Here is a 134,534-nt window from a genome sequence, read left to right as displayed (position 1 = left end):
ACGGAAGGGTTGGGGGTGGGGGGGGGGGGGTTACAAAGGATGGGCCGAGGTATTCAACTCTATGTGGACATGATAGCAGCAGGGGTGCTGTGGTCAATGCAACAGCATTCAGTATGTTTGGAAAAACATACTGAATGCGAGCCGCTCTTAGAAATAATGCTGATGGACAAAAATACAAAAAATAAGGCAAGCTGCTTATTCAACCCGGCCTCTGTTTGTGCCCATTGAAATCAGATGTAATCTCCTTGTGTTCTGAGCTGATGGCAGCGGTTGAAGGACGAGCCATTTGGAAAAGGGGAAGATCTTATAGCCGCACACATCTAGTGCCTTTCAATAGACGCTCAGAAGCGTAGCGCTCATTCACAGGGGGAAAATGCTTCCTCGAGTGGTGGTCTTTTTTCTTTCCAAACAGGACAATGGGATGGAAAAAAGTAAGTAAAAGCAGAAGATGGTGTAACGAAGAACTTTGTACAGTGAGTATCTGCCGCTCCATACAGAACGCAGAGGGGGGGAAGGCTCAGTCGCAGGAGCACTCGTCTTCGTCCAAGTGTAGTGCCGTGCGATTGTGCCACGGCCTTGGGCTCCCATTGGTGCAGTGCAGACGTCTGCACAATGGATCCCACTGAGGTTACAGTTGAAAGAAGTTTCATTGATACTAGATTGGTAATTATATGACAATGTGGAAAGAGCACAACCCCTGCAAATGGAAAGTTTTGATTATATACGGCTCCATAATATGGTGTCATTACTTTGAGGGGAACAATTTACAAAAACCTTATACGTACTTTATTAACTGTGGTTATGAAACCACTGCACTCACTGTGGTATTCACGGAGATTTAGATGCAAGGCAACGTCACCAAAGCAAACTCAAGTAGTCAGATGGTCTGAGATATTGTGAAAACAGCATGTTCTCAAAAACTTCAAAAACCTCGTCATCGTGGGAAAAGCACAAATGTTACTGACAGTGTTCACCGTGGTTCAGTTCAGTTCAAGTGGCCCGATACAACGTGACAGTGTGGCAGTGAACCAGCGCGAACAAAACCGGGGGCCTTGAAACTGAGGCAGTGAAATGGAACTCAGCCGCCGCTCAGTTTATTATTTACACCTGTAAAAGTTCTGCGATGTTTCAGAACTGCCGCTGTGAAATAGGCCTGTAGCGCTGAGTCGCTTCATATTCCACGGATGAGCAGAAGGAAAATCTGAGGCCCTGAGGTCTTGATACATGTGGATCGTTCTGTTTTAATGGTCTCACATAGTACATGCAAATCAAATTAAAATATTCCTAAGGTGCAGAACGATTCAGCCATGATTCAAACTGAAGGTGTGTGCAGCTTGTATGTTCTCCCCGAGTGTCTGTGGGTTTTCTGTACGACTTCATCCCACAGTCTCAAGACATGTAGATTGGAGTTCAGTTAATTGGAGACACTAAATTGACCCTGAATGAGAGAGCGAATGATGTGGACGATGGTAACCTGTCTCGTGGTTACCTGTCTTATTACTTTGTCTTTTTTCCTGTATCCCAGGTGATAATAAAGACAATTCCTCCATCCATCTATTTGAATGAAGAAATAATCATAAAGAATTCAGGATATTAAAATGCACTGGAAGTGCAGGTATATAAAAGTGTGCACTGGCATTTTAATGTGTGAGTGAACGACGAGGACCTGGATTTATTTCAGCTGTCAGTGTGTCTCGGTCTGTCAGAGGTTTAACTCCATAGGTTAAGTATTACAGAAGTGATGGATGACGGGTAAAACCGCTGCAGAGTGCTCGCTCTGAGGAACGGCCGTCGTGCGCACGAAGACAAGCTGAACAGGTCGAGGTCCGAAATCAACTCAGAGCTGAACTCAGAGAAATGAAGGTAGAGAAACAATTTACACTTTCAATTTAAAAGCATGTAATTAATATAAAGTCTTTGAAGTGTAGTTGAAGTTAGTCGACTGTGATTTATCTGCAGGGCCTTCATCTTACATTTTGCTTTCAAGCAAACTTTAATTTTTGTACTTTATTTTGCTTTGAACACATTTATCATGCTCATCAATATGTTGCTGGTACAAACTGAAAATGAAATGCAACTGAACTCGCTGAGTTTTTCAGTTTGCAAATGAGTTTTCTTCGTGTATTTGCATCGTCAGCAGCATAATAATTAAATATCCTTACAAAATATGAAGAGTAGACCGTACACTGTAAAACTAAAACATTAAATAGCTCTGTTTCCGATTATTCAAATAAAGTGAACAAAGACTAGTGAATGGCTTTGAAAACTTGTAAACTCAACTGATTTCATGAATTTTAACTGGTACATTTGTGCTTAAAAGTTCTTTTTCATTATGTCCCAGTGACCGACTGGTGCATGCTGGGAAATGCACCCCCGTCTGACACCACCCAGGTCGTTTCAGCACCATGGACAGATTCAGCAACTTTCTCATGGGCAGGGGTGGGATGTGTCAGCTGCATTTTTTCAAAGCGTCACATTCTCTTACTAGTTTTTCCAGGATTACCAACTCTAGCGTTAAGGGTCTTGGGGGAGGGGGGAATGTCGGCCAATCACATTCACGTCTCCACTCAACCTAACCTGCGTGTTATTGGACTGTGGGAGGAAACTGGAAAACCCACACAGGTACTTTAAGAACTCCAAACAGAAAGGCCCAGAACCTTGTTGCTGTGAGGCGACACTTCTAACCCAGCCGTAACACCACCATATTGAAACCTGTAGTCTGAGCAGAGGAGGCACAGGTATCAAATCAGCAGTAAAAAAAAAAGTACACCCACAACTACAAGAGCTCCATTATCATCGGGAAACCAAAGTAAAGCAATACCTCCTGGCCAGAGATGAAATAGTTGTTTTACATGTGACGCACACGGATACTCAGCCAGACAGGGTGGTGATGAAGCAGAGGCCCTCCTGGTTACACTACATCTCCTTAAAAACAAAACTCCCCCAGCGCGGCTCCAGCTCGGAGCTGATGTGCTATAGGGAGCCGAGGTCACCGGTTCATCCGTCAGAGAGGCTCCGCGCTGATGGATGGCACTCAGAGCAACGCGCGCCCAATCCACCGCAGCCCTAACCGCCGAGAAAGGGCCTTCGCAGGCAGAGAAATAAATAAATAAACAGCAACATCAAAGGGATGTTCAAAAGAAAAACAAAGCCTGCACACGTTCGTTTGCAAACACACACACAAGCACTCACTGGCTCGCTCTCGCTCACATCCAACGAGAGAGAGAGAGAGGGAGGTGGAGGGAAAAAATACAAAGGACTGAAAGCACACACATAGTTTACTCTCCAATGACACTCGGCTTGAAGAAAATCTAGACAAAACAAGGCAGAGTGGTGAAAATTGGAGCATTTGATGGTTCGATATTCACACTGAACAGGCTCCAAAACAAAAGATGGAGCTGAAACTGTTTTATATGAAATCTACAAACAATGATCTTTATCCTCAGGTGATGCTGTGACTCACCTTTACACATCAGACTCAGCTGGTTTTCATCAATGAAACACATCTGTGCAACGTCTTAAACGCTTCATGTAAAACGTCCTCTAAAGGATTATTTATATATCTAGTGATAACCGTCAACAAAATCCATGAAAACCAACAATGAATCGCTCTCAACAGGAACATTTATGCAGCCAAATATCCCATATTTTTATTTGGAAACGCACATTAGTGAGCCACAGCATTGCAAGAGCTGGCGTGTCTCTTTATTATAGCTGCTCTCAGACATTGAAACTTCAGACTTTCTTCTGAAATTACCCAGAGAGGCTGCATGTGAGAACAAAACTTTCCAAGTCAGTTGCTTTGGATATTTTCCAGATCTTCTCAAGCCAGATCGCCCATAAAATGTCCAGAGAATGTGAGCGAGTAGGTGTATTAACGACGTTTCTGAGGAAAGATGGATGTGAAAGTTAAAAAACAAGAATAATGATATTACATAGAACACAGCAAAGAAGATTTCAACTTGGAAAGACTACAAGATTAGAGAGCTTTTGGTGATAAGGGCCAACGCTGGTGTCAATAAAAACACGTTTCATCTGCAGCGGAATTTATAAGTCATGTCGCCACCCCTCACCTGGACGCTCCGGGGATTTTCCTGTTGACTAATACAGGAACTGTTGTTTATTTCGCTTAGTGAAGCCATTTGAGATCAAACTACAACTCAGACTCGCGCCATCACGTGTCCAGCAGCTCACCCCGAATCCAAAACATGCAAGAGCAGCATTGGTTTTAAACATGTTACAGAAATCATTGGTTGACATGTGACCAGTTAGAGGTTTTTCTTTCATATGTATCTGGACAGAAAGTTGTCAGCTGGGACTGTCAAGGAGAAGTAGCCGGGCAAAGCGGAGATGTTTAAAAAAAAAAAGAAAGTTGCATGAGGTAACTTCATGCAATCATCCAAAAATCCAAGTTTGAGGCTCAGGAGCTTTTTACCTCTCCCAGACCCACAGGACGATACCGAAGATGAGTGTATGTGTAATTATGTTTGGGTTCAGTGGTTCAAAATGAGAATCAGGACGAGGGTTGTTTGGCTTTTCTAAGTCCACCTCACGAAAGAGGTTTTCCTCGTGACGCCGGTTAACGCCTTGACCTTCGCGCCTGATTTTTGGAGCCACGCGCATCAGGAAAAAAACGTAATCATAATCTACATGTATTGAAGTCAATCTCAGATTCATCGTGTTTTTCTTTGTCTCATTTATCTGATTCCTGGGAACTGCAGCTAAATGTTTCCATGAGCGTGGATATTGGCAACCGGGATCCTCGGTAGACTGCGAGCGCTTTGGTCGGTAAGGGAGTCTTGCTTGCATGGCCTTGAGTTAGTCAGCACGGGCTCATCCCATGAAATATTGAGGAAGCTGGAAGGGCTGGGGCCTTGTGAAGGTGTGTGTGTGTATGTGTGTGTGTGTGTGTGTGTATGTGTGTGTTTGTGTGTGTGTGTGTGTGTGTTTGTGTGTGTGTGTGTGTGTGTGTGTTGGGGATTGCCTGACGGTGGAAGCGGTGGATGTTGTGTCAGCTCCCCCAAACCAAAACAAACTCCTCAGCCCCCCAGTGTACTCCTAAAGTGGATTGCAATATACCTTCCATTGAAAATATACCATTCTCTCTCTTGTTTTTCACAGCCTGTTCCACCCCTCCTTCCCTCCCTCCTCCCTGTCTAACACACACACACACACACACACACACACACACACACACACACACACACACACACACACACACACACACACACTCACACTCACACTCACACTCACACTCACACAGCAGTCGGGCTCTCTAGATTTAATCTCATCCTTATTCCTGTCCCCTTAATCTTTTCATTTCTTTACATCTCCATTTCCCCATGCAAATCAGCCCCTCTCATCTTTCTGTCTATTCTCTGTCACTTTCTGCTCTTTCTCTTTCCCTCTGTTTTCCAATCAACCCACAGACCTGCTGTGTGTGTGTGTGTGTGTGTGTGTGTGTGTGTGTGTGTGTGTCTGTGTGAGTGTGTCAGTGTCTGTGTGTGCTCGTCCAGTCAGCCAGCGAGCTGAGCTACAGTACAGACAGTTTAGTACAGTTGAAAGAGCACATCAGACTTCTGCCCTGCTCTCTCTGAGGGCTGATAATATGGGCCCCTCTCACCTGTTAGGAGCTAGTGAGCCGCTGCTCCTCCCTCTAAATGAACTTCAGAGGGGGAGTCAGATTGACAGGAACACAGAGCGGGCTGTGCCGTTTGACTGGCGGTCCTGTCAAGGTGAACCCAAGGTGCTCTCTCAGGCCCGCGCTGCTTTCCACAACGCTGCCCCTGCTGAGCTGATTGGCTCTTAATGGTACAGTAATGACCAAAACAAGTTCCCACACACACACAAATACACACACACACACACACACACACAGCCTCACTATTGTCTCAGCCAAGGGCACGTTATCTCAAAAGATTTTCAGAAACTTGAAGGTCCGAGCCGGCTAATTTAGCGAGTTAACATCAGTCGAGCCTCCTCCATTAATCTTTGTTTCAAAGTATGCGAGGGAAATATGAGGCCGCGTGTAGCCGCTGTTTGAGAAACCATTAAGAGTGCGTGGTCTCGTTTTCTTCCCCTGACAGATTCTGCATAGTAATAAAGGCGAGGGGAAGCCTCTCTTTAAGCCTCAGCACCTTAATAGCCTGTATGATGACACTTTATCTATAGTTTGTGCATATAATCACCAAACTAAAGACGGTGACCCCAGGGCGTGGGTTCACCCGCTGACATTTGACATCTTTATAATTAACTGGGAAGGTCTAATCTCTGCCTTCAAATGACGCGTGGCCACATTCCATTTAATATGCTTATAAGCACTATGTATTATTCAAATATGCAGATGAGGCTCGGTTAGAAAACAGACTTTTTGACACAGGTTTTTCTCCCCTGTCGTGGTGGGCTGTGGGGCCACTAATGGACCTGCAGGGATCGGAGAGCAACAGCCCCTTGTGAAATTTTCATTCCCCAAGAACGACAACAAACTTTTTCCGTCTGTGTCTTCGTCTTTGTTTCAATGCAGCTGTTTGAGTTGGAGCCACGCTGGGGAAGACGGCACTGAAAGACAGATTCTCCGGCGCGATGTTTTAAGAGCAAAGGCACAGAGAGGCTTATTAAAACCTAATTATTTCTGCTGTATAAGCCAGAGTGCACATCTATCAAGCCCTCATTACTCCGTATGAAACATTTTTTTAAGTCAGCGAGTGCTTGTGTGGGTTTTTCTGAGGAGTTTTAATAGTTTTGGTCGGAGATGTTTGGAAGGCCATCTTTAGATTGAGTGAGCCTGCGTATCTTTTTATGGATGCGGGCTCTAACAGGGCTGCAAGAAAGAGCCTCTTATGTTCACTTTTGGCTTGAGTTACTTTTGAGAGGCTGGTGGTCGTGGGGTCAGAGGCTTCACTGAGCCGGTAACCACTACACGAAGCCCTCAGTCCTCACCGGAGCCCCTCAGCAGCTGGAGCGGCAGCGCCTCGCCACATTCACAACCTCATGTCCTCTCATTTTAGGGAGAGGTAGAAGTCAGGCTGATGAGTAGAGTGAACTCTGTTCAAAATAATCCTTTTCTCCTTTTCTTTTCGGTCGATATTCATGAAGCACTTTTAAACCAGAAAATCAATTTCGCACAACAATTACACTATGGAGGGTTCATACACTGTTGTTATTTAGAAATTACACATGAACAAAACACATATGCACCAAAAATAAATCAATAAATCACAGTTGAATGTAAACTTCAATTCACTGTATCAATATGATTTTAAATTAATGTGTTTAATGTCTTTAAAGTATAACATGACGATAGAATTAGACAGTTAAAGTCAAAACCAACAATAATAACTTTTTCTTATTTATACTTAAAACACAGGCCTTGATTCCACGATGTTTTATTCACAGTTCAAACTTTCAATTTTATTTCGAAATGTCTACACTGCAAATATTTTTTATAAAGATATTTTCCCTGACATTTTCCAAATATCTCACATGATATACCACATGTCCCACGTTTTACAAAATATCTGCGTCCAGACGAGAACACAAACACGTCTTCAAATGGTCAAACCAGGCCAATAGGTGGCGACATCCACATGGACGATCCATCAAATACCACTGAAGAAAGATGGGGTCCAATTAACATCGGTGGGTGGGGCTATATTTAGTTACAAATGAATGAGACCAAACTTAGAGAAAAACCGGAATATAGCCGCCATTGTTGTTGTTTCTGGTGCAGAGTAAACTGTGACGTCATTGTTTCCCAAATCTGAATCGTGAAGATCTTGCACTTTGGAAGGCATTCGTAAAAATCTCCAATTAGTGACTTAAACCACTGTTTGCTTGTGAACATGAGGAAAAAGGTTTTTGCTGCAAAAGATGCACGAGTGGTTTTGAAAGCTGAACCAAGCCTTGTTACGTTATTTGTTCTCGGTCTCACTAGTTCGACAAAAGGTGGGAAAAAAACAGAAAGACAGAATATTAAAGACCAAAACGTCTGCTGTGTTTGCCCTCTGTTTCAGGTTTATCCCCAGTTGTTAAGGGGTTGATATTGAACGGCATCAAATCACCTTTTTTTGTTCCTTAAAGGTTGTAAACATTTGTAAATGAGTGCTTACATGTGTTGAAGGCATATTAGGTTTTCTCCCTGGTGTCTGTGGGGGTTTATCGAGTGTGCTGTTGTTGATCCTGGGCCGTGGATCCTTCCCTGCCCTCTCCTCTGCCTGGAGCCTGCCCTCAGTCACTCCACCACCTCCCACTGAGCTCCCTCTGTCTCTGGCTTCATCTGCAGCTCTATCCATCGCAGCTCCCGCCTCCTGTCTCATGTCCCTGTAAACTAAACTGTGTGATTTTTAGAAATATCAGTATTCTATTCAAGCTTCTCTCATTGCTCATTTTTATGAACATACAGTTAAAGCAGTTTCCATTGTGTCACTTTCAAGTGTTGACATCAAGAGCTCGTCCCTTCAAACCCCCAGGGATGTTTTTCACCTTCTGTCTTCCTGTGTCCACACTGTACCTGCCTCTCAATATAGAACAACCAATAAGATGCTGAAATCCTGGTTTTATTCTTCGTATACAAAACAGCTGTTGCATTAAATTGGAGACGTGCATCGCTGCAAATTAAAATCGTCGACATTCTGTTCTGTGGTGTCATATTTTGCATTAATTCAATTTTAAAAAAGAATAGTGGAATGAGATATGAATATAGTTATTTGTTTTTAATTATTTTAATGATCATTAATTTTATTTTTTAGTAAAATAAAGTTTAGAAGGAATCGTTTGTCATTGGGGGGAAAAATACACTTTTGCTTTCTTGCCAAGAAATTATTGATACCCCTCCCATGTGCATACAGTTTATAGACGGTCTATAAAGATGGACTAATGGATGAAATATCCCAGATTCAAACGCCTGCAGCCATCTTGCATATTTGGAACCTGCATGGTAGTAATCAGGAGATCAAGCCACCGGGATCGAGGTCCTGCCGATAGACACACTCGACCAATCACGAGTCAGCTGCCAATCGTGACGTTTCACCCTGGTTTTAAAGCATCGAATAACTAATTCAAACCAAACTTACTGAAAAATCTACATTCATGTGATGTGTACTTTAACTTGTAGGTTTGGTCCATGTCATATCCATTAACACGGAGGAGGTAGGATACTGCTGTCTATACTAATTAACACAGTATATTTTACTTGATAATTAACTCACATCTTACTTGATTACTTTACCTGCATGGCCAAACTTCAGAGAAAAACACATGAGATATAATTTGCTTTGGTGAAATAGATCCATGTTTACATTTATACCTTTTAGAATCCATCCACACAAACACATGTTGGTATCACATGACCACTCACAGAAACCAGGAAGCAGATTGTCCACTTCGCACTTGTTTGCTTGGTTACACAAACTACGAATGAGCATCTGTGGTGGAGAAGAAGAGAAGAAGAGCAGCCATTTTCTCTGCTGAGCAGACAACGTGGAACCTACACTGACAGTAAGCGTTAGCAGCACTTAGCCGTCACTGTCGCTAGTCGAGTCGTGACGGATAAAACCAAATCAGGAAGCAAGTGCGAGCGTAAAATGCTAAAACAGGGCTAGCAAACGTGAAACGCCGGAGTAGTGTGGACGCTGGGAATTAACACAGCAAAAGAAAGAACAAATATATTAGTGAGTTAGCTAGTTAGACAGTTTAGCTAGCTGTTTCCAGTCTCTATGCTAAACTAAGCTAAAACAGCTGCTAGCCTCAGCTACATGTTTAGCATACAGACTTGGGAATGATCCTCATCTTTGCAAGAATGCGAAGAAGAACATTTTGAAAATGTTCACCCTTTCTCTTAATTGAACCACGGTGAAGTTTATAAGAGCATATAAACAATTCCTCATCCTCTCAGCCTGTGAAATTTAAAGGCCGCGTGTTTCTTTCTCATCCGTGTTCATATATCCCATTGCACATCAGCAGAACACTGGTTTTCTCGTGCCAAAGGTCTGTGTACTTAGACATCGCCGAGAATTTGATTACAAAAATGTCAGACAGGAATGATGTGCTGCACAAACGTGCGTGGGATGCACACAACATCTTGTGCATCTGTTCAGAGAGCATGTCCGCCAACAATTCCTCTTCGCAGACGCATTAAGAGGGAGAGGAAAAAAAGGCGAGGGGAAGGGAAACGAGCCTGTTGGCAGCCATGTTGGCTGAATGATTTATCACTCTTCTCACATCCACCTGTTGTTTTTCATGGGGCCTAATTAGAGGCCTACTGTGTGTGTCATAATGTAACGCACACAAACACCAGGGCAGTCGTGTAAAAATTTGATTCTCCCAAAATAAACAAGGCGAGAAACGTTTCTGTTATCGTCCGTGTGACAGCACCAGGCGGCTTTAGCCATTTTGTCATCTTGAGACCGCACCACACAACCCTGTACCTCTGGTGCGTTTGGTTATCATCTCACTTTTCAACACCCTACATTTATCGAGTGAGATCTTTACCTCCTTTTACTCCTTTCTGCCACTGTCCTCCCCCATTCTCTCTATCGCCGTAACACATCTCTCGCCTCCCCTCCCTCCCTCCCTCCCTCCATCTCCCGGCCCTGCAGATTGTCACTGTTATTTACCAAATATAGTCTGACAAAGAAGAAGTGGGATTTTTTACTGATTGAAGATCAAAGTGGCAAAGTCTCCTCCTCAAAGCCCGCCCCTTCTATTAGCCGCCCTTAAGAACAGAGGAAAACATCAATTTCTCGCACATCAATGGCGGCTTCATAATCAATTGAAAAAGACACTTGTATGGGGATGCAAATCTTATCTTTGTCTTATTAGAGCTTTTAGAAGATGCATGTCGGGATTTAATGTTATGAAATAAAAGGGGGTCGCTTTTTTTAATCTAAAGATGCAGAGGCGTTAGTAATGGTCGAAATCAAAGCCCAGAGACTGTGGTAATTACTGGAGGAGTTTGCCTATCCTTATTAATATTGATCAAATATTACTGTGATCTGATCTCTGGGCTTATGATGAATTTGGAAGGTGGTTAACGAGCACAAAGAAGAACATGGCTCTCATTTTCCCCCTGTGCAACACAACCACGAGAAAATGTCCATTTTCTTCTTGTTGAGATTTTTGACCATTAAAGAGAGAGAGCGAGGGAAAAAGAAGCAGCTGTGTTTGAGGTGAAACTGTTTCAATAGTTAAAGATTTTTAGCATCACATCTTTCTCTTATGGCCATTTTTCTCCGTTTTGCTTTTTTGCCTTGAGTCGTAACAAGGTGATGCACATTCATGCTGTTTGAGTGCCGGGGAAAAAAAGAAACGTCAAAGGGAATTCAAGGTTGCTTTTTCATTGACCTGATGATGATGTGCACAGCTTTAAAATGGCCCTAAATAAGCTGATGTCCTCTAGGCAGGAGGGATACACACAAAAAACGGCAATTCATCCTCTAACAATGCCGCGGATGATCACAGAATGTTAAAAGATCCTCATTTTGAAGTGTAAATAAGGCAGGCTCAAAGTGTTGCCAGAAAGGGTCTACACTGTGTATCTCAATTCTTAGAAAGCTTTTTTTTGGCGTTAAGTGATACTTAAGTAGTGACCAAAGACATAATTTCATGCCCTGGAACATACATTATGCTTCATATGGGGGAAAATTCATTAGTGTTAATTTCATTGAAATTCATATATTGAAATCCTCCAGCTATGAACACATAAACAAAAGAGTGATGGGGCTTTGGAGTCACCCATGTGGAAAGCATTGATTGCTGCCTGCTTCAAGCCTTCAGGAGTCTATTGGACACAAAACTTGAGGCCAATTGATTTTTCTGCATTAATTTCTCAATTAGGATCCTGCAAAGAAGACCATGAGGGCTGCAGCCAAAAAACTTCAGTTGAGGCATGGACACGAAGCTTTGGGGCCTTGTTGCGGTGAGTGTGTGTGGGTGTGTGCTTCTCTGTGTGTGTGTGTGTGTGTGTCTACATTATGTATCCGTGTGGTATCTGATCTACCTAACGCAGAACCATCTGTATGATTACGAATGATTTTGGGATCAATTTTCAGGAAAAAGGAGTACCTGAGAGGTAATCAATATTTGAACCAACTGTGCCCTTAAACTTCGTACACTCTCATCCCTGCATCAGAGTGAACATTAAAACAAAAGGCCGACAGACCTTTAAGAGCAGGTGTGTGTGTGTGTGTGTGTGTGTGTGTGTGTGTGTGTGTGTGTGTGTGCATACAGTGTGTGTCATACTGACAACAAAGAGCATTTCAACAAAGAGAGGAATTACACCTCTAAATGTGCAGTTTGTATTTGGTTCTTCTCTGTTTTTCATCCTCTGCGTTTGTAACTGTTGAACTATCAAGTCTCATGCCTCCATCTACTTGACAATGGACTTTTGAAACATCAGCACAGTCATTGGTGGGTTCAGCCTTATTGACAAAAAGCAGTGATGGAGAATGTTTGTGTTGCTCTAAATCAATTTACGTTGTTCACAGTTTATTTTTATTTGAGATTCCACATAACATTTTTTGTGCATTTAAATCTACAGGTTTCTTACTTTGCCCTTGACAATTGGTGTTTTATCAGAATTGGGGTTTACACATACAAGCATAAGCATAAAGATAAACATATAGAAATAGGGAAGAGTATATAAGTATTATTAACATCCATCCATCCATAACATAACATATTTATATAACATCTTAGAAAATTTATTGTTTCCTTCTATGGATTTTGTATTTTACTTTTCTTCATAGACATAATTTCTAATGACAATCTTTAAAGCAGTTAATTTCAGCTCCATCTCCACCAGCTACAACTTTAATTTCTATTTGCATAATACATCAGTAATAATAATCCAGTGTAATAATAAATAATACAAAAATAAACCCAACCCAACACAGTGTAAGTTTGAGTCATACACAGTTGCACCTCAGTCTGTGCAAAAGCCTCCATAATATAAGTAGTGTGGGGTTTACTGAGGGATGAGGTGCAAACAGATGTGTAATGCATATATGCAGATGAATAAAGAAATTCTATAATAGAATATTGATATCTGAAATTAAGCTTATCCTACAGATGTCAAATACTACTGATATATACTGATGTTGAATAAATGCGTTTTCACCAGTGTTGACATTAGCTCAGTGTGAGTAGATACAGAGCAGATTAAAAAGAAAAGGTTTGGTACGTGCAGGTTGCTGATTAATGCTCCTTACCCTTTTACTTATTATCAAATATAAACTAGCTAATAAAGGTTTTCAGCTTTACACAGAGAAGATGAGGTAAAAAAAAAAAAAAGAGTTACATACATGTTGCTCTAATTCACTGGCACATGAATAGATATTAGTTTAGCTCTCCATGCTGTTTTCCTCTTGTCTTTGTCAGTATGTGACAGCGGAGATATGAGCCTCTCCATCAACTATAACCTGCTCACAGCTTAACCTTGGACGATGTTTAGCTTTCTTTTGACTCGCACTGTACAAAAGAGCGCGGACTGATGCCTCATTAATTGGTCTGCTCTTCAGTTCCGTTAATGAAAACTTGGCCAAATGAACACGACGTCGCTCTGATTTGTGAAGCCAGGCGACTCAAGGTCACGTTGCCATTGTGCCGCTCGTTAATAAGTGTGAGCGTTGAGCGTTAAAGATGAAATTGTTGTTCCAAGAATTTGAACGCGCTGAAAGAGAAACAGCTGCTATTTTATAACTCAGCACATGAGCAGTAATGTCAAGTTCAAATAGAAAAAAAAGTGGAGGTTACTTGTTTGCTGTAAATTCTTCTGTTTAGTTGTGATTTCAGTTTCTATAAAGATGATGAGACCAAAACCACACATCGCTAAACTAATTTGCCCTGAACGCTGCCAGTGTAAACTGGTACAGAGACTTCAGTGATCACATCTATGAATAAGACTCTCAATTGTTTGATTTAAATATCAACATGATTTAATTCATCGCATTAACTTGGAGAAATGGTAAAGAATAGGTAAAGATGGGAATGAATGAACGTGCCAATTTAGACACAAAATAGCCGAGACTTGCACAGAAACCTTCGCTCAAAAGTCACACACACGGTCTCACAAAGACAACCTGCCTCCATCGTGCACACAATGGCTCTTCATTCATGCCCCCCTGAAAAGTCAACATGTCCTTGCCGCAGTTTTAATTATGGCCCCCGTGATCTGCAGGAACACGAAGAAGACTCTGCTCCTTCCCTTTTCTTCTTCTCGCACAATGAGGCCTCCTGCTTCCTGTTTGAGGAACCACCTTCTATAAGATGCTCCCAGTCTCTTAACAAACAATCAGAGAAGGGTTTGCTCCCTATTAAAAGTCAAAAGACGTGGAGGGTCCTGCACACAAGACCACCGGAGAAAGGGAAGGTTCCAATGTGCTCCTCTGACACAAAAAGAAGCAGGGGTCAACAGGAAGCCCCTTTCTATTCCCTTTAGTGCATCAGCTTTTTAGCTTTTCCTTTAGTTCAGAGATTCAATTTGTTGTGCGACTTTTACTTTAATGCATCACCAGCTGACTTCACATGTCTCATACACTTTTGCAATCATAACTGAAACAAACACTGAGATAAGAGCTTATATTCATCTCTTTACATAGGACCATGCCCCTAAGAAGAACACCCGCGGGGCTTCCTTTTCCATCCATGATTCCTCCTCTGGTTTAATCACGCAGTCTGTCAGTGATACTCTGATAACATCTACTTTATGCTCAGTCATGTGGCCGTGTACAGGAAGGATAACTGCACTGACTGCAGCTGGACGAGAGAATAACACCCTATCTTCTCTCCCAATCAAGACATGAATCAGCGTATAAATATGTCCCTTGGCTACCTGATGCCTGATGCATACACTGTAAAGGCAGTGTGAAAATATGACTAAAACCACCAACCTGCTGGCATGTATACCATTGACCTTTAAGTAACATTTACCAGCCAGCGGCGGCTTGGCTCGCCTCTCCCTGCGAGATGCTGCCGTGACGGACAGGTGAACGGTGTGTGCAGACCTGCAGCAGCCGAGTACATAGGTTATCTTGTCTCTCAGGTGGATTTCATGTTTAGAGAGTTCAGGACCTGCCTCGGACCTTGATTAATGACTATCACGTCAGTTTCTGAAAAACGTTGGGCTGTTTGTTTTGGAGGCGACGGGAGACAGCACACGTAGCCGTCCTGGTACGGTTCCCACGATGCTGCGCCCGTGCTTGGGATGGGTTCTGGAGACACTCGGCTCCTGCTTGAGTCTAGTACCTACAGTGATATGAAAAGCAGTGGAGCTACATTTATCATGAGCGTCTGGGCTGTTCACAAGAAAACTCCTGATCCCACTCCTGGGATTTTTTTTCTGGAGGGAAAAAAATTGAGGCTCTGAAGAGGTTTGATGTAATCTGATGATTGATTCATAAACTTTTAACCTAATGAAATGCTTGTTGAGCTGTTTGTTATATTAGAGGAAACATCTCGGGGGGGTAATATTGATTCTAGATCAGTGAAGAGTCACACACACTCTTGATTTCACAATGATTCTCTTCCTCGGGTGTCTTCTTTGTGATTTGTGTTGTGGATTACAAAACATTTATGAAATACATCAATTTGAAAAATAGGTTTGCCATATTTTCCCTACACTCTTGCAAAACTAGCTGCTCAGATGTTGTTGACTCTCAGTGAGCAGATATTCTCTATGTTTGTCTATATGTGAACATACCTCACTGATAATAACTCCAGCAGTTTCTTTAGGTGAAAATATTTCACCCTCAACCCTTAAAGCTTTGCTCAACATAACACAATACACTTCTGCCTTTTACATTAATTTCTGAAGGACTTGTGAATGCAACTCCTGCATACAAAGCTTTTATTTTCCAGTGAATTGTCCCATTGTGTCAAATGATTAGAGCGCTGAGGGGCAAGGGAGCAGAGAAGATCCTTTTATACAAGTACAATAAAGAAAGGAAAGGAAAAATAAACATAAACACTCTCCTCTCTCTCTCTCTCTCTATATATATATACATATATATATATATATATATTGTACAGGGGTTTTAAGAGAGCGACTCCTTACTTCATTTCCCATGTTTTGATGTGACAAATCCAGACTGCAAAGATTTACTCTGAGTAATTAGAATAAAAAGTACATTCAGAAATTTCCATTGTTGAATTTAACAAGTACATTAAATACAGTAAGTAATAAGAAGAACACGATTCAAGAGTTAATTACTGAAACATACTTAAATGTAATATACAGCATGAAACAGTCTTTTCATAATCAGGTAATGGATTTCTCCATCCTGTCCATTCCAAAAAAACTAATATTATGAGGCTCATTAGCATACATGTAATTAAGGCAAACCACAGTATTATCATGGTGATAGAATTTTTATCAGTTACTGACAATAAATGCCAAAAAAATGCTTATCGACATCTCTCCCAACAATAGAGGAAAAACCAAAGTTAAATGTTCAGTCCCTCTTATTATCAAGTGAACAAACTTCATCGCCAGAATAAATCAACCCACAGGTACAATACCAAACAAGCTTATTTTTTGCGAGGAGAAAAGAGAAAATGTCCAGCGGTAATATGTTAATCAGCAATGAGGGACCTTTTAGCTGGAATGGCTGGCAACATGGATGCATGATGGGTAATTAACTGTGTGCAAACATAGAGGATGTGCACTGTGCGCTGCTGCTGCCTTCTCTGTGTAAGATGAAACAGGGAGGGTGTTCACAGAAAAGTAGGTGATTTCTCAAAGTAGTTTGGGGGGGTGTGTATGTGTGTATGTGAGTGTGAGGATTTTTTAAAATCAGTTTCTTTGAGTTGGTTGTGTAGACTTTATTTAAATAGGTGCTGTGCTTCTTTTTTCTGACTGGGAATAGTTGCAGACAAATCTGTCCACATGCTCTCAGTACAAAAATACTGTAAAATCTTAATTACCAACAATTCTGTGACAAAAACATAAATTCTATGAAAAGAACAAATGGTTCTAAAAGTATTGACCCTTATGATATTTTTTCTATGTTGCTGTGCAGATTATACATACGTTAATTTAACTTTGCAAACAACAGAGCATTTGTTCAGTTGGATTTGGAAGAGTTGTGAGATTATAAAACCTCTATTCACTCTCATTATTTCAAGGCTGTAGATCAACTCTTTAACTATCAACTTATGACCCTTTACATAAAAAAATATCAAAGCTACGATGTGTAAAAAGCTCCCTGGATACCAAAAAGAGAGCCATCTTAAATATGATATAAACCAACATCAATTGCTGTATATTTTAGTACGTAGTATATTGTATTTTATATATTTTTTATGTGTATTTTAACTAGAAAAATATGGTTTGGGGGTTTATTCATCATTAACATGATGTTTTGTTAATGCCACATATAGATGTGCCCTGAAAAAAGAAGCACAGCACAAAAGCCCTCATATCTATAGTATCCAGCTGTAAATGTGCTGAGCACTCACAATAATTTGTTTTCAAAGTTAGTGGGAGCCACAAAGAGCACAGGAATCACAGTAAAGCGATCAGCAAGGTGACACAACATCATGAAATATGACAGTATGACTCCTTGAATAATTCAGAGTATTTGTCTTTTTGCCTTTTTCTTCGCCTTGAACTGTATATGGAGACAGAATCTTGATTCAATCTGCTCCAGTGCGATTGTTGAAATGTGATGTAAGCAGCTCAGACATGCTGAGTCTAGTGTATGGATTTATCATCAAGGCTGATGATGACTGCACTGGAGAGCTGAAGTCTGGCGATCACAGACTGGTGATGCCTCGGCCTGCCTCCGTGCTCTGAGACATGGAAGTGCACATATGAGACAATCCCCGTGTTGCACCCGAACCACAACTGCACATGGAGCGGAGGTGAACATGCAAAACCCTACAACAAGATAAATATCACCAACAGAAGCCTGTGCGTGCTCCTGCTCCATCATTCAGAGCAGCGATGGCAGCGCAGCCTATCATCATTTTATTAAAGGGTCCTGTAGATTAGAATCACCGGGGCGGCATCAGAGGCAGGTGTCCCCGTGGCAGGCATGATAACACGCTGCCAGCCCCCAGTAAACTCTCAGGTACCTGCTGAGGCAATCCGGGGAGAGGCCGGCTTGGAGCTTCTCTGCTTTGGTCTGGTCTGTGTGGGCTCAGGTTTGGAGGGCCCCGAGCGGCGGGGCGTCTCTTCTTCCACTGACTGACTAAACACAGAGGGAACAAGAGGCGGCGAGCCCTTTCCCTTCCTCCCCGCTCCCTCACACTGCTGGCTGCAGCCCAGCCAGCTAACGCAAGCACAGCTTTTACCTCATCCAGATAAAGCACATCAGTGATCATTGAGCGGAATAGTCCGCTTTCATGGTGCTGCCTGGTCTAGGTGCGTCGGTAGGCAGATTCACAGCACATTTCCTCGTCACTGCTGTCTGACAACACTGCTGGGAGCAGATACAGAGGAATTAGTGTCATAATGTTTGTTTTCATGCGTCTAACAGCATGATGACATGAAACAATATTTTTTAATCAGCCATTCTGTGTCTCGTTTTGATCTTGCACTGATTTATTTTGCTTGAGAGGAGCCAACCATGTTGCAACAGAGTGTAAGTGTCACCTGGATGTGTGTGTGTGTGTGTGTGTGTGTGTGTGTGTGTGTGTGTGTCAGTTGTGTTTCTTGCAGTTACATCTGAAATTCATTGTTGATTTTTGTGATTGCTCCATCAAATATAATGGGAACTGCATTTCCCCCGAGCTGAGATAAGGTTACAGAATCCACCGGTGCTGAGCTCATCACCGACATGCACATGCACAAACGCACACATACAAACACATGCACGAACCCCTTGTTCAGCAGGGGTACAGCCCAAACCATAACCCCCCATTTATCGCTTCTATATACATTTCAGCTATAGACAATGTCAGGTTTTTTTCATATTATTCATCATCAGTTCATCCCTAAAATATTTTTTTATTCAGATGTCTTTATCAAATATTTAAATTTTATATTTGCCTTTGATATGTTTTTAAATAATTAATTGTTTTTTATATGGAACACACAATCCAATAGGTCCCATTGACTTAACATTGCTAAAAACAGCAAAATATGGTTTTGTTGACATATTATAATTTCATGTGGTTAAATTATCCTTTTTTTTTCTATTTGTTTGCAACAACAACACAGACCAAATTATCTCATTATGTCTTTTTGGAAAAGGTTGAATTTATATATTATAAAACGAGACAGAGAATTGGGGCGTCCAAATGTGCAGGAGTTATTTGTGTCCAGTGTTGCTGCTGAGGGAGAAGAGAAAAATGAAAACAGCCTTGTGTGTGTGTGAGTGTGTGAGTGGAATCCAGGTTCGTCCCAGAGGACAACACACCTGTCAAGAAAGCAGGATGCAATAACACACTCCATCCCAAAATAAAAAAAATAAAAAAATAAAACAGATCTGAGGAAACATTATCTAATAAAAAAAAAAAAAAGGGAGAAATAGATCCAAAAAAACCCAAAACAATGAATGTGATGAAAAAAAGGAAAAATAGGCCTCTGGTATTTAGTGAGAAGAAATAAAGTAGGTTATCGCAGACGTGTGAAATCAAATAAAAGTAAAATTTAAGATTTAACATGAAGTGAGTGTGTGTGTGTGCTGTGTGGAGCTGTGGAGTCAAACAGCCAGAGGAAGTACCCTCTTTTCCTCTCTTTCTTTTCCTCTCTCTCTCTCTCTCTCTGTCCCCCCCCCCCCCCTCAATACTAGGAGACCGCCCCTGTGTGCGTTTCATGCACATTTGCAAGCAACTCCTATCTTCCTCCTATTCCACCATCACTGTCCTGCTGCTAAAACACTGTCTTTTTCCTCCTCTTCTTCCTCCTCACGTTGCTTTTTCCACCGCAGTCGCCTTCCTCCAGCCTCTCTCTCTCTCTTTCCCTCCCTCCCTCCCTGCTCTCTCTCTCTCTCTCTCTCTCTCCCCTTCTTTTTTCCCTCCTAGTTATGAAAACGTCACTTCAAGTCCCTCCCTGTTTGAATCTCATTAGTTTCTTGTGTGTTTCTCCCTGTCAATAATCCTGAATCCAGACTCTCTCTATTTCCATCCCTCTCTATCTGTCAATCAGCGCCGCCTTTGAACTGAAAACCACTCCGACCAACTTCAACTCACTCAATCCGAGCGGCTCGCCTCCTTCTCCGGCTTCCTTTTCCTGCCAAGATCCCCCCTTTTTCTTTTTGAGTTTTTATACAGCAACAACCCCGCCAGAGCTTTTTTGGAAAACGCCAGTTGCAGACCCCCCTCTTTAAAAAAAGAAAGAGAAAAGAAAAACAACTTAAAACTCGGACTTTCTCGATCCACCAAGAGGGGGTTCTCTCTCCCTTCTTCTTCTTCTTTTTTTTTAAACTTTTTTGTCCTTTTTGCTGCTCGCTTTTTTAAAAAAAAGAAGGGGAAAAAAAAAAGAAAGGCAAGAGACACAAGACAAATCTTTCTGCTCGGGGAAAAATGCCGCAGCTGAACGGCGGTGGAGGGGACGATCTGGGCGCAAACGATGAAATGATCGCGTTCAAAGACGAAGGGGAGCAGGAGGAGAAGATTTCGGACAACTCGTCGGCAGAAAGGGATTTAGCAGATGTCAAATCGTCGCTGGTGAACGAGTCGGAGACGAACCAGAACAGCTCGTCGGACTCGGAGGTAAGTTCAGCGGAGAAACGCACGCTCCCCCGGAATCGAGCCCCCGGCGGGTTTGCGTAAAGTTAAAAGTTTCAGAGGCCTGCGTTATGTTACGTGGTGCACGCAAAGTTCTTGCACTTTTAATTGTTAACGCAATCCCTGTGTTTCATTGCATTTGAAGGCGGAAAGACGGCCTCCGCCTAGATCTGAAACTTTCAGAGACAAAACAAGAGAAAGTTTAGAGGAGGGTGAGTGTGTCCGTCTCTGTTTTCTGCACCGTGACATTTCTGTGAGTGTGACGGAGGGAATGTCCCCCCCCGCTGTATTCCTCACGTTTATTAAAAAAACTTTTTCTTCTTCTTCTTCCTCTTCACTCTCACTGCTACTCCCCCCCCCCGCCATGTTAGCTGCGAAAAGGCAAGATGGAGGGCTGTTCAAGAGCCCACCGTACCCGGGCTATCCGTTTATAATGATCCCCGATCTCACAAGCCCCTACCTCCCCAATGGATCACTTTCTCCAACAGCACGCACAGTAAGTTGCATTTATTTACAACTGTTATGTGCACACACACTCCCACACACACACACACACTCCCACACACACACATGAAGCACCCTGCCGTGTTGTCACCCTGAAGTGCAGGCGATTAGAAAAAATAATAATGCAGAGGCAAGTTTTGCAACTCCCCATGAAGTGTGTTACAGTACCACGACGTGCATGTCCAGCTTGTGTGTGTCTGTGTGTGTCTGTGTGAGTGTGTGTGAGTGTGTGTCATGTGCAGCAGCTAGCATGCTAACAGTGCTAGGAGTCAATGCAATGAAAAAGGACATAATGGTTTTATGGCAGGTCATGTGCACGTGACAATGTTTTCTCTACTGATGTGATGCATATGAATTTTAATTTTACGACTTTTAAATTAAATGCACATTCAAGTTATTATTATTATTATCAATATTGTTATTATTAAAATTATTAGTAGTAGTAGTTGCATTATTGTTGTGCAGACTCTGCTGGGTTCCAGCCTACAAGTGCATGTTTTTTAAGGCCCCCCCCCCCCCCTCCCTGAATAATGCAGCTGGCTGGTGTTTGCACAGCCTCATCAAAAATGCCCTTTTTTCTAACACAAACTGCACCCAGCACCCAGACCTTCACACCACCGGCTCCCTGACACGCGCGCTGTACAGCACTGTGAAGCAATGTAAATCCACACAAATGAAATCAATATGCAGATGTGCTTTTCAAAGTGATTTGCATGTGTCAAATCGTGTAAAGACATTAGGGGAAAAGTGGCGCATGCATTAAAATTTGACGGGTGTTCTTTTCACCCCCACCAAAAACATTAAATTATTATAAATATCAGATTTTTAAAAATTTGTGAATGTATTGAATTGAAACTCTGCATGTGCATCATTGCCTTTAAAAAAAAAATAATAAAGCATGCAACGCCATGCAAACCCATAGTTATAAATAAATTCATGTTATTTATTTAGACACAATCAGCCGTGCTATAATTATGCTCACTTAGTCATTTGCTCAGCACCTCACTGGTCCCACTGGGCAATTGCAATCCTTAAGCAGCATAATTTTTTTTTTTTCTCCAAACCATGGGTGTCTTTCTGCCCCCCTATTTTAAATGGTTGCAATTACAAGTCTGCGCTTTAGGACCTGTCATCTCATTTTACAAGGTTAAGGCAAAGACCAGGCATTAGGAAATATGACCCCCTCCACCACCACCACCACCACCACCTCAGCTCTGCTTAACGAAACTGATATTTGTTACCTCCATCTTTTTTTTTGGTGCGCTGTGCACACCTTGAAAAATAAATACACAACTGACACATAATGCCTTCTTTTGTGTTTGACACAATTTCTGCTTTTGAGTTCAACATGATCGCCCAGGGTTTCACTTGAAATAATTTTTGCTGCTTACACAATGTCCCTACGTGTGTGTGTGTGTGTGTGTTTTATAGTTTAAAAAAAGATTTTATTATCATTCCCGGCATATGCACACATGAGAACATTTTGCCATTCTTTCCTCCTTACTCAGCCAGCCTTGTTAACGCTGCTGGGGCTGGTATTGTGGAATTAGTCGCTCATCATCACTTGACACAAACACACACATGATTTGAAAATGAAGCAGTTCCTTGTGTCAGTGGCGGAGTTTTCTTTGTGACTGTCACAGCACTGTGTCCTGTACTCGTTTCATTGTGCTTATGCAGCAGTCAAAAAAAGCAGTAAATTGTGTAGTGTGGCTGGAGGATGCTGCGGCGAGACGGTGCTGACCTTTGCTCCCTTAATTCCACCCCTGAAATACTATTTCCAGACGAAATGGAAAGACCTTTGATTTTTTATTTTTTTTAAATGCATGTTCCCTGATTTTTTTTGATTATCTGTTTGGTTGCCTCTAAATGCCACTTTTCTTCTCATTAGAAATATCTAAAAGCCACTGGTGCCTTTCATTAGACAAGACTACAGCTTAATTTGCAGATGTACCTGCACAGCGACTGGAGATGAACATGGTTTTCAGTTTGCAGTGGTCGTCTTACTGTACAGCCTCGGCCCCCACTGTCTGCAGCGCCCTGTGTGTCCAGCCATTAGAGCTTTGAAGTCAGCGGTCGCTGTAATATAAATGTATTAGACTTAAAGCTGGCATAAATAATTCACCTGGACATTGATTAGCTGTCTTGCTCCCTAACATGTCATGAGAGGCACTGAATATGACTGCTAGTATTATTGGAATGAGACTTTCTCTGTCTTGTCATGAAAGGCTTTGATTCTCGCTGCTTTTCCCTTCATTTCTCTCCTCCTGCTTCTCTCGCTTTGAATGATGCTGTGATATTATTTCCAAGATCTGGATTTAGGCCTTTTTAAATCTGTATATTTTTCTATTTATTATTAATGATTTTCAAACTGAATTTATATTTTAATTTACAAGTGGCAAAATTATTAAGTATTTATCAGGCAAATTGTGATGGATTTTGATTTAATGTTAGTCATTTGGCACTGGTCCTGCTCTGTTTGCACATATTACCTTGTTTTTGTAATTTCTGTTTTTACATCACTTGAGGGGGGGAAAAAAATTCCAGCATGTGGCAGTTACTATAATTTGTTGAACCTTTGGGAGCAATAACCTGTAAGAATTTGTTTTTCCTACCACCTAAGTCCAAGGAGGCTCACAATTTAGTATCATTTAGCAATTTGACATGACGCTGTGCCCGGGCTTTAAAAGCCTTCTTGCCCCCGTCTCCTCTTCTCCTTCTCCCTGCCGTCTCCCTCCTCCTTAAACCCCACACACAAAGGCCTGCTGGATCACCGGGTGTAGGTTGAATTGGAGAAGTGGTCTGGCCAGTTCACCCCAGTTTTTCTGTCTCCTTTCACTTTTCCCCCTCTGTTCCCTTTGCTCTCTCTGCCTCCCTTCCTCTCTCTGTCTGCCTTTTGTTTCCTGCCGATGCTAACACGGGGCTTGTGAAAAAAGGCGATGGGTTAACTCCGGTGCTGTGGGCTAACATCACACCTCAACAGGTCTGGAGACGCGGAGGCTGAGGGAGGGAGGACGGGATCTGGGCGGCCAGCTCTCCTGCATCGGGGCTGTAGGGCCGTAAATCCACTGGCTTTATTTACTGCCTCTCGGACTTATGAATGTTAAGATATTTGACGCCACCCCTGGCCCCATAATTCTCCAGGCCTGGAGACTTTTGGCGGAGGTTTTGAGTTTCGACCTATAATTACGAGTAGTTTAAAAAAGAACAAGAAAAGTGTGTATGTGTGTGTGGTGGGGGTGGGTGAAAACACAACACCAAGCATCCACCGCTGTGTTTAGAGTGAAAAAAGATGCTCTCAGAACCTGTGGCGATTCTACTAAAAGAGGGTGGAAAGGCTTTGTGTAGTTGAAACAATAGCGTTTCTCCCCTTCTTCCTCTATTGTTCCAGTCATGTTGTCGTGCTCATGTTGCCGCAGATTCACCTTTTAAAAAAACATCCCCAAAATAAATCCACTTTCATTCAGACTCCTTCCTTTTTTATTTTAGGGAAGAAATAATGGGGGATTTTCTGGTCAGATTACTATAATGAACATGCAGAAATGAATGCAACACTAGCTCCTTTGTGCTCACGTGCACACACACACATTGCTGTGGCCTTATCTGTTGTATTTGACACAGACAGACAGTATCTTTCCTGAACGTGGCAGCAACATAAGCATAACAATGGTATATCATATGGATTATGTGTGTTCGGCTGCTGTAAATGGATTTTTGGCTGTGACAAGAGGAAAGATAGTTTAATACGGATTTATGGGATAGGGCCCACACCTTATCAAATTGGCTTTACATGTTAATGGGGCCTAATTGGTGTCCGCGGGGGGTTTTGTGGCACGACGCGGCTGCATTTTGTGCCTCCAGCCGCAAAATGGACTCTGAATTTAGTCGGAAGGTTGCGCTCCTTTTGTCTTGCAAATCACTTTTGTTTACAAAGTATGGCGGAAGCGGCTCTTGCGTTCTCTCTCTCTCTCCCTCCCTCCCACTACTCCTTTTTGTGCTCCCTCTCTCTCTGCTGTTTCTCTCATCCTATGCTAGGAGAAGGGAAAGAAAAGGTCCTTATTTTTTTTTTTCTTCGACTCAATAAACAGTCATAAAAAGTACAATCTGCTTTGGATTTGAGGAGTTAAGTTGGGGGTGGGGGGAGGTGGGGAGGGGGCTGGAAAGCAAAGTTTGGCACCATTAAACTAAAATTGAGGCCTGCTAGACATTAGCGGTGCGCAGCACATTCTCGGAGCTTAATTAGTACGAACTGTAATTGTTCATGGTCTGCCAATAGGAGTAATGCTCAGGAAAAGTGGAGTTGCACTAAATCGGCCCCGGGTTTTTAAAACAATAAATCACTTGCATATTTGTGCCGTGATTCAGATGGAGGCTCGACCTCTCCCATCTCGACATGTGGTAAATTGTAAAGTCAATGAATCGCAGATGTAGGGAGGGGGGTGTGTGTAGTGGAGGGGGACTGGGAAAGAGAAGGGAGCAGGAGTACAGTAAGGTTTTGTTAGTGCCTGGCGAATAAATGGAAAAGGTTTGTGCAGTAAATATTTACGAAGGAGATATATTTTTTCTCTCTCTTAGTTTGTGGTTCTTAATTGTCTAATGCTGATGATGTTGGCAGGCTGAGCCGTGCGAGAGCTTATACGCGCTCGTCGATCTGTCACTCAGCTTGAAACGCCACAGAGGGGAAAAGAAGAAGAAGAAGAAAAAAATTCAGTTTGTGGGTGTGTTTCTAATCAGATTTTTAACTCGTGCAGTGGGAGTCGTGGTTCCCTGGTGGCGGGGACGAGCTGCGTTTGGGTGTAGCTGACATTCAGCTGGTTTGCAGTTGAACACATTTTTAATTAAATCATTGCATTCATTGTGTTTTTAATGTAATAACGGCTAATCTGATGCCTAATTTGGACTTCAATGTGACAGATTATGCCTGTTACTCATTAAGTCAGAGCACAGCCCTGGATTTTTTTTTAAGTACATTATTCTCCGAATGGGTACATCCACTGTTACCTCCTGTATCCCTCCCTGTTTCTGTCAGTGAGCCACCGCACTCTGCTTTTCTGTGTCTGAGCGAAGAAAAAAAAAAGGCATTAGTTTAGCAGCTGTGCACTGGTGCCCCCCCACCTCCCAGCCCCCAGTGTAACCCCCTCCTCTCCCAGACCCCCCCACCCCCCGCCTCTCTCTCCGTCTTTCTCCCATGCATTTCTATAGAGCTCAACACAAAGATAGTACTGTACATCTGGAATGCAACTTTTGTCATCTGTTAAATATAGGCTATAGCTCTGCTCCTGGCCCACAGGGCTTGGGGCTCCCTGAAACATGGAAATTAAATTATTCTGTGTGTGTGTGTACGTACGTGCATGTAGCCACCAGTTACATTTTTTGTCAGTATACAGAGCGTATTGCTTTATTTTTATTTGCTATGTTTTTTTTCCACGGCAGACAGCACATTTTAAAGCCACCAGAATTGTTGGCAAGTTCACTTTTAATTTCAAAAGCAGCGAATGCACAGAACCAGATTATACGTTTTGGTTTTTCAGCATTTTCTCGTTCTAAACTAAAGAAGTTTGCAGTTTTCCACACTGTCACTTGAATATACTCCAAAATTTAAGGGGCCTTGTTTAGCTGACCCATTCATCCCTGCATGTTAAGTGGCCCCCGGTGCCAAATACACGTGTCGACAGCGTTGGTTGGTCGACGCGAAGCTTCCTCTGTCTTTGCAGCCAATAGAGTGAACTCTCATTGAACCGTTTCAAATAAAGATTTACTGAAAATGGTGATAATTCTAAGTGGTTGCTGGAGATTTGGGAGTTTCTTGGCAGTGTTGCTGTGCTGCGCCCCGCTGAGAAGATAAGGTTAAAATGACTATTGATCGCATCTTTTTAGATATGAAGGCTGTGGTTAGGATTAGCTAGTTTCAAGACATGATTACTTGGAATCTATATTTTTCAGAAAGTATTATAATTGCAACTGAAAACTATTTTGAATAATTTTCTAATATTTTGTCCTGTAAATGTGCATTTAATTACAAAATATAAGTTAAGTTTTGATTGAGGAAAATAAATTATGTGAAGCTCCACAAACTGAGCTCAGGTACCATCCCTGAAACACTTTTGGTGTATGAGTCTAAGTTTTTTTCTTCCTCCTCCTTTCCTTGCCTGAATGTGCATATTTCTGTAACTTCATTCATGATGGGACCAGAGTGCTCCAGTAGCCAAATGAGTTCACCAGTAGCTGAGTGGGAGGGAAATGACGGGGTGGGAGGGGGCAGAGAAAAGCGGGAAACGTGTGTTAAGACTCAGTGTGTGTGTGAGAGTGAGTGAGTGGAGGGGGACGGAGGGGCGACGGCAAGGGAGCTGGGGGTCGGATGCACAAAAGCCTTCTGAATAGAGCGCATAATTGCTGTTAATGCCAGGGCAATGAGAGCAGCGACAGTTCCTGGTTAGATGTCCAAACAATAGTGCCCCTAGGCTTCACATTTATCTTCCCGTTTAAAAGAAAAAAAGAAGGACAGCAGCAGGGCCTGAGCAGAGAGGAACACAGACTGAAGCAGGCACGTTTCTGTTTCCAGCCACGCTTGACGAGCACGCATATGTTCATGTATGTGGTTTCTGCTTCTGAACACCCCCCCCCACCATTCCTCCACGTTGTCCTCAGTGCTTCCCACCCTCGTCTTTATCAAAAAAAATTCCCTTAAAAGCTCTGTGTGAGAGGGCCGCTGTGAAGCTGGAGGAATTCTAGTGGTGCCGGCCTTCTGTTTGGATTGTGGAGTGTGTTTGGGAAGGGTCAAAGTGCACCAGTGCTGACATGCTTTTCGAGAAAGGAGATCCCCCCCCACCCCTACAGATTTTTTTGAACTGATAGGAAGGGCTTGAGTCTCCATTGGAGTCTTTTCCCCAGTTTGTGTGTATGTGTGCATGCAGGAAGGAGGTGCCACACTGCCATCACAGCTCTTAATGATCATGTCGAGCTAGATAATGACTAGCTGTGCCAGTGTGCAGTGAACACCTGTGGTACACCAGCCTTTTCGTGGATGTGGTAGAACGCTCTGGAACGCACCACAGAAAATGAAGAGAAGAATCTCATTCTTCCTTAAATGTTTATGAATGATTTCTTTTTCCTCCGGTACATGAACACAAGATAAATTCATTTCTGAACAGAAAATGTAAATGAGATTCTCCTTACGTGTATGTTGTGATGCTCTGCAACATTCTGATTCTTATTGCCGGATATTAAACATAAATAATGTCAAACTCTATATGCAGCATCAAATGTGTGCAGCTTCATACAGCACATTTCGCAGAAGTTGTTATTCAGCAGTCTTGTTGTGTTACCCGGTCTGTATCTCCAGTCTTAATGTAGTCAAGGGAAAATCTGTATGCAGATAATCTGTTCAAAATGGCTCAGATGGGACGAAGGCACTTTGTGTGTGCTAAACACATAATGGAGGAGTTTAAGGTGATAAAACTCCAGTCCGTGTATTTTTAATCTACTAATTAAACTTTTAATTGTAGCAGGATAATCTCCAAGGAGTGTGTGTGATTATGTGTGTGTGTGTGTTTGGGAAGCGGAGCGAGTCCACTAATGAGGTGATCGTCTGCTTGTTTGTCGTTAAAGGTGGTGGATTCATACTCGCCTGCAAAAGGTGAGGGAGGTTTTAAAAGTGCAGGCATAAATAAATTCATCTACTAATCTGCGGATTATGGTAGGATTTGGCGGGGAAAAAAAAATGTTGGCGAGATTACTTAGAAATGCACAAGGCTAATAAAATGTAACCCCTTTACCCTGACTTGCGGCGTGGCGCTGTGTTAGATTCTTCTCTTTTTTTTCTAGCTGATGAACCAATTCCAGTGGAAAACAGATTAAGAGTAAATTCCTGTTTTAGCTCTTTAACCAGCTGTTAGAAACCTATTTACACACAGTAATAATGCGCCTTTTGTAAAGAGACAGCTGTCAACTTGTGTACAGCACGAGATAACATTTCATTTGAACAGCTTGTCACATCCACACATGGTCTACGCCTGGCGCATGAGCATTGAGCTGCCTACTATTGTGCAGGTTATACTGCATGGGGGGCACTAAGTCTCAAAAGTGTTTAGGAATATGCTGTGTAAATTTAAATAGATTACAATTTAATTTCTATTATACAGACTGTATACATTTTAAACTAGAAAGCTTCTAGAAGAGTGTATAGCCAAGGCCGAACAGGCAAAGATTTTTGTTTGGATCTGCACTAAATTTTTCACACTCAAAACTATCCTCTAAGCATGCTTGATTTTTTTTTTTGGATCAAGATCCATGAATTAATCTCATGAGACAGTTTTGTGTTGATCTGTCCAGTAGTTTTTGTGTAATCCTGCTAACTAACAGACAGACTGACAAAGAAACACAGACAGAAATACTTATATTCCTCGTCTATACCCCCAAAAGTATCTTTGTATTTTAACTGCACTCATGAAACGTAGCACTGAAAACTCAAAACACATGTACGAACATTGTTTAAACGTGTGTTCAACTTAAAACACATACCTCCCACACCCTCCACCATCCTCAGCATTACGTATTCATTCCACCCTAGTGAGAGGCCGGTGTGTCAGCAGTGTTCGGGGTCAATTCCAAAAGTGAACAAATTGACTCACAGCACTGAGTGAACCTTCAATTGCTTCCCTCCCTTGAGGGGTCAGAGTGAATGGAGTGTCTTGTTTGGACAACTGTCCCGGAGTGCGATGAGTGGCCTTTACCATTAAGCCAGGGGGGTATGAACTGATGGACAGACAGAGGAACCAAATGAACTGCCAGACAAACAGATAGGCAAGAGAGAATGTGGCACTGTTGAGGCGGAAAACAATGAAATCTAGTCACCCTGAAATGACGGTTTGATTGACATAATGACCAGCAGTTCACTGTCATTGGCCGCGCTGATGGTGTCCACCGCTGAGGCATTGACACTGACTGTTGCAGTTTTCCTATGATAAAACTGGTCCTGAATGACAGCTGGTTTAGTGGATCTCTGTGTTAAATATTAAAAGTGGATCAGTCCTGCTGATGTTGCTGCACTTAACGTTTACATACTTTGGCACAGGAATGCTCACAGGACGATTGTTCTACATCCTGGTTTTTCTAATGACGGGTCTTGACCTAGAATGTTTTTATCCAGCAGGTTCCCCTGTGGCAGTCTCTTTTCAAAATTGTTGGATTGAGCGATTGGATTTCATATTTGGTTTGGAAGCTATTTAAGTCAAAGTCCAATATTAACACCACAAAATACCAAAGTTTGTCTTTGGTGGATAAGCCAGTAAGGAAACGTTGGCCTGTAACTACCATAACATCTTTCAGCAGGAGTATAATTAGTGAGGTGATGGCATGTATGAAAAACGCTTGCAGAGAAATAATCCTGAGGTGATCATTTTAATTTTCCACCGCTTTGCATGTAAGCCAAAGGTTAATATCAGGTAAGGTTCAGTCATAATGAAAGTTGAGATAACAGATTGGCATCACTAAGTAGGGGTGGCCTTTGTGACATGTGATGCACGTCACTGTGCCCTTTGGAACCAGGAGGCTCTTTATCTCCTCTTTACGGCCTCTTGTATCTTTATTGACCACCACACTTAACATATTTCAAATATCAATAAAGATAAACTTCTAGCTTCATCCCAACAGGTGGTTTCAGAGTGGATCCCTAAGTGACGTGATCTTTTTGGCCAATCTTTCTTCCATGACAGGTCATTGTAAACTCTGGCAGTCAGCATTTCAGTAGCCAGAGTAAAGGGTGAGGAGCATTTCTAGTCGACAAGTCCAGTTTTGCATGTCTATAAAAGCCCTTTGTCTGTTGTGGATGACCCTTGCTGTTGTAAGGCCTGTATCTGTCTCTGCTCAGGCGGGCGGGCAGGCAGGCCTGCAGTGAGGATGCAGCAGCTGGCTGAGGCCCCGGCACAGGAATGCTGTGTGTGCTGTTTAAACAGTGGCTTGTCTCAGTGCAGGGCCTGGAGGAACGGAGGGAAGGAAGTTGCTGCATGTTTACTTAGCTGAATTGTCCTTTGGGCCCCCCCAGTGTCTAATGCACTTCTGTTCAAACATTCACAAGTGTGGAGATGACCCCCACTGATGCCGACGTTCACAGCTCTGCCTTCACCGAGCGTCTGCTCTCTGTCTGAAAGTGTGTGTGAACAATGAAGACTCGTAGCCACTACTTTCTATCCCACTGTGGGTGTTTGCTGCTTTAACCTGAAGGCTTGGATGATAGATAAAAAGTGTAACAGGGCTCAATTTATCACACTGAGGGAAGGGCAAGAGAGATACGGACATATGAAGCGATAGAAGGCACCTCATTGCTCTAACCAAGGTCCTATCCAACAAGCAGCCAGACATTGACATACGGCGGAGTCGTCAAGCTAATTGTTGTTTGAATTACCTGTTATGATTCGATGACAAATCTCTCACACGCTTGCCACCAGAGCGGAAAATGCATCCGGGGATTGGCATGATCATCGGGAGTGTGTAAACCTGGCTTCAACAAGATGGATAAATGCAATTATTGGACAGACCTGGAGAGGAGAAAATCCATTTAAAGCCCGTAAAGCTAAGCAGGGGCCGTGGTTAATTCATTTGGCCAATTTACGGGTGATGTACGAGTGTCAGGGCACATTAGTCAGGCGCGGGGGAGGTGGGTGTGTGTTGGTTCAGTGGGTTGAGTAGATGTGGGTGTGTATTTTTTGGAGTTGTGGGGGTCACATGTGAAGATGCTCTTCGGCTGCAGTGCAGTCTCCTTGAGACCTAGGTGCTTACTTTTTCATTCCCCCCCACCCTTTGCTGTCTCAGTGGACAAAACAAATGGAGCCTGGATGTGGAAATGACAAAAAGATGCACTGAGTGCACTGAGTGGGAGGGAAGCGGGATTGCTTTGCAAATGATGTGGGGAAAACGTGTATGTGGTCCGCTGGGCACCAGCATGCTTTGCCATACTGAGAGCTCAATGTGTCCTGTCGGCACCTCCATATCCTGCCAGTTAAATGATTTCCTTTTTGTAAGCAGTAGTTGTGGCCACGCTGATATCAGTCATAGTAATTAAATGGTGTACAAGAGAAGATCTGCAACCTAATTTCTGGTTCTGGTGTCAATCTGTCAAGAAGCATTTTTACAAACATTTTAAGTTTTATGTAATGATGTTATTAGAAATGAGTGAAACATAATGCATAGGAGCAATAGGGTGTGTGTTAATGATTGCATTACAAGTTACTCTGACCCTGTTTGACTTTGATGCTCTCTTTGAAATCAGAGTTTCAAATTGAGTTATAAAGTATTGAATGCCAGTGTTTTACTGTGTATACAAGAAGAAGGTATTCAGCACAATGACTAGCTCACCTGAGAAATCTCAACCCAGCCACTAGCTGTGCTATGTTACTATTTGTTTTCATGAAAGCTCCTTTCTTGCTTGATGATGAAGTTATTTTTTTTATAATCTGTGGAACAGATTTGTGTTTATCTTCTCTTGAAAGGCACTGACATTAGATGGCCTCACTCTGCTTAGTCTGTTACACAGCCATTGTTTCACTGGAGCAAAAACCACTCAACGGTTACACAAGCTGAGCGGTATGCAAAAACAGTGGTTAGAGCATAGCCAGGCTGGTGAGAGGCGTTGTGGGAAGCTTTGGTTTACAGCTCCAAGCCACAGCCTAAATCAGGGCAGGGTTTGCTATCAGACAGAGAGACATGAGAGGCTAAGACCTCTCTCACTATGATGCCGGTTCTTTGAAAGTGGTCGGGATCATACTTGAGTGCCTCTCGGTTCAGTAGATTTGGATTGCCAGTGTTGCACGCATGTTTACAGTCTGTGTCAGAGATGGTGTGTGTTAGCATTTGTCACCTGACTGGCAGGCAGCCGCCCTCAGGAAACCAGAGTCAGTGTGAGTGCCGAGGCTTGTCAAAGACAGGTGCCAGCTCTGCCGCCCATTCCTGCCATATAGCAGCTGGGGGAAGAGTGCAAGGCCCACGGTCAAGTCAAGTGTGGGCCTTTGGGAGATGGCATCAGCTTGAATTCACTGCTTGAGGGAAAGTGGGCAGGCCTCTGGCATAAGGTGCAAAATGCTATATGTGCCTGTGGCATGCACCTTCTTTAACCACTTGGAATACCATACATTCTGTGCTCTTTGCACTTAATGGGGCTAAATGATGTTGTGCTCTAAAATGAACTTTGACTTTGCTTATGTTTTAGTGTGATGATAAACAATAAGCCAACCTGAACATGGAATTAATCTTGAAATAATGTAAGAGCAGATTCTGTTAAAACTATTTAAGAGGTTTACAGGTAAGAAACACATCCTATGTTTTTTTTGCATCTGCATTTACAAGCTATAAGCTGGAATTGCACTAAATACACTGAGACACACCAAGAGCATCTGCAATGTTTTGAATTTTGAGAGATGGGAACGGATATGCACACACACTAGAATGACATCACTGTAGATGTGAGATCTACCACAAGTTCACTGTAGAGTTCATTGTTTCAGAGTAATATGAAAGAAAATCAATGAAATGTTATCTTAAGTTTTAATTCAGTTATGTTTTGATTGCCACTCAGTGTGTAATTATATGATTCATGTTTGTCTTGTTGCAGTTTCATTTGAATTCAGAAGTTCATCTACCCAGAACAGAAAAGTATTAGGATTGCAGACTAACTGGTAACTGAATCATCGTGTGAAAATCCCCCTTCAATCCTCCTCTGGACAGGTTTTTATGTCTCAAACCTCCTACAGTCCTGAGAACATTGAGGTATTAAGCAGCAGTGCAGCTTCTCTCACGAGCTGAGCAATGGCACAACTGGAAGGATGAACAGGAAACCTCCCCCGTTCTCCCAGGGTAGTGAGGCTGTAGATGTGCCTGGGAGCCATTACTGTAAGTCCTCTGAGCCTTCTAGGGAACTTCCATGGACCCTTTCTTCTCACTTTCTACACTCGCCTTTGGGATCACTTTTGAGTCCTGCAATCTGAAAATCCTGAACTGTACATATGCAGATCTAGTCATCATCTTCTAATCCGCCTGCTCACTTCTTCCCAGATGCTTGCCCAACCTCATGGGAGAACAACTGCTGCCTGCCGTCTATAGGCCAGTAAAATTCCTAACCCCGGACCGGAGAAAAAATTTAAATGGAAGTTTTCTATATGCTCCCACAGATCATTTTACATCAGTAGACGTGCCTCCCCTGCACAACTGTTCCCAGTTAGTGGTGAGCTGCCAGTCTTATTATGGTAACTGGTGTGACAAATGTTTTTCACTACCACTACGTATAGTTTCATACTGCGTGGCTTAGCTGTAAAGTTAATGAAGCAGTTGAACAAACGTGTTAATCATCCTCCTCTTCTGCTTTGGTAAATTTAGAAGTAAACGTTGCGTGCTCCTGGTATGGGACATTAAGTTTAAGTTAACATAGGCACATGTCATTTATAGTCATGCAGACCAAAGCATTATGTTTTTTTTTGGTATGCCCAAGATCCAAATTATGGTAATTGAGTTAACATTATGTTAGACCCACATTTAGAAGTGATCTCACTTGATTCATTTGATATTAATGAGGCCAGTCAGCAGTTAGTTTGCTGTTATTTAGCTCTGCGGTTGTGTTAAATCATAAACAGGCGGAGAGAGAAGATGCCTCACCAACAGCCAATGATGAATAAATAGCAAAACTCAGTCCTGAATTTGAGGAGATTCTTGTTCCTCTGTTGGCAAGCTTGACTGCTGGAGCTCCCTGGCCAGAGATTGAGATGCTGTGGTCTTGAGACTCTGGGAAAGTCGACCTCTAATTGTTCACAGAAGCCATTGGCAGGGGGGGGCTGAGAAATGATGAGTGAGGCAACAACAGAGACGAGACTGCTCACACTTGCTGTTCAGGTTTTTTCAGGGGAGAAGTCAAGCTCATGGGATGCTCCCAAACTGGTTGTCCTAAAAAGAGAAATAAGTCCGCAAAACCAAACTTTTTTTTTTCATTCCTGGCTCACTTTTAAGAGACAGACACTTTCTTCACGTTTTAAATTGGCCTTGTCATGCGGTTTCCTCAACTGGGCTGCCGGGAGCCGACTGTTTCCACATAGGCCAATGTTCTGTACCAGTTTGGGTTTTGAGAAAAATAAGGGTCTGTTTTTTCTGGCACTGATCACTGTGGTATTAAACTTCCAATTTTTTCCAAAAGCTAACACAGTCATCCGCTTGTATTCTTCACGCCTTTTTGATCTCTGTCACAGTTGCTTGGCAAGCGGCACATCTGCCTCTGTCCTAACACTGCCACGACCCTGTACCCTCCACCCTCCAACCCACACACATGCACAAACAAACACACACACACACACACACACACACACACACACACATACACACACACACACACACACACACACACACACACACACTTGTAGCACAAATCCAGTTTCTGTGGTGTTTTTTTCTCTGTGGCATAATTCAGCAAATAACATCAATAATGATTCAATTGGGCATAAAGTAATTGAGAAGCGTCCTGCTTGCCATCTGTCTAGTGAGATTACTACATTCTGTGTAATTAAACATGTGACCTTGCGGTCGTGGAGGGAGGTGCCAGTGGGTAGCCTCCGCCAAAGAGCCAGGCCGTCTTATTTGAAGTCGGGGGGAGGCTGGCTGGGACGGGGGAGAGTTGTTGTGCGGTTTAAACAGTTTACCCCAGCTACTAAAGATAGCACAGGCTGATGTGAGTTGAGCTTAAGTGGCAGTCTCCTTTACATGGATGTGTACTGTGTGTGTGTGTTCTCTCACACCAACAAACCCGTGTCAAAGCCCAAGTCGCCAAGCCTCAGTCAATTTGGTGATATGAGAGGAGCCCAGCTGAAGTCTGAGTGATCCCTGTGTGCACACAGTGTAACCAGGAGAGGATAGAGACGCTGGGGCCAATGAGAGTACGCGTGTGTTTGAGCCGGTGGGGTCACGACGGGCTGAATGGAGGGCTGCTGTTTTAACTCCGATTTTATGTGTGGTTTTGTTTGGACTCCTGAGGTTTGGTTTCTCTTGGACAGTGTCCAGGTCTACAAGGCCTGCTTCTCCTCAGCTCTCCTGCGAGGCCAATGTGAAGAGCCCTGCAAAGCTCTGTGATTGGATTTCAGTCCTGATCTGGTTGTTTGGCGTTGTAAACAAGGTCTTAAAGACAGGGGAGATGGTGAGCTAATGAGTTTTTGTGTCAGTGGGGGTGGTTGTGTGGTTTTCAGGCTTTATGTTATGCATTCTCTGTTGTGGTCTCAAACTCCCGATCAAGAAGAGGAACCAAATCTCTGCAGAACTCTGATGACATACAGTACAAACACATACACAAATACAGAGTATGCAACTGAAAAACACATCAGTGTGGGAAGGATGGTGTCTTATAATACTTCCGCCCAGAGCTTGGAAAAAAAATCCTTCTTGTCCCCCCCAAAACAAAAATAACCATTTTAATCACTATGGTTGTGCTATGTTGCAGCCACAGCACGGCTGGCAGGACCCGGCTGAGGTGGCACCGGCCACTGGGGATGGGGACAAGGCCTGGGCCGGCCTCCAGGGAAATTACAGGGTGGCTTGAAGGAAGAGGGTTGGGGATGAAGCCTGCCTCCACTCCTACTGTCTGTCCAGAGAGCTACTGTTTGCAATGAGCTAGCTCCTCACTGTTTCATCTTTGCTCTCTGGAGATAATTGGGAATTAAGTGTGTGTAAACATGTTTTTTTGTTTCACCGTTAAGTTTCATTGTTTCCTACAGAAGGCCTGTGTATCCGCCCAGCATGTAGGAAAACAAAATTCTATATTTTTAAATCACTTTTGAAATGTTCTGAAGTTTCATTTTCTGTTTCTTACATTCGTATTCATCTGCTCTCTCTTTAACCTCTTCAGCCTTGTTTCTACCTCCCTCTCTCCACCCAGAAATCCCTCCCCACGCTGCCTCTCCTCTCTCAGTATGTGCTCTGATTACCTCTCCAAACTGGCAATAAGTTGATTGCTTTACAGAGATGATGTAAGCCGCTGCCCTAGGGTACATCAGGTTGGATTTCTCCCGCTTTATCTTGTAAAGCCTAAATTAACAGCTGGTTTGGTTGGAGTTCTTCTGGATCTGACTAAAGGATTAGGCTTGGTTCTCATGCGAGTCAATCCAGTTTGATTTATTGCAGGTCTATCAAAAAAGATCAATGGGAGTCCTTTTGAAAGTAAATCCTTAATCGCCCTTTGCACTTACGTGTCATCATTGTGAATTTATTTTCCTCCCTTCTGTCTCTTGCTCTGTCCTTTCTCCATTTCTCACTCGCTTCTTATTCCTTCCTTACACCATTGCCTTGTCTGTTTAATTTTTTTTTCTTACTTCTTTCTCATTGTACAACCCACCCAACACAATCTGTGGTAGCTATTTTCCCCTGTCGATGGTATCATGGTCAATTGCCAGATAGATTTTTCTCTGTTCTCATTAGTTATCCATCGGGACAAGTCTGCCCCAAGCCTGGCTTTAGTATCCGCTGGTCGTGATCATAACCGAAATAAGACACCACTTCTGCCACTCTTGTTTTGTCTTCGTCCAAACTTCACTGAAATCAGGCCCCTTATTCTCTCCATATTAGAACTTCCACTGGCCTCTAGCAGTAGGTAAGGAGGACATTTAAGAATTCACATGATTTTTTCTCATAGCATTGACTTTTCAGTTAATATTGGGGAGAGTGAGTTGTTTATAGAACTGATACACGGACATGGGCGACACTATTGGCAAATTTTAGCTCATCGCAGAGATATCAGACAATATGTAACAAGAAATTATCGTACAAAACAGGAAAAGACATGTCATATTGGGATGGATGGCTCTAAATCATGAAACGTGTTAAACTGATTCCAATGACATAATCTAAAATTTAGGTTATCTCATATATTGGAATACTGAACACTTCTTTTTTTGCACATTGGAGTGCACATACTTCCCTGTCAACAAAATGATATAACACTCAAGCAACACCCTTCCACATATACTCCTCTAGACATTCGTAAAGTGACCTGGCAGCTGTTGAGAAGTGAGGGAGTAGGGCAAAGAGTTTGGTCAGGCTTATATAGTTCGGTCTACTCCAGTTCTCTCTTTCGGTAACACTTTCTCCTGTTTCTTCATCAACAGGGGTTATTATATGTTACCTCCAACACCCTCCTCAACTACTCATTTTTTGCCACCATGGTTTGCCTATGTCAGCCAATGTTTTGGTGGCACGGTGGCTCTTCCTAAAGACCATGATCTGAACCAAGGTTCATGTCTCAGTATGTATGTCCTGTTGTCATCACACACGGTGGGGTGGAGGGGGTGAGACGGGTTCAGGGTTGATCGATGTTAAATTCAGGTGCATCCTCCTGGCATGCTCGGTGAGCTGGATGGCTGGCAGACCTGGGCTTGAGGTGTGTTCCTGTACTTATGTCTTTGTGAGGATCATACCTCACTTTTTCCATGGTCTGTTTGAGGGTTAAAACTTGGTTTTAGGGTTAGGTTTAGGTAAGGGTTAGGCATTTAGTTTGGATGGTTAGAGTTAGGGACTAGGGAATGTATAATGTCAATGAATGTCCTCACTAAGATAGAAGTACAAACGTGTGTGTGTGTGTGTGTTGGGGGAGGAGGGGGTCGACGGGATACGTGGGAAGGAAGGGCTTGCTTGTCAGCCAGCTGGACCTCTTAATCCTACAGCCTTGGGGAAAGGGCCTGTGTGTGTGTGTGTGTGTGTGTGTGTGTGTGTGTGTGTGTGTGTGTGTGTGTGTGTGTGTGTGTGTGTGTGTGTGTGTGTGTGTTTCTCAGAGATTTGTCAATTTTAGCACACCTCTGCTCCACTCGTTGGCCCAGCTGAGCCCACAGTGTGTGTGTGTGTTTGTGCTCCAGCGAGACACAACCAGGATTTCATGTGCACTGTGTTTACTGTTGTCCTCGCTTTAACGGCACACTGTATATTCATGTCGAGACGACACAGCCTCTCGCGCCCTTGATGTTGTGGGGTGTGCTTGGGGTTGGTGCGAGGCGAAAGTGGTCCGTGGTGGGGGTGAGGGTTGTCCCATGTTGCCGGTTGAGGATGGGGGGGATGAGGGAGGAAGTTGTGAGGGCAACAAACACCACCACAACCACCTCACCCTTCACTCCACCCCATTCAGTCCAATCCCCTTCCTCCATGCCCAGCCCTCTCTCAGTGTCAAACGCCTGCTCTCCAAAACCCACGTGTGCATTTTATCCTGCGCTACGTCATCCTGTAACCAAGTGGTTGGTTGCGTCATCCCCTTGTCATTCATTAGACAAAAAACATACTGTTTAGCCACATTCCATGCAAGCTCCCCCCCCCCCCCCTCTCGAGCACGCTCTCTCCTTCTTCCTGTCTCTCTCTCTGCCCCACTCTCTCTCTCTTTTGGCGTAGACTTTTGCATATATCACAGGCTGGCAGGCTAAGAGCTTGGGACTTCCCCACGCCACACTCCAAGCCTTTGATCCTTTGCTTTGGAGGTAACATCAAAAGGAGAGGCATAGAAAGGCAGCTACTACTGTGAAGTTCAATGTTCAACTTGATGGCTTGGCTGAGGGCTTTTTTTCCCTCCCCCTCTTCCCTCACCTCCCTCCCTCCTCCCGCTGCTCCCTCGATCCCTTCGCTGCATCCCTCAGCTGACAAAAACACACAGTTTGCAGCCAAGGGTGTTTTTTTTTTTTGTGTGTGTGTGTTTGTGTATGTGCGCCTTTGACCTCACCTCCATATAACCTATCTGGCATATAACAAGACCTCCTCCCCGTAAAAACTCAGATATACAGATGGCGTACACAAAGATTCAGTGGTTTCTTTTTGACGGTGTGGTAAAAGGTGCAGTTCCAGTGCCCGGCCCTTCTCATCCCTTTCCCTCTGTGTGGATACCATGCAGCATCCTATATTGCAGCTGGTTGCATCAATGCCAAGCCAGGCTATGTTGCCGCAGCGGTGCTGGATAGGTTAGCTGGAGGAAAAGGGCATCACACACGCCACATTGTTTTCTGCACGCTCTCTCTGTATTTGAATGATCCATCCTTCTCAACATCCCTTCTTCTGAACGTGAGAAAAAGAGAGGAAAAGCTCACAAAGGCAGAATTACCCTCTCCTTGCTTTTTCCAGCTGCTTTGTTTGCTGTGTTGACACGGGGAACATAAAGCTGGCATTCATTTGTTCTCAGGTAAACAAACAATTTTTATAATGAGCATCTCAACTGAGTTTATTATGCAAACTCTCAAAATTAAGAAAGTATCAGATGAAACTGGTCATTCCAGGTCAAAGCCAGGTTTTTCTGTGGCGTAGTCAACCATATTTAAATGACACAGACTCCTGCGATGCAGAAAGCTGAGGTGCTCCACTAAATGCTTTTTCGTCTTTTATGAGCTTCCCTGTCTGACTGTGCCAATTAGCAAAGGCGTGTGGCCTGCTTTTTCTTCTCCTCTTTTTTTTCTTGCTCCAACTCTCTTTCTAGATAGACGCTTGCACCGCACACACACACAGGCACACACGGCAGTACACACACCAAGCACACGTTTCACGTTTGGTGTATCATTAGCTTAGTGTGCGGGGAGGCGTGCGAGCCCGGGCTCTCTCCTGCCTTATCTCCATGTCAATCACAGCGTGTGTGTGAACATCAGTTGTAATGATCTCCATCCAGCCTGTCGGTGCGTGTTAGCGCCTGGCTTCCTTCGCCCCCGGAGCAAGCCGTTCCCTAGCTAATAGATGCAAAATTAAGCTGATCAATAGATGGCCTCAGCTCATTATTGACATGTTATTGCAGTGTGGGATTTTTGTCTAGGGGTTTTATAGAGAGCTTGATGCAAGGCAGGAGGAGCAAACAAAAAATAAAAAGTAAGCCGAATCGCTCAGGCCATTTTATTTCAATTTTGCAATGATATTACATTAAGATAACTGTCTCAGTCCCTTTCATGCAATATTTTAGATGCCAAAGCTCTATTTACATTTCTTGTCTTATTGGAAGAGTAATCATCTGCTCAGTGGTCGGAAATGAGATGGAGACTTTGTAAAACGCCATATTAAAGATTCATCAATAATTGGCATGTGTGCTGCTGTTTGTGTTGCGGGGGTGAGTGTGTGGGGTGTGCATCTCTTATGGATGGATCACGATGTGATTGAGCTAAGTGGTAATTAACCATGAGAGAGGTGTGTGTGTCTTTTTGTGAGCCTGTGCTTACGGTGCTGTGTCAGGGAAGGTGGGGAGGGTGGGGAGGGTACTGTGGAGGGTGCGTCACTGACAGAGGTGATTGGGAGAAGGCGGCTGGGGTAACGTGGTCAGATTAGGGTGGGACAGGAGTGGTGGGGGTGTTGGCACACACTCTGGCCCTGACCAGAAAGCTGCCTCCCCTGACTTTCTTCAGGTCTTATTGTCATGGAAGCATCTCCCATTTTAATGAGCTCCAATAACCAAGCCCTTATTACTTATTTATTCATTAAGCTACCGTGGCAAAGCGGCAGTACCCTGCTGTGTGAGTGTGCATGTAATTGCCTGTGTGAGATTTATTCTTTCCCTCTTCCATGCTTGATATCATAGCAAAGACTGTTTCATAACAGCAATGATTGGTTAGGTAAAAGCTAATTCAACCTAATACAGATGAGCCTGCTTGGATGGGTTACAAATGTATCACCTGAAACAAAATTTGAGATTTGTTTTGAAAGCTTTAAAATTCTGGGCTTTAGGCTTGCTGAGGGAGGAGGCCTCATGAATATAGAGGTCGAACTGCTTCAAGGTGTATGTGCAAGTACGAAAGAGAAACCAAACAGACTGAGTGTTTGTTGGTTTCATGTGATGCTTTTGTGAGGATTAATTGCCTGTTGGTATTTATGTGTGATGCCTTCGACTTAATGCTTTCTGATTGATGAATATGCGTAGGTGGAATTGTGTGATAGCACGTAGTGATTTCAGAATATCGGAAGTCTCTGTGAAGCCTGTGAGTGTACACACTCTCTCCCTCTAAGGCATGTTTCATAGCTTCCTTATATCCAGTCTATCGTTTAACTAATTCATAGTGAACTCTGGCAGAACAAAATCAGACACCCAACATCAAGGGCAGCGTTCAGCTCTCCTCCAGCACAATACCAAATACAGCATTCTTCCGCAGAACGTGGGCGCTGCAATCAGCCTACTTTTCTCCCTCAGCAAAGCTCATCTGCCTTTCACCTTTTTAACTCTACCCTCAACAACCCTAACCCTGCTTCCTGCAAGCAAAGGTAAACGCGTTGTGAGCGTATGAGTTACCCAACCTCTTCTCCTCCCAGCCTCTGTTCTAGCCTTGCATAAGGGGCTCAGACACACCTAGGCCCGCAGACGTGCCTGTTCACCCCCATGTAGTCTCTAAGTAGGTCAGTGTGTACGAGTCTCCAGTCAGGGAAGTCCAGGACCTGATCTTTGCCCTGTCAATCCAGCAGCCTACTTCCGCTCAGATGTGGCTACCCTATTGATTACCATCAGCAATGCACAGAATATCAGAATGCACACAAATAATAAATACTGTGAAGTATGAGTTGAATCATCTAATTTCATAAGTTGACACATGGAGGGATGTGCGTTACACATTAACACAAGGAGTGTTTATCTAAAGTAGAGTGTGTAGACACTGCATTTCCCAGGACACTTGATGTGTTGTTTTAACCTTTATATTTCACCCTTCATTTAACTGGTAAGTGGCAAAACATCCTCATGACAAAACCAGAAAATCCAGTTGCCTGTGACTTAGCACATATATCCTATTACCTGGGTGACTGAAAGTATTTATAGACAGGAGCACCATTATACAAACATGGAGTTTTAGCAACATAAACACCGTCCGCCCCACTCTTATGAGCATTATATCTCAGGAAAGCCTTGAGCAAATATCTTAAAATTTTGTCAAATGTTCGCTGAGACTGAAAATTAACTTTTGTGTTTTAAGGTCAAGGTCAGTGTGAACTCACAAAACTTATTTTCATTCTTCTGAATGTAATATGTAGGAACACTGCTTGGACTAGAGGAGGACCCGATAAAATTTTGGTGGTCAAACACTTTTTTGACCTCTTGAATATGGTATCATAAAATTTGCTTTGAGGGAAGATCTTCAAACTTGGCAGAAACATTCGCTCGGACTCAAAGATGATCTAATTAGACTCTGGTGGTCACATGTCTAAAGTTCACCACTGATTGGCGTAGGCATACAACCACAAGGCCTTCGCAGCTTGAGTATAAAAATCAAAGAATGAAAAATAACCACACTAGTGAGTGTTGACTTGTAATCCCACTTTGGTGATTAATTAAATTAACTCTTAATTATAGTGTGAGTATCTAAGATGCATTGATTATGATGTAAATATTACCATTGCAATAATCCTAGCTTCCAGCTGCATAACAATTAACCCACTTTGTTTATTATGGAAGTCAAAGAATCCACCTAAGAGTCCAAATTATATTTGTGACTGAGTAAATAAAGAAGAAAAGAGGGAGAATCATTCACATAGAAGAGCAGCCAGCTCTGTGAAGCAGGAGAAACACCTTAAAGCAGAGGCATTCTGCAGCAGAGCCTGATGCTAAAGGTGCCAGAGCGCCTGTTCATTAGCAAGGCTGATGGAAGACTAGCCAGCCCCTGCTGGCCTTCACCCTCCCTGCCACTATTTATAGAGCAGCCAAGAGATACTCTTAATGACACAGGGAGAGGGACAGTGGGTACGGGGGGAGGGGGTGCAAAAGTCAGAAATTGAATGGTGTTTACTCTCTGAGCCTTGTTTAGAAGCTGGTGTGTTTTGGACTGCAATCATGTCACCCTCACACTTCCTTTGAGAATGCTGTCTTGTATGTGCATTCAGGTGTAATCTCTGCCAGTCTGTCATCATCCAATCACTTTAATTATAGGTAGTGAGTTGTGTTTTTGCTAAACTTAGGTCTAGTGAACAATTTTCACTCTGTGATTGTTGTCAAAAATTTGTGTCGGCTATGTGTTGCGCAATCGTTTAAAACTTTCCAGTCAATCGGCTGGTGTTTGAACAGCACATTTGTCCACACCTGCTAAGCAAACAGTGTCAGAGCAAAGCCACGCTCATGAACCGGTGTTTAAAGGAGCGAAACTAACTTCCAGAACAGGCCAGATAAAAGTCAAGTGTTTATGGAAATAAGACACCAAACCACATCTTTTCCAAAACTAAGCAATTCTCTCTCTTTTTAAAAATCACTCTGTGAGATGTCTTCAACATCAGTATTTCATAAGCCTGTTTCTTCAGCCTCCTTTTTAAGGGTGAGTAAAGTCTGAGTTTCATGGAGAGGATGAAGAGGTCACGTGAACATGCTCCATGTGGAAAAAAGGCTTACATGAGAGTGTCAGGGTGAGTTTTTCAGCAAGAAAGAGTGAGAAGGGGAGTTTGAGGTGGAGGTGGAGATTGTTGGAAAACGGGGTATGGGTAGGAGGTGAGGAGGGGAGGTTTTGGATCAGGTCGGCTGCCTCAGTGCTGTCAGGGCCAGTGGAACCCCCAAGGTGTTCTGGCTTTAGAGTAAATATGGGCCCAGCGGACCCATTCCTGCCCCAGGGCACACAAACCCCAGGCCTTCCCACATTCCACTTTTATTTTCCTGGTTGCAAAATGCCTCTGGCTATCAGAGCAGGTGGGGTATTTTTTTTCTTTTTTATATTTACTCATAAAATGTGCATTAGTAGAATCAAAGCAGCCATGATGGGCCCTCTTGTGTCTGCTAACTTTTTCCCAGTTTTGTCAAGAATTTCTTCGCTACTTCCATTCACAACACGGTAAACAAACAAATCCATTTGTTTACACTGAACTCTTCAGAGACACAACAACGTATCACATGTCTGAGGAGGCTGGTGTCCTTTACTATTATTATTTTTTTTAACCAGGGGGATTTCAAAGGGTCTGTGTTGCATTAAGCTTCTCCCTCCCTCAATTGCAGAAAATTACTGTCCTCTCCTCAACAAATTACGTGCTTGTACATCCACGTTTTGGCTTCTTCGCTTGCACCTGTGAGCGAGGACAAAGACTGCAGGCAATATCCACAACAGATCAAGACAATATGCTCGGCTCTCGTTTTTAAAGGGATAAAATTGTAGTCAAACTGGATGTACTAATCTTTTAAGCTCTGTGCAGTTTACTCGCAGAGCTTTGAATGGGCTCCTCTTACTAGCCTTGATCATTTCAGCCTTAAATAAAGCTCTTTATAGTAGCAGTCTGATTGGTTTAATCTGCAAGCTGTCAATCCCATCTCTGAGCGCTCTCCCAGAGGAGCTGCCGGGCCTGTCGACCACAGGCTGTACAAATATGGGTGAGCATCGTTGTTCAGGTGTGCATATGTAAGTACATGTACAGTATGTTTGGGGGGAGGGGATCTCTGTGAATGTACATGTGCTATCTGTTCACACTAAGGATAATATGCAAGTAGAGCTATGTCATTTCTGTGATATGAGGAGGCCACAGATGGGCTAAAGATCTGCTGGACTCTGTAGAACAGCACCCAGCATCCATATGCTGACTTTAAACCCAAGCTGCTATCTGTCTATCTCCCCTCCTTGCTTGAACTGCCTCACATGGCTGGGATGCTTGATGGAGCCCCAGTGGTCCTCATCATCTGTGGTCCCTTGCTGGAAAGGGGACCAGTGTTTGGTAGCCATATTGGCACATAAGGAACTCTGTTTGTTTGATTGGTGCGAAGCCCTCTGCTCTTAATCCAAAACAAAATGAACAAGCTGTGTGGTGGCTGCTACTCCAGCCGCCAGGCCGCATGTGATAAATACATCAGATGGGGGATTGATGGAAGGAGGAGTTGGTTGTGGACCAGAAACAAGCAGAACAATCCTGCACTTTCCGTGTCCGTCGTTCACACTAAAAAATGTATGAGAAAGACTTCTCCCAGTTTTTTGTCAATGGCATGTATTGACGTTTGGTTAATGTTTGATAGGATGTGGAAAAAATGGTTTATTTTGGAAGATCAGAGTCTAGCAGCAGTAGAAGTAGTGTTTTAGGTCAAATTGCTTCTGTTGCTGCGTGTTGAATTAGTAACAACAGTGGTGGAAAGCTGGTGTGTGGACGTGTAAGGATGATGTGTGAGTGCTCGGGATGCCCTTCTTCAACCTGTCTTCAACCTGCGTCTCCTGTGCCACGAGAGGTGACACGTGGACCATGGCCCCAACTTGTTTTCACTGCGATGACAGTCGGTGTGGATCTGGGTTAACACTGTTGCTCATAACATGCCAAACCCTCGTGCAGCAGGAGTCGCTCATGTATGTGTGAGTGGTCCAGTATGCAAGAAGGAAGTGCCATGCTCAAAAATAGTATAAAAGAAAAACAGTGCTTAAACAACTGTGATATTACTTGATCAATGGAAAATTATCAATAAATCATTAAATAATAAGTCATTAAATCGAAATGTTGACAATGGCTTATATTTGGGTTTTGGACCACAAATAATTCAAAGACCACCTGGGGACGTTGGTTTCTTTTTATTTGCATGTCTACTGATTTTATAGAGAAATCAAGGTGGACGAAATAATCAATAATGAAAATAATAATTGTTTTAGCCCGTGTAAACAGCCCCCACCACCAACCCCCTCCTTGTGCTTGGGAACGCAGTAGTTGAGAGAGAAATCAGGACAGTGAGAGTGAGTTCATCCCTCTGTAAGGATTTAGAGGACTCCCTTGTCTTTCACTTCATCAGAGACAATTGAGTCATTCAGCTTTCATTGTGGGACTGGCCAGGCGAGGAGGGGCGCAGGGTTGGGGAAGAGAACAGAGCAGGGGGGCAAGGGGGAGAAGAAGGAGAAGCCGTCTGCCACACAACCCATAGCTGGAGCACAACCGCTGGGTGGCTCTTCCAGGGTGGGTCTGTCAAGGGGGGCTGGTTAGTGTTTGTGTGTGTGGGAGGGGGGGCAGGAAGAGTTACAGAGGGGAAGAGAGAGTTATCCTGGAACTCCGGAGCAATTTGTCACATTGGAATGGCTCTTGAGTTACCCGGGGGGCCCCCTCATAGCAGGAGAGTTTTCAGGTCGCAGAGTGGGGAAGAAGGAGGGGCTTGGAGCAGCGGAGAGGGGTCAGAGGCCATGGGCCTACTCAAGCCCAGGCGGTGTGTCCGTTAGCAGGGTAGACGGGAGGGCGGAGGGAACGCGAGAACCAGAAAGAGGAAGGAGGCCAAGAAGGGGGTGGTCGGAAAGCCGAGAGCTTGCCAGGGCTCCGTTTTCCTTGGCATGCTTGTAAAACCTGCAGGAGAGATTAGTGTGTGAGAACATTTGCAATAGCAGGGCTGAAGAGGAGCCACTTGTTAGGGCATGCGCTCCGGCACCCTCCCTCTCTCTGCAGTCTTTTAAAAAGTCTCTCTACCCCATTGCCACACTCAGGGGTGTCACCTTCACGCTCCTTACCCACCTCCTCAGAATGTCCTCTCGACCCCTCTGCCAGCTGCAGCTGTGTCTGAATATTTGCATGTGTGAGCATGTGCGCACATGCAATGGCAGGACTTTCCCATCGACTACATTCACAACCCCCTCACCCCCACTTGTCTTCAGCACTGCCCTGTCTCTGAGTTCCTCTTGTGCCAATGAACACCGTCTTGAATTACTAGCTCATACATGACAGCGGCACTGTCACCCTCGTCCCCCACTTTTACTGTTGAAACACTGCCCCCCTCTCCTCCTCCCCTCGCCCCTTCACAGCAATTAATAACCAGTGTGGGGGGTCCATAAAAAACCCACAAGACCTCAACTCTGGAGTTTTTACAACCTTTCCGTTTTCCACTCTCAGGACATACAAACAAGGATAAACAAACCCAGTTTTTTTAGCAGTAAAAGCCGTCGTGGGGTCATAAATGAGTGGTAGTGGTGGAGAAAGACCAGGCAGCAAGCATTTTTTTCCTTGCAGGGGCTGTAGCCGAGGACAAGGAGTCAATAACTCCCTCCAGCGTCTACCACTGGCAGGCACCCCACAGTGAACTCTTCGCTAATTACCACTGATTTAGACACAGTCTCAGGAAGGGTCGCGACACACTCACTCTCTGACCAGCACTGACACACATAAACAGGCACACACACATAAATACACACACATACACACTCAGACATGCATACAAACTAGCGGTCACCCTGGCTGGATGGCAGCACAAAGAAATTGAATTAATGGACTTGCATCTCCATACAGGAGATGTCTCCATAGAGAGATATATAGACTGTGTTATAGGACTGGACCATGGTTGCAGTGAGTGGTTGTAATTTATAACACAGCAAAACCTTTTGTCACCAAGTGCCAAATTGTGATCCAGGGCCCTGTGCTTGTAATTATGGTGAGATGATTATGAAATCTCTTTAAAGGTCTTGTCTCTTATGCCTTTATGGTTGTTTTAATGGTACAGTGCGTAGAATTTTGTTATATCTAGTGTTGAAATTGAAAAAGAACCTGTGGTAGCATTCAGTTGTTTTGTCATAAAAATTCAAAAGGTGTTTAGTTTGTCCAGTCTGGACTAAAGTAAAAAACATGGCGGCCTCCGTAGAGAGGGTCCCTCAATGTAAATATAAAGTATTTGAATATAAAGGGCCTTTTCTGGGGTTAAGAAAACTACTTAAACTAGTGAAAACATCATGATGATTATTCTACATTACGTTTCTGCCAATAGTTCCCTTTCACCTAAATCTTACACACTGGTACTTTAAGGTCCTTTCCACATATTGCTAGACCCTTCACCTCTTACTGCCATAGCTATTCCAAAAGCCTCAGAGTTGAAACAGCTGCTGTGACCTCTTTCCCCTCAAACTGGGTGGCTGTGACATTGATAAGCAGAGTTTGGACCACATACTGCATCAAGGTCAACACCAGGCAGGAAATTATTCGCCGAATTTTCCATTTGAATGTTTTTTGATTACTTGTCATGTTTTATTATGATTGACTGATGGAAGAAGTTGAGAGCTTTTACTGCTCATCTCAAAAGGTACTACCCTGACTATTTTAGGTAAAACAGTCCACACGGCACATGTCACGAAATTAAAAAGGGACTCCACCCAGTGTATAACAGACAGATGTTTCTCATGACTCTTGTTTCTGCTTATCTGTTTTTCTCTGCTTACGTGTGTGATTGAGAGGGAGGGACAAAGCCGCTGAATTAGACACGGTATCAGGAAGGGTCACGACACACTCTCTGACAAGCACTGCTCAAACACACTCTCAGACTTTCATACAAAAATATATGAAGTAAATGTACCTGCATCTCCACATAGAAGAATTTTTATTTCCCTCAGAACTTCATAAACTGTGTTAGAGGACCTGACCGTGGTTTCACAGAGTGGTTGTAATTCGTAACACACCCAGTGCCAAATTGTGATCCTGGGCTCTAGGCCAATAATTATGGTGAGATGATTATGAAATGTTATAGGATTGCATGAAACTCATGGTTTTATATCTCATGAAATACAGTTTATTATGAGTCAGAGAGGATCTTGAAGTGAAACAACAAAGGCATCATATGCCTAGATCCAAGTCCCGTACATTCATACTGGATTTATCCCCTTCACCATTTTTAAAAACACTGAATTTGTTTTGGAGATACATGTGGCAATAAGGGTTACCTTGTTAATTAGCCAGAACCAATGCTTGGTCCCATCTGTGTTGCTCTTCTTTTGTGTGAAAAATGTCTGCACCTTTTATATTCAAAATTGTGATTCATGTATTTTTGAATACATGAATGGGAAGCGTGCAGCAAATGGTTTAACAAAAGGTCTTTGGATTAACACCATTTACAGCAGTTGCCCCTGATATTAAGTTCCACACAAGTTTGTCCTTTCCACATTTTTCTAGACCCTTCACCTCTTAGAGCCGAAGCTATTCCAAAGGCCTCAGAGTTGAAACAGCTGCTGTGACCTCTTTCCCGTCAAAAAGGGTGGCTGTGACATTGATAAGCAGAGTTTGGACCACATACTGCATCAAGGTCAACACCAGGCTGTCAACCAGCAGAGAATGTGCTCTATGGCCGATGATTATTTTCCATTAGAACGTGTGCAAAGTATTTTTTTATTTTTATTTGTCATGTTTTATTATGGTTGAATACACAAACACAACATTCAAGAGCCTTTTCTGCTCCTTTTAAGAAGGTACAAAGTAAATCTTTATTTGTAGAACAGTCAACACAGCACATCAAATTAAAAAGGACTCCACCCAGTTTATAACAGACAGATGTTTCTCATGACCCTTGTTTTCTTCTTATCTGCTCTTCTGTGCTTATGTGTGTGAGTGAGAGAGATACACAGAGAGGGAGAGAGGGGAAAAAGAAAGAGAGAGACTTTTGATAGAGGCTAAGTCAATCATTTATGGGGCAGTCCGGAGGTTTAGCCTCAGAGAAGCGTGTTGAGACGCCACGCTTTAACCTCTTTATGGGCTCCAATAAAACTGTGACAACAGTCATATTTATGACATTAGGTCATCTTAAAGCTGTAAGCTCTTTACAGTACTGCCCCTGCCCTCCCCCAGTTCTGAATCAGTGACCTAATGAAATCCACTCCCCAGCCACTTCAGAAAAAACTTAAATAGTTTGTTCCTTCACTGTGAATGAGCCTCCAACAGTTTGTTTGTATATTTCTGTGAAAATAATGTGTTGTTTACATTGTGTGCACTCCTGCTGGACTCAGATGTATGCTTGAGGCTATCTTCATCCCATCCACCACCCGCCTTAAGATCCTTCTTTGCTTTTCCATGTTTTTGAGTCTCCACACCCATACACCCCCGTCAAGAAATGTCGTCTCCCTTTTTTTGTCTTACTTTTAATTTGTTCTTTTGGTTTTTGCTTTCTGCATTGTTAACATGTTTTGTTTTCTTTCTTTCCATTCTGTTTCCTTTCTACCATTCAGTACCTACAGATGAAATGGCCCCTGATAGATGTTCAACCAGGAGGTCTTCAAAGTAGACAAGCACTTAAAGATGCCAGGTCCCCGTCACCGGCACACATCGTTGTAAGTAACACTCCGCTCGGTACTTTTCCTCTTTTACCAGCTCTTCTTCCCTTGTTCATGACAGAAAGAAAACAAACAAACCCTGCTCTGCTTCTTCCATCCATCCTGAAAACGTCTTCAGGGTTAAGGCCCTTTCCTTTTCCCCGTGAATGGATGTTTTGACATATAAAATGCACATTTGTTTGCATTTACCCTTAAATCACAGTCACTAACAAGCTCCAGTCAAGTTTTATGTAAACTTCTTGCTTTAGATGTGCAAATTTTGGGAATGAAAGTTTTGTAGATTGCAAAAAGTAGAGTTTTTGTCTGTTAATGATCAGGAGGTCAATGGTGCAGGGGGCTGCCATTGTGGCAGGTGGAGCAGTTATTCTTTGGATGGCCACGTCGCCTCTAATCTCAGAGTCAATGATAACTCCCAGCTCAGAGCTTATGCTGGAATGCCACGGTATTGTCTTTGAGGAAAGTGTGGGTGTTCCTTCAGAATTGATTAGCCTATCCATGGAGTTGGAGGAGTACTCTGGCAGGAGAGTCGGCTGGACAGCCATCGGGGCATATGCAGCACATACACGTAACGGAGCATCCACCCCAGGCATGTCAATATCTAAGAGAATAGCAGCAGCTCTAGAATGAACACTTGAATATGAACTTAGCAGTTAGCCACAGGCATAAAGTTTTCGCGAGGTCAGCGGAAAGGTTGAACATAGGGAGGTGTACGTATGTGGTCACGGGGTTAGCAAGTACAGGAAAATCAATGAGTGTGGGGACTGAGCAGAATTAATGAGGTGACCATGAATGCCCTCGGCAATTATTGGCGCAGTTGCTACTTTTGTCTTGGAGTCGTGCATCTTCTACATATTCTGAAAAGGAAAATTTGAAGAACGCATAACGATTTTAGATGGAGAAGCCTTCCGAGTTTGTATGCTCATAAATACTGTAACTCCTGTGGTGAAAGTGCGGTGCTGGAGCTGATAATACAGAGCTGACCCTTTTTGTTTATGTACTCGGTGCATCAGCACACTGCAGTTAATTGTCATCATGGCTCCAGAGCTCTCACAGACAGTAGTTACGATTTTTACTGCGCAAATTACTTTATCAAGAAACAGCATATCCCTGAGTCACATTTGACATTTGATCAGCTCCGATGCTTTTATGGTCTGAAAGAAACCAAATGAAAAACAGCTTGAACAGTTACTCAAAAGTTGGCGAGCCAAAGCCTCCTTGCTATTTTGTCCATTTAATTTAAGCACATCTCAAAATAGCAGGAGTTGACAAGGTTGTTTATTCGAGACAGAAACCTTGTCAAAAGTTGTGTTTAAGAAAAAAGCGCGAGTGTTGACAAGTGTTATTCTGAACAAAACAAGCCCAGCTAAAGCCCTCCTTATCTTCCCCTGTGATGCTGCTGTTATTTTTATACCGAAGAGTTCAGGGGCCTCTTCGTACTCTGTTATTTTAGGAGACGCTGAAAGAGTCCCAGCTCCTATGAAGTCATTAAACTGGTTGTAGGAAGCAAAAGCTGCAGGTAAATACTTCAGGTTTTATCCTGCTATGACTCATGTGGCTGTAAATACTCACTTCCACCGAAACCCCTGTTACGCGATTGAGTTTTAAAGGAAGTTTTGGAGCAAAAGTTAAGTGTAATTGCTGCAGCTGCAAGTTTTTAGAAAGCGTTAGTAATGTAATAACACAATTTTATATTAATTTCTGTTGTTATAGATATATTTTATTTGATTTCTTAATCATGTCTTGGGTAGTAAATGATCTGTAACCATAACAACTCATTTAGAATGTTATTTTTGGGACAGAAATGTAAGGATCTATTCATCACAATGTACACAGACAGTTGCAATGCAAACAGTGAAGTTTATGACCTCGCAGGCTCGAAACAAAAAGGCTGCACCAGCTCAACTCAACTCAAAACAGAAAACTGGCTACGGGGCGAAAACAGACTTGAAACAACAAAGATGGACAAGCAACCAAATGGAAAAAATAAGCTTGTATGGCTGAAGTATATACCCATCCAGTGTTAGAAAATGTGGTGAATTATGGCAGCATAGTGAGATGTAAAAATCAACATGATTATTTAAAAAAATTGAAAAATTATAAAATACAAAATTAACTTCCCTCATATGGAAAAGTTAGTTTAAAGCAACACTGGTTTTCAGTAAGTGGACGATGCTGATGCTTTTAAGTTTTTATTAATATGTATCGGGATAAATATATGTCTATATTACATTGACGGTCAGGTTTAACTGAAACACATTTTTATTCTATCCATTATTGGATTTCTGCACAGACGGGTAGGGGAATGATGTACTTGATTTGGTCATGATGAGGATTTCAAGTTCCTGACCACAGATGATGAGGCAATTTAAGCAAAACCTGAGAAACTAATGAAGTTAAGAGACTTAAAGACGTCTTTGTGAGGTCAAGAAAACAGTTGGATGTGGAGAAGAATATCTCAGTATCTGAAACTTAAACCCTCTGCTTTCTTTTTTTTCCGGGGCTTCAGTTCTGAGCAGAGAGAGGAGGCAAAAAGCCGAGCACAGCATTGGGAGCACTGTTAAATGTGCATCGAGATTAGCACTGACACTGATCAATATGAGGGAATATATTGTAATATTTGTGGTCATATTGCCCAGCCCTAGTGTGATCTGTTTGATAGAGTACACAGGCTGCTAAGATCAGAGGCATTGCAGCATCACTGCATAGGCACACAATTCGCTGTTAGCACAAGTGATGAAATTGAATGTGAAATGCAGCTTGTATTGTTGGCGCTCCTTCCATCCTGCTCCTGCATCCACCTCTGACTGAGAAGGAAGTGTGATTGAATGTTTCCCTGGTTTGCATCATACCGGCTGTCGTACATATAGAAAAGACAGATTACTCTGGACAGCATTGTGAATGCCAATGATAACCCCACACGGACTCCCACCGGTGTCACTCAATCACTCAAGCTTTTTTTTTTTTTTACTACAAGATGTCTGCCTGCGTGTTCCAGTACGTGATCCCCTTATCAATAAATTGGGCTGTAAACGGTGGTTTCTTTTGTTTACAAATGCGAAGAAACACTCAGGCACCTTGACCTCTCCCTGTCTGCAGCGCGAGCAGGCTGCATAGGTGGTGATAAGACGCCGTTGATTGGCCTGCTAGATAACGGCGATCTGGGCCCTGTGTGACCCTGACGCCGTTGAAACAACAATAGAAAGGCGGAGAGAGATAGATGTCTGCAGATACAGTCTGTTAGAAAGTTGTGGCCAAGGAGGAGAAGGACGGAGGAGAGGAGACAGACAGGGACTTAGATTCAGACAGACGGTCTGGCTGCAGGGCTCAGCCGAGGTGGAATACTAGAGGATCGGCCCGAGAAAAGAGGAAGTGACCTCGCACAGGCTGGTTTTTCTGAGGGCACGCTGAATGCCCCTGTTTATCATGCCCTCAAAGGGGGCCACGCTGGACCTTTTGAAGTTGCTGACCGCCCCGCAGGCAGCCTCGAAACCTGCCGCAGCTGAACTTTTATGCCATTGGTTGAAAGTTATTCAATATTTATCCACCTATTGATGTATATTTTTTTTGAGGGACAGACTCCCACAAACATTCGTATGCCTCACAAAGCTCCTGAGGGAAAGATCATAAACACTTGCATTTTATTGTGATGGTTTAATTTGACATGTTAGACTCGAGGAGCGTCTGCGGATACTTTGCAGCTGGTGGATGAATTTATGAAGTGATATGTGTGTTTTTTGACAGTAATTTAGACTGTGATTATTGCATTAACCCCATAGCATACCACACCCGATTGTTTTGTAAATCTACCACTTTATGTGCGATAGCATCAACAACTGTGCAGCAAAGGACTCAGCAGGAGTCCAGGCTCATGTTGGTAATGTCATGACATAATTTGGCTGAAAGGTATCTCATCTAATTTGATCAACCTTTTTTTTGTAATTTCATAAAAAGAACAGAAACTCCAGAATGAGATATAAAAGCAATTCATTTTTGCTGAATTTGCCATTCTGGGAACTGGGGCAGAAACATGCACATGTGAAGAGTCTGCACACACAAGTTACTTTACTGACATTCACGTAAATACACACGCACGCACACACACACACACACACACACAGCCTCAGAGTCTAGAGCCGAGCCCTGGCTGAACAATGTCTCCATTGTTTTGTAGGCTTTCGCTGGCAGCAGGGGACGGCTGGAGTGTTAACCATTTCCCAACTGTGCCTCACTGTGTTGTTACTGTGTGCGTGTGTGTCTGTGTGTGTGTGTCAGAGGTAGTGAAGCATGGGCTCAGGGATGAAGAGAGGGAGGGCACTTGCTCCAAGTGTATGGTAATTAGTGTGGAGGAAGTGATGGAATCTGGCCATTTTTACGGCCTGAAGACCTCCCACCTGAGCCTTTACAACTACTGAACATGCTGATTTTATTCCCATTCACTCTCACTTGTTCCTCTGAAGAATGTGCACTGGGAAGGGGCTGTGTGAACAGACAGATATGTTTTGATACAAAGTTAAAAAACAGAACATTTTTCAGCATTTTAGCCGAGCGTTCAGAAAAGACATGCCACAATAACTCTGTGGATCCCTACATGCGACTGCTACTCTAGGTCAGTGTTAGAAAAGACAGAGCCCGGATCACATTCACCCTCCTTGACTGCTTCTCTGTCCATTTTGGAGGAGCAGGGATAAAAGGGGCTTCCTGTGGTCTGAATGGGCTGTGCACCTGGGCTAGCCAAACAATTGCTCAGGACTGTGGGAGGCCTGGCCTCCTCAGCTGTTAATGAGCGACCCCATGGTCAGCAGGCACCACCCACACGCCGTCCATAGGCTTTAACTAGAGGGCTCTCTCTATCCTGCCGACCTTAAGCTGCTCATTCCCTCTGCATTTCAAGCCTTTTTTCCAAATAACCTCTCTCCCTTCTTTTTGTCGTCTTTCTGTGCATCCACCCCTCTGACACCTCTGCTGCCAGACGAAGCTCATATCTCACACATTTATTACTTTCCGATCGAGAGTTGCGAAGTGCTCTATGCGTTTAGGATTATGTAACATAACAGACAGTCCCTGTGTATCTTGATTTTGATTGTTATGGAATTCAAAATTTGCATACACCACGTTTTTATCTCTTTCGCCCGGCTCTCTTTGGCATGTGATCCAAACCTCAGATAGCGACAGTTAGCGACCGTCGTGCCTGTCAGCTGTCTCTCACAGTCCTCCCCAGACAAGACGTTTGTTCAAGAGGTCACACTTACATCATCCGCTCTGGCCAAAATCCGAGGCCGTCGAGACGTGGCGTCAGGCCCCGGGAACCGTGACAATGAAAATGAGAGCACCTCAGTCATTCTGTCTGTCTGGCAGTCTGGGCGGCCGCCCGATCCCACAGACAATCCACTCAGTGTTGGGTTAGTCTGCAACAATACCACAACAGAGTCTCCACACTCCTTTATGGACTTAACAGAATAACTTAACATTTTAAAGTTGAAGTACCTGGAGAAACACCAATCAGGCCAGTTAGGTTTAATGACGATTCTAATGGTGAGGGCCAAACGACCACAATTCAGAATGTCCATGTTTGCAAATTTTTTCGTCGAATGTGTATATTGAATTTGTGAAGAACGTTGTTAAGGAGCATTACAACATCTGATTGTAGGGGATGTGAATGGCAGCTTTTTGTATTGTCCCTCTGTCTTTCTGCGCGTGTGAATAGCTGGAGGGGCATTGTCGTCTTTTTTTTCCTTGCTGTGGTATTTGACCGATGCATAACCCCTGTGAACTTGAGCTACCCCAGGGAATGTGTGACTCTGTGTTGGACACGCACATTTAAAAGGATAATACATATTTGTATCTGTAAGTGTGTGTGTGTGTGTGTGTGTGGTGTGTCACCAATAACCACAGAGTTATGAACAGTTATCTCACGCGCCCCAGGTTCAAGCACAAGAACAAATAGAACCCAGTGATCTTAGTGCAGAGAAAGCGATCTGCACAGTAGCTTTTTACGCACTGGCGCCCTTCAGTAAACAAAAGGCCCTGTTACTTTTCTCTGCATGTTCTGAGACTTCTGCTACCGTGTCCTTTCTTCCTTAGGAAATCTATATCTCCCTCTACCTTCTTCCTTTCCTGTCCTCTGTCATGTCCAGGCATCTATCAAAGACATCAGATATATTTATTTATTCTATTAACCTCGTTTGCTAAAGAAACATTTTTAAACAGATGAGACGAGGCAGTTCTCAGTTTACAGTGTAGTGATATCAGAAATGACTGCTCTGGGGACCCGTAACCAGCAAACTTTCTTGCTTTTATTTAAAACCTATTTTACAACAGCTCTTTTTAAACACTTCAATCCAGAACAACATGACCCTGACACTCAGGTAATGTTGATTCCTTCTCTGTTGCTTGATCTCACTTCCTTGCTAGTGACAGTGGATCCCCAGAGCAGCTGATTGCTTCTCAACATCTGTGAAGGTGTGGGTGCTAAGGAGGTTAACTGTTCTACTAAAGCGAAATATTGTTCTAACAACCAGCCAGCCAGTACCAAAAGCCACGTTAACCAGTTCAGAGCTGGTGTTCTCCTATTCTCCCTGTGTAAAATTAGTAATAATGGGGCTGAACATGCACCTGAGGGAGAGCTGAGCCAGCAGAGATGAGGTGGTAGTTTAAATAACTAAAAAACCAGGGGATGCATTATTTCCTGAGAGAGCATGTTGCTTTGCATAGAATCTGGTTGGCTGGGATTGTGTGCAGATGTGTGAGAGATGGAGAGCTGATATAATTGTGTGACTTGGGAACGTCCATCTTTGCCTTTCAGGGGCCCTTCTGCTGGGAATTCCCCGGACAGTCAGATCTGAGCCTTCACCAATTTCATTTGGTGAGAGACCTTTGAATTCCAAAAATATCTTTATCTTATTTCTTTTGATTGATTCCACACACAAATTAACAACTGATAATTGATGATTTGAAACAAAGAAAATAATGAATGAAAAATAAAAACTAAATCCTGCTGTTGCTGATGATAATCATGCTGTGTTGTGCTTTCTGCTGATTCAGTGCTGCTGTTTTGATGCTGATGTGCTTTTTAATTTCTAAAATGACAATGCAGGTGATGGGATATTCGTGTCAGAGTGGTGTACCAAAGTGCTTAATGGAGTTTTTAAACGCTAAACAAAGATGGACCCCTTTCAGACCTGGTATTAACATCTGTCCTGACTGATCCGATCACAAGTGGGCTGCGCTAAGTTGAGGTCATGCTTGTCCTAAATGCGTCCTGGGATCCATTGACTCAAGTCCCTTTTCCACTGGTAAACAAATGCACTAACACCCGCTTACACATCTGGCTCATCCCTGGTCTGCAATGGGAATGGATACAATTGGCATTCACTCCCGGGTCAAATGATTTTGCAGTAGACACGGATTTTAATTGGCACCAGTTGGCAGCGATGGAAACATGACGCCCGGATGAACGTGCCAATTTGGCAAGACAGCGAGGTGAGAGAGCTTCTCAGTTTTCTGTGCATTTGTGACATCGAACATGACGCAGCGGGGGTAAAAAAACAAATCCCCTTTTTTAATCAGTTTGAAAAACCCATGTACACCTGCTAATTTTGGTTTGGAGGTATTGAACCCCATTCTTAGGTGACAGGACAGATGTGGCCGCAAATGTGTCCACTTGTGATCAGATCTCAGGATGGATGTCAATACAAGGTTTGAACTCGGCCATAGTCCAGAGTCATGTTGTTTTCTTGTTCAGCTTTCAACACAATCCTCCACTGCTGTTTTCCTTCTCTGTTCGTCCTTTTTCTTACGGGGTCTTGGCTTCTGCACAGTTCTGGTTTAATGGAAACATCCGTTTTTTAGTTTTTAGTGCCATTGTCTCAGAAATGTGGATGCACTTTGGTTTGGATAAGCTGACAATCCACCAGCAGGAGTTTGTGTTTCTTTACGCAGCTGGTTTGAGGAGTTCTCTTTATCCACAACATCTGGCTCTGAATATTAGAACAAAGAAATAGATGGAGCAATAACACGCACGGTTTATATCTCTTGGTAACACTTCATGTGCCCCCTTCTGATTCAGAATATAGTTACGATCCAGAAGCCCTGCAACTTCTTAATAAATCCCTTGGACGCTAGCTGTCATTTAAAGAAACTGGAAGGTAGAATGAGTCTTGATTTTAACCGCGGAGCTGATGCCATCAACAGGCCTTGTTTTGGTTTGCTTCAGTTCGGGCTCTGTGAAGCTAGAAAGAGGCTGGCTTCACGCAGCCCAGAGGGGAACTTATTAATCTCCTAGGTGGCGACTGTGGCTCTGTGGATTGCCTACTTGAATTGTTTGACTAATCAATTGCTTGTTGATTTTTCACTCTCTGCTGGGCCTTTGTTGTCGGTAAATAACTGGAGTCCTTCAAAAAGAAGAGAGAAGGGAAAAGAAGGAAGGTAAACCATACTTGATTGTGCAAACAGCTAATGATATGATGGTGGAATCTACTAGGTCTGGAAAAAAAAAGAATAACAAAAACATTCCTCTCCCCATGTTAACTTCTGCCTCCCTCCCTCCCCTCTCGTTCTTATACAAGGGCCTTTGCTAGAACTTGTTTGACGAGGACTGGAAGGATCATTGTTGGGTGTGCCTGTCTGTCTTTCTGTGTGTGTTTATGTGTGTGTGTGTCATACAAACACACCTTTGTCTACAATAGTACATATGTAGTGTCCTTGTACCTTAGGTGTGACCTGAGGTTTAGATGACAGGTAGTCAGAGCCAGGTCAGGTCAGGTTAAAGCTTTACATACAATGATTTGAATTAGAGCTGACTCACGGGCATGCACGCGGAGCGACGTGAACGCTGAGGAAAAGGATCAAAAAAATTTTACTCGGCAGGCTTTAGTGAGATGTGGCAATCATGATTTGATCATAGTTCACTTTGCACAAAGTACTAGGACAAAGGTTCAGAATCCTTATTGACAAATAATCAAATTTATGACAAATCGCTCCTGACAGGGAAGTTTCCCCCAGCCTAGCGAGCGACAACACGCTCAACAGTTCCCCACGCTACTGTATTAACACTGAAGGCTGTTTCGCTGAGAAACTTGTTTTGACAGAACTCCAGGTGTCTTATTGTTGGGGCTGGCATGGTTCAACAGATTTACCAATTAGCGCTGGGCCGAGGGCACGGGAAGGGTGGGGGGGTGGTTGTGGAGAAGAGGGGAGGGGAGGGAAGAAACTAAACCATGGAGTAGGGCAGTTGGTGGGATGGGGGGGGGGGTTGGCTAAAGTGAAGGAATGAGGTTTGAGTGAGAGGGGAAGGTGAGGGAGGGAGGCTGGAGTAAGGCGATCCGTGACCTCGTTTTTCTTTTTTCTTCTTCCCAGCAGCAGCGTGGAAGTTTGAGCCGAGCTACAAAGGGGAGGGGAACTTCGTAGCAAAAGGGGGCAGAAGTAAAAGGGGAAACGATATCAATACATGATAACTTTTTTTGTTTTACCTAGCTCATGTTTAGGATGACGAGGCATAGTTTTGATAATTTGTGGCGTTTTTTTTCCCCTTAGTGATAAACTTCTGACTCTGGATTCTGTTGTTATGCGTTGCTAACACACATCCGTCTGCGGGAGAGCTAATTTGTTTTTGCTGCAAGTCCCTTTTGGCTCGCTGTTCTCACTCTGGTACGAGGCAGAATTTGTGTGGGATTAAACACAATGTTATTGCTCGCACTAACCCTCTTTGTTTTTCCTCAGAAATATCTGCTCTTTCTTTTCCAGGAAGTTTGGAAGTGAACTTGTGAGAACAGGGTGAAGTGACTTAGTTAATATCCCAGGGGTGGCCTGCAGAATTTGGAGTACTCTTTTGAGTGTTATGACACTCACACATGTGCACACACGGTCATTGTTGAATGCATGTTCTGCAGACACGTGAACACCATGGAATCAATTTATTAAAAATAAAAAAAGTGGGTTTAAAATATTGAACTTGCAAGGTTGTACTTGCAATATTGTGCCTCTTTAAATCTGACAGCCTCGCTGAAGTAGAAGAAAGTTTTACTTTCTAGAGGAGCATGCCTTCTTTTCTGTGTATTTGAGCCAACAAATAAAAGTCGGGCTTTCTCTTTATGTAGGAAGCTGTCAGTTAACAACAACGACAACGAGAGTTAAAGTGAAGAAAGTAGCAGTGGAGAAGTTGGGGGATAACAGACCGTCTGATCTTCTTAGTGTTTAATATCAGGGACTTGAGCATAAGTAATGTTCACAACAGATAAACTGGTGACAGGGTTTTTCAAGACAGTAGATGCTTAATGCACCTTGCTAAACTGAGAGTAGCGGGGATGCTTCCTCTTGCACGAGTTTTGACTTAAAGTTGAAGTGAAGTTTTTGGTCCTGCCGTAATTAGTCTTTTAAGGACATGCACTGTACATGTGTCCTGGAACAGTCAGTCTTTAAGAATGTTTCTAAACACATTGTCACAATGCCGGACTGAATTCAGTTGCTCTGGGGAAGGTTTGACACTCGGATTCTTTGACACTTCATGCCTCTCCAGAATCCTGTTACAAAATATTGAAACACCCCTAGCCGTAATACTTACACCTACTACCACATCACCGTTTAAGAATTCAACGAGAGGGGTGAAAACCTAACCTCCTTTGGAGCAACAAATAATCAGTGTGTCATGGATGCACCAAACAAGTAATTGTTGCATCCTTCACTGTGAGCTCCAGATCACTATGTGGCCTCGGGTTTTGTGATGACTCGGTGTTGAGCGATCCCACAATTGCTGGAGTGACGTACAGTTTGTTCGAGCAGCTTGCGAATGAGAGTGATGGAGACAGCTTTTTGGAGAGCGAGGGAAGAAGGGGACTAGAGTAAGGAAAAATGGGGTGGAACACGAATCCCCCGCCAAATTCCCCAAAGAACAATTTACAGTTATGGATGAATACACTGTCACAGACAAATCTGCGCTCTGTAGATGTGTGTGTGCTGAGGAACGGTGGAATGCTGAGTGATTCCGGCGAGCACTTAAGCTGCCTTGAATTTTTTCTGTTCCCACCCACCCTATAACAGGAGAGGGGCTTTTCTTTTGGAGCTTGCTGGGGTAAACACGGGGTATCTGCTTTCTGAGTCATTCAGCATCGTCCTCCGTCACCTTCCTCATATATTTTAAACAGTGTTTTCAGGTTTGTTGGGCCAGCCCGAACGAGACTAACACCCCCCAATTTATTTGATTTTTTCCCTCTCGGCAGTTCCCATGAAGACCTATCTGAACTTTTCTTGGATTTGTTTGGCTCCGGTTTTGATGTGCGTGTTGTTGTTATTTTTTTTCTTCTTCTCAGTCTTCTAAGTCTTGTGTAGTCGACGGTGTCTGAGTGCCAGACCCTGCTTTTGTCTCGGCCCGGGGAAGGAATTTGATGTGAGATTTCGCAGTGAATTTCTTTGAGCATTTATTCCCTCCTCCTCTTTATTTATTCTATTTTTATTTGCTTTATTTCCTAATACTCCTGGAAGTTTTGGGACTCTTCTCTGAGGCAGGTGACTGTGGTGTGAATTGCTCTTGCATACCTGTGCAGGTGTGAACATGCTTCTGTATTTATTAATCATCCAGCCTTTAAAAAGAAAAAGAAAAAACTAGTGTAATTGAATGGCCTGATAAACCGTCGCTGGAGTTAGTCGGGTCATAGCAGGAGGGAGGTGTGATGGGGTGAAAAGAAGACCTGGATTCCAGGAGATTAAGAAGGATCATCATAGAAGAGGTTTTGGATGAAGGCAGACATAGGCTCAGTCTTCACGGCGTATGGGCTGTTTTTCATGGAAGAGGAGTATAAACTAATGTGTCAGACCACTTTTCCTCATCAGCGAGATGTGCCATAGATGCTCAGCACTGGCCAGACATCGCCTCAGAAAGATGCAGAGAATTGCATGCTGGGAAAAGAATAAACAAGCCTGTCACCGAAGTTGTGGAAGAATCCTTAGTGCAGCGCTACTGTCAAAAAGCAGCTTCCATTTCATACATTATTAACATTACCTAAACGCATTATTTGTGTATTTATTCATTCATTTGTCTTGTTAACATCCTCCTGGAGTAAGATAAACAGCGCGGCCAGACTGGCTGCGTGACAGTTGGGTGTGAGATTTGAATAAGAAGCCCGGCAGTGTGATTGGAGTGAGACAGGAGCGGATTCCATGGACACCAGACTTCCTCTCCAGACTCATTAAGGGACAGTAAGGCAATGATGTCGAATCGGCGCACACTTTACCGGCCTGCCTTTTTCTTTGAACAGCATCGCCCTCTTATCTGCAACATGCTCTGTTCCTCCATAACAAGACGCTCCCACTCCCATGCATGCACACGCTCTGTCTGTCTCTCTTCCTCGTGCACAGACATTCTGCCCACATACACACTCCTCACACTTATTTAGTTTGTGTAGACAGAAAACTCTTAAGTATGTGGCTTGTCCACAGAATTTTGGCAGCTTTTGTTGTATTTTCTCCTACGCTATCGAAAAAGCCTGGTGCTTGTTTTTTATTTTTGTTCTTTTTTTTCTGCACAGACATCACAAATGGATATTTTAATTGGAACTTTTGGCACTGTCTCCATCTTGTGTTGGAATGGCAGACAAGTGAGTGGCTGGCGAGGCCGGGGCCGGGCTGATTGGTGTGTAGTGAGGCATGCCTAAATCAACTGGCAGCATGAATAGCTTGCTTGATTCTCATTGGCGTTCACAAGATTCTTTCTTTGGGATAACCAAGAGGGGAGAGAGATTGTACCTCCAGCCTCCCTCGAGCATGAGCTCCCTTTTGTTTTTGTTGGTCCTGTTTATGCCAACTCATTTTTTGGTGTTTTCGTTATGTCAGAATGAAACCACTAACCCATGCTGTTGTAATCCAGCCATAGAATCAACACTCTACAACGTCAACTATTGGTTTTGAAACGTTAATGTGCTTATGAGAATGGAAATAATCACGTTAACATAATGAATTATCATTGCACCCTTGATTTATAATTTATTCATTTTACATTCTACTCAATCAAAGCAAATAAGCCTGTTGGGATTAGTGAAGAATAACAAAAGCAGATTGGAATCAGCCCCGAAGATAATTTAGAATATCTGCTTTTTGAAGTGACTTTTTGAAGTGTCTTCAGACGATGTGGCAGTCATGACTCTGTTAGGCACTATTGTGTTTGGATATCTTAAGCTGTTGCAAGGGGGGTTAAAAAATGACGTCATACAGGCTCACTGTTTGTGAACAACCCCGTTTAAGCCTCAGGACGAAAGCAAATGACTTGAACAAATGTTTAAATTTGATGTGGGAGAGGGAGGAACCTGCGAAATACTCCATATGATACATTTTTACTTTTTACTTAGGTTAATTAGCAAAGCTCCTCATTGCGCAATCATATAGATAGATTCTGCAAATCTGTTCAAATGTTTTCTTATTCAAAAGTCAAATGCCTTAAGTCTGTTAGTTCTTTCAGATGGAAAAAAAAATGGCAAGATGTTTGGGAGAGTAGGCCAATGTACTCATGACTCCAAGTGTTTCATAAGTGCACCACTAGATATGATATTCATGTATTCACCTTTTGGATTTTTGAGGAAATATCCACTTCCAGAATTCAAGGAATTGAAAGTGAGTTGATCACCGTCCTCAAATGACATGTTATACTTGACTGCTCTAGGGGAAGCTCACTTTGGCTCCACTGTTGCAACTAATGCAAACCACATGCTTGAGCTGCGCATCTGCATAAGTACACACCTGTTTAGACTGTGGACAATCTTTAACCTCAAACAGTAAATTCAGGCACAGTCCCGCCAGCGGCAGATCGTCGGCAGAGTTGGGTCAGGTTGGAGTCATCGTAATCCTCCTTGACATAATGGAGTCCTCGTGTTTGGCTGGGCCTGTGTACAAGGAGGAGGAGGAGGAAAGAATGGGAGGGAGATATTGTGTATGTGCAGGTGGTGGTTGTGTGATTATTGTACCCTGTGAATGCAAATACGTGTTTTTGTGTATGTGTGTGGTAGTGAGCTGGTAGTTAGTGCTGCGAAATTACCTGGCACTCTGCCACTGGGCGCCACTGGAGCAGAGACAGAAGTGGAGCTGTGTCTTACACAACGTACAAGTTTGTTCAGCTTGGGGTCTAGACGAGACATGGGAACTCTGGGAATGTCGGCAAGATCGTGGAAGATTTTTAAAAGACGTGCATATTCAAATGAATACGTCATATTTATTTGATATTAAAAAAAAGATTTGAAGTGTATGCACACACTCAGGTGAGCTTAAAACTCCTGGGGTCTCATACCTTTTGTAATAATTAGGAATAAAAATAGTAATTATGTTCAGGAATTAGGGGAAATATCTTTTGTTTGAAGTTATAATTGGATAATTAAAAATGTTGATTAGTTTTAGGTTGGCAAATTGTTGTAAGACATAAAGTAAATGTAGGGCTACCGGCCAAAAAGAAGTTGTGAAATGCTGCTAATGCTCGAGGGTAGAAAACTCTTAACTGACACGGAAACAGAGCCAGGCAATCAGAAGCCATGAGAAACCACAAGATGGATTCATACCATCGACATAGACTGGCATGTGACCCGTTATTGCTTCACCAGTCACTGGGGAATATAGTTTAATGCTGAGGTGCACCCCCACCTGTAAAGGCCAGCGTCCTGGGTGCACAGGCATGCGCGTGGCACACGAGCTGCATACTGCGGCTGTCGGCCTACCTCTCCCGCCATTTTAATTGTTATATCTCCTCAGTCTTGATATGTGCAAAAAGGGGAGGCCTCGACAGAACCTGGCACATCAAAGACTACCTCCCCTCGTCTTACAAGTTGCCTGTCTCTTTGGAGGAACCCGGGCTTCGCAGAGCCAGAAAAGGGGATTGGAGAGGCAGCATGGATTCCCGGCTGGAATGAGTTTGATGGGCTAATTGTAGCCCCCAGTGGACACAGCCACACATCACAGAGTTCCGGCAGAGCAGGGAGCTGAAGCTGCGAATGAGGAGCTGCGGTGGCTGGGAAAATACTCCTGTTAGTTCTTCCCTCCATCTCTGGATCTTTGCACATGGCTCTCTCTTGCCTTTTGATTTCACTATCCTGTCTCTCTGTTTCTCCACTGTTCCATCGTTCATCGTGCTGCACATGCACATGGCTTCTTTTCCTTAGCTCTGTAAAACAGCAACTCCCATGAGTAGTCCTGCCCATACTTGTGTTTTTTTTTTTTCACAAGCCTGTTTTCTTTCTTTTTTTTTTTTTTATGAGCCGGAGCTGTATGCCTTATCTGCCCACTTTGACATTCTCCATCGGAATTGACACTGTCTCCAGGCGATTGCACACATTAATGATGCAAGCACATCGGCAAGCCTTGACGAGACTTCGGTCTTCTGGCCGTGCAGGATCATCAGGCTGAACCAGGACACAAGGCAGACAAACACTCACATTCCTTCGTACCAACAACATTACTAAATGGTTCGACTGTAGTGGCGATCAAAATGACTCCTTAGCTTTGAACTGTTCTTTTTTTCCACATTTGCATAAAAAAAGAATCAATAGCTGAAACTTTGGAGCGCATGTATCAGTTTTTCCTCTCCACTTCCAGTTTGGCAGTTGTACATTATGCCACAAAAGTAAAACACACAGTAAAAAAAAAAAAAGAAAAAAGAAGGATATGACACCAGCAAGGAAGCAGCTCATGTTGGGTAGAGCCCTGGCTGGGAGAAAAATCAATGGGAGGGAACACTTCCATACACGGAAATGGCACAATGGGAGGGAGGGAGGGAGGGAGGGAGTAGTTATTTTATTTTTATTTTTTTACTGAAAAATTATGCATTTGTCTTACCCAGGGAGAGAAACGGCAAAGACGAGGAGAGAGAAAAACACTCTTCTGAACATCTTTTGAAAAAAAGCGAGTTCTTTGGTGAGGTTGAGTTGTGTGGTTAAGGTTTGTTTTATCCAACTGTGCGGAAGCGTGTGTAGCTGTCTTTCAGGTCTCTTTTTAGTTGAGGCGCAGAAAGACTACTCATGGCATGTTCAAGGGCACTCAGTGGACACGAATGCCCTGCAGGAGGCGGAATTATGAATACAACATGAGTAAACAGACACCTACATATACTATTAAAATAGTAAGCTCAGTACTTGGCAAGAGACCATTCTAAGTAGTAATTTGAGCTGGTCCGTAGCCGTTCAACCTTCCTCTTCTGAGGGTCATTGATAAAGACTTGTGAAAAATCGGCTCTAATTTGCCTGATAGTGGAATGATTTGCACATTGGTAGTAATGTATTCCCGTGTGCATTCCTCCAATACAACCCTTTTAGTATTCAGTTTAGTGATAAAGGATTTTTTTACACAACAGCTGTGAACAAAGAATACAATAGCACACAAACTCGAAACACAATTCCAAGCCTGAGCCTTGAATGGCATTCAGGCTTCACTGTGACTGAGCGTACCCATTCAGTGGGAGTATGCGGCGGTTGGAGAGATGGTATCAAGTTGCCTGCAGATGGAGGTCAGTGTGACTGGCACAGTTGGCACCTTGGCACAGTAGCAGCGTGCTGCAGCACTCAGCCCCGCAAAGGATGCGTCAATTGAAGGGAGGGGACTGGGGGAGCGAAGCGTTCTTCTCACTTCTCCTTTTTTTATTGTCTGTGCTTCCTGTTTTGAAAGCCATTAAGGAGCAAATTTCCTCACAGCGAGAGGGGAGATGAAAAGGCCCAGTCTTTTGAAACATGTCCAAGCACAAATGTGAAAAAGAGGGGGAATGATAGCTATCTGTAAACATCTCTGTCAAGGGGTCGACGGAAAAGGAATTGTGAGGGGGAAAATGATACATTCATTTGCGTTCTTTTTTTTCTTTTTTTTTTGATTTGATGATGAAAGAGATGCTGCAGTTTTTGTTCCAAGCCAGCTGTATTGCTCTATTCACAACCACACTAATATATCAGGGCTGGCTCACATAACTACACAGCTACCACCCCCTAACCCCCTTCCGAAAATGCTTTGTGACATCTGCATCCACACATGTCTGCATTCACTGTAGCCAGTGAGTATTTATAGACGACTTGGTTTTGCCATGCACTGACTCCTTCAGGTTCTCTGATCTCAAAACTGTACTTTAAGTTGCATTTACGTGGCAGCATAATCTCTATGTACTTGAACTTAGCACCTGACGTTAGCATCTAAACCTAACCTGCATGAAGACCTGATCAGGCCCTCGACCAACACTAGTCACGCCAGTTTTTTTATTTTGTCTGTCACAGCTGTCATTTCTGTTTTACATCCGTTTATTGTAGTTACACCAGTTTCCTCTCTGTGGTTCTTGCCCAGTTTCTCACGAGTAGCAGTAGCATGGTGCTGCAGACCCTCCTCCTCCCTCTCCTCTTCCTTCTCCCTCCTCTACCCCTCACTGCCCCCGAGCCTGGCCAGTCTGTGGCTCTTAATAAAACCGACAGGCTCTAATTGGGCTTAATTGCACCCTTCGGGCGTCGTCAAAAGGAGTGTTGCTAAACAAACTGCAGGGTCTGCGAGCAGGCCAGCCAGTGTATGGCTGCACATCGCGGGCGCTGAGTCTGCATGCATGTACGCAAATCTCCGTTGTACGTACAGCAAATACGTGAGTGTATAATAGCGCATTTGTAATGTGCATGAGTAAGCATTACATTTAATCATGTGGGTGTATCTGCAGTGAGGTTGGAGGGATGTAGGAAACCATTCATTCCTCACAGGGAGCCAACTCAACAAGAGCTCACAAGTCTGAGAATCTTATGCATTCACGCAGGCAGCATCACCCGACTGTGAACCTCTGTGCGCTCTCTGCCGCTAAACCGACACCGACTGTAAAACAGAATACGTCTCTGTCTTAGAGGAAGTGTCTACAACTCCATGTGTCAGAAAAGCCTTTTAAATCCCCACTATTATGAAAAGCCCCGACCAAACAAATCCCCACCTGCCTTCCAGCGGTATAAGCGAAAAGATGAAGCAGTGCTCCACATCCCAGTAGCACCACCTCCTGGTTAATGGACAGGGACGACCATGACACCGCGGCTCCCGTTCGAACGCGGTCTTATTCAGTGAGGTGGGGCAGACACTCACCACATGGGCCTTTGCTGGGTCACTGAGCACAATCGATGGAGAGCTGCAGACGCGATTGAGCCATTGAAATGGCAAAGCCTAACCTGTGTGTGTGTGTGTGTGTGTGTGTGTGTGTGTGTGTGTGTGTGTGTGTGTGTGTGTGTGTGTGTGTGTGTGAGAAACAATGGTGACCCCTAAAGCTGCGACCCGCAAGGAAAAAGGAGAGATAATCACACTGAGCTCAGCGCTGTGCTAAATTTCTCCTGGCCATTTGTTTCCCCCCCACTTCTACCCTTTGAGTTGTTTACTCATTACAGCCTTTCACAGCTTGTTAGTCATCCCGAAAAGTTCTGGAACTCTAGTTTGTTTTGAAGGCATACAGCTCGATGCGTAAAATGCCACAAACAGGATCATTCCTATTGTGTGCAGCGTGCGGCAGCGCGATGCCAGGAGAGACATGGGGGGAACGAGATATTCGCTGCGAGCTTAAAAGTCATGTAATGATGCAGTGGCTGAGCTGGAGGCCCCATAAAGACTGGAAGGGCCTCATTTCAGTGGCCTGCTGCTGCTCCAGTGCCTGACTCGCAGACTCTGTCAGGTCTTTTAGGAAAGGAGGCAGAGCACATAATTAAGATATACAGCCCAGGGTGGACTGAATATATAGACTGAAAGTATAGAGCAGCAGACCAGTCGGCCTCAATCACAGCCTGTGGTTAAGTGTTTGGCTGCAGACAGTGCCCAGACCTGTGCAAGAGTGTGTGTGTCTGTGTGTGCATCTCTCTCTCTCTCACTGTGTGTGTGTGTGTGTGTGTGTGTGTCAGCAGTCTGAGCAGCATGCTATAACAGGCTGGTGAGTTGAGCCATAGCCTCTCTGTGTGTCGGGGTCACGGTGAGCCAAATTGTTTGTGCGTGAATGTGAACACGTACACATAATCAATGTGGGTATTCTATGTTTGTGTGTGTCTGTGTGTTCAAGGAAGATGCAACTCCATTCTTTCCCCATCCCATCTCTCCGTATTCATCTCTGTCCTAATATATAATCCTGCTGTCTAGGGCAGTTGTGTGTATCTGAGGACACATCATCCTGCTCCATGACTTAACACCCAGTGTGTGTACACACACACACACACACACGCACACACCCTCTGCTGCTCACACCTCAGTTGTTTCAGTGCTTTGTCACACTCTAATGATAACTATCCATCAATGGCAGGGGCGTTGCTCTTGGAAATGAAGATGGATTGAATTAGCGCTGAGTGCGCTGGCCGTTGCATTGTGGTGGCAACCCGTAATTACACTGTCAGGACCATTGAACCCCACCCACCCCCTCAACGAGACACTGAACTTAACACATTTGCACCAGTGTTGATTACAAGGTCTTTTAGTCTGGGCAGATTCACATCATGTAGTTCCTAATGGCAAGTGAAAGGCCCGGTGATCTGTGGAGGATTAGCGTGGCGTGTATGCAGCGGTTCCTGAACATTAAATCAACAGCAGAGATCAAATTTGCAAACCCTGCTGGAAATGTACCCTTATTGTATAGCAAATATACAACGATAGCAAAAGCTTTGTAAAGAAAAAAATACATTGGAGCAATCATGTTTTCTAAACTAGCCTTTATACTACATTGTAAGCTTTTAAAGAGAGACGGGGACGAATCATCTGAACCACAGCGCTCAGCTGCTGATTTACATATAAACTAAAGGACTAGGCATACACAATTGTTTGATTCTATTTTTGGTTTTTCAACTCAGTTAAAAAAAACATGTAAATTAGGTTTAAGTAATTTATATTATGCTCCAGATGATTATGGATTTTGCAGATGGAAAAGGCTACAAATAGTAATTGTTTCCCTTTTAGATAAGTAAATATTTACAACTGTAATAAACCAGTTTTATTTTGTTATCATGATCAATTGGTGGAATTGATTATGGGAAACTTGAAGTTATAAAAGGATATGATGCAGTTCAATAAGGGACAAATCTTTCCTCTGAACAGAACTTTAACAAACCCTATCCAAAGTGAGGTGTCACAGAGTAATATGCAATATGTTCATTTTAAAAACAAACCTTTAGAAAGGGGTTTGTAATTAGTTCTCAGGTATCTTTAGGTAGCTTTGCTGTATTAAAAGGTATAAACAACAGGATATTCGTGAAGATTATGAATGGGATCTGACGTTACACATTTGGTCTTTGAAGAAAACAAAAAACACAGATAGCGTTTGCCGTGTGGGGCAGTGAAGGGAAGTAACACAAACAAGCAAACTCTCCTCCCCTCTCTCAACCAACACACATCTCCCCTGCTCTCTGTGGGAAATGAAAATTGGGCTGAAGTGTTTATTAAACACGTCCGTGGAAACTCCAGGAAATGGACTTAATTTTATATTGAGGCACATGACTTGGAGGATCTTAGCGAACCAATTAACCTCACCTCAGCTCATTAAAAACTCCTCTTTCATGGCCAGAAGCAACGACTCATCCGCTAACACGGGACATGAAAGGGCAAATTTGTCCATCCAAAACTCTTGAAAGTAATTGGAAAGGTAGATACGAAGGGCCAGTAATCTAGTGACACAGCCTAACTCGAGTGAAGTTAGAAAACAGAGGTGATTACTGAGAACAGGAGGACAGTCGGAGAGAAAGGATCCATCACGCAGATGACCTTGTAAAACTCCTGATCATATTATCAGCTCTGGAGGGGGAATAGTGAGCAGTACATCTTAGCCGTCAAGATTGAGACGATTTCACTCAAGGTCGCCACAGCTGGAAATACAGAAACATCTGCTTCACATGGTAGAGGTCAGTTCACTCTGTGTCTGCAGACAAGGAGAGTTCTGCAAATAATTTCAGGTCGCCTAAGAAAGTTTTTTTCTCGTCTTTCTTCTCAATTCTCCTTGTCTGGTTGCAACAGGGATTGTTGTGTTTTTCTCTTCTTTGTTTTTCCATTGTCCTTACCTTAATTTGAACCAAACTCAATTTCATCAATACGTTGAGAGGACTTTATTTTTTTTATTATAATGTGACCAAAGCAACCATTGTCAGTCTCATTGAAAGTCCATTTGCATCACCCAACAAGAACATTAATATTAGTCATAACTTTAGGATTGTGGCCCAGTAATTGCATGTGCACTGTTTTTTTTTTTCCTGCACATAAAAAACATATTTTCAGGCCTTTGTTGCAGCTATCTAATGGGTTAATGGCACTGAGAGGAACCATTCAGCTCTTTACCACGCCAGCATGCGTCTGCTCGCGTGTGTGCGTGCCTTGGCTCACACTGTGCACACTCATCAAGCCACATGCAAACAACCAATCTCTGTCATCTGCATCGAAATAATTACAGAGAGATAAACACACCATTTGACCATTTTCACAGAGATCTAATCTGAAGCCGGGCTGTGTAAGCGCATGAGGGAGATGATCAAATCCCTGCTTAATGGAACTGATCACTACTGTGTGTTCAAAATCCAGCCGACAGCAGCATCTCTTCTCTGCACTTAGCACTCCTGGTTTCTCCTTTATGTCTTTCCTATTTAAAACAAACTTACTTCTAGTATTAATGTAGATTTTGCCCTTTTTTCTTGGCTGTATATACAATGATATCAAGTGTGTGAAATAAAAGTGCTTTTTGTCTTGAGATCAGGATGCCGATGAACTCGGAGTGTATTGGTTACAGGCCTATTGCTCGGCGCGTTTCAATCTCCTTTTAGCTAGAAGGCAAACGACATTCGAAATCTGATTAGCCCCCATTATAAAGAGTGATATTTTCATCCCGCCGATTCTCGGCACTGCGTCAGAGCATTTGGTCGCTTTAATGCCGGGAAAAGCCTGCTCTTTTGACAGATAGTAGATATTCCCAACATCACTTGTTTGGACATTTCTGTCCTTTGTGACATGGAAGAAAAGACGGGCAAGAAAATAAAAAGCAACTAAATAATGTCAAAAGATCAGAAATCAATGGGCCGGAGGAACGTGATCCACACGGCTCCGTGTGCGACCGCTCAACCCCCCCATCCCGCATTACGAGTGTCTTTCCACAGCCACTAAAGTTGCTTTTGTTCACCCCCTCGGAGATGTAACTCAAGCATGAGGAAGCCGTCTGACAATGTTTGGATATCGGCAAAAAATAGCTTTTTACTTAAAGGTTACCGGCCGAGGTTTATTGAGTTACACGTTCATCATCAGTGATGGGAGGCAGAAGAGTTGAGCCATGAGAGAGCTTCGTTAATGTGTAGGTTTATATTTCACATTTTGATGTAACTGTGATGTGGAGCAGCAGGAAATGATCAATGAGGCTGTGGATAAAATGGTAGTTTTAAGATGGAAGTCTTTTGGCAGATTTTAAAAAAAATCTGATCTATGCAATAAAAAGCAAATAAAACTACATTAAAATAAGTAAAATTATCAAGGGTACTCATTGTAAATTGTTATTATAACATTTTAATTATTTTAGATGATGCACTGCTAAATGTGTTGATATAGAGAGATTGTTTGCAATAAATAGAGTAGATAGAAAACCTGAAAAAATGTCTTTAAAATAATAAAACAAAATATTTATTTTATTTACATAGACAATTATAATTCTGACAATATTGGTGCAACACAAAAAGCTAATAACTTAATAACGTCTGAAAATTAAATGATTAATCATCATTTGAAGATTGATAAATAAATTAATATATCTGGTAATGGCTCCCCTCGTTGGGTAAAAATAGACACTGCATTTATTATCATCCACTACTTTAGTTAAAACCGTAGGTTACTGGCAGGGTCCGCTATCACCTCCTTTTCTTCCCGAAGAAACATTGGACTCCTTTTAAAATAATTTTTACGGGTTACACCAGAGGTTACAGCATACGGTTTCAACTTCTGTGGGAGTTGTGATCTGTTCAAATAACTAAAAGAAAATTCAGCACCACAACACTTTGTGTCACCAACTGAGGCTGAGAGATAGACACAGGATTAAAAAAAAAGAAAGAGGGGGAAAAAAACAATTTCTGGACATTTCTAGGAGATAAATTTAATTTCTTTGCTATTTGGAGGTCTTCTTTGAAAATGCAATTGTAATGAACACATTCAAAACTGGAGAATAGATTTACCCTCAGCTTCAAATAAGTCGGCGTTATCGGACTCTGTCATTCGCTCCTTCCCATTTTCGAGCTGCTAATTGATGTTTTTGATGTCAGCGAGAAAATTGAAGAAAATGTCATGTGTGAACCGGCGCGGAAGTTAATAAGATTGACTTCGTTGACTGAATTCACAATGAGCGACGGAGAGGCGTGTAATGGGGACTGCTGCGAATTCGCCCGTCCATCTGCCGAGGGATGAAATCGACACCTAGCGCGAATGGGCCCGTAGAGGTCGATATGGAGGGATGGAGCATTTCGGTTGCCCCCTCCACCTAAATAAAAAAAATCTTGAATTTTTTTTCCCTCCTCCATTCTTCGCAGTTGGGTTTTGATTTTGTTTTCCCACTGATTGGAGTGCATAAGCAGCTGTTTTTCCAGAGGGCTCCTGCCCCGACCCGGGCCCAGCTTTTCTGTGGAGTCGTCTCCCAGGGCTGCCTCCTTCCTCGCTCCAAACAATACTCGTTCTTAATGCTGTTTTGAGTCTGAAAAGCCAGAGAGCTTTATAAAGGTTAGATTAAGATGTGGCTTAAAGATGCACCAATATCAGTTAGGGTCATTGCATATGCTTGGCCAATGTGTAACAGAGCCTGAACTTAAATCCCCTTAAATAAAAGGATAGAAGCACCACCGGGGTCGCTCCATCTTGAGCCATTTATCGAATGCTGGCTGAAAGCCAAACGTAGCCGCTTTAATTCTCGTGTTCTTTCTGGTAAAGTAAATTTGATCAAATAATTAAATTATCAGTCGGAATTAGCAATTTAAAGAAATAAAAATTAAAGTATAATTTTAAAAAAGTGTTTATTTGTTGATTCACATTAGCGCTAGGTGTTTTGGGTTTTTGCGATTTTAATTGGGGCGCGGATTAGTTGAGTTTGGTTCAGTGCTTCTGATTATTTTTTCCCGGCCTAAAGGGTACTGAGCTAAACCCCTAATACGGCCAGTACCCCTAAGCGCTCTTCTTTTTGAAGACACCAAACAAAACAAAAAAAAAGTGGCCTCAGCTAGCGTTCGGCCCTCCGAGGATCGTGGATAAGGGACATTATTCTCAGAATAGGCAATTAATTCCGCTGGCAACGATCGGTTAGAGCTTCTTCCCCCACCGCCCCTCCAAATGCCCTCCTCTCCACCCTCCACTCGCCATTTGAAATGCTAACACAATGAAATATTTTTCTATTGGTCCGTGTCCCTCGGCTAAGCCACCGCCGCGGGCAAAGAATTTCATCGACTGATGAGACCACAGGCATGCTCGATAAAAAGGTTAACTGTACGTGACACGCACTCCAAGTAGTCCGCGCTACCTTGAACTCTCAAGTTCTGTAACTTTTATTTGACTTTTTATTGTTAGCGAGGCTCGGCTTGTTTGGCTGCCGTAGCTAAAAAAAACGAAGCCATTTTTTTTTTTTGCAGTATCGCCGAAAAATGAGGATAGCATGACAGTTTTTTTTCATAAAGCAATTTCCTCGTTTTTGATTGTGCTTTTTCTGCGATGGCATTTTGCAGATGAGTTTCCATTGTCGCTGATTATTTGACAGCTTTTTTTCATAAAAAGAAAATGGGCTATAATCAAATGCAATGCCTTTTAGATGATAACTCAGGACAGTTTTAGCCGTGTAATGTTCTGTTTCATACAGTGTGACAGGAATTAATTTGTGGTACGGTGAAAATATTCCTCATGAAGACAATGAAATTGATTGAAAAAGAATAAATAAAGCCAGGATTTTATATTTGTGCTGAATTAATATGATTACTATTATTATTCCACACCTATATATAGGCTTTATCGTTCTTTTACACTTTCCCTCTTTACAACAGTTTACATTTGTATCTATTGTGTTGGGTTTTATAATAGCTTGGCTCTGCTGTGTGAGAATAAAGAAGAATCCAGGATGGCACATTTCTTCCACCTTCAGGGATAGGCAAGGTAGACTGCCAGAGAGTGGGAGGAGGATTCCAGGCTGTTTTCAAATTGTTAGTAAAAGATATATGGGCACAGAATAGGTATGGCTGCTGCAGTACCCCCAACCCCATCTTTCATGCACACAAACACACAAACACACGTGCACACACACACACACACACACACACACACACACACACACACACACACACACACACACACACACACACATACACACAGTGCTGTGCGAGGACTGAGGCAGGTGGCTCCCCATGGCTGCAGCTTCATGACAACATGCCATTAGAAATAGCAGGCCTGTTGATCAATCCTGCCGACATGACAGCTTCGCCGCGAGGCCTGGCTCTTTGAGTGCCGACGCCGCGGCAGCTCCCTCTCCCGTTTCTCCCCACTAATTGGTGAAGGTTTCTCTTATATATGCTCGTGGCACAGGGCTTTTTTTCCTCTCCCCTCCACCTCCTCCTCCTCCTTTTCTTCTTTTTCTCCCTCTCCCTCTTTTTACTTTTTTAGTTTCAGCTTCTCTTTACCCCAATCCACCCCCCCACCCATGCCACCCATTTTTATCTTTTTCTCACCAATCTCTCTTTCTCCCTCGCTCCCTCCCCCCTGTATATCTATATGTATATACATATATATATAAAATGTAATTTTTTGTTTTTCATTTTAACATTGTCACACTGGAAGCGATAACTTTGGGTGAGATATTGCAAGTGGGTAGAGTAAAGGGATGTGTGTGTGTGTGTGTGCCGCGGGCGCTGTTCGTTCTGTATTTTTTTGTGGGACTATTGGAGGTGAGATTTGACATTGACTCTAGGCAATGTGCATCAGCACCAGATACACAATGGGGGATCGTTCAGAAAAAAAAAATCTTTGTCAGGTGAAATGAAGGAGAAACTAGGCCTTTGATACCGCTGCATTTTTAATTGCATGGTTTATTTTGATAATTTAGGCAATACTGCTAAAAATACCTCATCCATAATTAAGTGTCATTTACGTTGAAACTCATTTATTTATTTTTATTTGTTGCTTTTCACAGACAGCTGTGTAGCAGAATCCGTATTTGTGTTTATTTGATTTATCACGTAATCCCTTTCTTTCTCATCAAACAGAATTAAGTTGCAGAATGTCAAAACAATTGTCAGGAAATGGCTGCGCATTGCCTGCTGACTTGTCACGGCACACAAGGCTGCGTTCTAATTCCGCCAGCGTTTCGCCGGCGCATCACTCTTAAACACCACCCACTCTGAATCTCTTCCAACTAAGTAAATGAGGGGGGAGATAAGCACACATTAAATGTTTAACTGTCTCGCATTTGTCATCTGTTTTACCCCTCTTAATTAAACAGACACAGCTTAGCCCCGGCACTCCAAGTGCAGACACACAAACATACACACACACACACACCCTGCCTGTGAGCACTGGAGCCTGAGCGCAAACCCTGTGTCCTGCCGATGATTAATTTAGTCGTTAATATTTATTTTGCTCCGTCCCGCAAAGTTAGCAGCTCAGTGGTGGGTGAACCGGAGATTGTGTTTCTCAGTTTGTCATGTTGCAAAATTAGCAGGGGAAAAAAATGGTCTTATTTTTTTCTTTCTTTCTTTTTTTTCCTCAATATCTTTTTTCCATTTTTCTTTTTATGGTTTTAGTCAGAAGACAGGAGAAGTATTCTGTGGGCTGTCGGTGATTTGTGTCTGCTTCAGTATATTATAGTGATGCGGTGCATGTTGAAAACATTAACTACTACCTCCACCCAGTGGCACAAAATGAAAAAAAGGCAGGTGTGATTGGCAGCACACAGCATTTAATGTAGTGGGAAGACTTGCCGTGAGCGAAGAGGGGGATGTATTCACCACACAATAGTACCGCTATCTCCCTCTCTGCATTTTCTCTCTCATCGCCGACCTTATTACATGCCGTATTTGGCATGAAGAATCCCCTTCTTATCAGCACTGAATTTTATTGCCAATACGTGTACATGGTCGCCTTATTCTAGTAGTTGTTTTGACATCATATTGCATTTTCTGTGTGTGTGTGTGTGTGTGTGTGTTGGTTTATTTCTTTTCCTGTGTGAATCAGAAGGGAGATCTGTCTGCACCACTGTACACTACTGTGCTCTCAACTTGCTGACTGTTCTGTAAAATATATTGTGATTGAACAATGCGCGGCACCGGTGCTTTGCCGGTTCTCGGGGCGTCAGCAGACATGGGAAGCGAAAAAAGGGAGAGACGGAGCCCGGGCCTGGGGTGAGTGGGAGAAGAGAGGAGAGTAGAATTGGGGGGTTCCTCTGAAGCCCCCTCTCCAGATCCGAGGAACGGAGCGGGGATCAAAGTGGCTTGTTTTATGTGGCTGGTGCGAGACTTTGAAGTCCCAGAGTCACCTACAGCACTCACTTCATCAAGTTCACTAGTGTCTTAATAGCAGATCAATAAGTTTCAAAGTCGGAGAGTTAATTTGATAGTAGCGCTGATGTGATCACGCTGGGCCACAGAGCCGCCTGCTCTGCTCCCTCTCGTCTCTCTCTTCCCTTCTCCCCTCCTCACCTAGATTGGACCTGTTTTAGGCTCTCAACTTGAATTAAGCCGCGATGGGATTCTGTGTTTGGTGCCTGTTTTCATAGGAAGCCTTGCGTGAACACTTAATCAGTGTCTGTGCTTGTGTCACAACAATTAAAAGATCATTTGTTTCATAATTATATTTACAGCATTCTTACACATGCCATTAGAAATCTGAGATCTATATTTTACATCCATATTTTAAATATTTGTAAGATAAAGATAAAATATTTATGAGCTGCAATGTAGATATTTTTATTTTAAGAAATAAATGATTTGATCTGGCTCAAAAACAATTATTGAAATAATTAAATTATTATTATTAAATAAAATGTTGATTAAATCCTATTTGTCTTTCTAATTTCATTAACATGATATTTATTACTATTTTTTTATTTCTACTGAATTGGATCAAATATCATTCATTAGATGTCTCGATCCTCTAAATATAACTTTTAAAATGTAAATAATGTGTATATTAATGAACATCCAGGTAACATTTTAATATAAGTAATCAAATTGAAGGACTTTTAGTTTTAAATGTGAACCTTGCGCCTGGAAAAAATAAATATGGCAATGCCGACGGCTTTCTGAGATCGGGAAAATCAGGAAAGCGGAGCGCTTTCTTATGCGCGCTATTCATTTCAGGAAAGAAAAGCAGCACCATCTGTATTTGGTGCCGGGATAAGAAGTTGGTGAGGTCGGATCGGCACCTGGAGAACAAAAGGGCAATTTAGTATGTTCATCTAAGGGTTGCTAATGGTATTAGGAAGCCGGCAGGGTGGTCAGCAGGGGCCCGGTGCTCCAAGGTGAGCCCGCAGCTTGACCCCTGCACTCACACCAATTCACTGGGCTGCTGGCATTAGTGCCCCACATCTGCCATTTTTTTTGTGCAACCCCCCCAATGCTTTTCACTTTATTTTATCGTGTATTCTTCATGGGGTCCGCAAGCAGAAATAAGTTTTAATTCGACCCGACTAAGATCTCGCATTCGGCCGTTAGTCTGGCCGAAATAACTGAATTGAGAAAATGAATCAGATCATTGTTAGAGAAAAAACAAAGGATGGGTGCTGTCTGGGAAATTTGACGTTGTGTTGCTTGTAATTTAACATATGTGAGAAAAGTGTTTGCTTTTTAAAATCATGCAAACGATATAATGAAGCTTTGGGCGCAGAGGAGTGAGGGTTGTTGTGTGGAATGCTTTTGGATCAGGCAAATATTTCAGACATGAGATAGCTTTATATTTTTTAAATCAGAAATTATTTCGGAATGGCATTATGATTTAAAAATAATGGATATTGTGCATTGTGACACATTCGATGATGGTTGGAAATTGTGCAGAGAGCCGTGTTTGACATCGCTGTGCGTCTTAGTGTGAAGTTGTTCCTGTGTGAAGCGGGTGGCGGAGGAGCCAAGGCGAGAGCTCCTGGATGGGGCTGAAACGCTGCAGCGGGTGGTGCTGATGGAGGCTGCCTGTGTGGTCCTCAGCGGTCGGTGCTCCGCCAGGCTCTGCCGCGAGCGCCGGAGGTCCACGGTTTTTAATGAATGTTTCATGTTAAATTTAGCACCGGCATTGTTCGCTGTGCTGCGCTCATACACATCTTATTTCTCTTAATGTTCCAACAAAGGTGAAAAAGGAAAATGCAAGATCTTGTAAAAATGTCAAATCAAGGAGAATAAATCTGCTGTATGTCATCAAAAGGAAAAAAAAGAATGTTCTTTGGATTAAAATTTTGTCGGCCGTGATCAAAATGATTTCTAATTTATGATTCCAATCCATAAAAAAAGATAAAAATTATGATTCGAAATATTTCCTTATTCCTCTCCTTTTTTCTCGAGGTTCCTGCTGTTCATGCACCATGAAATCTTGCTTCATTAAAAGTGTATTAATCTTGTCTCGTCTCATGGGAGGTACCTTAAGATGATGTTGTGTCTTTTTCTTTAAATTGTTGGAAGAAAAAAAAAAATCTTCCAGATTTGGTCCCTGTCAGTCAGAAATAATTGTGTGCTTAATCTTGTCCCTGATGGATGACTTGGAGTTCAGCAATGGGCCAGCTCCAATGACAAATACAATATTAATATTCATTAACTGCTTTGACAATGCTAATTTTGATGCAGTAGTAAAGGGCCTTCCAAAGTTAGCGGCCAAAGCATCAGAGCTGAGCAAGGTGGCAAGATAATTTGTGCTGCTTTACTGAGCTGAAGGCTTTTAAAGTCTTAAGCAGGGGAAAAAAAGGCTAGGTACCACAAACAAAATAAAAGAGAAAGGGAAAGTTCAGACGCATTGGAAACCAGGACTGTGGAAGTAATACGATCAAGAGACGGCTACAAAAATTTGACACCTCCAATGCTGCATCTTTGAGCAAATTTCTTTTTTTTCTACTTAAACAAAAACTTGCAACAAAAAAGGATCATAACATGGTAAGTCAGCACTTTCTCAATTTTTTGTTTAATCTTTTTGATCTTTTCAATTATCGCCATTTGAAGATCAATAGTCATTTTTTCTGCTGTGGTTAAAAGGCTCACAGCGGTGGTATAGTGGATGGTCGGATCACGGCTTTAAGAGTGGGCTTCCTCTCGTCAAGCCACCAGTTGGCCGGGTTGAATTTTCTATTGCCAGCTCTCGTGAAAACCGTGCGGGGCTTGTATCCATTTATTGGTATTTTTGGTATTGTTTTAACTGCTGTTGTTGGCTTGTTGTGTCAGGTTTGACTTTGGAGTTGGGGTTCCTTTTCCCCCCCGCAGTAGTCTGAAGAGTTCAAGCGGGAGAGCTGGAGGTGCAAAAGCTGCTCTACAATGACAGGCTCTTTCGGTGATAAATGTCTGGTTTTTTTGTCTTTTGTGTGGCTGTTTTTTCCGGGGCTCGCTACGTTAAAAATTGGGGCTACCGACGGGCAGGACTGCGGTGCGGCGTGGTTGCAGCACCACACACCCTTCGCCCTGGATCGGAATGCTTTTCTATGGGCTTTTCTCCTGACACTTTTTCTGCCTGTCGTTTGTGTTTTTGATTTTGTATTTAATTTAGTGTGACTAGCGGTGAATGGAGCGTGGCTAGTTTTGGGGATTAATGACATGACGAGAGACACCCCGCTGCTTGAGTTTAGCCAAGTTAGGGCAACTCCTATAGACGGCACTCCACTACCTTTATGTCTGCCAAGCCGCTGAATGAAAGCCTCTCTCTTTCTCTGCCTCTTTTTGTTGTTCTTTCAACTTATCAAAGAAAGAGAGATGGACACAAAAGAGCTTATTAGGGGGGATATGAAGATGGGCACGGGGGAAAGAGGGAGTCTCGGTCAGATTCGAAGGAGAGCAGCGCAGCCTGAGAGTGCGTATGAATGCATGAGGGGGCTGAGAGTGAGCAGCCAGCTCCGGCCGCCGGCTCGCGGTCCTCCCCGTTCAGGGACCTGGGGGTCTGCCGTCCTAAGTCGCTCCAGCGTACCTTGGCTCTCGCCCGGTTCTCCGGCCACTTTCTTATCGGCTTAACCCATCGGGTGTTAGTGAGGGGCTGCCGTAGATGAGGTGCTGCCCCCCAGTGGATTAGTGGCTGACATGGTTGTGGGAGTCTGCTTGGAGTCTGTGCACTACCACGAGTGCCAGCATGCTTGTTTTAACCAGGAACCGAGCAGCATCCCAAATACAGCTCTTTTAAATGGTAAGACTTTTCAACATTTTAATTACAGCTGTGCTTTATTTTCTGCTGCTTGTTTGGCTTTGAATATTATGTTTTGATTGAATTTATTCATAGATATTTTTTGTGGGCTCTGTTTGGCAATTTATAACACTTATGTTGCTAAGTGACAGATTGACAATTTGGATAATGAAAGGCAGTGTTTGATTGCTTTGTCTTGACAGCCTGACAGGGGTGTATTATTCTAAGACATCAAACTAAATATGATTATTGTTTATGTATTGTAAAGCACAGTTATATTAAATCAAATTGACAAATGCCATTTTGAACACTGGTGGAATTTAAATTGTATTTATTGTTTTAGCATTTAAGTTATTATCATCACATATCACATCTGCTACTGTGATTCTGGTAGCATTAATAAAGCAGGGTTAGTATTTTTTTATTGTTAATGTCTAAAATATTTAAGTATCTCTAATTTCCAATTAATTATAATATTTTAAATAATTGAATTATACTGTAATTATTATAGTAATGCTAAAAGAAGGCTACCAGGACTTTGAAGTTAGACTCCCATATTCCCAGTATTTTCTATTTGCTTTTAAATTTTACACAGTTAAAAGTTATCTGAGAAAACAATGACTGTATAAAGGTCAGAGGTTGTTTTTTTCTTCTCTACGTTGTTTTGTCAAACTTTTCCTTTTTCTTTCATTCTTTTTCTTTTCACGCACACTATTGGGTCTCGTGCGAACATCTCGGACAGTGGAGTGGAATAGAGTATTTTCTTCTTCCCCCTCTGCTCTCTTGTGTTGTTGCGTTGATGCCATTGTTGCCGGGTGATTGGGAGCTGTCCATCACTCGCTGGCGAACTGGCAGTTTACTTAAGAAAGTGCACGTGGGACAAAAGGAGATGGCAGGAGTGTGGCAGGCCGGCTGAATGGAGGGAGGGCAGGCAATTAGCCACCGCCTTGTCGGGGCTCTTTTACTTGTCAAGCTGGAGCCCCGGCGCTATTGTCCACGCTGTGTAAAGGACATTCCCAGGGCTTTGTTTTGGCTTTAAGGGCCTCAGGACTGCCTGCTGCAGGCCAGGGGAAGAGCAGGGTCCTAACAGTGACAGAGAGGCTGAACGACAACAGGAGAAAAAGAAAGGAACAGCGCATTACGAGAAAAGCCGATGTTCAGTTTTTTTTATAGTTGTTTCTGTTGCCAAATTTTAAAATACCTTAATATAGCTGAGATAGAGAAAAAAATTATTGGCCTATTTTTTAAAGATATTTTTCTCTGATTTATATCCAACATTTCTAAATTCCTTAGCTTTTTTTAAAGATAATTTTCCTCCTCAATACCCTTCGCCAGATTATATAAAAATATATTAAATATTACTGGGCTTGGATGGAGGTAATTTATTCTATAAATATTTAATTTGTCATGGTCATTAGTAAGGTTCAGGTTGTTAGAGGTTATAAAAGGTAATTAAAGGATGACAAGTCCAGTTAATTATAGAAAGTAAAAATGAAAAATATCCTTACATTTGAAAGCTAATTATTTTTTTTGCAATAAAAAATAAAATAAAATAAAATGTTCTTTATCTGTGTTGATTTTAAAGGTTTATTTCTTGCTCCTTTTTTTAATGTATTTAGATAATTATTTACCCAAATATGAATTATTTAATGTGGAAAAAAAAAAGTTGTCTAAGCAATGTAAGGACAAATTATAAAACATCTTTACAATGTTTAATTATCACTTACTCTTTCATTTGAAAATAATAAGTTAATTTGAGGTTAAGTGATAGAAAATAAAAAATTGTGTTGTGTTTGGTGGAACTCCTGTTTACACAACAGATCTCTTCAATTTCTTTGTGCTTGTTGAAAAAAAAAAAAAAAGTCTTGACGACATAAAGCTTATCATTTGACTTCCGTATTCAGCAGTATAATGGATTTGAAGGTGAAATAGTTGCGGAGAAAAAGAGAATGGAGAGAAGAAGGCGACGAGGAGGAAAGCGGGGGGGGGGGTCTCGTTGAGGCCTTGTTCACATGAACCTTGAATGGAGACAGAGTTGAGGAGGAGGGGGGGGGGGGGGGGGTGTTAAGAAAGGAATTGTTCTGTACTCTAAGGTATTGTTTGGAAAAAAAAAATAAAAAAAAATAAAAAAAGGGTCGCGACGAAAGGTGGCACATCCGTGTCAGAGTGAAGACTTTCTCTCCCTCTCCTTGGTTTGCTCCCCCCCCTCCAGAAAGTGGGCATGAAGAGGGGACTGTCAGCATCACACAGATAAAGTGACTGTTGGCCACACTTTGCTGAGCCTGCCCTCCCTTTGTGGATGTTGTTGTGTCTTGTTCCTTTTTTTCCCTTTCTCTCTCGCTCTCTCCCTCTCCTGCTCTCTCCTCTTTGTCTCCATCTCTCGCCTTGCTCGCTTTACCTTGTAGCCAAAGCTTTTCAAGCTGCCAGTTCGTCTCTGGGCATCCTGGAGGCACAGCAGAGCCCACACACATACACACACATACTCTTAAGAAACACACACAGGCCCAAAGTACAGCAGGGATTTGGGTAATAACAGATTTTTGTGTGTGTGTGTTTGTAAGTATATATTTTTTTCTCCAGTATTGCTAGTGGGAAGCTGCAGTGCTGAAAAGCTGCTCACAGTAATTTTTCCTTCTCTCTGTCCATATTCTGGCTCTCACTACTTCTACGTCTTGTCACCGGCGTCAAAACTTTCACTGAGCAGAGAAGAGGAGACTGCAACTGGCTAAGAGCGAGCACGTCTGCGGTTAGAGTGAAAGATTTTTGGGATTTCTTTCAGGGATGCATGTGGGTGGGTGGAGAGGATTGTGGTGAGTGTGAGTTTGAGTCAGTGTGTGTGTGAAAAACTAGGCCTCAGACCCTGAGCCTGTTCTAGACGCCTCAAGAGATACACATGTCAAAACCTAGAGGAACAACGGTCAGCCGGCCGCAGCACCTTGTACAAAGAGAGGGGGGACAATAAACACACATGCAGCCACACCACACATGCCCAGCAACACACTCGTGCACAGTGGAGGAAGGAGCCAAGGCAGAAACAGACAAAGAAGGAGAAGTGGAGGAGACAAGCGGCCAAGACAAGCGAGGGAGCTTCTCCCCGGCATAGAGCAGGAAGGAGGAGCTGGGGGGGCCAGGTGGAGCAAGGAGGAGGAGACGGGGGTGGGGGTGGGACGGAGGGGGTCATGTACCCGCGGGATGGAGCTCCAGCCGGGCCGGAGGAGACGGGAGCCAAGGCAGGAGTCTTGGGCCCCGGGCTCTCGCTCCTCCAGCAGGTGGGCTGCTGGCACCTCAATCTAAGCAGCTGGGTGAGTAACGCAGCACTGCTCCCCTGCTTCTTCTTCTCTCTCTCGCTTTGTTTCTAACTACGTGTGTCCAACGACGGCTCATAGCTTCACTCTGACAGGTTGTTGATGGCGTTGCGGTGCAGGTTGGTCGTAGGTTAGTGACGTGGAGGGAGGGGCAGGCTGGGATTTGGGCTGAGGGAGTCGTGGTCATCAGATTTCTGCCACTTTAGAAACTTTCCTGTGTGTGTACATGCATGCTAACTTTTTTATACACACATGCTATATCTATTGACTCCTTATTGTTTTTAATACTCTTAAATTGGCCTGTATAATAAATATTAAACAAATATAAATTAATTTAAAAAAAAACATTATTGTTTCAAGAGGAATATTATTTACTTGACAAAACCTTATTTGATTTATCAAACTCTTAACCATGAAATGTAAAATAAGATTTCATGATTAACATATCCCTTTGTTAATGTTGCCATCCAATTCAAACTCTTAATTGCCAGGCTTTCAAATGAAATTCTGAGGGGCTGATTGCATTTCAAAAGGCAGAAAATTCACTCTGGCTCTTGCAATACAATATCACCTCTCAGCGAAGCCCCTTTAACTCAGGTACGAGAGCTCAAGAGGCTGTTTACATTGAAAGGGAAAAGCTTTAACGCACGTGTGTGTCTAAGAGGCGATTTGTCTTCACAGAATACAACAGTTCTGCCAAATACCACTTCATATTTAAGCTATTTGTGCACAGTTTTATTTATCTGTGACATATCAGAACACGTCCTTTCTGCGATTCCATTTGATGTGCCGACTATCAAAGATGGGAAGCAAAAATAAATGGTGACGAACGACTTGAGCACTAGCGAAGGGAGCAGGAAGAAGGGGAGCAAAGGCTCTGGCCCACATAATATTTTTGTTCAGCGCTCTGATCAAGCAGTCGGCATGTCACTGCAGCAAAGTGAATAGATTAACTTTTAAATATACTGTGGTCTCAGGAGCCTCCTGCCCTCAGAGACACATCTTCTCTGCAAGAGAAAACTGATCAACACCTCCATATCTGCTTTTTAACACCCCCTCTCCATTTCACCCCCTTACAATTCCCAGGTTCTTAATATTGTGACGTTTTTTCTCTTCAATGATTAACCAAGAAATATTTTTTCTGAAATGAAGCAGGGTTTTTTTTTAATCAGTGTGCTGGGCTGTGGACGATCGTGGCTCTGATAAGCCTTTAATTTGTTGAACATTTCATATTCCATTGCCGTTAATCTCTAAGTATTCCCTTAGATTGTCCGCTTGAATCTTGTGGATTGATTTGACAGACAGGGCTTGTGTGTGTGTCTGTGTGTGTGCATGCTTGTGTGTGTGTGTGAGAGAGTTGGTATGATATGGGGTTTGCTTGGAGATGAAGATCTTTAGCCTGGAGGGGGCACACTATACCTCCCAGAGGAAAACAGCAGCAGTCGTGTACGTAAACAAATTGCAGCGGGACGACACTGATACTCAATGATTCATTCGATCGGTGGCAACGCAGATTGAAACTTTTTTGTTTTTGCGCACTTATTCTCTCACAACACTTAAACAAATTATCTTTCCCCCTTTACATCCCTGTCGTGTGGTGTCACTCCATGTGCCTTTGGACGTGGGCCACTTTCTGGGAGAGGCTCAGGGCTCAACTGCTCTGGCAGCCTTTTCTGCTTGCTTTGGAATGTGGAGGACTAAGAGGACCCCCATCCATCACGCCACTGTCATTCCCGCATCCCTCTCCTCTCTTCCCTGGCCTCCCTTCCCTGCTCCGGCCTCAGTACAGCTCATTAGCGCCCCGCAAGCTGTTGTGACAACTCATCATATCATGACATAAAGCAGAAAGACAGAGGCTGTACCCTCTCTCCCCCCACCGGCCCCCGGCCAGCAAGGTCACCACATTCACATTTAGGGCTCAAATTGCCACAGCGAGGTGCCACCAGGCGGAAATGCAAGGCCAACAGCTTTTTCCTGTCCGGCTTCCACCTCTCTGTCTCCCTCTCTTTGTCTCACTCCGTCCTGCTGTCACTTTCTCACCCCCTTCTGCTGTCTCCTCTGCCGCCCCCCCTCCCTCCCCAGAGGTCTGACTTGTCTTCTTCCACAAGGCTCTTTTCGGTGGCGGAACAGCGTAAGTCACCGTCAAGAACAGGAAATATTTTTGTACTTGAGATCATCTTCTGGTCATAGCAGCATCGCAGCAGGTGGCAGCAGTTTAACACCTGCAGAGTTGAATTGTTGGAAGATTTGAGAATAAAAACAGTGATGTTTGCCATCAGTGGTTAGTAGATTTACAGGTATTATAGATTTGCACAATTGTGAGTAGGTGTTTATTATTAAGAAATAAAAAATGAAATGCAATCAGGCACATAGACTTCCTCATCTTTGAGCATATGAGCCTCGCAGCTGGAAACTCAGAATAGAAAAGAATAGAATAGAGGCAATATCAATAACATAACCAGAGGCAGCAGCTACTGCCTCTGTTTGTGTCTGCTGTGTTAAAGTGTGCTGCCTGCACTTCACAGCGCTGGCCCTTCCTCAGCAGCAGGCGCCGTATGTGTCCTGGATGTGGAAGGAGTCAATGTGTTCATTGATGTTCGTACAAGAGTGCGCTCTTAAATTCTTCTTCAGGGTCTTTTGAATGCGAAATCGCTTTTTCTTTTCTAAAGGCTTGAAAATCTGGCGATCATGACTGGAGAGCTGTGTGCCTGATTCTCTCCTGCTATATTTGTTTGTTGTAATGGTGGAGGTGGTGGGAAGGATGCAAGTCAGCGGGGGTGTAGGGGCAGGAAATGTTCTTTCTTTTCCCCTGGCTTTTGTGGAGCGGGGAGAGCGAAGCCTCCCACGTCGACGGCTTTTGTTTCGCTGCGCTCTGCGGTTCTCTGTGCGGCTGGAGCACCCAGCAGCCTGCCAGACAAGTCCTGGGCACACATTGTCCCGCAGTGGCCACAGGGCAGGTGCGGGGCCTCCTTTCCCCTGGGACCACCGAGCGCTGCCGTCATTGACGTCAGCGGCGAGGCAAAGTCGAGGCTAGAGCGTGTGCGAAGATCACATGGCATGTAGAGCGAGCGTGTGTGCTGATTGAAGACATCAGACCACAGGAAGTTCACATCAGCTGACTGACCATATATGCATTCAGCAATCATCAACACTGCAGGTGTTTGACTGACTATCGCCAAGACATATAAAAGAGGAATAAGAAATCTTCTGCAACATATGAACCAGAACTTTCTGTTTTTACGTTCCTTTCTTGCCTTCATAGACTGAAGAGTAGAGTCGACTGTGGTAGCGGCAGTGGCTCAGTCCGGCCCTGTTGCTATTTGCCTCACTTTGGGGCTTTTCAAGGAAAAAAGAGCACACTCTAAGACCACAAGTGACTATGATGTAAATCGTCTGGCTTCTCGCTCTCTCTCTCTCTCACTCTCTCTCTCTCCCCCCCATTCACAGCCTCTCTAACACCCTTCGTCTAATGTGGACTCAGTGGATGGGCATTTTGAACTGTCTTCTCAATGGCCGGGGCCCCTGGACAAAAGAACTTATTTAAATGGCCACTAAAGCTTTTCAGCACAGAGAGATGAAGAATTGACAACATTCTTTCACATCATTACCCAAGGGAGGAGCGGAGAGAGGTTAGGAGGTGAGAGATAGGAGGGGTGGCGAGAGAGAAAAGGAGGGAGGGAAGCAGAGGCCATCTTCTCGCGTTCAGCTGCCGACTCATCAGGCTGCGTTTGGCAGCTGTCATAACCCCCCCCCCAAACCCACCCTGGTAGTTTTTCTACCAGTTTCTTTTTCATCCCTCTATTCTAGATGTGCAGATCAGATCGGGAGCCCCTATGCAACAAGAAGTGTCTTGGTTTGTGTTTCTTTTTAACGAATCCCATTCCACCTACCGCCCCCTCCACCTCCGACACAAACACACACCCCCAGCCCCTCTCTCCTCCTCTCCTCCCCAGCCTTTTCAGCTCAGGGCTGTGAATGAGTCCCAGGAGTCTCTCTGCCTCCCTGGAGTTCTGCTGGGGTTCATTAATCTTTCATTGGGACCATGGCAATAGGGAATGCCCCCACTCCGCTTCCCCCCCTCCCATCATCCCAGCCCCCAATTCCGCTCCCTTACCACCGTCACTGTAAAATAGAGATCTGCACGGCCCGTCCACATGGACAAATACCTACTGGAAATTTAGCGCTGAGCTCCTGAATGAGCTGTTGCTGTATTTGACTCTCACATGGCCCTGATATTAACTTTAGCCTCAAACAGATGATTAGTTTGCAGCGTCAAGCTCCACTCACGTCAGTCTCGCCCTGGGCCCACAGCTTTGCATTTGTATTGTCAATGAGCATCTTATGTATGTATGCTCCCCCCTCCTGCCAACATCTTGTCCTATTAATGTTTTTCAAAGTCTGTTGGAAATGTGCCACAGTGGAGCTTTTTTTTTTTCTCTCTCTCTCTCTTGCATGGGTTAAAGTCACTAATGGCCTATGAGAGAGGACACAGAACACACACACACACACACACACACACACACACACACACACACACACACACACACACACACACACACACACACACACACACACACACGGCTTGGTCTCTCACTCCTCTCCCCCTGAACATGTCATCCATGTTATGATAAGCCTGATTAGTGCAGCTTCTTTGACTGCTGAGGGCAGGATAAGATTGTGGGTAAAGAGGCGAGGAGCAGCCTCTGCCACCAGCCTAATCTACAGCAGAGCTCTAATCTGGTTATCTCGTGGTCTGGGACTGTGTGTATTAGTGTCTGTCCCTTCTTGGCCCGATGAGAGGGGCTGAGCGCCGGTTAACACAGGGGCCCACGGCAGCACACCCCTAAAGCTCCACTGTAATCTTTGGGTAATTGAAAAAAGGGGGCCTGCGCCACTTAGGAGCACAAAGAGAAGATTACATAGCTAAAACTAATTTGGCAAAAATGCAGAAATGGATTTTCAGCCCCACCTCCTCTCTCCTAACCCTTTTATTACAATACATCCCGACCCTCCATGAAACGGGCCCTTGGGGAATAGAGGAGGGAATGGGAGCGAGGAAGAGGGGAGACCAGGAGGAGGAGAGTTGAGCGGAGCGCTGACTGGAGCTGCTAATGACTGTGGATTTACACGCGCTGCCTTGATTTCGTGGTTTACAGATGATCGATTACTTCACTGCAACCGTGGTTAAAAGTGCCTCATCACACGTCAGGCTCAAATGTGAACTGGCAACCCCCCAAGCCTCGCAGATTGTGTTACTGAATTCCAGGGTGACACCGCAGAAGTGTTTTTAATTACAAACCACACTATTTTCACTGTGGCTTGGCGGTTTGGCGCCTCGGGAGTACCCAGCATTTGAGCTCTTCTCTCAAGAGCTTTTTGAAAACCAAGTCATAATTCTGTGGCAGGCGCCTGCATTCTCCAAACCCTAACCCAAATATTAACACCCTGACCTCCTTTTTTTTTTTTCTCTCCCCCCCTCTCTCTCTCTTTCTCCCTGTCCATCTTTTCCACAGTCTAATAAGGTTCCAGTGGTACAGCACCCTCATCATGTGCACCCTCTCACACCTCTGATCACCTACAGCAATGAGCACTTCACACCGGGGAACCCCCCACCTCACCTACAGACAGACGTGGATCCCAAAACAGGTAAAGAAAAGTATTTTTTTAATCTTCTGTGAACATTCATTTCTTAGTCAACTCTGCAAATATCTAATTCCTGCTACAAACAGTCATAATAAAGGACAGTGTGCAACTTGTCCTAAACAACCAAATACATTTAAAACTCAATAGAGTATATATCTCCACCAAGTCGCAACATCTACCCATCTATCCACACATTATTTATACTGACACAGGGAGTAAGGTGGGGTACATGCAGGGAGGTCCCTGCATGAAAGCATAACCTCGATGGCAAAAACAGGTATTAGAAGTTTAGAAATGCACAGAAGCAGCTCTCCTCAGTTAAGTCACTTCACGTCTTTGAAAGTGTTTGCACTCATGGGTGTGCAAATGTTTTATTATGCCCCACTGCCATGTACAGGACCTGTAATGTTTGTGTTAATGGCGTCTGTCTGTCTGCCGACACATTCTTGTGAAAACAATTCAGCATTCAAACATAACTCAGACATCATATTTACAGTATACGTGTTCTATAGAGTACACTGTACTGTCTTATTTAAATATATAACACCTATATGTTATGTTAAGTGTTGTGTTAGTCTTCCCAGTTTAGTGGGACAAAGTAAACTCTCATCTGTTACTTATTTATTTTTCAATCATGGTCATTAACATGTTTTGACTTCTGTGGGAAGTGGCCATGCTACGTTAGAGAAAAAGAACAGTGGCTCGTAAAACCTCTGTAAGACACGGAGTTCAGCAAACAACCTTGACGTCTTATGACTGTTAATCCGACTGCCAAGGCTCGAAACAAGACTGCCACTGTAGCTGGAGGACCTCACATCCAACTACTAGAGAGCAGTTAACACACAGAATCTGCAAGGCTGGCTCCTCGAGATGATGTCTGTACACAAAAACTCAACACTCAAAATGGGAGACGTGACCCAAGTGCTTTGGATTTGCACGATGTATTTGATTATCCACCGCGCCTGTCAGATCTGCAGTTATGTCTTCACAGCCTGTTGATCCTGCAGACTCAGGGTGTCCAGGTTTAGCAGTCAGAGTCTGCCCACGCGTTCCCACTCCCGCAACCACTCAGCAGACATTTTAAGGCAATTCTATTCATTTTCCGTGAGCATCTTTGACCCAACACTTCATTCTGTTTAACTGTCATTCAGCGCCGTCCTTTCAGGTTAATGCATTCTCAGTGCAGCAAATTATTTCAGGCTTTACAAGGCTCTCCGGAGGCTTCAGTCAATGTTTTAGGTAATAATGTTCCCTTATTATGATGGTCCTTACAAAGGGGGGAATAATATGCCAGCTGCTGTTTAATGTAGTGCTTAATGGGGCTTCTTAATTGGGCTCAGTGTTAAATGAATGTATTAATTAATGAGCTATATTAGGTCTTGAGCACTGGGTGGCGATTGGATAATGTTTGCAAGGCTTTTCCTTTTTTTTTTATAGAACTTGCTGTGTTTCCAAGAAATAAATGTTTTCGGTTTTGTCACAAACTGCTGCACAACACATTGTCTATCAGTAACAAGATCTGTCTCCAGAGTCAGTTCCTGGATAACCTGGATCAGCCGTGAACTCGGGGTGTAACCACAACCATTAGCCAAGTTCAGATCTGCGAAGATTGAACTGGCTCGTACTTCGGCCGTGCTGGCACCGACCAAGATAATGTATCTGCGATGACAGCTTGCGGTGTGAGCCAGCTGTGTGGAAGAAACACACAACAGCCAAAAAAAAAGAAGAAAAAAAAGTCCCTCAGTTCCTCATATACTGAGGACACACACACACCTCCCTGCTGCACTTTTACACACATCTAGTGTTCCCTGTTTCAAGTTTATCATGAGAGAGAAAGTTATTTTTACACCCGGCTGTGTGCGAGACCTTTTCAAGGCGCTCGTTCAGGGCAGCTTGTTGATGCAATCGCCTGTCAGCTGCCACAGAAAGTAAAGGCAACACCGCGGACGCCGTGATTGCTCGGCGATGCCCTCAACGAGAGCTGTCCTTAAATTGGACATCTTAGTCGCTGTTTGTCTTAAGGCTGTTTTTTTGTTTAACAAATGGAGATTTACACTTTGTTTCTTATTTATCTCAGTCAAAAGTGCAAAGACCTTATAGTTTAATTGGTCCCAACTTGCAGCTCTTATTTATAATATTGCTTTAGGTGAAATGCATATATGCATGCAGCTGGTTTGCCAGTGTAAATTAGCCAGCAGCCTCAATCTGTAGCCTGGTATTGAAAGCTCTGTGATCACATAGACGCCTTTAATTATATTGTTGTGTTCCGTTAACTTCTAAACCTCAGTCATTTTATATCATTAATCTTCTGATTCAGTAGACAAATGTGACAAGAATCGTGTTGGTGTTTTCTCCTCACCTCTCTCCCCTCTGCCTCCTCCAACACATTGTGCCGCCACCGCCGCCGCTGCCTCAAAGGCCTTTGATCAGGGAGTGTGATTTAGCACTGTGTACATGCGTGCAACAAGCCCTCTTCCTCCCATCTGCACTCCTGTGATGTCTGCCCTGTTCAGATGTGAAACTCTCAACAAAGAGTGAATTCATCACCGACAAAGATTCGGTTCTCTCGTTGTCATCATCTCCTCGTCTGACCACCTCCTCTCTGCTCCTGTCTTCCTCTTTCTTCTGCAGGAATCCCAAGGCCTCCACATCCTCCAGATATATCTCCTTATTACCCACTGTCACCTGGCACCGTCGGCCAGATCCCCCATCCGCTAGGATGGTTAGTACCACAGTAAGCAAATCCTTTTTATTACTCTTTCTATATTGTCATGTGAGTTGTCTGAAAAGCTAAGCAACACCCACATATTGTAATAGCAAAAATTGTATATGAATGCAAATGTTACTGAATAAATCAATACACAACAGAAGCAGATATTACTTTACTTGTGTGTTATACTGTAGCAGCAGGATGTTGGTCTTTATGTAGACACAGTCAATTACAGGAGCTGTCATTGTCTCCTGTTGGTCCCCGGCGTGGGCCCCTCTCTCTGAGTTAGGGGCCTCTCACCAACTTAAACTTGATCCCTGAACTTTCGAACACACTCACTCCTGGACCACAGTGGCCCATCGCAGCTTCCTCGGGCCCTCACCAACCTCACCTTGCTACTTTGTGGCAAATCCTATTTTGCATGTGTCTGTATGGTCCAATTAGAGTAATGAACCGTGATTGCCTGTATTTTACCCACAATTCCACACGGGGGCTCTCCCCTGGTAACTCTTGTCAACACTTGTTAATATGACAAAAGGCTACAAATTAAGCTCTGTTAATTTAATGTTTTCTCACCGCGATCTAAATAGCGAGAGAGGCCCCGAGCGCAGCCATGGCGCCCTTTGATTTGCTGCACTTTATTTTGGTATAAATTTACATTCATTATTGTTTGTCTTTGGATGTGTAGACCTCAATTAACGTGATGGCTCCATTAAAGAGACCCGCGCTTCGTCTTTAATTATCACAACAAAACACCTAGTTCCAGCTTGGGGAGGAACAGGGCCCCACTCTGTCGACACAGAGCGAAGGGTTATGAAATTTAATTAGCCATCGCTATCAAGATTTGTGGCATTCAAATTGTTCAGAGTTTTCCTCCCTTTGATCCGCGCTCTGCAATCCCCCAGATTTTTGTCCTGATCAAATGAGAATAAAGAGGCCCACGGTGGGGAGAGAAGAGAGACAGAGGGCTTTACCTTCTCCTCCTCCATCTACCCAGTTCCTTTACCTTCTCCTCTTTCTTCTTTTCCTCCCCCTTCTTAGGCAAGGTCAACCTGTTTATCCAATCACAACAGGGGGTTTCAGACACCCCTACCCAACTGCGCTCACTGTCAACGCATCCATGTCAAGGTGAGTTGAGCCCTTGGAGCTTAAAACAGACACACACACACACACACACACACACACACACACACACACACACACACACCTTTGCACACACTCATTCATTCAGTTGGGTGTGTTTGTGTTGGCTGTGAGGGCAATTCGCAAGCAACACACACGCACACTCACATGCAGAGACAGTGAGCAGCAACTTCTCCCTTAAGGAGAGCTCACACTCCCCATCCCTGTGTTCAAAAGGCCAATTCTCCAGCGTGGAGGCTCCAGCTAGCGTGCTCAAATATTAATTATATTTATCATTTTCTAATGAGGCCCCTGAAGAACATTTACCCCCACTGCATGTCAGGCAGATCTGAAATGAGCTGGGGCATGTCCTTGCTGTGAGTTTCAGTTGCCAGACAGATAAACAAACACAGCACACTTTGAAGGGGACTAGATAGAAGTCGGGGGGGGGCTGGCACTTGTCTGCCTCTTTGGTCCAGCCCATTAGGGTCCAGCTCAAGTGCTGCTGTGGACATTAATGCACCCATGGGGGTATGTGTATTCGTTGCCATCTTGTATACATGTCTGTGTGTTTGTCAATTGGTGTTAAACTACTTGTTTTTCCCTTGAGGGACTCATGTCCTCTATATTGTGTGGGAAGTGAAAATAATTCATTTTAGATGGCTAAAAGAACAGCAACAAAACAAAAACCAATCCTCCCCCTCTACTCCTCCTTCCCTCCACTCCCCCTCCATGTGCCCTTGCACCAGGGGATTTTTGGACGGGGCTGGGTGTAGAGTCTTGGGTGGAGGCCGAGCTTTAGTTTAATTACAGCCTGATTGGATCCTCAGCTCCTGAGGGCTGCGTGTTTACACCTCTGTGACATTGATGGATCATGTTGAAGCAGGGATGAGTCAGTGCTCTCAAGTGGTGTGTTTTTTTTTTAAGCTTAGAGAATAAGAGAAAAGAGTTTTTAAACTCACCCAGACAGTTCAGTTTAGGTTTTAAACATTTCTGTTGAAACATATTCTGGAGAATGGTGTCTGGATAAGAGCCAGACCCCCCCCACCCACCTCAGAGGAAGTCTCAGGTGCAAAGGGTCAGACGCTGGGTCTGTCCAGACATCGGCATCTGGCAGCAGTAACCCAGTCGACCAGGACTTCAAGTGACTGCTAATTTGGTCCCTTAATGGCAGCCTCTACATTGTGATCATCTTATTTCCAGTGCTGCTAATTGAATATACAGGCGGGGGTGTGTGTGTGTAGGGGAGGGACTGGCCATGGGGAAGAGCTAATGCCCTGTGATGAGGCCCCTAATTGAATTAGTATAACTGAATAGATGGAGGGCTCTGAGAGCTCTCTGGAGAACGAGAGGGTTTATCCCCCAACTCCCCCCTCCTCCCAAAAAAAACTGCAAAATTCTGACTTTGACAGGGCAGAGGAAAAAAATGTAATCCATTCATAATTTGTCTAATTGTGTCAGCAAAACGGCAGACTCCTTTCACACATAGCCTTCAGCTAGTCGGTTTTGTTCAAAAGAAAGGACCAGACTGTGATGGCTCAAACCATTTGTCGAGAGCACGCTGACTGGAAGAAACCTGAGAGAAAAAGACATCCTGGCCTTGTACTCTTGTCAGCAGCCAGGTCTTTGCAGGCGAGCGCCGCCTCGGTATCAGTCCCCTGTGCCGAAGCATGAGCCGCATTAGGATGCAGGGAGTGAATCTGGTACCTCGTAGTCCTGCGATGAACACCTTACACCCAGGTCCTGTTTAAAATACATTGTTTTAGGACGGGAGGGAAAAAGAGCCAAGGAGAGGAGACAGTCATCGAAGCAAATGAAAGACATTATTTTGATAATGGGGTTGGAGCCAGTGCAGGTCCCCTTATATTGTGTGTGTGTGTGCGCGCGTGCGTGCATGTATGCGTGACAGGTGGGAGGATTTGAAGGCCCCCTTTGCCCCTCATGCTTAAGCCTGCCCTTTGATATGTTCCCCCATCATCCCGCTCCCTCTCTTTTCCTGGGGAACAGGAGAAGTGCACTGGCCGGATCATTATACATTAAACAGGCACGGGGGCTACTGCTTCGCACTGGCAATTAAATGGCACTGGCTGACACTGGGCTTGCTGCGCCAGTGACCCCCCTCCCCCCGCACGCCTACCCCAACACCGCCAGCTATTCTTACCTTTCAGATTGAGACGTAGGAGCCCCGGGGTTGGGGGTCTCCACTACGTCTCCGTCTCTGTGTTGGTTAAATTGGTCCAAGGCGCCGCTTGCTACTGATGAGCCCGGATGATGATGATGATGCCCCCGTGCTTCAAAGGGATGGCCGTCATGTTTAAACCATAACCTGGGCCATGCAGTGGCAGCGGGAAGGGGAGAGGGAGGGAGAGAGAGAGGAAGCGGAGGAGCGCAGAGGTGGCGAGGGGACAGGGAGGAGTAGAGAAGAAGAAGGAGAAGAGGAGAAAAAAAAATAGATCTCAGAACAGAGGAAATTTTAACAAGTGCACAGAGAGAGGAGGGAAGGTGAACAGGGAGAGAGGAAACGGAGTGAGTGAAGAAAATGCGGCAGCCCTAATGATGGGCGATATGCAGCCACTGCTGCCGAGCTCCCCATCAACGGATGACATGGCACAAACACCAATGTGTCAGTGATGAAGGGAGAAGAGGGGAAAGGAGGAAAAAGAGGGAAAGAGTTTGAGGGGGGAGCGCACTGGCACTCCCCTGAGATGGCCTCCAACAGAAACTAGTTGTTCCTGGCAAGTTTATCCTCATCATTATATTCTGGCTCGGAGCCATGCAGCCAGACACAGCCAGATAATGAGCTGCTTTAAAAAAAAAAGAAGGAGCATTATTCCTCTTTTTTCCCCTTCTCCTTCATCCTCCTCTCTTCTCTTAAATTTGTGTGGTCACGTGGAGCCGAGGCACCGTGGTGTAAACACACACACACACGCGGATGTTCGAATAATCTCAAACAAAATAATCAGTGTCATACACACCCGGGCACATACAGAGCAGCGGCGTCTTCTGCCAGAGAAAGAAATTTCATAAATAAGGTCTTTCTGGGTTTCTGTGGAGCTGTGATGATGAAATGATGATAGCAGTGTGGAGGGATGGAGATAAAACTGTCAGAGCGGCTGCCGATGCTGAATTGGCAGAAAATAACAGGTGAAAGCAAATAAGAACAAACAAGAACCTGAAGTGACTCTGGAACATTTTTATCTAGTTTCAGTATTCCTTATTTTGGAGATAATGGTTCAAGCTTTACTGATTAAAACCTGATATTTTCACATGTGCCTGCAAAAATTCTTCTTGAATTACGATGAGCTGAAGTTTTGTATTTGGCATCTACAGCTGAAACACAGAAAATGAAATGGTCCAGTAGCCGTTATTTAGGGAACTGTCTCTGCAGCTCAGATAAACGCTGGATGGCTCATATCCCTCTGTTTACACAGGCTCCATAACAATGTGTAGAAATGCAAAACCCCCTTAAACCAAGATTGCAGCCCATATTAGAGGACACTCAATGAGGCTGTGATTATATAAAGATTTAAAAAGCACTTGGTTAAAAACTTGAGGTTGAATCTGTTCCCACACAATATAGATTTTAAAATGTTTTACTGATGGTTTGTCATGAGTTGATGTTTAACATTTGTGTGAAGTGTTCTGTTGTCCAGGCTTGGTTCTGTGTGCAGATTTAATTGTGTAACATTGACTTTAATTGGTTGCTAATAATAATAATAATAATAATAATAATAAGAGTAAAGGAATCAACCCTGGATATTTTCTAAGTGGATGTTTGAGTGTGCATTTATTTCTTGTGGCTGATTCCATTCCGCTGAGAGAAAATTGAGAAAGCACTTTGACATGTCATTGAATAAAGGGAATGGGATTCAGCCACAGCTGCACAGTCTTGTGTATAAATGTTTTCCATCTTCTCATTTCACCCGTGTCCATTCTGACGATTTACACAGTCTTCTGTCCTCTAGGTTCCCCCCACACATGGTGCCCCCTCACCACAGTTTGCACACCACGGGCATCCCACACCCCGCCATCGTCACACCCAACGTCAAGCAGGAATCCTCCCACAGTGACATCAGCTCCCTCAACTCGTGAGTAGACTTTCCATGGCCTGTAATCATTTCTACGGATAATCAACTTTTATGTGATGGTGCTCACCTTCCTGTCTTGCGCCCCCCCCAAACCCAACAGGAAACAGTCAGACGCTAAAAAGGAAGAGGAGAAAAAGAAACAGGTCCACATAAAGAAGCCTCTGAATGCCTTCATGCTTTACATGAAGGAGATGCGGGCCAAGGTGGTGGCTGAGTGCACACTGAAGGAAAGTGCCGCCATAAACCAGATCCTGGGGCGGAGGGTAAGTCCAAGATACACACTCAGATATAAAGAGGACCTGATAATGGCCCAGTATTACAGATTCAAGTCCATTTCACAACCTGTGTGTGTTCATGGTGTTTCTGTCTCGTCTCTCGTTGCACAGTGGCACGCCCTATCGCGGGAGGAGCAGGCCAAGTACTACGAGCTGGCCAGGAAAGAACGACAGCTCCACATGCAGCTGTACCCCGGCTGGTCAGCACGAGACAACTATGTAAGTTTTTAAGTTTACAAGTCGTAACGGCCTGATCTTCCCCCCCCCCTTCACTAGGTTACATGACCAGGATGAGTTCTTTTCTTTTCCTACCTAGCCTGAGGGATCTCTCTCTTTTTTCCTGTAATGTTCTTTTGATATATATTTGAGACTGGACAAATTGCCTTGACCCAAGCTACATCGTGTAATGACATGAAGGAATATTTGCAACAAAGGCCAGAGCATGATGTTGATTAGAGGAATCGTGTGTGAATGTTTTGCGCCTTGTAGACGCTTTGTTCTGACACACAAGCGTGCTGCATTCTCATCAATTTGATCCAGTTTTGGGATCGAGTTGACCACGAGCAGCCGCCTTAGAGAAATCTGCCTTCCAAAGCAAGAAGCCCGTCAAGATGTCTAGATGTTCTCATAGAAGAGGAAAATAAGACAAAAGATTACAGAAACAAGAAGAAACGAGCAGAAAAAGGCAGAAGGAGGGAGAATTTCGGGTCTGGCCTGCAGTGGCTGTTACAAACCGGAGGGCAGAGACAGTAGAGAAGAGAGAGAGAAAAAAAAAAAGGCAGAGAAAGAATGAATGAATAAATAAGTAAACACAAAGATGAGTCCTATTCTCCGTTTCATGTTTTGGGCATTTTGCTATATAATAACTAAGGTTCCTGTCTGTGTCTATTTTTTTCTTTCTATTTTTTTGGCGGCTAACCAACAGGGGAAAAGGAAGAAGAGAAAAAGGGAAAAGCAGCAAGCAGAGAGCAATGGTAAGTGAGCTGCAATTATCTCTCATATTAGAAGAGCCCCATCATGTGTCAGGCAGATGTGACATGTTGCAAGATAAAAGTCAAGCTAGTTTTTTGTGTTGTGTTTTTGTGTGTGTGTGCGTGTGTGTTATTGTGCCTGGCTATTTTTTTTTTTTTTTTGGGTATAGTTTGCTACCCGATGCAATATTTAAATAGTAGAGTTGCTTGTAATACCCCCTTTTCCCATTTTCCCCAGCTAATAACAACTGAATATGCATGACCCCCCCACACTCCTCCTCACCTCCCCTCTTGACACCCACCCTCCCCTCCCCACTTTGCCCCTTAGCGTTCTGGTATTGTGATGTGTGTGTGCGTGTGTGTTTTTTTTTGAGAATGTGAAGTTGAAGCATTGTGAGAGCCATTAACTTTGCCAGTATTGTGTATGTGTCTGTTTTATAATGCCTGTGCCCTGCAGATAGACTTGCATTACTGTACTGTGTGTGTGTGTGTGTGTGTGACTGTGCATGTGTGTGTGTGTGTGTGTGTGTGTGTGCTTGTTGGGCTGCCCCTTTGCTTGCTTCCGTGCATGCTTTTATACCAACATAAGACCAGCAACAAAAAAAATCACTTACATCTTAAAATTAAGGAGGTTTGCTAATTCTATGATTTATTTATCTTTTATCCCCATGATTCATATTCTTCTGATCATATTGTGAGCAGCAATGCCGACTTGTGACTTGTGTATTTTGCGCTCGTTTGGTGACGGATCTCTTCTTGAAGGCCTCTCTATCTGTTCTTTTTTTTCAGAACACAGAGAATATTTTCCAAACCCTTGCCTTTCACTCCCTCCGATTACAGGTGCTAATGTCATTTTGAGTATTAAATCACTAACTTGTTTCTTCTTCTTTATTTTTTAAATTAATGTTTATTTATTCATCCATGAATGTGCAATATTAGGCAGGTTTAAAAGCTAAATTCTATACTTTGAAATATGCTCTTTTTTTTTGCTTTGTTTGCTGCTTTCTTTCTTTAAAATGTTGCTATTGTTTATTTGACTTCAAGCTTAGATTATATTTCATTTAATTTACATCCATCTCATCTTGCTGCTTTAGTTTGGAGCAATTTTCCGTATTTTGGTAAAGTTACGATGCTTCAGGAAGTGATTATTTAAGTTTAGATCATCATTGTGGGGTATGACCTGAAAGATGATGTCAGGGTAAACCTCCTTAATCTATATGCTTCACTAGCCGCGCTTGTGCCTTTCCTACAGGCCAGCATGAGTTTGGCCTCCTCCTCCTTTAAAATCTCTCTTCTCACTCGAGGCCTGGACTCAAACGCTCCACCGTGGTCACGCTGCTCCACCTCTAATGAAGACATGATTATTGTGTGGAGCAAGCGAGTTGACTGGCAGCTTTTCTGCCACTGACGGAGAACAGTCATCTGTTTGAAACCAGGTCTAAGGAGTAGATCCCCTCTTCGGGTCCCAGCCTCTTTTTTTTTTTTAAATGCTTCCCCTGGCTCGGCCTCACTCACGACCGTGCTGTTTTATCAATCTGCTACCGCTGCCTTATAGCTCCACCACCTTGACCTTGTCCTTTTTTTTAAAAATCGTAGTGCACTGATAACATTTAGCGGCAAATTAACCCAATCTGCATTTGCTCCACTTATATCTAAATAAGCGCTGTCTTGTCTTCTAGCTTTTACTCGAGTCAGAATTCAGATCACACGACTGAAAGCAATTGTTTCCATATTAATACCATAATTTGATCATTGCATGTATTTTGATTTTGACTAATATCTGAAACGCACTGATTGTGTTCAGGCCTATCTTGAAAGGCACACTTGGGAATGGCTTTAAGGGGGTTTTAGGGGGTTTCTTGCACAATGAGCCACTGCCAAGCTTCATAGATTCACTTTAATCTGTTTTTTCTCCTTATTTCTCTCCTCCTTTTTTGATTTCCTTGTTTTTTAATTTATTTTATTTTTGGTACTATTCCTCTTCTCTGCTGGCTTCCCTTCCCTGTTGCGGCATCAGACCTGAGCGCTCCTAAGAAGTGTCGAGCGCGCTTTGGGCTTGATCAACAGAATAACTGGTGTGGCCCGTGCAGGTGTGTATGGTGTGTGCTTGCACTGGCCGGGGCCAGGTGAAGGCTGGGTAACCGTACGCTGGGACTTCCTCCTCCGCTCTGTGCTGCTGCCTTTTCTTCCTCTTCTCTTCCCTTCCCTCACGTAGTCTCTCCCGCCAAGCTATCATGACCTCAGCTCCCTCCAGCCACGCCCTGCCGGTCTATCTGTAGGATCCCACTATTTGATTTTTACCTCCTGTTTGGGAAGAAAGATTTTTAACAGCATATGCCAGAGTGTTTGTATGAATGGCGTCTGTGCGTATGTGTTGATAAAGAATCATTTCTGAGGGCTACAGGGGTTTCATTGCAGGATGTACAGTACAATAAGCCTCACTGAGAAAACTGGCAGGTCGGGGCTTGAAGGATCTGGAGCCCGATGGTTTGGTCAATATGGAGGACATCCCAGTGTTGCCAGCCTGAACCTAAGCCCTGGCTAAATGTTTTTGTCTGTGCAATGACGTGTCCATTTTCTTTTTTTTTCTTTCTTTTCCCTTTTTTTGTCTCTGTGTGTATGTTTGTGTCTACCTCTTTGGCTAACAGATGCAAATACCCCAAAGAAGTGTCGTGCCTTGTTCGGGCTTGACCAGCTGAGTTTATGGTGCAAACCATGCAGGTATAACTGCTGTAGTAGCAATGGGAGGAAGACATCCACAATGAGCAGCTTCTTCTCCTTGATGATTTGCTCAGATATCCCTCTAAAACATTTTTCCATCGGTGCGCTAAAAATGGAAAACCTCTCTTGTCTCCTCCTCTCCTCACTCGAGGAGCTTCCTGCTATAAATTCCCTCACAGTTTTTTTTTTTCTTCATTAAACTTGGTTCAAGCCCAGTGGCAGAAAATGGATTTCTAAATAAGATTAGCAAATTTATCTCGACAAAATATCTCGCAGCGAGATCACGGTTTCCTAATGCAATTTGGAAAAAAATCTTACAATCTTGACTTGTTATGGTTGAAATCCATTTTCTCTTCAGGCAGTGGATAATTCCCTCCCATCTTAACTGTCGTGTATGTTCTAATTGGCGCCCTTTGAATAACAATGTTATGCTTACAAATTTAGCCCTGCTTTCTCTGAGGGCCTGCTCAGTGACACTCTTTTCTGTGCCCTCTTCCTCCTCTTTCTCCACCTCTTCTTCCTCCAAACTCCTCTTCAATAACCCTTACTTAGTCCCTACCTGTTGTCTTTCTGTTCTGACACAAGCAGTCTTTGAATTGGGAATATTTTCATGGTAGGTATTTGTCTCTGCTAAGTAATACCCTTCTCTGTGTCTGGCTTGCACCCACACCCTGCCCCACTCTTCCTCGACACAACTCTTCGGCGCCAACCATCACAACACATCACTGCCGCCGCCACACGACTCATTTGCATTGTTTTAAAGCGTTTTTTATGGACGGGCTGGAAATCAAAGTTTAGTCAGATGATTTTTGGAATGACAATTACAAATCATTTCCAAGGATATTTTGTCACAATCTCAAATTAACTGATTTTACCGCAGTAATTTAACAACTTTATTATATTAAAACAGTCTTAACAGCTCACACAGCTACGCACGGTCTGCCATTGTTTCCACTTGTCTTTCTTATTTCCCTTCCTGCCACACACGTTATCAAAAATAATGTGTTTTTTTCCCTAAACAATTAAAAAAAACACGTTGTGACATCAGCAGACAGGAAAGGACGATAACTCAGCTTTTGTTTCAAAGCCGAGAGGTTAAAAGTTCTCTCTGGGCTCTGCTTCCTAAAAGATGCATCTGGTTGTAATTTCCCCCGAGACAGAGAAATCAATAACATACACAGGCACATACTATGAATCGATATGTCTGTTAAAATGGATATTAGCTCATTTGTTGCGGTTTGACAGACAGTTATCGAGAGCGAGATGTGCACGTCGTGGCAAAATGATACCTTTTTACGCCCGGTCGATACTCCGCACCACCCAAAACTACACTATCGGTGCAGCGTACACTTTAAAAGCCGTATCCCCACTCTCTCCTAGACTTGTCTTCTATTCCGTCTGGTGTTGTGTGCTTGTTCTGTTGAGCTTATTGGAAATGCATGCCTGTCTTTCAGCCCAGCATGCATTCATGATTTCATGAGCCTGTCTATATGATTTGTTGCTGTCCCTCTTTTTTTCATCCTCAGTAATCTGCTCTCTCCATTTGTGTTAATGTAGAATTTTTCCCCTCAGAATTACAGGGACATGATTGATTTGACAGCTTAACTTAAAACATTGGATCAGCCTCACATGTTCCAAAAGCCTCGATCTTTTATATGTTTTTTAAAAAACTACTTTTTTTACCTACTCCCTGTCCCTGTGAGTCTTTAATACGGATACTCCGTGGCCTTCAGGCATCCTTGTGATAGAATGGAGAGCTGAGAGAGAGGGGTCACTGCCAGGGTCAGGGTAAAGATGAGGTGGGCAGAGATTCCCCCTTAACCAAATCTGAACGCAGCCCTCGCTGAAGAGTCACCACAGATAAATGCAACAATCCCCCTGCACTCCCTAACTCCCCCCTTTCCCTCCCCTCCTGTGTGCGCACAGTGGGTTCCACTGAGCGCAACGGGCCTGGCCCCGGGACTTGACAGGCAGGGGGAAGGGTCTTGACCCCAGGCAGGAATGCAAACATGATGCCTTGACCCCTCGTGCACACACACACACACACACTCTCTCACTTGTGTCTGTGGGGCAGATGCAGCGTAGTGTGGGTCTTGTTGACTTTTTCGCCTCGTATCCAAACTTTGTCCCCTCAGGAGAAGTGAGAGTAGAGCCAGATAGAAGCAGAGGCCGGTCCAGTAACCTCATGTTGCTGCAGAGAACAGGCTGATCCCCAGCTGTAGCTGTAAGAAAGACTGAGTTTACGTCCAGAGAGCAACCTCATCTAATCCGCTTTGTCCTCTCATCATCATCTTCATCATCTTTATGTGTGTGCTTTTCATTTCCCTGCTACTTCCTCTCCAGGTGGTCCACCTGTGATCTTTCCTCCATGTCTGTCCTGTCTGATGGTTTAGTCTTTGGAATCTGTCACTTCTATAACCTTTCCTCTTAGCACGAGGTTTATCAAGCTACTTAAATGCACCTGCAGAATTTGAATCTGTCACACGAAACCACTGTGAAATAATGGATCTCCTCAGTTCAGAAGGTCAAAGGTGCATTTAAGTCAGCGGCAGTGCTAAGAGGCGATGCAGCTCGAAGATGTGACGCTAAAACACGTTCTCTGTCTCTCAACTTGTCCCCCAGGAGAAAAAAAAAGTGCATTCGCTACATCCAAGGTGAAGGCAGCTGTGCCAGTCCTCCCTCTACGGACGGAAGCTTACTAGACTCCCCCCCATCCTCCCCCTCCTCGGTGGTCCCCTCCCCCTCCTCAAAAGAGTCCAAACCTCAGACTGAACAAATGCAACCTCTCTCACTGACTATGAAACCGGCCCATCAGCCACTCCACCACCCGCACCTCCTGGCTGGGCCTCCACCGCCATCTTTGGTTCCGCTGGAAAACTCTGCTGCATCTCGCAAAACGCCCGGCGCCTCCTCCCACAACGGAGCCCTGGAGCACGGCGACGTCTCGTCCTCGCGGCAGCCGGGCTCCTCTGTGGCGTCCTCAATGGCCCGGCCCTCGGCATCGCTGTGTCATTCCCACTCGCTCCACTCCTCCACGGCCCCCCAGCCTCTGTCGCTAGTGACCAAGTCTATAGAATAGTCTACCCTATTCTTCTTCTCCTCTTTTCTAGCTCTGCACACAAACACACAAACACAAACAAACAAACCTTTCTAGGCCCTCTCTCTGCTATATCTCACTTGCCGTCAGTTCTTTTCTTTTTCTGTTCCTGTGCCATAAGGCTTTGAAATTTTTAGTTTTTGTTTTATTAAGGTTCATTGGTCAATATTTGACCCGTCATTATCAAAAAAAATCGAATTATTATAAAGAAATGATACAATGAGCTGTAGTATAGCTTTGTGAATCTGCCAAAATTTTTATGGATTTTCGTTTTGTCTTTTTTGTAATGTTAAACCGTGCAAACAGAAAAAAATTATCTAGTTCGACTTCAAAATGTTTAAAAGACGGATATAAAAAGGTAGGTAGATTGTTCAATGAGCCCTTTTCTTGAAAGAGTTGGTTCTACTTCTTTATTTGTATTAAATACGAGCTTGCGAACCAATCATTTGACATCTGTTCAAAATCTAGGAGGGCATGAGGCTAGCGGCGACACCTCTCTGAGGAACAACTTTAATTGTGATGTTACTTGTTCTTGTTTAAATGTACAGAATAATGGGGGGGAGGGGATTACTGTGTTAAATATGCATTCTTCCACTGCGTTGTCTTTTTTTTCGTTGTTGTTTACCTTTGGGGCGGAGTCAGGCAAGTTGGGTGGGCTTGAGGGGAGGTGGGAGTGGGGAGGGGGGGTCGAGGGTTATTAAAGTCAAAATGTCACAACGCTAGGACCAGTAGTATTTATTGCTTTAGAGATTGCTTGTTGTATCTTGTACGTGTCTCTTTTGGACTTTTTTTTTTCTTAATACATTGTACAAATATTTTTTCTTAAGGTAAGCGACTTATATATGAATGATCCATTTTTACAAGGAGGTTTTAAAAAGGCAAAAATCTTTTTTTTTTTGTTTTCTTTGATTTCTTTCCTTGCTGAAAACCTGGATTCCACTCAGTGTACTGTGTAGATCTCATGAACAGAAGTATGCACAACTTCATTTCAAGAAATGCGTCTATAAGCCATTTTACAAAAAAGAAGAATAGAAAACTTGAAACAAGAGACGGTGGGTACAATGTCTTCAGTAGTTGGAAACGTGTCCGAAGCCCTTCTTTTTTATTGCACAGTCACATCTCTCAGACTGTAGATTCGTGTACAGATTTTCCGTGCCAAATTTTGTGATAATTTTCTCTGCCCCTCCAACCATGCTGTAGGGATCTCTCTCCTTTTTATTTTGTTTTTGTTTTGTTGTTTGTTTTTTTTTAATTTCGATACCATTCTTTGCTGTGACGTTACATAGATTGCTATGTATGTAGTATAAATGTTGCTATAACAAATGTGTTTGGTAGCAAACTGTCAAATATTAAAATTTAAACTTAAAAAGACGGACATCATACTGTATAAACCCACAAGGGCCAAATTATGTATATTAGGAGGTTCATAAAAAAACTATTAAATACAAAAAAATACACAAACTGCCACTTTTAAGTACACTACTACATATAGGTAGATAGAAAAAATAGGCATGTTGATGTTGCAAGAGGCTGTAAAAAAAGCTACAAGAGAATCATCCACTCGGTGCCATTGTAGTTGACATGACGCGACTGTAATCTGTCGATTTCTTCTCTGGTTTATTAAGATGCTAATGATAAATAGTTTGAATGTTTCCTTAACGGCTGTGATGTTCCTGTTCTATTTTATGCTCTTATCTTTTTGTTCGTTTGTTTTTTCCTGTTATTTTAAATGGTTCCCAAACCATGTTTTTTTGTAATGAATAAATGTTTATGCTGTACAGTCTCTGTAGCATGCAGTTCTGTATTAATAAAAGCAACTTAGTATGTGCACATCTGCGTCTTCCCTTTATTCCAACTGAAGGTGCAGCGACTTCAGAAAAATGTCCAACCAGCGTCTCGGCAAGTAGCTCCTCTTTAGCGCACGCAGTTCATAAACAGGTTTAATCAATTCTAGGAATCGGTTTTTAAAAAAGCTGTTTTTTTATGATCACGGCTCAAGTTGCCCTTTGTCAAGTCAAGTCTTTGTAACTGAAAAAATGTAAATATAATTCAAGGTTTGGTTAAACGCATGTGTGTAACTGACATGCAAGCTTTACATCACACCAGGTATCAAGGCCACTTGTGATTTAAATCTCTACTCAGTTAGGATTTTATTTGATAACTGGAATTTCACTCAGCGGAGCACTGACGTCCACCAAGGCCCAACTTTAAACTCAAGCTGCACCAGAATACACAGACTCATAGAAATCAGTCCTCTAAATATGTTTTATTTATATATATAAATATATATCACAGTCTCAGCATAATTTCTTGAGAAAGAAAATTTAAAAAAACAAAACAATTTGCAATCCGCCCCCTTCCTGAAAACTGCTCCAAAAGTTCTTCCTTGGTCTGGATCCCACCGCTCCACCAAGTTTTAATAAAATCAGTTAAGTCCTTTCTTTTGGCTTAATCCTGCTATTTGACAGACGAAGTCACAGGCAATCAGCTATGAAAACATAACTTCATTGGTGGAGATAATTAAACTGAGAAAAAAACACATCAGCTTAAGACCACAGACGCAAACAGAATGAAGGATCATGGTCAGTGTTCGGTTCACGTACAGTATGTGTTAAAGCTGCTGTTAGGGATTAAGTGCAGGCAGCGCAAATGTATTTGGGAGCTTTACTTTTCAGTGTTTTCCAGGATTCAGTTCTGTACACGCTGCAGAACATGAAGTACATAGACTCATCCCCAACTCATAGCTTCACCTTGTCGTAGTATATTTTAATCCTGATGAATTTTTAAAATGTCATTTTAGTGCCAAGTACCAAGAAAGACAGACAAAAAGTGGAGCGTTGTCTCGTGCCAATGGATCCTTCATGTTGAGACAATAATAATGTGTAACCTCAGTCTCATAAGGAAAGTCTGGAGCTGAAGTTAAGTTAAAAAGGCCAATGGGGCACTGTGCGTTAATATGTTTATCCTGTGTAATGTCTGTGTGCTCAAGTATTTTAACATAAAGTGACCTTCAACACACTGAGAAGCTCAGGACTGTTCAATGTCTTTTCATAGCCATGAATTCATTTTGCGTCGGGTCATTAAGGTGTTTTTCTCGTCGTCTCCGCTGTGACTTCATCAGTAGTTGTGTGAGGAACTTTGTGTGCAAATGTTCGGCATCAGAAACGTTCAAAGCCGGCTGTGTTGTTTCGGTTGGTCTCCACTTGTGTGATGTTCTCAATGGATGAACAACAGCTTTGCTTAAAAAAGAGAAACAGTCTCGGTGTGTGTACGCGCTCGCAAGTGAATGCAACATTTTTATGGATTGGCTCTGTGCTCTGAGGAGAGCAGCATTGATTTCTTATCCTGCTTTAAAATCTACAAAATAGTCGAGCAAACAACAACAAAAAAGTATCAAGGTGCAGCTGAAATGCAGCCGGCGTGTTGCATTTGAACATGGTCATAATGTACAGATCGTCCTTCAAAGAATGCCGAGCGAAGAAGAACTGAAACCAGGGGGATGGGTTCAGTTGTGATCAAGCAAATGCGGGACTTTTTTTTTGTTCCCTTTGAATGTGTACAGTGTGCAGACTTAATGCGTTTGTGTGGGCTATACCCTTGAACTATAAACCGTGCGACTGGCGATGTATAGCGTGGAAGCGACCGTGACGTTTCCTTTACATCTCAAGAAGGAGGAAAGTCTTTGTATACCTGAGTAAAGAAATTACGTTTTTGATGTTGCTGTGGCATGGAGGAACAATGTTGAAGGCCATTGCTGCAGGCGAGCATACAAATCCGAAAACAATGCCAAACGTTAAATATGTCCCCTAGGTTACAACAAACAAAACACAAAAAGATGTTTTCAGATGTTGTTAAATAAAAAATAGATGTGTACCCATCGTCCTGATCACAGCTGATTGAAAAGATGAAGAAATGGTCCAACGGAAACATCTTCAACACCATGTACAACTTTATATAAACAGATTTACTTCATCCTCTAGTTCGATTTTCCATCTTTCACCCCAATTAGGTTTAATACAAAGTTAAAAGCAGAGAGGATGGAAGGTCAATCTAGTTTCATCTTTGGATTTTCTGAACTGAACTTTTATAACCCTTTTTTAAAACAAAAAATATTAGAAACCCTGCAACAGAGTTAAAAAAAACCTGTTGAAACTAACTCCAATGCTTTTCAGCCCTGATGTCATCACTCCTCACACACTTTGGCACATTGCTCCCCTGAAGAAGAGAACTGCTCGGCCGACAAGATAAACTCAGAAAGCTCATCAGTAATTGTTTAAAGAGTTGGAAAACCGAGTCGCTGCCCCATTTGTGCCGTTGTTGACCGTATCTCACTGGCCCGAGATTTGAGTCACAAGTCAAAGAATGAACTGGAGTCAAATCATTTATTTTTTAAAGGTTTGCAGGAGAAAAAAAACCCCACAGAGGTAAAGGGTTGTGAGGTCACAATCAATACTTGTTACGAGTTTGCACTCAGCAGCGTAGGTGAAGAGGGTGAGCGAGAAGAGGGCAAGAAAGGAGGAGATGGTAAAAAAAACACAGCGAACAGAGAGTTTTCAACATCGTCTCTCAAACAGTGAAGTGAAAAACCAAATCCAGAGTTATCAGAAAACATCTGACAGAGAGAGAGAGAGAGAGAGAGTACAGGATCTCGCCAAACTCTACATTAACCTAAATGAAGACATGAAACAATGTTAAAGATTGAAACCGAATCTTGCAAATGAAATAAAAAGTCTGATTTCGATTTTGGACTCAACCTTTTTCCGCATCTAATTTTCTTTGTGAGGGAAATCACATTAGGATTTTCTGTTGCTATGTTTGCGATGCAAATAAAAAAAAAATCACTTCATGATAAAACAGAGAGGCAGGAGAGTTGAAGTGTTTTCCTTTTAGAAATGTAACTTTCTTCTCAGAGGTCAGCAGCTTTTTAATGCTCGCGACCCCAGTTTTCATTCATTTCAGTACACAATACTGAGTAACTTGCAAATATCCGCTTCCACTCTAAACTCATTCTAAAAGAACCATCCCTCTCTTTACTCAGTAACAATTGTCCTCTAACCTTGAAGAACAGAATGATGCACATGAAAGGTGAGTATTTTGAGAGATTCTTCTCTTCCCTGTGACATGAAAGTGTCTCTTTTATCTGAGAAATAAATAATAGGCAAAAAATTGGTACAATTTGGTGCACAATGAGTTCCCTAAAGGACGATACCACGGTGTGCCAGTTACAAGGCCATCTTTAATCAGAAAGATTTTGGACCCATTGAGGCCATATTGTGTGTATTGCACTACAACAGATTCTGATAAGAGGGACAATGAAAGCAGCGATCAAGTACACAGACAGGAGGGATGAGCAACAGGGAGCTTGGGGATGTTCCATCAGAGAGAGAGAACATCCAGACCAGAGTATGGAGAGAATCTTTCCTTCACATTTCAGCTCATCAGCCTCGATCCTCCTTTAAAACGAACGTCGCCGTGTCTGATGGATGAAACCAAAAGGCTGCGACAGCTGGGCAACGACGCCGAGAACAGAGAGAAGAGACAGATCTTCACGAGCCGACAGGACAATCATCATACAACTACACCAATAACTAAAAGATTATAGACGACCATCAAAGTGTTGGTTCACCCGCGTCCACGCAAACAGCAGTCATCCAATCAGCTAGTAAACGGTGCTGTTTGACTGTTTCATATCATTTTAAACGTCCGCACCAAAACTCAATGTCGTCCCTAAACCACATCACTTCACCAAGATTCTTGATAATCAGTTTAGTGAGAAACCAACAAACAAATGGACAGAGGTGAAAAACATATAACACAACAGAATGAAATAATCAAGATGAATCAATGATGAAAATATTCACAAGTTAAAACCCTGAACTCTTATTTAAATGTTGATCATCACCTTGAAGTCACTGTAGTTGTATTAATAATGGATCACATGAATATTTGTATGTGAAAGAGGTCACTGACGACTGACCCCCGAGCCAAACAACAGAAAAACTAAGTTTAATACTGGACTTTATCAGATCAACTTTATACAGTGAGAATAAGTTCATGTTGGTGTTTCAGCTTTTTTCAGCTCAACCCCTGTTTGTCAGAAATGCAGATTCAGACGACCTCCTCCCACAATCAATGCTGCCGACTCAGCATGAAACACTCAGCAAAGTGTGAGCCTGAAAAATGTGATTGAAAATCCAGGAAGCTCTTAAAGTCACCATCAGCCAGTGGCGGATCTAGGATTTTTTAGAAATCAGGGGACATAAAGGGGCCACAATTAAATGTTCTCTATAGCTTTAAGAAAAACCACAGATCACTGAATATATTTAGAAAATTCCAAAAAAGCTTAGAAAACAATCCTCTTGTTTTCCTTCTCATATCACTTGAACTTGAAATTGAATTATTTAATTCAGGACAGGGGCACTTCAGGGCCCAATCACGTTTCAGTAAGGGTCTGGTATTGAGAAATGTGCTGCTCTTCTTTGAGACGGATATAATATCAATCATTTCACCTATAAACTTCACTTACAGCCTGATGATCTGCAGACGTGTTGAATGTTAAGATCTGCACGTCAACTAAATACTCATGTGGAGACTCAGTCACAATAAAACAAAACTATACCTGGAGATCCAGTGTGAGGCCAACACACACACAGAGAGAGAGAGAGAGAGAGAGAGAGAGAGAGAGAGAGAGAGAGAGAGAGAGAAGAAGTGCTGCATATATACAGGTGTTATGTGTGTGTGTGTGTGTGTGTGTGTGTGTGTGTGTGTGTGTGTGTGTGTGTGTGTGTGTGCAGCTGTCTGGAGGTTGGCTTGTGTGTCACCTTCCCAGCACAAGTGCCCTAGTCCCTAATGATGGCGGTGTGCAGCGAGCTAACTACCCTCACAGTGGAGCGAGCCCCCAGGCTAGTGCCACATCTCTCCATCAAGGCCTGCCTTCATCCTGCTTTACACTGGCCCCTTCCAAAGACACACACACACACACACACACACACACACACACACACAGAGAGTCAATGACAAATAATTCATATTATGGCCGGCCTGAAAGTTTGCCACAGTACCTCATTAAGCAGCCTATTGTAACTGTCTGACATTCTCTCAGCATAATAACATTCCTTGGTCGGGGCTGTTTTTGATGTGACATCTCACTAGAGGGAAACAGAAATAAATAAAGAAATAAAAAGAACACCCAGTTGTGCTGTGTTGCTTTTCACCTTCGGAACTCTCAAGGTGATGCAACTTTAGCTGCCAGATATCAATAATGGATCCCTGTTGTTTCTTGATGTGGTACAAGGTCCAGCAATGACATATCAAATGAAAATGACAGAGACGCGGTTACTTGTGTCACTCTCATTGGAAAATTGCTGCTTTCACCGTTTCAGTGCATTACGGATGATGGGGGGGGGGGCAATGTGAAAAGGACGAAGCGTCGCCTCTATTACGCGTCTTCACATGAATTAAATCAACGTTTTAAAAAGCAAGGTCCGTCATGTGTTTATGAGTTGGCTGTCATGGCTGCATATATTTTTCTATTATTTATGTTCCATGCAATTTGATGCACAGAGCAACACAATAACCGTGACCAGAGGAAGTGACACATTTCATTCAGTAAGAAACGCAAGCTAACACGTGGAAATAACACGTGGACACACACAAACAACGATTTATTTGGTGTAATGACGACACAACGCGACTCAATCCAAACCCACATATTGAGCTGTGTGGGTTTGATCTCATACTAAGGGCCACATTGATTTTCCCCCTCAGCCACACTGTCCAGTGCACCGCCGCTGACACCCAAATGAAAATGAGTCTGTTTGATTTGATTTCTGCAAAATTTAAAACAGGCAGACGACAAAAAAAGAGGATTGTGGGAAGGAAGTCAGGAGGAGCAGGTGGCGTGCGATGGGGGGAACCCAGGGATCGGGGTGTATGTCTTGATGAGGGCAGGTGAATATGCTCGTTTGATGCGCTTCATGTTTTGCTCACATGGCAGCAAATGGCAGATCGGCAACAGTGTGGGAGGTTTTTCTTTTTTTTTTCTCTGAGAGGCAATCAGTCAGTTCAGAGGCGCTGAGCTCCTGGCGAGCCTACGAGGCATGTGGCTAGGTGCTCTCTGTCCTGGGGGCGAGACAGGGAGAGCTCTGACTTCGCTCTGACTTTTCCGGGGCATCACCGAGGCACGGGAGAGGAAGAGGAAACTTTCTCTGCAAAGTGAAAGGCAGGGGGGGGGGGGAGAGATACGGGAGGGGGATCATCCAAGCGAGGCAGACTTGAAGTGAAAGCACTGACAAGCACTTCAATATTCACTTCAGTCTCGACAAGTGCGCCAAACATGGGTTTTGCATAAGCACACAAGCACTTCAAGAGGCAGACGTGGAGATGAAGATGGAGTTATTCGAAATAACAAAAGGGGGGAAACGAGAGGAGGGTGGAAGGCGAAACCCCCCCCCGAACACGAAGAAAGATGGAAGACAACCCCTGCTAAGTTGGATCCTGTCTTCCATCTCCCTCAGCAGATAGCAGGAATGATAGCGAGGTACGTTCCAGCCTCCTGTAATGAAGTCCAGATGCAGAAAGTCAGCTCTGCTCCTCATCATCACTGGCTGTGACTTTGGGAAAACTATACCTCAGCTGTGCAGGAGCCTTTTTCTCACATTAGTGCAGAGGCACAGCAACCGAAGCTCACAGCCGGGAGATTAGCAGCCGAAGAAACATCTTCTCCAAACGTCAAATAGCTGCAGCCCTGTCCACTGCTGATCTTGAATTAATGGCGTGGCGCCTGTCCTCCTCTCTCTAACGGTCTTCTTCCTGCGTGAGACGCGGCGCTGTCGAGCTGGCCCTGAACCGTCCTGTGTAATAACACACCACGTCCAAGAAGGACGACACACAAAGATCCACTTTGTGTGCACTCGGTTGCGAGGGGACAAAAAGATTGATCTTTTCTAATCACCTGTATTTAAGCGGTTCCACTGAGACAGAGAGCGAGACTGGAAATATTCTGACGCTTTTCCCATAACAACTCTGATACCTGAACTTCCTGAAAGATTCCGAGTACCGATCCGATTCTGTCAAATTACAACTTATATAACATATTTTAACAGCTGTATGTGACTAACCCTGTACGGAAGTGATGAGTGATGTCATTGTTCAATGGTCTGGCTCAGGTGAAACCCTGTGAAAAACAAATACATACAGAGGATTAATGTCATAGAACTTCTTTTATTTTCTAGTCTGACAGTCAAAACTGAAAACGATCACACGAGAACATACCTAGGATCAACAATGAACTCAACAGTTTGTTATTTCTCCTTCTTGTCTTGGTGGTTTCCAATGTTTCCGTCATCCTGTTCATTCACTCTTACTTGTGGGACTTTTCAGTGTGAAATTTGCCAAAGTACAAAACCTGTAGCTGTCTCTGGCCAAAGCTGCAGTTACCAGAAATCCCTTCTACGTCGCTGCTCTGAAAGCAGAACTTCTGTTTTGGAGACGATGAACAATAAGTAATTTCTAAAAAAAAAGAAAATTTCCCCAATTCCTCTGGTCACAAAACACATGACACCCACTGACTCTGTAGTAGACTCCGTTTTTTTCATCATATCGATTGAAAATGTGACACCAGGGTAAACTCATGTTGAACATGGTGCGTCGGGGATAAAAATAAACGAACGCAGATTTATCCACATTTAAAAAAAGATATGTATATTATACTTCACTTTACACACGGTATTGGAACGGGACATTGATCCATGTACTTGGTGATGCTTGACCCGTCCTTTTCAGGAGGCTGGAAGTATTTCTGATGCTTGTATCGGAACATCTCTATTAGAGACCTGGATTTGAAATATTTCATTCCCTTTTTGTACAAATTACTTTATTTTATTTTCTCCTTTGTCCCCACGGACACATGTAAAGCATTCTTCGGGCTCTTGAAAGGCGCAATTTAAATTCAAGCTATTATCATTATTATTATTATTATTGATAAAATATCACTTTAATCAGTTTTAAATGTAAAAATATAAATCTCTCTCCTTTTAGTTGCCAAAGAAAAACTTGCCCTTTAGATAAAGCAACAGATCCTGCTCCAATTTCCCTCTAAGGTGCCGAATATATAAACCCTGGAGACAAACAGTCATCAGCTTGTATTCCTGTGTGAAACTCAAGTCTCAATCACTTTGCCAGAGTATACTTAACAAGTTGGTTTCATGGTGGGGCTGACAATGGGAGCAGACTGAGTGTTTGTACTGCAGATTACTTCTTATTACCTCCTTTAGTGATGGGAGATTAAAAAGATGTGGCTGAGAATAGCAGGTAAAAAAAAAAAAAAAAAACATTTCACCGATTCTCAGCTCCTCAGTCAAGTGCAATGTATCATATAACTTCAGTGGCGTGCACTCACTGTATGAAAGAAAAGTGGTGTAAAAGTGGGACGGCAAAGTCTCATCGAGGAGACGCAATTACAGTGCAGAGGATACGCTGCGAGCATCGGATGTAAGACAAGAGAGCCATTTTAAAGGAGATTAGTGCTGACACCTCCCTGTGTCTCAGCGTGCAGTGATCACACTGCGCCAGCTACTGTGTGTGGGAGGCCTTTTGTCACTTGTACCATTCAAAGTGGGAGAGGGAAAACAAGCGATGGGATGACACCCAGACGCCTCCGACAGATCAAAACCAAACTAATAAGCCAGGATGCTCAAATTAACAATGAGGCCTCTTGTTTAACTCGGCTGCTTGACTTCCTCGGCAGAGGCACAGCGACTACACAGGCACATTTAAATCCATACGAGGACCAGACTTTGGAAATAACGATTGCGCTCAGTGTCATCGGGAAAAAAAGCGTTTGGAAGGAGCGGAGGTAACAAAAGCTTCGTTCTGTCAACATGCCGCCAATGCTCAGATATAAAGTGGATGAAAACTGTGACAGACAGCAGTTGGTATCAGAGGCGGTGTGGTTCACTTAAGGTTGAGGCTTCTTAAGAGGCCAGTCATCCACTCAGAGGACCTTGGACGGGAGCACGTGAGGCCGTCCCTTTGCAACGATAATCCATCTCCATTCTTCCCCTGAAGAGGCTTGTTGAAAATTAATTTGGGCTGGTCAACAGTCAATAACATGTTCCCCAGAGAGACGCAGTTTAACCCCCATACAGCTCAGTGCATCAGAGCTCACACACACTCACACATTCCACTCAGCCGCCTCTCAATACTAAAAGGAAATTATTATTGACCAATTTCTGAGGTTAATGTTGCTTCCTTCAGGCGATCGGCTCTCACCCCCTCCACTCCTTTCATCCTGTTGTCATGACGTCTGTTATTCACGTCCCGTCTTCACACAAGTGTTTTTCAGTGACACGAGTCAATGATGAGGACGGTGGCAGGGAGGTTATGAGACCAACATGATGGGAGAGTGAGATACTGACACGTTAATTATGGTTTTATATCAAGAAAATCAATAATTATTACAATATCATTTTCATTATTTGTACTTTAATTTAAACAAACTTACTTAATTTCTGTTATAAGTATTTTTGTTAAACATATTTTTATTTTTTCCAGTGTAAATATTAATATCAACCGATGTGAATTTTTAAACTTGATTCATTTCCGACAATATCGTTCAAGTACAATTTGGTCTGAGTAAGAACTTTTGAGTTTGTTCAGGGTTCGGTGTTGTACAGTCACATTAATGTTTGATGCCGTGCGCCACAGTCTTACAGTGTTACATCATAAATCTCTGCTGCAGACAACAAGTTATTTGATTGGTCTTTCCTTCAAACAAACTCACGGATTTAAACAACAGGTCGCATATTGTGTCAAAACCATCGTAATATAATTCCACTTCAAGAAGATAAATCATTACAATGATCAGTGTTGAAGAATCAAGAAAATTCTGTCCGTAACCTTTTTAAAAATATTCAACAGATATTCAAATAGGGTGAATTAAAACAGGCATCATTTAATTCCTTGTCTTTTAAATGATGCATGTGAGGATTCATCCTTACAGAAATAAAAGTCGAGAAAAGTAACCGAGCCCTGACCCAAAGTCCTTAAGACCACTTGTTATACTGCTGTGTATTCACTTTACATCACACACAGTACCTGACAATGCTGCCGTCAGCTTTGTATTCCACCGTTCACTGCAGACAACGTTTGACATTACAGAATTCTTTCCTACATCTCTTGCTGGAAAGTGCACCCGGAGATGTTTTAGTGGTAGTCAGCTATTTTCAGTGCTCAAGTTCAATGTTTGCAGACACAGGGATGAGGCAATTCTGCCAAGGAAGAACACAATAGCGTATATGCTGTCCAGTGTGCGTATTTATTCCTCCACAAAGTAGACATTGTGATTCACCCCTAAGGGTCACCCTAAAAAAACACACACATCTCCGTGTAGTGACAGACTGAGGCAACAGCCAGTTAAAGTGTTGCAATCCTCTTGAACAGATTTGGGACGCTTACATCAGGACATTTTCTTCAGCTATTATCTTCTCCGAAACTGAAATGATCCCCAGTGACATTTACTCTGTTGCCCACTGATATATGATGTTTTTAGATAGAAGAAATCATATGAATGATTAAGGCTACATCTTCATTATGATCCTTTCTTATTACCTTCACCGTGAGGGTTATATTTCCACTGTCTGTGATCTGGTTTCTGTCTGGAAAGAACACATCAAATTGTGGTGTGGACAAATAGAGCTAAGAACCTGAAGCCGCCACCAAAATGTAGCTGAGAAACATACTGCTTCATACTACTTCATTTAAACGGACTGTTTGCGGTCTGCTAGGTGCTATTTCTAGTTTTACTTGCTTTACTCTGTGGAAACAATTAAAACGGAATTGAAGCAGACATCTGTAAATATCTGTTCAAAGTGAAAACACTTGTTATTCACCTGAGCTTCTCTGCGTTGTGGAAGAAAAGAAAAGCTTCTCTCCAACTCTTTTAGCACCAACTACTACTTATAACCAATCCAGCGCCCTGGATCTATTGATAACAGCTCCTGTGCTTCTCCGACTCACCCCCTCAGAGAGGAAAACTGCGAGCCCCTGAACGTTTGGTGCTGCCGAGTTGTGCATCGCGGCGCACACATGAGCCATTTTGTCAGAGCAAGCGGTGAAGGTTTGGTGGTGAGCGAAGACACTAGAGGAGCAGCGCCTGCGTTGAGGTTGAGAAAGAGTGAGCGAGAAAAGAGAGAATGGGGCTCAACCCCCCCACATCAAAGCTCTCCCCTCCAGCGGTGTCTTGTGATATTTATTTATTGAGATGATTTTGCCAGAAACCCAGTGGCCTGGCTGTGCCCCCCCACTCTTTGATATGTTGCTTGGTTCTTAGCTGGCTGTCCTCAGAGAAAGCGGGGTCGGGGGGTCAGCCAAAGAGACCCCCAGAGGGAAAAAAACGCGGCTCACAGAGTACACCTACAAACACCACACACCGCACCGTGTACACGTACGCACACAGACAGCACACCAGATGATGCGCGGGGAAAAAGCAGGAGGGTGGTGCTGGTGGAGGTGGTGGTGGTGGTGGTGGTGGGGGGGATCAGGCATTGATTATCATTAAAGGGCCAATGAGTTGTTTCCTCCACCATTTGGAGGAACGCGGCTCACATCTAAATGAATATCAGATTAACACCTTGAAGTCATTACGGCGCCCTCTTGATTTGTCATGTTCAGTTCACGCACAGTGAGGTGAGTGCGTCATAAAAAACAGAGATGTTCCTTTCATGTGTGTGTCTCTGCTGGACCAAGAACAAACAGCTCCGGGGTTCGATTCCCTCATTAAAATGTCCAAATACAAAACAGGTTGACACCTTGTAATTTGATAAACACACACATACACACCAGCACGGGCATCAGTCACATTTCAGTGGTGCGCCCAGGACTCTTGTAACCAGATGAAGCTTCTTTTAATGGTCACGTGCTGCTCAGGAAGCTAAGATTAGCCGCAGCGGAAAGCCAAGGAGGACGAGTCTGACGCAGCAGGCCCAGGTGGAAGCCATTTATTAGCAACATGTCGTTTACAGCGTAAAATAGCCTGGTGATGGACCTGGGGTGGCATGTTTACAGGCCAAATAATTTCCATGGAATAGTAAACCGCAGCATGGGAGAGAGCCGTGAACTCTTTAAAAGATCAGCCCCGGCCACTAATAATACACATGACAAGTGTGAAGACAGATGTGTGTTCCACATACAGACGGATTTGTGGAATTAGTGGGTAGATGGTCAAGAATAAGAGCCAAAACAACAGTTGCATCCATGCATGCTGATGCTTTTTATGATTTATTTTGTCAGCCAGTAACTCTTGAGTAAGTAAAGGAGGGCCTCTGTCAGTGGGTCCACAGAGAATTCACCAAATGGAGCGGGGAGCGACTCCTCTCGCCACCACAGGTTGTAATTTCAGCCCCGGGGGAAGGGCATGCTCATCTTTTTTGCCTGACAGAGCTCCAACATAACGCATTGTCAAATAATTCTTAATATGGCGAGTGTGACACGATGGCCGCATTCTCAATATTCAGATTTGCTCTGGCTCATAAACCCGGCTGCCACTGCGCCGTCGGCCCATCAATCAAGACATCTCCACCCCCTCCCCCGTCCCCTCCGACTCTTCTTCACCTGTCACCCCATTTGAATACGAGGTGGCGCTTGGATGACTTTCGTGAAAATCTGCCTCTGGGAGAACAAGGCCTGGCAAAGCTGTTTACACATGTAGGAGATTTGAATGAGGGATACGCGGAGCTCCCCTGTGCCAGTGGATGGGACGACCCCTCTCGCCCCAGCCTCTTCAGTCTTATTTACAAATTATAGGTACGTTGCATCAATCTGTGGCGAAAAGTCAAGGTTGAATTGAGATTTAGTCTCTATTGTTGACTCTTTTTGTTTGAATAGGCTTTTACAAAATTCCTTGGCAAACACGGTGGCTCGATATGAAAGCCTCGACAATGTTTGCTCTGGTTTGATGATGAGAACAAACACTGACAGAAAATATCAAGGCCTGACAATCACTGCCCATCTTTCTTAGTCTCCCCTTCCACAACTCTCCATTTAGACAGCCTCTATAATTGAGCGTGTGTAAACAATAATCCATTTAAAAGCAGAAGGGCCGTTTAACACAGAGTGATTGTCTGCGCATGAGGGTAAACAAACAGGAGCTCCACCGGATCTGTCAGGGCTCTGACCCCTCTAGATAAAGACGGATGGGGCGTCGGAAAGGAGGGGGTGGTGGAGGCGGCAAAGAGCCGCGTCAACCGCTCTCCTTCCTCATGCATTAAATTCAAACGAGGCTGGTGTACAAAAACTACCACTGATCAATTGTAAATGAGGGGGGAGGGGGGTGCGCATGGCTCTGGTTTGGCATACACCATCAGCACATTGGGCCAAATGATGTCATCCATCAGGACGGACACAGCAATTTGCCATCTATTTCCTCATCAATCAAACTTGAGCATTTGTACAAGGGGGTGGGACATGTTTATGTATGTGTGTCTTCTGGAGACGGAGAGACGTTTGGCAATCTCTTACCTGCAGGACATTAAGTGGCATCAACAGACTCACTCCTTTATCCATGAGTGAGATTCACCATGTGTTAAATTTGAACTAAATCTTATGGATATAAATGGATATAAAATATAAAGAAGTCAGAAGATACGACTGAGTATTGGAGCCATACTGAAGGAAAAAGTCAAAAATTTTGATAATTTTGTAATATTACATGAATAAAGCTACTGGAGAAGAAAGTCAGAATGTGCCTTCAGCTCTTTAAAAATACTTACATCTCATATAACGTCCTGTAACTGACCACTAGATACTGTATTATGCCGCCTACAGTCCACCCAAAGACTTCCTTAAATACTTTTAATCCCAACTCTGACAAATCAATTATCAACAGCTATTTAGCAGCTGGAACATTTACATTCATGTTAAAAAACCCAGGATTTTGACTGAATCCTGTTAGCCTCAGTAAGCACAAGCTTACATTTTGAAATATACGATTTTAGAGGGATTGGTTATCATGAAACTAACTTCAGTAACTTCAGATGAAACATTTTGGAGAAAGAAAAATCAGGTGATAAGAAATCACTTCATAAACGGTGCTGGATGATTTCTTTCCAGTCTGAAATCGCTGATTAACAATATTCCTCTGTTGGATTCAGTATAATTCTCAGCATATTTTCAGTCTTATCAGAGGAAGCAGATATTGGAAGAACTGAGCTTTTGCCAAATGGAAATTCCCAAAGATATGAAGTGTTTGATAATAAATTTGAACATTTAATATTTAATGTATTAAACCAGACATGTGGTTTACAGCAACTGTGTTTTTTCTCCCTACATCACTGATTAAATATTTGATCTGAGAAATGCAGGAAGATTTTTTTCTTATTCGTGAATAGAAACCTCCGTCTCAGACCCTTTTGGTCATTCCAGAGTCTAGACTTGGAGGTCAGAGGTGTTACGAGTCATTTCTGTCAGGACCGTTAAGCTTTGGAACAATGTGCCTGAGGAGATCGGGGTGAGCTCTCCCCAAAAGCATCACTGACTCCAGGATCAACCTTTGCCCGGTGGCTCACAACGGAACCACGCTGATCCCGGCAGAGAGACGCCGCTGGGAATCTCAGCAGACAACAGAAAGACTGGCAGGTAGAATGAAATCACAAAGGAAAACATTTAACATGACTTAACATTTGCCTAATATTTGAATTGAAACTTCTTCAGTTTGATTTGCCAAGTACAATCACTGACAAAAGACTTTTGCTGTAAATGACTTTAATTATTTTATTAGAATGACAAAAGTAAGTCACAGTAACAGAGTTTAAACAGAGCAGCTGTACTGTCCATTGAATTTATTACCACGGCCAAGGAGTTTAATTCAAATTATCATGGTTGGGAAGCAAAATGTAACATTTGCAATAACTCACAGATTCTGATTCTGATTTATTAGTTCAACTACTGTTTTTACTTATCGCTACCATCACTAATAATCCATTTGTCTACAATCTCACGGCCATTATCTGACCCAACAGCCCAGAACAACCACCAATCTCTCCCTCATCACTTTCCTCTTCTTACATTGTTCAGATAATGGTCTCATCCCCTCTGGGGGAGCGAGAGAGGAGCGACCCGTCTTCTCCGGGACTGGAGAAGATCAAGTTCACCTCATTATTAACCTACACACCCCCTCTGACCTCTCCAGCACCCACCCACCAGGCAGCAACATGTGCATCTCATTGTGGGAGGACTCATTGGCCCCCTTTTACCCCCGGCCTGCCTCGGCTGGCTCGCGTGGAGATCCAGCGCTGATTTATGGGCCTAACAGATGGGTCCCCAGTGGCTCTGGATGCTTTGCAAAATGTGACACATGAACAAGGGCTGGCACAAGTGCTTTTTGCATGATTTGCTGAGGAGGCAGAGTCAGAGTGATTTACGCCTCCTGTGTTTTTATTCAGACCGAGGATGTCACCATTCTAGAAAATGTGAAAAATTCAATGTTTGGTCGTGTTTTATGTCCCGAGTGAAGCAGCAGCTGAAATTCTTAAATGAAAAAGTCCCTCAGACATCATCACCTTTATTGGACACACAAATCATTTTGCATAGTTTAACTAAACGCTGTATAAAAATATTACTCTTGCCATTTTCAGCAGGAACAAGATATTTTCAGTGAACCCTGGAGTAGTAAAAGTTTGAGCTTTTGGAAACTTGCAATGTGCATAAAACCAAAAAAATAACCAGACCTGTGTATTCCCTTTTAATCTTTATTTTCATTCCTCAATTAAGCCTGTAAGGAAATATTTTTATTGCATGTTAATTGTGAAAAATGATAAAACAGAAAAGTCCTTTTTTTTTTTATTTGCATGATGGAGACGGTTTGAAGTGAACTATTAGAAAAACATGTACAGTGCAGGAAAGTCACGTCTTTCTTTGGTAACGCCATAATGAATAGTGCAGTATAATGGAAGTTGTAGATAAATACTTTGTTATATTTGGGTGAAATCTGAATCTAACTTCACCATGTTTTTCAACTTGTTTTTATTTAATCCAACATTCTTTACAGTTTTAAACAAATATCCACAGAGTGTTTTTATGTTGACTGGATGGTGTTTCTCAAACTCAGACATGCTCGGTACCAGCGCACAACAGATGAGACACAAAACAGAAGGACAGAGGGCCGACAGTTCCGTGAAAGAATAAATATGCAAAAAAGAACAAAACAGTGGAGGTACTGTACAAAACACACACACGCAGAGACAGACACACACACACACTCGCATCGACACAGATTTTTCTCTTTCTCGCTCTCTCTTTTTCACTCTCTTTGTCATCCAGTCTCAGTGCTAGCAAGAGTGCTGGCATCCACTCCGGCTGGGAGATGTTCTAAGACCTCTTCTTACTTTGTGCCAGCTCTGCTATACCCTAGTGGGTGTGCGTTTAAGTTTCCCCATCTGCTTCTGTTCACATTATCTAGCTCCAGGGCAGGCACCTTGCCTAAAATACACACACGCACACACACACATGCACGCACGCACACACACACATACACACACACAACGGCACGCACACACACACACTCAGAGTTTCATCTTTGTGCTGATGACGCAGTTTTACAGTTGTGTGAAGCCCACACACACAGCATAGCAGGGGTGTTTTTTTATCTTTACCTTCCTTTTCTTTCTTGACAGAACAGGCGAAATCAAGAGGAAGTGCTGGCCTCTGGAGAGTGGAGGCCGCTAACTTCCTCTGAGCGTTGTGATCACTGGCTGCTCATCCCTGGAGGTTAAATCAGTGGTGGAGCTCAAGAGGACGTAAGGGAGCAAACATCACTGGCAGGTTCCGCTGTGAACGAGGGGCCAGATTTGCGTCAGAGTTCTCCCTTTTTTTGTGTTTTTCAAATCGGATTCCTTGGCACCGTTTTATGACTTTTGAGGCGTGAGCAGGCGAAATAAAAGCTGCAGCGGCCTCAGATTATTATAGAACACTGATTATGATTCGTGAAAATAAAGGAAAGGAGCAATAGGCGAGGACGGTGTAAATGCCCAAAGTGATTTGCCGTGTCAGAGCAACAGCAGCTGCGTGACTGAGTGCAGGGACTTGAGATGAGAAAGGAAACTCCAAAGAGGCAGCCAGTGTCATTTTCCCTCAGAGTCCGGCGATGCGGCCGTGCTCGCTCTTTCTCCGCTATGACTGGTGCCATAAAAAGCTGATTGAGCTGTCTGCTCGGGGGGGTCAAAGGTCAAACCCATCCTGTCAAAAGCAGCCTGGTGCTGAGCCGCAGGGAGGGGTTAGAGGGCTGTGACCTGTTGATTGACCAAAGTATGATGGACTGAGAGGAAGGGGGGGGGGGGGGGGGGGGGGGGGGGGCGCTGCAGCGTGTGGCTCACATGAACTATAAAGGAAATCCGTGGCGACACGAGGTGACTCGCGGCGGCCGCACATTTCCATCGCCACCTGACGTTCGTCTCTGAAACGAGAAGGTTGAAAAGCAGAGAGGAGAGAGGGGGGAAGTGTGTCCAGCAGGGGGCCGTTCTTCCAGGAATATTTCAGTTCAAAGAGTTAGTCAGACATCATTCAGAGCTATTTGAAAACACATCAGTGGAAGTTAAAAATAAAAGCCCAGTGAGGTACCTGGCACAATCACGTAGCCGTTATGTAACACACACACACACACACACACAAAAATAATCATTAAACGCCTCGGACCATTTCTGGAAGTGTCGTCTCACCAAATTTATGCACAAACGCTGTTTCCACCTCTGCTGACAAAACCTCGGGGGCAAAGTGCAAGGAGCAGGGTGGAGTGTCAGTGACGACACCTTCTCCGCTGTGATATCTGTGTGAAAAGCGAGACCCTGACTGCCAACGCAAGCACCATCAAACAAACGCTTATTTCCCAGTTTTTTAAAAGAACAAGCGTCTCCACATGCCTAGTTTTCATGTTTTCTTGAAAAACCTCGGCTGGGCCCCAACGCTTCGTGACCGATGAGATGTGTGTACGCTTGTGTCTGCCTGCCTCCCCTCTGCCTTATTGCTTTATGTTTGCTTATCGCTTTGCCTTTACTTATTCATATCTGCGTTTTGGGCGCCTCCTTTCTTGCCTCTTGATATTTGTCAATATGGGCTTGACCTAAGCAGGCCAAGTCTCTCCTCTGAAGTGGGAGCTGGCAATAGCCTTGAAAACAGACCTTTAAATTAAACGAGGGAGAACACAGATTGTTGTATAATTCATCTGGACCCCCCGCTGAGAATCCTCTGTGCAGTCATGTTACTGTCTAGATTAGAATTTCCTTTTGTTGCCGCCTGTTTGTGTAATACACAATGTGGATCCTGCCAGGGCCCAGTAAATTACCTCTTTAAACATTCATTTGCCTTAACCAAGAGGAAGGGGGGAGAGGGAGCGGAGGCTAGAAAGGAAAAAACCTCTTGATTTCACATACAATGAATAAGTTAATAAAAAGATTTTTTTCCCCTCTCCTGTGCACGCGTTTTTTCCCCCTTCCACACTTGAACTCATCCTTACCAAATCAAAAAGTAAGAGAGAGAAAAAAAAAGAAGGGAGGGAGGAAGAAAGAAAGAGAAAGAACTAGAGTGAGACAGAGAATGTCTGCGTGTGCAGAAGTACAACAACAACAAGAAAGAGGAGAGGAGTGAAGCCGATTGGAGAGGAGAGAGGAAGCAAGAGAGAGGGAGAGAGAGAGAAAGAACCAGATGAGCTCTTGGAATGATGTGCCTCATAGTCCCCGCTTGCGTATCCCAAAATACCTGGTGCTGGAAATGTGAAAGCCAGGCGCACGACGGACGCCATTCCCCAGAGAGGCTCCGCTGGTATCATTAGCGAGGGAAACGGCGGGCTCAAGTGGCGTACAAACTTCAGCAAAACGTCAACCGAGAGAAATGTGCACGCATTGCGCCTCTCCCCCCCCCCCCTACCCTCGCACTCCCCCCCTTTTCTCACTCTCCCTCTCTCTTTTTTCTTCCTTTGTGTTGTGTTTCAGATACGACACCACTCTTCTACCAAATTAATATTTCTCAAAATAAAAGCCAGGACAACTTTAAACTAGCGAGGGAAGAAAAGCGAGACGGGGTGAAGAGAGGGAGAGAGAGAGAGGCAGAATTTGGTTGAGTTTTCATGCTTCCTGTGAAGTGGAGTCTCTGTCTTCCCGCTCCTCTCATTTTGAGGTCTGTGGTTTTGTCGTCTCTGTCTTGGAGTCAGCTCTATCTAACTGATGAGGTCGTCACAACTGCTTATGAATGCCAAATGAGGGAACACAGCATCCGCAGCAGGAAAAGGGACATTTACATACAGTTTGTATCACAAGCAAAAAATCCTCCTCGACCTGGACAAAGAGTTGTTACATCACCGGACTCTTTTGGCCATTTTGGGTTCCTTCGTCTTCCACTTTCTGAGTCACAAACTTAGCTTTCTCGCTATTTAACGGTCGGAAATAAAAGTACTCCTCTGTCATGCAGAAATACACAGAACAGTTGAGTCACTTACAATTGCCTCTTAAGTGAGATCCATGGTGGCTCACTTCATTGGGATGGCACGGCCGCAGTGCACAGCTGTAATCAAGGGGGACAGCGAGCGGCCTCTGACGATTGGCTGCTGAATGGAGCCAAATATGTCTTTTCTACGTGGTGCAGACTCTCGCAGACGTAATTACAAGTTAGATCTAAATAAACAAACAGCTGCTGCCTGACCGGCCCTTCAGGAGCCGTTTGGCGGCGGCTGCTGGAGACGTGCACTCGCTTCGCTGCAGCGTTCAGGCACAATCACAGGAGACACACACACACAGGCATGATCTATATAGAGTGCGCTACGCAGACAGCACAACAACTAACCCTGTTATCATGCAAGACCTCACATGCACTGCATACTTCCTAATGACAACTCTAGAGAGAGGATAAACATACGTAGCCCATGCATTCAGTCACACGTGTAATTTGAGCAGCGACGGCCTATGGATGCAGAAGAGAGGACGTTTCTTTTTCTGATGAAGAAGGCGACGGCACAAATACAGAAAAGCTGTGAAGCTAAACTAACAATTAGCCCTTCATTTTAATTGGAGCATTTCAGAGTGAATCAGTGAGTCATCAACCAAAACTACAGAGTGGTGCTAAACTTGCAGCGTGTATGAGCCTTTTGTTCGCCACTGAAATTAAAAAAAAAAAAAAAAAAGCGACTGACAGAAAGGAAAATACAGAAGTCAGGAAAAAGTTAGAAAGACAACAGTGCTCTACGTTACACAGAGATTTCAACAGAGCACCACTGTGCCACCTCCGCTAAACATATTTGTGGTTCACCGCTACAAAACCAGACGAGATACGAAACATGTGCCTCACTCCGGGGAAAATTACAGGTGGTGGACAATTTAATCTGTGTCCGCTGTGCACTTCAGTGAGTTTGCAGCCAGCAGATGACATGGGGTTAGATGGTCATTAACAGCTGCCTCTGTTTGAATTGGCTCAATACTTAAACAGCTGGAATCTGGGGTAATAAGATAAGTCAGCGTGTCATCTCCAAATATAAAACGCTCCCGAGATATCAGATGAGAAGTGTAGGTTTCTGTATGTTAATCTACAAAAAGTGACAGCGTGTCTTTCTGCAGCATTACCACTAATTCACCAGATGAGACAACTAAGAGACTCAAGGATGTTTAGTTTTTGCATGTTTAGATTTAGATTTTATAATTTCCCATGAATTCTAGTTTTCCACTCACATTTCAGTAAGAGACTGCCTGATGGAAATTATAATGGTTTTCATTTCATATAATTTCAATGGTTTTAGTCAGTTTGATCTACAAAAAAACTTAAAAACTACAGTTTCAAAGGAGATAGTGTACACTTACTTTTTTCTGTTGTTTGCTTTCAATTTTTCATTTTTAACTTGTAAAGCTGTGCAAGTGAAGGGTGCTACATAAATTTAGCTCATTATTATTATAGTTAATTTTTTCTAATGTCCTCAAAATGTACAGACACATTTTAGTTCACAGTATAAAATTTGCAATACATTGACAGTGATGCTGTGAGAAGATTTTTGTTAATAACAAGCAAACCCCAGAGTCACACATCAATTAGCTCTCTACAAGTTTGTCTCATTACAGAATTAGTCTGAATTAACAACGTTGTTCCGTCATGTCAACAGTTAATAAAATAAAAGCCCTTAAAATGAGAATCACTATTCAAACCGTGCATTTAGGCTAATTGTTAGCGGACGTGAGCAATCAAAGCTGTCAGAGCAGCAGAGACACAACTGTCCATGAAGGAAGCTGCCGTTAGTCCAGATGCTTCCGCTGAAACTTGTTGGAAACTCTCTTTGGGGAAATAGATGGTGCAGATGTGAATTCTTAATGCTGCTGTCGTCCAAAAAAGTTTTCTCGGTGACATATTACTAGTTTGGATGATCGGCCAATAGGAAAAAGCAAAAAGTATGATTATGGGGGCTGGATTGGATTAGTTTCACCAAGCTGCAGCTTCTGATGAACTATTATTGTATTCCTGTCATTTTTTAGTTTATATATCTTCTGACAATTTGCAATTTGGTCTGATCAGGACGTCAAGAATCCTGCAGGTTGACTCTTGGTTTCACACAGAACAGATTAATTTAGCAAAACCGAACAAGAACGGAAGCAATAAAATGACCACTCACAAGGTTCCAAGCAATAAAGACAAAAATACATAATTCCTTTGAGCGACAAACAATCAGACAGATAGCCAATGTTGCGAATCCAGTGAGCGGCGCACGCAGAGTTCAAAGGTCATGCCCCTTTGTCAAACTGCGCTACATGGTCCCCAGCAGAAACATTAGCTACTGATAGAGGCTCCAGAGCAGCTAATGTGCTGATAACACATTACATTTGAAGGTTTCCGTGCTTTGAAACAGCAGAGGGATGAGGTGTGGGAATCCAATCCATTAGATAAAGCCAACAGTAATAGGTATCCCATATCAAAGGGATATAGTTTAAACTGCAGGGGCTTTGGATGCGCTCATTGCTATTTATTGTTTTAAGTGGAGCTTTACGCACAGGAGGTGATATCAACACACTAACAAAACCCTTTCTACACCATTGGGCTTTGCATGACATCAAATGTGTCTATTAGCCAACCTCTTGACAAGCCACGGTGATTCATCTCGACTGTGCAGCATGTGTGTGTGTGTGTGTGTGTGTGTGTGGATTCCAGATAGTGATTTAAATGTAGCTTAACAACAAACCAAACCAAAATTTTATTGTTTTAACAACTCGCTAGAAGTGACTGTCAAAGTGTCTTTTTTTTCTTTCTTCCAAACTTGTCCCCAAATTTTCTTTTTCCTTTTCGAGCGGTGAAGAATAAAAACAATAACAATAACAAAAAATATAATTTCAACAAAAATCCTTAAAGACAAAAGCTAATTTCTTCCCTTCAGAAGAATGGACTTGATACTGGCTCACTACAATAAACTGTTAAGAGTGAATATCTTTGTGTGTGGCTTTGAGTCTGTTACAAAAATTAAAGTTAACCGTCATATGCTGACAGCTCCTGAAGCCTGGCGGCTAAATCCAATGCCATTCTGAAAAACAACGAGAGGCCCCAAAATCAAAGTCCCCTTCAGCTCAATCACTCTGGCTGCCTCTCGCAAACACTAATAATCACTTTCCTCCTTTCCTTTTTTCTCCCTTGTGTGAAACATCACATTGCCTTTGATTGGGCTGTTTAAATGATTAGCGCACCACCTCGGCAGAGATGGCTGGCAGTGGCGCCGGCGAGATGGGGAGCGCGAGCCTCCCGCTGAGTGCGCCGAGATGCACGGTGTAGAGACGAGGCTCGGACCCCCTGTCACATCACAAGAAGATGGCGTCCAATAAACACTCACAACGGCCACATCTCTCCTGCACAGTTTGTCTCGCTTACCTACATGCTTTCACTTAGTATTTGTTCCCTAGAGGCTTGTTTTATGAAAGGGAGTCTGGGAGGGAGGTTGTTCTGATTTGGAAGATGTCACCTGAACGCAGGTTTGTTTTGTTGTGTGGCGAGTGGTGCGATGCAAATCTGGGTGCAAGGTATGACGCTACAAGTCCAAACTAAAAATAGAGTGAGATTTAATGTCCCTGTGCTTGTGCCTCAGTGCAACATGAGATTTTTCAAGGAGTTGATCATTGTGTCAAACGCTTAATATCTCCTCCAGCAGCAATTACTGCCAAGCTCGAAAACGCAGCCTTGATCTTTGGCTACTTGAGGAAGGACGTCTCGAGGAGGGGAACTGTGTTGACCGATGGTGTTCAGCTACCCGAGTTTCTCTGGGCAATCCAGTGAAAAAAAAATTTCAAGTGGACACACAACTGGAACAAGCAATAATATGGCGCTTATGCCAAAGCCACTTTTTTTTTTTACTTTGAGGCCACAACTTTGGTGTCAGTGCCCAGAGTCTTTAACAAATGGCACGGAGAGATAGACTTTGATGTGACAATCATTCCCAAGTTAATTTGTCTTCAGTCATAAGAGCTCAGGGCATCCAGTGTGCAATCAGAACAGAGACAAAGAAACACCAGAGAAAAAAATGCTTTCTGAATAATGTTGTTGCTTTGATACGATGGTTGATTAGAGCACAACTAAAGGCGAGACTGTACGTTCAGATCCGTAACGACAACGCATCAGTCGGAGGGTGTTATTATGCAATATCTTCACATTGAGTCAATTTCTTTAGTTTGCTCTTACTCCTGGACACACACACACACACACACACACACAAAGCTATAAAATATATCAAGAATAAATAACTGCAGTAAATGTACACACTTTCAAATATATCTCAAAGTAAAATATTTCAATGGGAATATGTCCAAATATTTTTTCTAATTTAAAGCAGAAGAATTGTACAAAGCGCTTTATAGTATATTGTGCAGTGAATGTAATTAATTGTGTTGATATATATCAAATACGATCATTGTTGAACTATTGTTGCAAACAGTTATTTATAGAAGATTCCTAAAATCACACCTTTATTATTACTTACTTCTGCAGGCCACAGTATTTGTACCTACAGTTTCATATACTTTGCTTGGACCCTTAAAGCACCGTATCATAGTTAGTTCTACACCAAATACTCTGTGTATCTGTTCGAGATTTATTGTTATAAATGCTTTTGATTATACTTTTCATTATCTCAGCCCCAAACACTGTTAATTGACTGTTTGTATTTCAGTTCATTATTGCAATTCAAAAAATATCATTTTTCACAAAAGGCTCTTTTAAGTTGGATTAAGGTCTCGCATACTAATGCACTCACTTCCATGCGACCACAGCCGTGTTATCCTGAAGCCAATCTGCACACTTGACTGTGAGTTTAACAATCATTTCCAGGGCTGTTGGGGCAGTTTTCAGTAGTTCGGTTTGTTCGCAGGCAAAAAAGCTTCAACTCTCCGTCTCTGGTGAGCGAAGCTGAGCCGTGTTCCTTGTGCTCTTCTGCCACCCGGTGGCCACTGGGGAGAACAGAGGGAACATCTCCAAAGAGTCCTTGCCTGGAGAGGTTGATCAGTCCTCATGCTGTATCAAAATATCATGATTGCATCTTAGGAGATTCTTTGCCATCAGCCTGGAAGGCAAAAAATAAACCTCTCAACTCTCTCTTCTTCACATCCCTCTGCCTTCCTTTCTCTTCATGTCTTTGTCAGTGCCGTGACAGCTGATACTTCTTTAATGACTAAGACAATTAACTTTCTCTCGGGTGCAAAATAAGAAATAAGGGGTTTGCAGAGGGGGTGGGGCGGGACTTTTAAAGACAGAAAAAGGAAGCTACAGTCTGTTTACCCACGTCATCATTAAAGTGACTGCCAACACTAGCCCAACGGGCTCATCTGCATAATTGAATAGAGTTAAGAGTTGCACCAAAGCCTGTGGTTTCTGGCTGTGTGGACTCTGGAGACTCAGTTTCTTCCTCTTGGTACAAACGTCATCATTAGACCTCCTTAGCCCAGTGCATAACAAAGAGTTAGCTCATTACTGACAAAAATATCTCTGCTAATGTCCCCCTCGCTTTCCCGATTCTCTTCTAATCTCTCTTGGCACAAATGACTTCAATTTCATGATGATAACATAAGGGGGAAAAAAAGAACGTGCACAGAGGAACTGGGAGAAGAAAAAATAAACAGCTCCGGTGACATGGCCACACTGTGTACAGAGATAGGCATGCCAAAACACAGAGAGAATAAAAAGAAATGAAAGAGCTTTCTTCCTGGCAATATTCCTGCCAACATCTGTCACAGGCAATGCTTGGTGTGTGAAGGTGTGTCTGCTCGCTATACACTGTATGCTACCCCCGTGTACGGCTGTGTACTCACTCCTGAATGTGAAGGAATACATATTCATGTTGTGTGAGAGCATGTTCATCTGTGTACAAAATCTCGCGGATGTGCGAGTTTATGTGATTCCATTTGAATGTCTGCGGGAGTATGTATTCACGTGAATGAATACTTACATTTCTCTGTGTACATCTAAAGCCTCCTCTCCTCATTTCCTGTACATTTTGCATGTGAGCGTGTGCAAGGCCAACCCAAGTGCTTTTTACGCGTATTTCATCAATTCACCATATTTGCAAGTTTGTGTGTAAGATTTTGCGCGTGCTAATGTGCATGTGTGTGAGTGCCTGTGTGTATTGTGTGTGTATTTGTGTGTGTGTGTACTCCAGCATGCCATTAAGACGAGCAATGACAGCTGTAGCCTCTTCACCCCGCAGCCCTCCTTTCTGCCTCTTGAAATGTGCCTCCCGCTCGTCATAGCCGAGACTTGGCCTCTCACCACCACCATATATCAAAATGCTGAATAGAGGTGGTAGGAGAGCAGAAATATTTTACTCAAGTACAATCACTGCAACTTCACTAAGTGCCCCCTCTATGACGGTGTCGCAAAGCCGATTTCACTGAGAGCTGAATGAAACGAGAGAAAACTGCTTTTAAAATAAATCACAGGGAGGTAAAGGCCCCTCGGAAAAAAAAGAAGGTTGCGCTACTTAAAAAAATATCCTCTCAAAAGCAATAACAAGATGAAAACTGGTTAATTTATACCTCTGGTGTTGAGTGTATCTCATGGATAAGAGGGGTAGTGAGGTGTGTTAGGGTGATGCTTCCTCCAAAGGAAAGCTAACACCACTCGTGGGTGAGGAGGAGAGGTCTAGTCTTTATGAAAATGTTGAGCAAAATGAAAAGCAGGGAAACGAGAAATCTGTGGAGAGAAACTAAAAGGAAACACTCGAAAAAATG

General features: G+C 43.4%; 1 protein-coding gene across 40 annotated transcripts; it reads left to right on the top strand.

Moving 5' to 3' along the window:
- Positions 1-19,792: 19,792 nt before the first annotated feature.
- tcf7l2 (transcription factor 7 like 2) lies at positions 19,793-108,147 on the top strand. Of its 40 annotated transcripts, none has more exons than XM_069516994.1 (16): positions 19,976-20,652; positions 20,813-20,879; positions 21,039-21,163; positions 51,009-51,110; positions 57,916-57,975; positions 91,204-91,336; positions 93,965-94,067; positions 95,085-95,171; positions 99,116-99,253; positions 99,354-99,516; positions 99,640-99,748; positions 100,440-100,502; positions 101,289-101,339; positions 102,517-102,589; positions 103,773-103,833; positions 105,843-105,978. In XM_069516994.1, the coding sequence occupies exons 1-15, from the start codon at positions 20,464-20,466 to the stop codon at positions 103,813-103,815; spliced, it is 1,506 nt and encodes a 501-aa protein (XP_069373095.1). In that variant the 5' UTR covers positions 19,976-20,463; the 3' UTR covers positions 103,816-103,833; positions 105,843-105,978. The 40 variants fall into 40 exon arrangements, 39 of the variants coding, with proteins under 39 accessions (XP_069373089.1, XP_069373088.1, XP_069373086.1 ...); XM_069516997.1 differs by having other exon boundaries at positions 19,978-20,652; positions 103,809-103,833; XM_069516993.1 differs by having other exon boundaries at positions 103,773-108,147.
- The last annotated feature ends 26,387 nt before the right edge of the window (positions 108,148-134,534 follow it).

Source organism: Paralichthys olivaceus, chromosome 21, assembly GCF_024713975.1.
Source record: "Paralichthys olivaceus isolate ysfri-2021 chromosome 21, ASM2471397v2, whole genome shotgun sequence".
Lineage (NCBI taxonomy): Eukaryota > Metazoa > Chordata > Actinopteri > Pleuronectiformes > Paralichthyidae > Paralichthys > Paralichthys olivaceus.
The sequence above is the reverse complement of the archived record's forward strand: the minus strand, read 5'-3'. Positions and strand labels throughout refer to the sequence as shown.

Excerpts from the sequence above, each read along its gene's own strand:
- tcf7l2 (XM_069516973.1), top strand. The coding sequence starts at position 20,464 with ATGCCGCAGCTGAACGGCGGTGGAGGGGACGATCTGGGCGCAAACGAT. Across the intron at positions 20,880-21,038 it reads AAGAGAAAGTTTAGAGGAGG|CTGCGAAAAGGCAAGATGGA; the intron begins GTGAGTGTGTCC and ends CCGCCATGTTAG. Across the intron at positions 21,164-51,008 it reads TTTCTCCAACAGCACGCACA|TACCTACAGATGAAATGGCC; the intron begins GTAAGTTGCATT and ends TCTACCATTCAG.